The 144,179-nt window shown below is 34.0% G+C and overlaps 12 protein-coding genes and 1 pseudogene across 16 annotated transcripts in view; 5 read left to right on the top strand and 8 right to left on the bottom strand.

Moving 5' to 3' along the window:
- Positions 1-14,688, top strand: part of LOC147390732 (DNA mismatch repair protein MutS, type 2) — a 15,710-nt gene extending 1,022 nt beyond the window's left edge. Inside the window, exons 3-22 of the mRNA XM_086457983.1 lie at positions 824-991; positions 1,086-1,169; positions 1,481-1,531; positions 3,659-3,715; positions 3,797-3,879; positions 6,533-6,656; positions 6,743-6,802; positions 7,578-7,826; positions 8,505-8,588; positions 8,721-8,868; positions 9,484-9,611; positions 9,841-9,888; positions 10,142-10,272; positions 11,102-11,184; positions 11,757-11,860; positions 12,766-12,836; positions 13,400-13,704; positions 13,794-13,954; positions 14,047-14,156; positions 14,243-14,688. Coding sequence (XP_086314109.1) covers positions 824-991; positions 1,086-1,169; positions 1,481-1,531; positions 3,659-3,715; positions 3,797-3,879; positions 6,533-6,656; positions 6,743-6,802; positions 7,578-7,826; positions 8,505-8,588; positions 8,721-8,868; positions 9,484-9,611; positions 9,841-9,888; positions 10,142-10,272; positions 11,102-11,184; positions 11,757-11,860; positions 12,766-12,836; positions 13,400-13,704; positions 13,794-13,951 — 2,136 coding nt within the window. The 3' untranslated portion in view covers positions 13,952-13,954; positions 14,047-14,156; positions 14,243-14,688. The remainder of the gene's footprint in view (positions 1-823; positions 992-1,085; positions 1,170-1,480; positions 1,532-3,658; positions 3,716-3,796; positions 3,880-6,532; positions 6,657-6,742; positions 6,803-7,577; positions 7,827-8,504; positions 8,589-8,720; positions 8,869-9,483; positions 9,612-9,840; positions 9,889-10,141; positions 10,273-11,101; positions 11,185-11,756; positions 11,861-12,765; positions 12,837-13,399; positions 13,705-13,793; positions 13,955-14,046; positions 14,157-14,242) is intronic.
- Positions 14,689-15,372: 684 nt separating this feature from the next.
- Positions 15,373-17,443, bottom strand: LOC147390733 (TRP-like ion channel protein (Protein of unknown function, DUF599)). The gene is made up of 2 exons (XM_086458054.1): positions 17,123-17,443; positions 15,373-16,109 (listed from the first exon to the last, which is right to left on the bottom strand). Exons 1-2 carry the CDS (start codon positions 17,282-17,284, stop codon positions 15,567-15,569), a joined length of 705 nt encoding a protein of 234 aa, XP_086314180.1. The 5' UTR covers positions 17,285-17,443; the 3' UTR covers positions 15,373-15,566.
- A 10,484-nt stretch (positions 17,444-27,927) lies between these two features.
- LOC147390734 (cyclic AMP-responsive element-binding protein) lies at positions 27,928-30,274 on the top strand. The gene is made up of 2 exons (XM_086458867.1): positions 27,928-28,085; positions 28,971-30,274. The coding sequence occupies exon 2, from the start codon at positions 29,029-29,031 to the stop codon at positions 29,473-29,475; it is 447 nt and encodes a 148-aa protein (XP_086314993.1). The 5' UTR covers positions 27,928-28,085; positions 28,971-29,028; the 3' UTR covers positions 29,476-30,274.
- Positions 30,275-37,671: 7,397 nt separating this feature from the next.
- On the bottom strand, positions 37,672-38,322 carry LOC147390735 (protein RESPONSE TO LOW SULFUR 3 pseudogene; annotated as a pseudogene).
- Positions 38,323-51,615: 13,293 nt separating this feature from the next.
- On the bottom strand, positions 51,616-52,198 carry LOC147390736 (protein RESPONSE TO LOW SULFUR 3-like). The gene has a single exon (XM_086459317.1). The coding sequence runs from the start codon at positions 52,054-52,056 to the stop codon at positions 51,694-51,696; it is 363 nt and encodes a 120-aa protein (XP_086315443.1). The 5' UTR covers positions 52,057-52,198; the 3' UTR covers positions 51,616-51,693.
- A 3,065-nt stretch (positions 52,199-55,263) lies between these two features.
- Positions 55,264-55,995, top strand: LOC147390737 (serine protease inhibitor, Kazal-type family protein). The gene has a single exon (XM_086459316.1). The coding sequence runs from the start codon at positions 55,453-55,455 to the stop codon at positions 55,822-55,824; it is 372 nt and encodes a 123-aa protein (XP_086315442.1). The 5' UTR covers positions 55,264-55,452; the 3' UTR covers positions 55,825-55,995.
- Positions 55,996-66,433: 10,438 nt separating this feature from the next.
- LOC147390738 (putative cinnamyl alcohol dehydrogenase 1) lies at positions 66,434-72,540 on the top strand. Its single transcript, XM_086459866.1, has 7 exons — positions 66,434-66,593; positions 68,063-68,162; positions 69,106-69,219; positions 69,296-69,526; positions 71,091-71,376; positions 71,903-72,053; positions 72,149-72,540. Exons 2-7 carry the CDS (start codon positions 68,065-68,067, stop codon positions 72,343-72,345), a joined length of 1,077 nt encoding a protein of 358 aa, XP_086315992.1. The 5' UTR covers positions 66,434-66,593; positions 68,063-68,064; the 3' UTR covers positions 72,346-72,540.
- A 4,640-nt stretch (positions 72,541-77,180) lies between these two features.
- Positions 77,181-80,047, top strand: LOC147390739 (Tetratricopeptide repeat (TPR)-like superfamily protein). The gene has a single exon (XM_086458153.1). The coding sequence runs from the start codon at positions 77,544-77,546 to the stop codon at positions 79,902-79,904; it is 2,361 nt and encodes a 786-aa protein (XP_086314279.1). The 5' UTR covers positions 77,181-77,543; the 3' UTR covers positions 79,905-80,047.
- Positions 80,048-80,422: 375 nt separating this feature from the next.
- LOC147390740 (uncharacterized) lies at positions 80,423-89,703 on the bottom strand. Its single transcript, XM_086458154.1, has 9 exons — positions 89,386-89,703; positions 89,035-89,278; positions 88,793-88,942; positions 84,478-84,535; positions 84,289-84,381; positions 83,931-84,029; positions 82,734-82,825; positions 81,026-81,085; positions 80,423-80,942 (listed from the first exon to the last, which is right to left on the bottom strand). Exons 1-9 carry the CDS (start codon positions 89,586-89,588, stop codon positions 80,670-80,672), a joined length of 1,272 nt encoding a protein of 423 aa, XP_086314280.1. The 5' UTR covers positions 89,589-89,703; the 3' UTR covers positions 80,423-80,669.
- Positions 89,704-90,590: 887 nt separating this feature from the next.
- On the bottom strand, positions 90,591-94,344 carry LOC147390741 (WAT1-related protein At5g64700-like). Of its 2 annotated transcripts, none has more exons than XM_086417283.1 (6): positions 94,063-94,344; positions 93,334-93,513; positions 92,967-93,225; positions 92,697-92,840; positions 92,304-92,455; positions 90,591-91,723 (listed from the first exon to the last, which is right to left on the bottom strand). In XM_086417283.1, exons 1-6 carry the CDS (start codon positions 94,242-94,244, stop codon positions 91,546-91,548), a joined length of 1,095 nt encoding a protein of 364 aa, XP_086273409.1. In that variant the 5' UTR covers positions 94,245-94,344; the 3' UTR covers positions 90,591-91,545. The 2 variants fall into 2 exon arrangements, with proteins under 2 accessions (XP_086273409.1, XP_086273407.1); XM_086417281.1 differs by having other exon boundaries at positions 90,594-91,723; positions 92,697-92,855; positions 94,063-94,343.
- A 1,540-nt stretch (positions 94,345-95,884) lies between these two features.
- LOC147390742 (uncharacterized) lies at positions 95,885-104,484 on the bottom strand. Of its 4 annotated transcripts, none has more exons than XM_086460083.1 (4): positions 103,396-104,484; positions 99,259-101,456; positions 97,085-97,247; positions 95,885-96,438 (listed from the first exon to the last, which is right to left on the bottom strand). In XM_086460083.1, the coding sequence occupies exons 2-4, from the start codon at positions 99,388-99,390 to the stop codon at positions 96,410-96,412; spliced, it is 324 nt and encodes a 107-aa protein (XP_086316209.1). In that variant the 5' UTR covers positions 99,391-101,456; positions 103,396-104,484; the 3' UTR covers positions 95,885-96,409. The 4 variants fall into 4 exon arrangements, 1 of the variants encoding a protein (XP_086316209.1); XR_015183272.1 differs by having other exon boundaries at positions 95,903-96,436; positions 97,179-97,247; positions 103,396-104,483; XR_015183271.1 differs by lacking the exon at positions 95,885-96,438 and having other exon boundaries at positions 96,443-97,247; positions 99,259-99,495; positions 101,316-101,456; positions 103,396-104,456.
- A 3,182-nt stretch (positions 104,485-107,666) lies between these two features.
- LOC147390743 (uncharacterized) lies at positions 107,667-109,952 on the bottom strand. Its single transcript, XM_086457229.1, has 2 exons — positions 108,935-109,952; positions 107,667-108,622 (listed from the first exon to the last, which is right to left on the bottom strand). Exons 1-2 carry the CDS (start codon positions 109,914-109,916, stop codon positions 108,585-108,587), a joined length of 1,020 nt encoding a protein of 339 aa, XP_086313355.1. The 5' UTR covers positions 109,917-109,952; the 3' UTR covers positions 107,667-108,584.
- A 14,604-nt stretch (positions 109,953-124,556) lies between these two features.
- Positions 124,557-128,498, bottom strand: LOC147390744 (WAT1-related protein At5g64700-like). The gene is made up of 6 exons (XM_086459414.1): positions 128,106-128,498; positions 126,378-126,557; positions 126,018-126,276; positions 125,752-125,910; positions 125,336-125,487; positions 124,557-124,947 (listed from the first exon to the last, which is right to left on the bottom strand). Exons 1-6 carry the CDS (start codon positions 128,285-128,287, stop codon positions 124,770-124,772), a joined length of 1,110 nt encoding a protein of 369 aa, XP_086315540.1. The 5' UTR covers positions 128,288-128,498; the 3' UTR covers positions 124,557-124,769.
- Positions 128,499-144,179: the final 15,681 nt, after the last annotated feature.

Here is a 144,179-nt window from a genome sequence, read left to right on the forward strand (position 1 = left end):
CACTAACTAACATATAACCAATATTAATAAGGTATATCGTTACATACTTGGAATGGTAGCCATCTCCATTAATCCAATATAGAAAACCCAAACACAACGATCCCCTTGGTGATATATCTTTTAATCTCTAGACTCACCTTCTCCTCCTTGATCTACCTTCTATGGATTGATTGCTTTCTTGATGGAATTTGGATACTCAATTGTCTCACTTCTCTATGCCAATTTTCGAGAATAAGCTCTTCTAGAGTTCTAGAGAATGCTCTTGATTTTTTTGATTGAAAATTTGTACCTAATAGGGGGCCGATCCATACTTTATATAGATAGGAGTAGAGGGCCTAGATCCTATCTAGATTAGAATTTAACCATCAGAGGATTCTTATCCTTTCCAAAATAGAGGTTTCCCAAATCAATTGAAACTCTCAATAGAACCTTCTAGTTATTGACATTGCTTCTTTAACAAGAAAACCTAATTAGTGAAAATGTTAAAACGTGGGTCATAGGTTTAATGGGCCACCTAACGGACAATAGGCCCAACACTAGTTCTTGAAAAAAATGAATAATTTGTTGCTTCACTTTGATTCCTAGAAAGTTTTGGTGACTCCTGATTCTTATTGCTGAATGCCTTATTGAAGTGCACCCAAGTTACAAATCAAATCTATATCAAGTGTTTTTAAGATCTTATGTCATTGGCCACTGGAATACTTTTTATTTTTTGGAGTGAGGGTTACACCTTTCACCTATAATGAATTTATATAAATGGATAACTCATAATATTACTCGTGCGCATAATTGTGGACAACTCTACATTTTGTCATCGTTGAAGGTGAAATCTGCTATCCAACATGCTACGAGGGGTATGCCAATAGATGGGAACGAAGCTCTGGCTGTTGCCTCCCTTCTACAATTTTCTGAAGCCTTGCAATATAATATGAAAGTTGCATTCAAGGAAGACACAAATTGGTACAACCGCTTCATGCCTCTTACAGAAATGGTAGTTGTTTCATTAGGCTTCTAATAAGCACTAATATTTTGTTATTGCACCCCATCTATATACTTTAATGGCTTTGCTTATTTATAACTTGCAGATAATGAAATTGGTTGTAAATCAATCATTGTTGAAGTCCATACAACAAGTTGTAGATGAGGATGGCTCTGTCAAAGACTCTGTGGTGTGTTCTTCATATCAATGTTGAGAATTAATCTTCTTGGAACTATACCCCCATCTAATACTTTTCGGAAAAAAAAAAAACGTTATTGGAGCTATACTCAGAAAAAATTCAATTTCCTTTTTCACGGGTTCTTTTAAGAAATCTCCATCTTCCCCCAACACAAATTTGTTTTTCTTGTTTCTTACATCTTTAATTTTGCGTTGCGATAGCACTACTTGGTTTGAGTGGTTATGTTTGTAATCCAATTTATTTATTCATTTACTTTGAATTGTAATCTATGAACATCTTTTTTGTCTTTTCCCTTGTCTTAGAGTTCGGACCTAAAGCGGGCTCGTGATCATGTGCGAATGCTTGAGAGGAAGGTAAATTTCGGTTTCCAGTTCGACTTCATAAATGTAGTTGGTTGGATGTTTGCCAATTGTTTTCATGGAAAGGGTCCATGCCCTCATTTTTTCTGTAAAAGATTAAGAGCTACATAACAAGGATACTCTGTTATTTATAAAAATTCTAAGAGTATTCTTTGTGGTCACATGTAAACTCACGCCAACACACTTTCTCAATCAAATCTCAAATAAACTTTGTAAGGGTTGGGATCCATTGACTTATAAAAAAAATGAAATCCTGACCATTAAATATGAAATCCAATGGTCGATAAAAACTCACTGATTGAGGTTAAAGTACTTCCATGTCAGCATTTATGCTAATTGTTGAATTTCATGATTTAATGGTCGGGATTTCTTGTTATTTTATGAGTCGGTTTTGTTGAGCCAACCAATCCCAAACTTTTTTTTATATGATTCATTGTATATCAACTCATCTGAATACATTTTTTCTACTTTGTAAGCTTAAAAAAGTAATTACCCAAACACATGGAATCACCAATATAGATGAGTTGATGCATTGGTTTGTTGGGTTCAGTGTGTTTGATACTTATTGTTAGTGTTGGACACCTACACATGTAATGTCTTTGTTATTTAGGTATGCATATGTAAAATAAACTGAAGTATTTTAAAATAATATATATATATATATATATATCTGAACATTTGGAGCAACTTGTACGCTAGTGTTGGTGCATATGATCAGTGTATCTAACTTATTATTGGTACTGGTCACCGACTCATAAATCTGTGAAGAGCCAAGTCTTTTGTTATTGAAAGTGTGTTCATATCCACTTTCACTACCTCAATCCATGTTTTTTGGGGTGTTCCGCTTGTTCTTTTAGAACCTTCAACTTGCATATTCATTCTAATTGGGGTTTTAATTGGCATTTGTTGAGCATGTCCAAACCATCTCAATCGCCATTTTCTTAGTTTATTGCTTTTTGGAGCCACTCCTACATTTTATCAAATTGCTGAATAGACTTAACCAAAAAAAAAAAAAAAACAAATGATTGATTTACATACTTGCTGTATGGGCTTCAATTAAAAGGAATTGGTTTGTTATACTTATTGTTCATGCTCTTCAGAAGTTGTAGATAATGGAATTGGTTATAAGATGACAGCTCCATAAAGCATAGTCGGTCTTACTGTTGTCTTATAAAATTTCCTTTAAATTCGATACGTTTATGCACAATCCCATAGTACTCTAGAAACATATCTCCACTTTAGCCATCTAGTTGTGATTCTACAGCCAACATTTTCCCCAATCTCTGAATCATTGACCCTAGATAATCAAAATGACCACAGGATATTCCTAAACCACCAATTTTACTGGACATTCATCGTATGGGTGTTAATACTGAAGTTACACTTGACATATTTGGTCCTGGTTCTATGTATTCTATAGCTCTTGCACTTCAACAAATCTCTTTATAATCCTAGTTTTGCGTTGACTCTTTTATAGAATTTTCATATAAGCCATTTCACTTTCATCAAGCAAGCATTGTTATAACCACCCTTCACACAACATAGAATACTGACTCCGCATAAGTGAGCATCCTCCTCATCTACACACACAAGCAAACACACAAGATTTTCATGGGGTCAAACCAGTTGCCATAAGGTGTATTGTTTGCTCATTGAGGCTGGCTAATCAGTCAGACTATCTTCTTTATTAACTTGTTGAAGACTTTGGATTGATGGGATTCATCCGAGTACTTTTAGTATGAATTCAATGCTTTTATGTTGATAGAGAGCAGTTAGAGAGTTAGATGATTAAGTCAGGTAGCCATTTTCATCATTCATTATTGTTTATAAGTTTAGTTGGTTTTAATTTGGCTCCCTATCTTACAAATACAACCACAACCAGTTCTTGACATGATTTCAATTATGCATTTCTTAACAAGCCCTTGCTATTATTGTTTGGTTTCTTACATCCTGGTTGTGTAGAAACTCAATGAACCTGCTTGTCAACTTGATCTTGCAATAGCAAATATGTGACCATGCACTATAATGTTGCTGTCAATGTTAGGAAAATCTTTCTCATGTTATACTTCTTTTCATAACTCTTTATTTACTCATTACTGATTGATATCTTTTCTTCTTCAGTTATATCAGCTTATGGATAGCTTAATTAGGAATGAATTGAACGAAACATCTTCACTGGTAAGTGGCCATTGATCGCAAATATAGTTCTAATGCATATTCATGGTTGGAGTCTCTAGTTGTTTTCTATTGTCGTCACAGAAAGTCAGTAATATCGATGGAAGATTGTGTATTAGATCTGAGTTTGATCAACTTACTACTTTGAAGGGGCTATTGTTGTCCAGGTATGATGAACAATATGTAGTTACATTTTTGTAAAAATCTAAAATACTTATTACCATTAAACTTGAAATTATTCAAATATAAAATATTACTTTCTTGCTTGGGAATTAAAACTTGGATTTTGAGTATGTGGATTTGAAACTTGAAAATGCGTTGGCTATCCTAATTTCTTTATTTTCAATATTAACTTATACATATATGTATATTATATTATTTATTTAAAAGTTCTATAAATATGAGGCTTACACTTTGCAGCACTGGTTAGCCTCACACTTGCTTCATGCCTTAGCTTTTGAAAGCATTGGTTATACCTTCTTAAATTAAGGCTCCATTGGATGTTTGTACGTCTATTACATCGATTATATACTTGTATGAGACTAGTGTGGATCGAACCAACCACAAAAAGGGATCCAAATAACATCCCTAAAAATGAGGAAATATTGTGCTTTTTGTGCAATTCTAATTTAGGTCGACAACCACAAGTAGGTCCCATTCACAAATCTTAAAAGGGAGGTTTTAGTAGATTGCATAGCTCAAAAGTTGGTCCCATTACAGCTTAAAATTAGGAATTCATTGATGATCAATTATAGCTTATTGGCTCCCTTGTTTGGTCAACCGTAATTTAGGGATTAGAAGTTTATTTATCATGAATTTATATTGTATTGTTAGGAAAAAAGTGTCTAAAAGGTAGAATTTTATTATTAGTAGGTGCCTATTCAGCAAGTCTAATATTTTGGAGTTCAATGTTTTGATAAGTTTTTGTTTTCTAATGAGAAACTCTTGAAGTGTAAGGATAGTAAAGGTTCAACAAGTCCTATATGTATGATGCGATTGCTTCACATTCGAATGTTATGGAATGTGAAACCCTTTCCTAACTAACATAGTGAGATTTGAGCCTTACCACGGGTCGTTTTGCTCTAAACGGATTACCACATCAGAAATCCAACACCACAGTTTCATTGTGAAACTCAGATCCAAAAAAAAAAAATCAATTTTTTTTTCTTCTTTTGAACTAGATCCAAGGTTTTGAAAATGGACAGCTACCAAACTTGGACATAATGCCCAAACTTAAAATAAAATTCTATGATGAAAAAATAACTTTTTTTAATTTTCAAAAGTCATAGAATTTCATCCTTTACAACCTTGAAGCATCGCATCATGTTTGATGTCAAGAGGTGAGCCCAAGGACCTTTAGTAAGGGTGAAATCCTTACCAAGTTAGTAAGGCTATGGGGACTCTTATGGAATTGATTGTATGAAGAATTTGTTTTGATCTTTGCAAGCATCCTTTAGAGATGAGACTCCTCTCTCTTTGGTTCTGGGACTCCACATACTCTACTCTCATCCCTCTTTATTTTCTCTACTAAATCCAACTATAAAATAGTAAAATACTAAAACCCAAATTCATACTCTCTTTGTGCCCCTCCAAACATCTCCATAATTTTAATCTTCTCTTACGTAGTTTAAAAGTTACCCCACCACAAACCTTAACCGTATACCCTTTTTTTCATGCCCATAAAACCTAAAATCCAGCACCCTAGACCATTTTAATCGACCCAATTTGGATCCTTAAGAATTTGTCGAACTCTCCATAAATTGTTGAGTCGCCTTAGTTTAGTATCAAAGTTAGTAGTTACCGAAGTTTCTTTTAATTTTGTATGATTGCAAGGGTTGTTACATCTTATTTTGGTTATCAGTGGTTGATATACATCTATGCTACCTAACAAAGAGATAGACAGGTGTTGGTTTTCAACAGTGTAATTGTTATACTTGACCCAAACATACCCAATACACCAACACATCTGTACAATTTATTTTGTGTATGGAGAGACATTATTGTAATAGATTAGTTCATGTTAAGTATACAGTATAAAGGATATATTTAGATGTGATGGTATTTATTAAAATCATATAAAAATATATACAAAAGTTGAAAAAGAAAGAAAGGAAAATGAGCGAAAATTTAAGATATGTTCAGTCAAGTGTTGTATCAACATGTATTTGACATACGGGTGGGACACGGTGTTTGACACGAAAAATTGTTAGGAAATTGAGTTTCCTTGTTAAACCGATTTTATAATAATTGTTTCAGTCAACCTTTTTTTGTCTGGTGAGGGAGGACTGAACGTATGACCTAAAAATGTGTTTCTTGTGCAATCTATGAGAGATTTTGGAGAACCTTTATGAACATAGAAATATCAATATAACATACATGAAAGACTTTTCACATAATACAAGAAAGGAGAAAATAGTACCCAACTAAGAAGCAATCTAGAGAACTACTCGCCATGAAGTCTTTCCTTGAAGTTACCTCACCGAATTGTTTGGTCAGTTGATGGATAATGGTACCTAGATTTGTGTGAATTACTCTTTGGCTGCTTTCTCAGTTAATGTGCTATGGAAGTGGTCATAAACCCAATCCTGCATTCATACTTCAGATTATTTTCTTTAGCTATCTGATTGAACCTGGAAGTTATGACAACTAAATGGAATGATTTTCCAAATATCTTCTACAAATTGGAAATCCATCAGATTCATGACATAAAATTTGGATGGTTCAATGAAATTTTCCAATTATTATTGTGATAAACTCTTCATTTAAGTGTCACCAAACTTCAAAATAATCCTGTTCATGATATGTAGTATTTCATTTTAGTGGTTCAGGTGCAGGAAGTATGGTGGAGCCACTTTCTGCTGTTTCATTAAATGATGATTTGCAACAAGCGAGGGCTTTAGTAGTGAAGGCCGAGGAAGATGTGCTTTTGAGGTTAACAGAGAAGGTTTGCTAGGCTTTATGTAGTTATATGCCTTTTCATCTTCTAATCCTAAATTTCTCCTCTGATTTCATTTTGTACTTCGTTTACAGATGCGAATGGACCTTGATGATATTCATAATTCATTGAATATTATTATTCAACTAGATGTGGTGAGTCTCTTCCACTAAATTCACGTCATTCCGGATGTTATCTTTGTTTTTTCGTGTCGAAAATTTCTATCATATGGAGTAAAATAAGAAATTTTACTAATCCATTGTACTTGTTTTATTTCGATGGTCATCTTGACCATCACTTTCTTAATTAAAATTCTTTTTATTTCTTATCATATTCCCTAGGAGGTTTGGTGAAGTCCAAACTTTGATTTCAACTATTATAATTCATGATTCCAACTTTGCATTTTGATTTACTATTCAACTTAAATCACACATGATCAAAAACATAGATGACTTGCACAACTTAGGGAGAAAAATTGAATGGTACTGCCTTTAATGAATGTTAATGGTTTGAAGTTAGTTTCATGGTCGAAGGGAGGACAGATGGAATTGTAAAAGACATAGTGAGGATGGCTTTGTATCCTTTTTTATGATTAGTATAATAACTCTATATAGTTAATAATTACTTAGGCATGAAAATTTATTAAAAGATTTGGGCCTTCTGTGGAATCATACAATATTATCTCTCGTCATATCTTTAAAATATATATTTTAAGAATATTTGTGGCTTCATTATCACTAGCAATGCCTTACCTGACTGCTGCATCATCATCATCTTGGTATATCTGCTTACTTTCTTAAAATTTTTTTTTTTTTTTTTTAATGTTTCTCAATCTCTTCAATGTTATGATCCAGTTCAATCTTCATTTCATGAGGTCAAAATACTTGCAGGCTTCTGTAAATTTACTGAAGGCATTGCCGCTGATTGTAGGTCGTTGCTCGAGCAAAATATAGTCTTTCATTCGGAGGTACATGCCCTGATTTATTTTTCCCACAAGACAAAGATGGGTACTTCATTTCTGAGTCCCAATCAGAAAACAAGAGTTTTAAGGCTGATTCATCACACCCTACTCAGAGGGAATGGACATTGTATTTGCCAAAAGCTTATCATCCTCTGTTACTTCAGCAGCATCGACACAATTTGCAAAAGGCAAAAAAGGATGTCAAGAATGCTATTGCGGTAAGTTTTGTTTGGCAATCAGGTCCATTAACTGCTAACTTTTTTTTAACCTCTGTTTGTTTTTAATTATTCTTTGGACTATCTGATGTTTAATCATCTGCAAGTTGAGCTTATGACAATATGAAAAACACTTTCCTTACTTGGTAAGATTTTAACTCTTACTAAAGGTCTTTGAGTTTAAATGGATTACCACATTGGCAATCCAACACCACAGCCCTGAAAAGACTCAGATCCAAAAGAAAAAAAAAAATCAAAAAACAATTTTTTGGGGGGGCTTGATCCAAGGTTTTTTTTAAAATGGACGGCTACCGAACTTCCATGGAACTCCTAAATTTAAAATTAAAATTCAACGGTGAAAAATAACATTTTTTTTTTTTAAATTTTATTTTTCAAAGTTCATAGAGTTTAGTCCTCTACAACCCCGTGGCATCAAATCATGTTTTTGAATGCCACAAGGTGAGCTCAACAACCCTTAGTAAGAGTCGAAATCTTACTAAGTAAGGCTAGTCGGACTCTGACAATAGTGGTTGTGTGGCTTTCTTCTGCTAATGTTTGAGGATAAACAATGACATCATTTTTCCTACTACATTATGTTAACATAAGGTTTGTGGCTATGATAATTATTTTCTTGCAATCTCTTATTCTTGTTGCATATTAGCTCAATGGCTTTATATCCAGGAAATCAGAAGGAGAAAATTTCATGGGGAGAACATGGGAATGAAAGAAAATCCAGATGTACATCTTAAGTCCTTGCAAATGCAGGTAGCTGTCAAACGTAATGGATGGCTAATTACCCGCTCCTCTTGGCCCACTTTTGGTGGCTTCTGAGGAGTCCATCTCAGATATATTTTTTAATAAATTGTATTCTCAGTGAAAATTTTGTTCTAATTTCAGGTTTCAAAACTGGAAGAAGATCATCCTATTCCAGTAGATTTTTTTGTTTGTACAAAAACCAGAGTTCTTGTTATAACTGGCCCCAACACTGGTGGTAAAACCATTTGCCTAAAGACAGTTGGTCTAGCTGCAATGATGGCAAAATCAGGTTGACTTAAATACTTTTAGACTCAACTTGTGCTGCTCATATTTATCTGTACAGTTTTGAATGCAGAAGTTGACTTGCAGTCCTACTCATAGCTCTCAGAGCTCAAACCATCATCTATAAAACTTGAACACACCAAAATTTCCTCTGTGAAACTGTTCACAACCTCTCGTGTTTTTTTTGCTAGGATTATCCAGATTTTGTCTCCCAAATATTGAAGTTGAGCAATTTCGAGCAGATATCCTTTCATTTTGTGTTTAGGTAGAGTGGGAGACCAATCATGCGGCAGATGTTTTGGCTAGTTTTTGTCCCAATGTTTACAAAATGCTTTTTTTTTTTTCCTTTTGAATTTCCCTAGTAATATATCCAATATTTACTATGGAAGATGCTAGTCGGTATATACATGCTAGATTGAAAATCATTTTTGGTGATTTAATATAGCTGGCTGGGGTACGCCTAGCCCAAATTTTTTCTAAATTTCTTTTTGCATGGTCCCATGGGTTAAATTAGGAAGATGTTTGAACTGAAAATGCAACTAAGACACGATATTATTCATTTTTTTGTACTATCAAGGACCTAATCCTGTTACATAACATTTCTCATTTTTTCATGTTGCAGGCATTTATGTCTTATCTTCTGAACCTGTTCGAATCCCCTGGTTTGATTCCATTTTTGCTGATATTGGTGACGAACAGTCCTTGTCTCAATCTTTATCTACCTTCTCTGGCCACTTGAGGCGGATTAGTGTAAGTTGCTTGGGTTTCTGTTGTTATTATCAAGTGGAATGGCCATATCTAGATCTATCTCTCACCATGCATTTTTCAGTGTGATATTATTGAAAAGCTAAGAAGCATGTTTCAATAGTGAAAATTCAGTTTCATAAAATTAAGGATTTCTTTTTTTCATCCAAGAATTGTAACTGTAACACTTATTTGGTTGATGAGTGCAACTAATTATTATTGTGATGTTTCACAGGCGATCCAAGCACAATCGACAACTAAGTCATTGGTTCTTCTAGATGAAGTAAGCCATCTATTTGTAACCATCCCTTTGTTTGCACACACTTATGTTTGGAATGATGTCAATTGTCACATGTCATTGTTCAGTTGATTGACGTTCTTCACCACTAACCATGGGATCATGGGTTCAATCCTAGTGTAACAACTGAAAAAAGAAAGAAATGGTTGGATAGATATATTAGGTACTGTACGATATGTATACTTCGTATATATTTGAAAGAGAGTCTAACTGGTAAATTTTCTTGTGTTTTATATAGGTTGGTGCTGGAACAAATCCACTTGAAGGAGCTGCACTGGGGATGTCACTTCTAGAATCTTTTGCTGAAGCTGGTGCTTTGTTCACAATAGCAACAACCCATCATGGAGAACTCAAAACTCTCAAGTATAGGTAAAAGTTAACATTTAGATGCTAAAAATGAGATGACCGTGTTAAAGTGACGTCGTTGGATAACATCATAGTGTCTATTAAAGGGTATCTGTTTGATTGGTGTAAAGCTTTTGATGAATTCAAAGGAATTTTCTTCGAGGACTTTATCGGGATATGGGATTAAATCTGTAGATTGTCATAGTGAAGTCTGGGTCTTCTTGTTTTTCTTGTTCGTGTTTTTGGTCTCTTGTTTTGTCCCTTATAACACTAAATTTTGGAATGTATTATAAATTATTTAGAACATGGATTCTTGAAGTTAGGTGGCTCATTTTGTAAGACTTAGCAGCAGCTAGTAAGAGGAATGCTGGAAGAAAACCTGATAGTGTTCTTAATGCATTTAAAAGTTTTTCCATATATATCCCTTATCCTTCCATCGTAGGTAAATAATTTTACCTTGATCTTGAGCTTATTATGTTTTCACAGGTTATCATGACACTGTCTTCCATGCTCTAGGTGCTTAAAACGTCATGACTATTGCAAAAATTCTATGGGAAAAAAAATATAATTTGCAAAATCTTGAGACTATGTTTCTTGCACAACTGAGCTATTCATGTGCTTTGAGTAATGGATGCATATGCATGTGTATTATTGGTCAATTGTGAAGGGGAGATCAAAGGTTTAATTCTGCCCATTTCTGTGATTCACTGCGCATACTCTTGTGTTTAACTATAATCTACCCATATTCATAGTAGTTGATCTTTGAGTGATTTAAACTTTACAGGTTCTGTAGCATCCTCAGTTTACCTTAACTTCTTAGGTTCCTGCTTCTGATTTTCTTTTCTTTTTATAGTAACAATGCCTTCGAGAATGCGTGCATGGAGTTTGACGAAGTAAATTTGAAGCCAACTTATAAGATACTATGGGGGATACCAGGTTTTTTCCTCTACTTCATGTATGAGTTTTAGGTTATATTTGTTTGTCCAACACTAGAAATTCAATTCTACTAAACACAATGTAAAAGATGGTCTAGCATAAACATCCGTAATGTTGTTTGATTCCTTCTATTTTGGTATTGTCAGATAGATATCATATAATCAGCTTTACAGATTCCTTCTAAACAACTGATTAGAGTTTGTTAATTTTTGTGGATATGATTGTTTTCTTATCTGACAATTATTAGGATATTTCATCTTGGAGTTTCAAAAAATTTCCTGTTAGATGTAAGCACACACTTAGTCTATTACTACCTAAACTAAGAAAAACGTCTGATGGAAAGAAACCACTTAATGGTTCATGAATTAAGGTAAATTTTTTGTTCTGTTTTATCTTTCCTTTTCTTTCAGGTTTCATCCTTAATATGTTTTAGTGTCATTCTTTTGGAAGCAGTTGATAGCTCTTTAGCTCTATTTTCTTCTGATCAGACGTTTCTGGTTAATTTGTTGTACTTCAGTATTTTTTTTATGTTATTCTTATCTATGACAACTATTGTACATTTTTTTCTGTAGGCCGTTCAAATGCAATTAATATTGCTGAAAGATTAGGACTGCCCAACATTGTTCTAACTAATGCCCGTGAACTATATGGAACAGCTAGTTCAGAAATTAACGGGGTAACATTCATAGCTCATATTACAGCATCGCTACTTAGGAACTGTGAAGGAAACACATCTGTTTAGTATCCTCCAGTACTTGAGAGTTAGACCAGTGAAACTTTTGTTAATATTTTGGACTATGTACAAAATAAGTTCTAAATAAACCATCTGTTATTTCCACTCTCCCTTATTTCCTACTAGAGTTTGCCCATGCCTACGGCACATGCATCCTCTTTGGGGTTAAGGGGGTAAAAGAGGAAAGACAATGAGTTATAGGGGTAGTAGAAGGGTAAAGCCAATAAAGTTGGAGGGTGTTATTGTAAAAGGGTAAGAGGAAAGAGAGTAAACTTGGAGGGTTATGATTGGAATGGGGTAGAAGATAAAACGCAGTAAAGTTGAAGGGGTATTCTTTGAAAGAAAGAGAGAAAAGGGAATAAAGTAAATTTGCTCCTCGAAATTCGTGTTGGGATTAAATCCCAACCCCTACTTATGTTGGGGATAAACATTGGGATGAGAACCGTTGTGTTTTATTGTATAGATAGTTCATCTTTCTTATAGATGGATTGCCTTGTTTTCCTTTAGGATGGTAATGTAAGGTTAACAATATTTCTAATTAAGCCTTGACTTGAGCATTGTACCAGTGCTTAAGGCTCCTTTGGGCCCACCTCATTGCCGCAACTCATATAATATATAAATAAGGTAAGGCTTGGAATGCCTTGTTTTCCTTTAGGATGGCAATGTAAGGTTAACAATATTTCTAAATAACAATGGAGACAACTATGTCATACACAGTTCATAATGTGATTTTGACCATTTTGGGTAGTTCTGTAGCTAGTTGATGCCCCTATTCATAATTCATTCATTGATATTGTTCATTAATCTTACTTCCATACTCTATGCATGTATAATTTCACTTGATGCAGGTAATAATGGATATGGAACGGTTCAAGCATGATTTCCAAGAGCATATTCATGAGGCAGAACATTATCTGATGTAAGGATCTCTTATCTCTGGCTTAGCACACTGTAGCTTTGGTGTTCCCAATTATCGTTGAGAGTGTTAGCTGTAGAGGATGATACAATAAAGGGTGCTCCATTTCTTTCAAAACTATCAGTGTCAGACATGGGTGAGGATACTGGTTACAGGTCTAATAATCAAAATCTTAATTTTATTAAGTTCATTTGTATTTGTGGTTTTTGGAAAAAAAAAATGAGCAATGAAATTCGATTTTTAAGACTTGGTTACTTGAAATTCAACAGAATGAGCTCAATAAAAAAATGAAGTTTATTAAGACACATAAGTAACACTAGCTGATAGCCCTTGCCAGGTGTATGGTTGGCCTCATCCAAAAATTACATACATTTAAATTTTTTTTTTTTTTTACTTAGGTGTTCCTAATCTCTAGCCATGCCAAGTTTCCAACAAATTTTAGTAATTGTGGAGATTCTTTTACTTTTTATATACAAAGATAACAAGCCTCTTAAATTTAAAGCAGTGAAAATGGTTTCCTACTTTCAAGTTGCATATATGTTACCTCGTCATATTTGTGATTTCAGCCTGTCAAGAGAGCTTCATAAAAATCTGTTAGCAGCCAAACAAAAGATTGAGGAACATGAGATCACTCAAGGATACAGGAAGATGAAAGAAATCTCTGAGGCTGCAGCAATGGCACGGTCTATCCTTCATAAGAAATTGAGACAGCTTCGTGCATCTGCTACTCAACCTCCCCAGAGTATGACAAAAACTAATAGTCAGTATGCCACAGCTGAAAACAAGCAGCAGAGTAAAGCAGATAACATTGTACATTCACCACCCAATACCAGTGTTAATTCTGTTGATTACTTCACGCGGCCACCATCAGGTATCATTCCATAGAACTAATGGGATTTTCCTATTGTGTAGTTTAGTTGGCTAGAAATTTAGGATTCTTGCCCTTAAATTACTTTGCAGAGAAGCAGATTGTACTTCCCAAAGTTGGTGATATGGTGCATGTTTCTTCCCTCGGTAAGAATGCAACTGTGTTAAAAGTTGAGGCATCTAAAGAAGAGATTATAGTTCAAGTCAACAACATGAAGTTGAGGTTGAAATTAAATGACATTCGAACTTGACAGGTACATGAGCGTCTACTTGTAATGCACACATACATATGTGGACATGTGTAGATAAATCTTATTTCTACATCTACATGTGTTTGAAAATGCAGATATATTTTGTTGGAGCATTGCTTATGTTCTGCAAATGGTAGACATCTTCAGTGGGTGGGGATTGCATTCCCCCCAAAAGAACACCAGAAGATTCAAGGGGCACTAGCTGGTAATGACTGCTGACATTCACCTTTATTTTTTTTCTTTCTTTTTTGGTTGTTGTGTAGCACTAATGACATGTTTGTTCTTTCCAAGGGTGGGATTGTTGGACAATTCATCTTGAAGAACAATGGAGGTGATTCAAATGATGTGTAAAGGTGCTCTCAACCATACCAAAGGCCAGTACGTGTACAAATTTGTTTCATGTTTTCTTCAAACATTGAGAATTCACAGGATCAGTTTCTTTGTAGATCTGCCATTCAACAGATCTATGGTTCCAATAATTTACTTGGATGGTCTAAGCCATTAACAGGTTTATGCTTCACAATTAATCCAGTAAGATTATCCATAGAAACTGGCATAACTTTACTGCAGAATTGATTGAAACAATTTATCTGAAGTTTTGACGAGTGCATATGTTGTTTTTTCTTGATAGATATTGTTGTGAAATATAAACGTTTTGGGCAACTGAATTTCTTATATTTGATAAACAATGTATTTAGAGAAACCATCATATGTACATGGAAGTGGAGTTTGATCAATGTAGGAAACTGATCCATTGGACTCATTAGCCTCTCATCAAAGATGCCCATATAGCAATTTTACAACCGTTGCAAGATTCGACATTTGTTTGGCTAGAGATCCAGAAAACTCAAAACAAGAGAGAGGGAATCACCCAATATGCCCGTTTGTGGTGGTAGGGCATATCTGCGAGGATTAGTCCAACTTCCAAGGGGGTGGGGTCACCCTGTTGCATCGAAAGAGAGGGGTGGGGGACAGGCATTTAAGCCTTCCATTAGAAGGCTTATTAGCAAAATTGAATGGTGGAATAAGATTCATTTAGTCACCCCAATTCTTTGGCTGATGAGAGAGAAGATTGGAGCACCAATTGATGTTACATGAACAACAAAGCCTTTCCAAAGATTTGAAATCTGGCTTAAATGGATTTTGTTCCTCCATTCCACTCTGTCCAAAGCCAAGTATTCTTTTATTGAGAGCAAGTTATATCTACTTTCAATGCTTCCTTCCAACTTCTTTTGGATCCAATGCTTTTTTAAGCATCAATAGAAGTACAAAGTTGGAATTATTCTTCTTGAGTGTGCTTGTGGTCCAGCTGAGTCGACCCACCTATATATGGAGCTCATGTAGAAAAGTAAGATGAGAAAAGCGGTATACATGACATGGGTCTGGACAAAATCCCTAATAAGCTCAGCTGGGGACCAAAGTAGAGTAAGATTGTAGAGCATTTAAAAGAACATCTTTCATGGATCATTGATTTATAGGATCCATCAAAATCCAAAGTACATATAAGGAGCCCACTTAAAGACATTTACATCAGCATCATTCCTTAGTAACACAACTCAATTCAACATGGATTGAATCTGAATTGTTCTCTCTCTCTTTCTCTCAAAGATCAAGTCTAGCTCCTCCCTTGTTCCTCATCCTCCTCACCTCCAATAGCCCAATCAAATCCAAGTGAGACATCCAGGAAATAAAGCATGAAAACAAGTACAATACAACACAAAAACATGGGTATGGGCCCAAAGATCCACAAAAACAGAGGGAAAGAGAAGTAGAAAGCACGCAAGCCCATTGACCAGAAATAACTCCCTCTGTTAACAGCTCTACCCACGTATTCAGCCGTCAGATATGGTGAAGGTGATGATGATGATAAGGTCTTGATTGGTACGTTGATAAGGATACTTGCATGGCTGTAGTACCGGATCGATTGAACATTAAAGAGGAAAGCAGCCAAGAAGCAAACCAAGATGGAGAAGAATTTGATGGAGTAGCCAAGCTGGCTCTTGTCTCCATAGAGGAAAACGGACGGCTGTGATGAAGTGTTGGTCATCAAGACAACAATGAGGGAGCTGAGCATGATTGCTGTGGATGCCAACACTGTTGATGCCATGATGTTGTTTCTTAGTGTCTGGACTGACAGTACACCGCTCTTTGATGGGTCCTACATAGTATCCACCATTCATGCAAATTAAGTCATATGCTTTGGATTTTATTTTTATTTTTATTTTTTAATGAAATATTTGAGATTACCGAATGTTTCAAATGATGACATACATCTTGACCTTAGTCTTCTCTGAGAGACTAAAAGAAAATGACATAAATGTCCTCTTCAACACTAGCCATTGTTTTTCTTCCAAAAACCAATATTTCAACCTCCAACTTTTATCTCATTTAACCTTCAAACATCAAGAGAAAGATAGTAGAAGACTTTCCAATTTTGGTTTTTGACTAGAGGTTGAAAACAGTAGATTAACAATAATTTACCCTAGAAGTAGAGGAGTTTTTTTTTCTTTCCAAAGAAGCTTGATGCTTGAGGTAAAAGCTGAGGGCATTTATGTTATTTTATCTTAGCCTTGGTAAGCTGACATACGTCGAGGGGGTATGTCATCAGTTAAGAAACATGGGGTATTTCAAGATTTAAAACCTCAAGGGGTATGTCTTTTTCTTTTCTTTTTTAATTTCCAAATACAGGTCACAGATAATGCTGGCATATCAAGGGACGTTTGTGACAGAGCATCAAATATATGGTTGAGATGAGAGGATATACCTAGGGATTGTCCAGGAATAGATTCCTTAGGCTAGTAAACGTATTCTTTCACTCATCTCAGCCGTACGTTTGATACTGTGCGTCATACGTAATACGTTCTTGGAGAATTGAAAAGACAGTAAGATCCTATATTATAGGGTGTTAGTTATTAAGCATAAACGTTACCCTACTCCCACATCATCTTTCTGCCACGCGTCATAGTCATTTAGGTCCACAAATCTTGAATGTTGGACCCACACACAAACCCTAGATCATCATCCTGATCACTAAACCCAAGCCATTCAAGTATTTGTTATTTTCGAACACGTTACAAATTGCTTTGACGTGTAGATGGTGAGAGTTTGGGGTTAGATAGCTAATCAAACACCTGACGTACAAGAATATGACAGCTGAAACAGTGTACCTACCTCCATCATAGTTCGAACCCAAAGGCGTCTGTTAATGGTGTTGATACCGATCACCGTCTTTGTTGGGCGCTTTATGATCCTGTGAAACAGCCACATGTGATAACCCACCATCATAACAAGCCCTAGTGGGACCAGACTGTAATCAAGAACTTCCCTCTTCATTTGATTGGTTGATTGATCTTCAGCTTCTCTCTGTCTCTCTGTCTCTCTCTCTCTCTGGTTAGGGGTGGAGGAGAAGAGATAGGGAGAGAGAGAGAGAAAGAGTCCTACTGCTATACGGGTTTAGTGGAGAAAGAGATTAAGTTGGTAAAAGGGGGTTGTATTTGGTTTTCCATTTAAAGGGGGAGATTTTAAATGGAATTCATACGTGGAGTTGTTCGTCTTTGCCAACATCAACTGAGAAATATTTATTATTCCCTTGTTACACGATGTAATATAGTTATCCAGCTTCACTTCTCCTCTGATCACCATGTGGTACATTACAGAATGTTTGGATGCAACGAACCTTAATACTCACTTCCATGATTTTAAAATTTCTAGATTATTGGCTGTAAATCATCCATATCATTTTCTTTTGCTGCATATAGATATAGCAAAGTGTGGTCAAACAACAACGGATGATCTGTGGGTCAAAAGGACACATGTCGCTAAATGCATGCCTGTTCTCGCGGGACATAAAACAACTCCAGGTTTTTACCTTCCCAATCCCACCACATTTATGGACGGATACTTCTGCCAAAATATTGCAATACAAATTACGAGGTATTGGGTTATAATGAATTGGCATTCTTTGGTTTTTTTTTTTTTTTATTTCTTAATATACTAGAAAAGACTTAGAGTTGGGTCGGGTCACTCATAAATGGGTCAGAATTTGCCCAAATTCTTAGTGACTTGAAAATCGAATTTTGCCGGTTTGGATTAGGGGTATCAATGGATAGTCAAAAATTCAAATTCGATTCGATTTCAAATCCTTATCGGATATGAATTCAGATATTAACATTTCGAATCCAATAATATCCGATTCGAAATAATATATAATATATATTATATTATTTTATTAATTTTTTATATAAATAATATAATATAAATTATTTTATTTTATTTATTATATAAATATTATAATATATAACAATTTTTTTTTTTAATATTAAAAATCAGTTGAAGAAGGAAAAATTATGTTTTCTTATATACAAATTATTCGAATTCTAATTAGATATTATTCGATAGGATAATCAGATTCGAATTCGAATAGAGTTTTAGAACATCCGTTGGATTCAAATTCGGATTCGGATATCGGATAAAAAAATTTGGATTTGGATTTTGAATACTGTTGTATCTGAATCCATAAGCATCTGTTGAAAACCTTAATTTGGATCCTTGGAGTAAATCCAAATCGAAAAATGAGTCACATATAGTTTAATGTCTCTTGACCTTACTCGAAGTGGGGTTGGATATGGATCTAGATCCTTAGATACACAAATGATATATTACTTTGAGAACTATATTTTTAAGTTTCTCAAAATATCTTTTTTCCTTGTACTTTATTACAACATGGATTCTAATAATAATAATAAAATAGAATGTTATTTTAAGCTTGAAAAAAAAAAAGTAAATCAAGAAAAAAGAAGGTCAAATGATCTAGAATTACACGACTTGAATCAAGCAGTTTGGATTGGTTATGTTAAATGCAATTTTAATGATGAACACAAAAGGGTTCAGATGTGATCTTACTTAGTTATTAGGTTTTGGGTAAGATTCTAATTTGATTCTATATATTTATTTTTTTAAATATAAAGATTTTAATGTGAATATATTTGTATCCGACCCATCTTACGCCTAATAAAATGAATCATATAAACATGAAATCCAAAGAATTTAGACTAATGATAAAATGACACGTTAAAATATATATGACTAATGTGACAAGTGCACATAACCGTAGATCTTTTTCCTTGAATATCCCAAAGAAAAAAGATCTATGTCATGGTTCTGTGCATTTGCCATGTCAGTGGCGTATAGAGAGGTAGAGCTTTTGCTTTGTATGTATTACCCTTTCGAGTCTTGAGGAGCTTTCTACACTCCCATATAAGCAAGAAGTTAAAATCAAAAGGAACTAAAAATGGTTCCAAAGGAGTTTAACTTAATGCTTGGAGATATTGAATTAGATCGAGTACGTTGTCTCTCTATAAGAACGGTGTCTTTGTGGCATGTTTTTATAAGAGTTTAAAACCTATCTCCGAAATAAACCTGGGTTACCTAATTCGCTAATGAGATACAGAACCGCAAATTGATTCGAACCAAACCAATTTGTGATACGATTCGCTTTGTGTTCATCAAGTGCAGCGAACCAAATTAAAATTACACCATTTTACTTTAATTATTTTGCACCCCTCCACATTTTGATAAATTTGAGATATTCCCATAAAATTTTAAATTGATTGTAACCTCTTTGACCTTGGTCACTGATGAAAAATGACCAAATATCCTCATTTTCAACCTCTAAATAAAAAAAAAAAAAATCTTTATTTTTCTCTTCAAAATTTGCCATCTTCAACTCTTTTTTTTACCCTTGCTCATCACTTAAACTCATGGACCTAAGAGAGAATAATGCCTGTCAGGTGGTCAGCACGTCGAGTTTGGATCGGATTGCCACCAAATTAATACTGATCCAATAAGAATTTCACTAAAACCAAACCCAATCCATACCTAATTGGATCTGTCATTTTAATTCCGCGCTTGATCTGATGTGATATGTGCATTGTTAAGGATTTGATCAGAAAACCAATATTTTCGGACCAGTTCTAATCCGACCGGATTGAATTAATGAAAATAATAAATATAATATGTCTAAATAAAATACCAATAAACAAATATACATGATGCCTAAATTTTAAGCACATTAATTATCTGATTGGAAGTGGTTGATCCAGAACTTCTGATCTGATAAGCAATCAGAACGGATTCTTATCAGGTTTGGGTCCTAATTGGACCTCAACTACTAGATCCAGACATTTAGTTATCGGATCTGATTTGGGTTCTAACCCCATCCATTGACAGCTCTAGTGCCTAACACCAAAAGATATGGTTTGCTCTAATTCTAAGGCCTTTTTTTAAATCTAGTCTGAGACTATTCAAATAAATCAAAGTCTCGTTTGAGACGACTCAGTCTTGTTCATGGATGAGACAAGACGTCAAAACGAGTTTTAAAACCATGCCAAGGAGAGTATGGTGGATTGATTGAGTAATTCTAGACACTTGATTTACTCTCATTTACTAATTTTAAGGATTGAAGGAGACTAATTACTTATATTTTATTTGATTTTTAATATACAACTAATGGAAAGTCTGGAATGATCAAATAAGATGTTTTATCAAATCAAATGAGTTTTTGATCAACATAATTTTAAAATATTTGTTAACAAGTGTAGATGTTTATTTATTTATTTAAAAAATACACCTTTTCGAAGACGGGGTTCAAACCTGAAGGCCTGACTAGTAGGGATAAGGCAACTAGTCACTTAGAACATCATATATCATCAAAATCCCTCAGGTACATACAATACCCCCACAAACCACACATACCAGGTAAGTAGGGATAAATTCTTGTGGGTGGCTAACAAAGGGGCTTAGACTAAAGATCTCTACCCTTTTGAATAGTCCTAAATGACTCTATTTTTATAGTTATAAACTTAGTATAGATATGTGATTTTCGAATCTGAAGATCACTTCTATGAGAATTTGGAGTTGTCACCATTTTTTTTATAAAAGGGTGTGAATGGTCATCCGGAAGGTATTTTTTGAAAAAAAAAAAGTGTCATTTTGGCATCGTAGTGACTCTCGTATGGATTAAGACACCGATCAACCTAAGATCTAGGTAAGGGTTCAATTAGAGAGATGGAAAGGTGCTAGGCATACCTCTCTTTCCATCAAATGACGATAACCTTGAAAGACATAGTCATTTTCGAATAAAGCAAAATAAATAAATAAATAAGTCAAATGATCGACAACTTGTACCCTCAAAAGGGATTCACTATCAGTTCGGATTATAAAAATCATTTCATTGAAAAAGATGATCTTTATAGAAATATAGCTGTAGGAACATAGTTTTGAAAAATATTGGTTAGTGGTTAGGGGTCCATTCTCATGGGGTTGAGAATGATCTAATTACTGATTACCTCAAAATGAGTTGAGTGAGATGTGTGCAAAAGTTGTTTAAGGGTTTAAAATGACTTTCTTTTGAAGGTGATTACAACCCCTACACTTTTGATCGAGTTGAAATTTGATTTATCAAAGATAGGGAAGGATGAACATTATATCTTAAAAGCTTTCTAAAAATAAAATTAAAGAAGTGAAGGGAGATGTAAAAAAGGAAAATGGAGAGGGGAAAGATGGGAGGCTATGATTTCTCTAACCCACCTTGAGGTCTGGACTTCTTTTTTTATTTATTATTTATTCTTTTTCTTTTTAGGTCCTCAATGGAATTTATGTGTTTTTTTTTAGAGGAAAGGATGTAGTAACAGGAATAGAGTTGAGTAGAGAGGAGTTGATAATTCTGAGTCCTATAAGGCTTGAGAACATGAGTCCTTTTTTAAAGGCAAATGTAGGGTATTTATAGATTTTCTAAGTTGCTTTTAGGGTTAAAATTTTCAAAGGGGAAATGTTAGAAGGTAATGGTATGAAGTGTAGGTATGAGAACAATGTTACTTGGAGGTTGGAGATGGGTATTTGTGTATGGTGATGGGAATTGACCACTTTGAACCTAAATGGATTGGATTCTTTAACCTATATATGTTGAGTGTTAGGTGGAGTTAAAAAGTGGGATGTTTGGTTAAGAGAATGACTTGTGTAAGGGATTAAGTGGTTAGGTTTTGGAAGGGTAAAAGAGATGGTGACAAGTGTCCCAAGGGTGTAGAGGTATATGTTAGGTGAGTTGATTAAAGGGAAGGGATGTGAGTTGATTGTTTTTTAATGGAATGATGTGGATAGATTATGACATGGGTGTGGATTGGTTTACTTTTTTAGGGTGATGATGAAGTTGGTTAGAAGAATTTAAGAAGGTGAAGGGTGGTGGTGACAAATGTCCCTTTTGATGATCAAGATTTGCATGGACCTTGATTGGTGTTGATCATGGGTGTGGATATGTGTTGGGTTTTTGTCTTTATGAGGATTGAGGTTTTAAAGTTGGCTTGAGTCTAAGGTTTAAGCTGTAGTTGGGTTGCATTGGCTTAGGGTTAGGTTAGGTTAGGTTAAGATGTTGGCTTGGGTTAGACTTGTTTTAGGATGGGACTAAAATGAGATTTAGGTGATTGAATATTAGTGGCCTTAGTTGGGTTTATGATGTTTTCGAGGAGATAGAGAAGGTGAGGGACTTGTAAGGCCTTATTGTGGAGCTATGAAACCTTTAGGGGTCTTTAGGACATTTGATTTAATCAAAATGTCGAATTTCAGGAATTTGGACTTTTTAGACCCATTGACGGATTTACTAGAAAAACAATCTTTTGAGATCCGTTCAAATTGGGGTGTCTACACTTAGTATAATGAGGGTTATTTAGTAAAAAACCTAGAAAATTGCAATCTACAACTCTAAAGTCATGTTGCTAATTTTTAAAATTATCAAAATATCCATTTTTACCATCTAATCTAAAAAAATAAATTAACCAATATTTTAAATTACAAATAAGCCCTTTCAATACATTGGGTTTCATGCGGCCTTCTAATTCAAAATAGAAGTAAATTCAATAAGATAATTGTAAAATAGGTTACTTCTTTTGCTATAAATAAATAATTACCAAAATGGTTATATATACAATTTTTTATAAATATTTTGAAAATTGGGACTAACAAATAATATTGGAATCATAAGTGTTCGCCTTACTACTTCCCTCAATCATCAAATAAATGCAGTGTTAGGTAGAGTGGAGTTTAAGGGAACTTTATTATTTTAACCCCAAATAATTTATATTATATATCAAAAATATGATTTGAATGAGACGTGCACTTAGGAAATTCCTTTGCCCCACCTAATGTAGTAATGTATGTGTTTGTGCAACCCAAGAAATAAAAAAAATAAAGGTGAGGGTGGGGGGGGTTGTATACACCCCTCAACATTTTGGTTAATATTTGAGATCTTCTTGTGTTTTCAAACTGATGACATGTCCCTTGAGCTCAGTCTCTCTTATAGACTAATGTTAGAGAACTTAAATATGCCTTCATCTTCGATCTCTAGCCACAAAAAAAGTTTTTTATTTTCCCCCCCAAATCCATCATCCTCGAACACTTAAAAAAAAAAAAAAACCATATCTTGCCTTGAGATTTGAATGTTCAAGTAGATAGAATCTTGAGATTGAAGATGATTGATTTTGAAGAGAAAAATCAAGTTTTTTTTGTTGAGGTTTAAAATGCTAGTTTCAATGTACGAGTTGAAGCTCTCCATTAGGGTTGACAATGATTTGAAATATATTTGATGTCCGAATCGATCTGAAAAAAATATAAAACATTCAGATTTTTGAATTAGATTAGGATTGAAATCTTAGATAGGATACAATTTCAGACTGGATTCGGATGTACCCCAATCTGTTATGAAAGAAAATTCAATCCAAACAAAATTTTATATTTTTCTTATTATTCTTAATTTTATATAAATACATACAGATAAAACGGTTGTCTTTTTTATTTCCCTTTATATTTGTAATTGAAAAATGTATTTTATTTAAATTTTATATTTTTAAATATTGATAAATTGAAAATAAGGCATGTGTTCAGATGGGATTGATATCAAATTAAAGATGAAACGGATCATATTCGTTTCATATATTCATTAATCTGATTGGATACAGGTTTAAAAATTTTCGAATCGTTATAGGAGTGGTATTGATCCGGTACAAAACCGATCCGTTGCCTACCCTACTCTCCGTCAACATGACCATTGCGACGTTAGGAATTTCCAAGAAAAAGATATACTTAGGAAAAAATGGTGTTATTAATTCTTAGAAGATAGGATTCGATGTCTAGGAAATCTGAGTTTTTTTTTCCTCAAATCTTAATGGTCATGTTAATGTAAAGCCTCATGGGTTTGACGCTACAAAAATCCAAAAAACAAAATATTGGGCCTCTTAATTTATAAGAAAAAAGTTAGTGAGGCTGGATAAATTATTAAAAAAAGAAAAATCTCCCAAACAAATCCTTAAAATCAGAATAAGCATCCCATTCATGATTTCAAATCTCGTCGTAGACGAGATTTTGAAAATCTCATCAGAGTCAATAAAATTCGACTGAATCAACGGAGTTTTATATATATATAGGGGGGCGTTCAATGGCCAACTTTTTAGCAAACTTTTTGGCAAAACATTTTTCAAAACATGAGTTAGAGGTTTTAGAATGGGCTGATTTTTGGTGAGGATGATCTCTACGGTGAGGAGATCATCATCACCAAAAATCAGCCCATTCCAAAACTTCTAACCCCATCAAAAACAGTTTACAAAAAATGGACGGTCCACGATTTTTCAGCTGGTAAACATAGGTTAGAAGTTTTGGAATGGGCTGATTTTTGGTGAGGATGATCTAGTCACCGTAAAGATCATCCTCACCAAAAATCAGCCCATTCCAAAACCTCTAACCCATGTTTTAAAAATGTTTTGCCAAAAAGTTTGCTAAAAAGTTTGCCCTTGAACGCTACCCATATATATATATGTATGGGAAATGTTCAGCACCCTAAGTTTTACCACACACTTTAACAAACGTTTTTTGTCCTACATGGGTTAGAAGTATTGGAATGAGTTGATTTTTGGTGAGGATGATCTCTATGATTAGAAGATCATCCTCCCCAAAAATCAGCCCATTCCGAAATGTTTAGCCCCATGTTTACACGTTGAAAAATCGTGGACCGTCCATTTTTTGTAAATTAATTTTGATGGGGTTAGAAGTTTTGGAATGAGCTGATTTTTGGTGAGGATGATCTCCTCACCATAGAGATCATCCTCACCAAAAATCAGCTCATTCCGAAACTTCTAACCCATGTAAGACAAAATGCGTTTGTTAAAGTGTGTGGTAAAACTAAGGGTGGCGAACGGGACCCTATATATATATATATATGTTAAGTAAAATAATTAATTTTTAAAAAATTTAGATACATATTATTTAATTAAAATATGATTTTATTACTAAACAAGATAAAATATTAATCTTATAAGATAGTAGTTTATTCATCTCGAGGAACGAGACGAAAAGTCAAACCGGGATTCGAAACCGTGGTCCCCCATAGAATGGCTGGAAATTACACTCGAGGGAAATATCATATACAATTGAGTACAAAGCACGGTTCAAGCTGACTTTTAATTTGCATTTAGACCAAGAGATGGGCCAAAAGCTAATAAAAAACACGTACCATGGATTCTTGTTGTCGTTACGAAGGTTTTTTCCTTAACGTTGAGATCATTAAATTTTCCTCGAGATTTATTCAAATTAACCTATCAACATCACACATGATAGTTTATCTTGGATAACATATTTATAGATGATTTAGACACATCTGTCAACATTTTGATGAATATTTGAAATACCCCAATGTTTTCAAGTTGATTACATGAAATCCCTTGACCTTGATCTTTTCTAAAAGACCGATGAAAGAGACTTAGATGTCTTCATTTTACTAACTCTAAATAAAAAACTCTTAATTTTTCTATTATAATTACGTCATCTTCGAACTATTCCACTTATATGATAAAGATGAAGGTAATTAAATTTACTCAGAAGATTAAGGATAATTAGGTTTCATAGGGGAAAATCTAGGATTTTTTTTTTTTTTTGCTTCAAAGTGAAGATGCGGGTACTTTAGTTATTTTTTATTAGTATATTAGAATAGACTGATGTCAAGGGAAGAATGTAACTAATTTTAAAATATAGGGATATTTCAAATATTCACTAAAACATTGAGGGCATCTCTAAATAAACCAATAATTTCTCCCTTAAAACTGACGTCTTATCCTATCTATCATAGTCAATTATTTTTCAACGTGTCCCTAATTCATAGGCCAATCGTTCCGTTAATCTCTCTCTCCATTCACACGTAATTAATATTATCACGTGAAAAACACGCTTTAGTCTATGAGTTGCGATCCAGAACGGTGTCCCGTTCCGTTGTCTACGTGGCGTGTTTGAATAGGAAGTTAAGACACATTGAACTCCTAGTCAAGCCTTTTTTTTAAGATTGCACGCAAGCCAATGTGATTGTTTTCCAATAAAACTTTGCCACGTAGAAACCGTATTTTGCTATAGGAACAGTACATTGTACTCGCAGTCTTGTGAATCGCTCCTCCAATAACAATTATAAAATAAAACCGACTGATTGGTACTTCCTGCTAACCACCGATTTTAGTAATAATACATCTAATTCTTTGCCTGACTTTTGCGTATGAATCTATTGGACAGAACTCATCAATGTTACACACAATCTCAATTGTGGATACGCGAGAGATCCGACAATTGAAATTAATCTTAGAGATTCAAAATATATTTTCGGGATACATCTTTTATCTTAATTGATTGATCTCACGTATAAATGGTCAAGATTATTTTTTTTCAGGAGTTTGTGGATCCTGACTCTTTATTATTTTAATATAAGATGGTAACGATATAGAACATAAACAATGATCAACGGATGTTTTGAAAACTGGATTAAATTAGTGATTTTTATTAAATTCATAAGAAAGTCACCCCCAATTTTTGTGTTTCTTTTGATGAAAATTGATTTAAAGGTAGTTCAAAAAATAAAATTATGTATAATTTTTAATTTCTTTAATGACAACGAATGGGACCTACCAAATTGAACATGGGTCGACCAATTTGACAAATTTCTTGTCCAATCATGAATCCTCTTTTTAAAACATAACAATCACATTTATATTTGACTAATTTAGAAAAAATATATATATAATTTTAATATTTTTATAAAATATAAGTCGGTCACAAAATGACAAAGTCAAGGTTTGAGAATAATTTACAAGGAAAAAATTAAAAAAAAAATGATTAAATTGGATAAAAACTAAAAATAAAAATAAATTATTACTTTGAATAATATGAAGGTGTATATATAGTTCATATATTAAACATACTATTCAATAAAATTATTCATTTTTATAATATAAAAATATATTTTTTCACTTTTTTTTATATATATAAATTGGACCTCGATTGAAAGAATTATGAAGTAATTGTGACTTTTGCAGAAAAAAAAAATAATAAAAAGAATTTTATCACAATGGTCACACTCACGGCCTGATCCGACCAATAAGACAGATTTTGAGTCCAATCATGGGTCCATTTCAATAACATTACAACCAAATTAATATAGTTTTTAAAAACTTATGATTTTTTGTTTCTTTTATATATTTTAATTTTTAATAATTTTAACAAAATAAGTTGATTCAACCAAATTGAACAAAGGTCCGACACTAATTCAATTTGACAAATTTCAAGTCCAATCATTAGTTCACTTTATAAAACATCTCAACGGAATTAATAAATATCATTTACTGATGTAAATGTTAGTATCAAAAATATATTCTTCCCTTCTTTCCCGTTTCAACGTTTTTCATCACAAGTGACCTACGATGGACACGTCACACAAACGACGAAAGCTATTCCGTTTCACTCGTTCTACTTCTGACTTTACATATCCAATGTGATCCACTTTTGTAGCTCCAAATGCAAATTTAGTCTAATTTGATCGTAATTTCACTTTCATTTCATCTACTTTGTCTTTCAACTGCTTAGGGTAACTTTTTTCTATAAATATCACCCAATCTCGTAGCCTTCGAAGGCGTTTTGTTCTATACGTGGAGTTTGGAAAGGAGGAAGAGGAGTTGATTTGGGTTCGAGAGTGGGGTGATCTTCGGTTTCTTCGTAGTTCGAGTTCTTTGTTTTTTTCTCAGTTTTTTTTAGTTTTCTTCCGCAGATCTTCAGACATGTAAGTTTGTCTCTCTTGATCTTTGTTATTCTAGGGTTTCTGAGTATCAGGTTTCGTCATTTATGGTTATTTCTTCTGTAAGTTTGTGTTTGTTTGTTCGATTATGTTTTTTTGTTAGCAAATGTTGTTGCTTTCTATCCATTAAGGTTCTAATTGAAGTTTGGAGCTTTTTTGATGGTGCAATTTGTTTATATATGCATTTGTAAGGTTCAACTGAATTACTAGGGTTCATTTCTTCTCAGATTTTAGGTTTCCTAGGTAGATCTTTAAACTTGTCAGTTTGTATCTCTTGTTCTTGATATTCTAGGGTTTCTGAGTATAAAGTTACGTCAATTATGGTTGTTTATTCTGTAACTGTGTGTTTGTTTGTCCGATTATGTTTCTTTGTTAGCAAATGTTGGTGATTTATTTACATTAAGGTTCTAATTGAAGTTTGGAGCTTTTTTAATGGTGCAATTTGTAAGGTTCAACCGATATTGGTGTTGTTTAGTTGATTGGTAATTTTGAAAATAGGTGTTCTTAAATTTAAACAAGAACCAGTGTCAAATTATCTGCTTCTGGTTAGTGGTTACAACTATATCTTTGGTAGAAATTTTGGATCTAGGGTTTTGTTTGGATGGAATGATTTATAGAAATTTCGTTTTATGGGTTTGGTAATTTTGAAAACAGGTGTTCTTGAAAGCAAATAAGGATCAGTGTAATATGACCGAACTTATGTTTTAATTAGTTTTGTTCTTGGTATATTTGGTAAAAAATTTGGATCTAGGGTTTTGTTTGGATAGAAATTTAGTTTCGAACAACTGGGTTCATCTTCTATGCAGAGAGCCAAGGACATTTGCGTCGTATTTGACTGTTTCCTTGTCCTTGTGTTGTTGGGCTCTGCAGAACAAAGACGCGAGGCAAGGTCTTTGGCGTGTAGAACTCGAAAGTTTGAAAGCAAGCGATGGAGGTATTTGGAAAATCTATGGTTGCCGGACCCACGAATGTTATTTTTTTGTCGAGTATTCTCGGTCGTGATGGGGCAATCCCAAGTCACAAATGTGATTGGCGATGCCAAAACGAACATGTGTGTGGAAACATGTATCTCTGCAAGCAAACAGGAATCACACATATCTGTGATAAAAATTGTAACCAGAGAATCCTTTACGATAACCATAGCTCTCTTTGCAGAGTGAGCGGGCAGGTTTTCCCTCTTACACCAGTGGAGGAACAAGCGGTGAGAGGAGTCCGGAGGAAACTCGAAGTGGAGAATTCGAATTCCTCCCCTGACAGCTGTGCTTCTAATAAGCGCAGGCGTAGTGCTCAACTTCATCCTTCTCCTTTTGAGAGGTCTTTCTCTTCGGTCGCTCCAATCTGCAGTCCAATTGGAGACGGCATGGATATGAGTTAGATCGTTGAAAGGGTCCTCTTTGCCTTTTTTTTTTCCATCTCCACCCTTCCCCCTTCTTTTCTCCCATGCCCCACCGTTATTTCTTCTTTTTTTTATTACTTTTTTTTTTTCCTCTTTATTTTTCTTGTTTCGGGACAATAGTGGAAGAGCAGAAGTTGATTCTGAACATTAAGAGGGGAACCAATGTGTTTCATCTGTCTGTAGGAACATATTATGGAATGTAGCTCGTCCTGTAACTTTGACTATTACGTAGCACCTTAAACATGCTCTAATTACCTATGAAGAACTTCTATTAGACTTGATTTGCATTCTCTTTTATTTCTAAACTTAAATGCACTATTATTCATTCTTGAGAGACATTGGTAAACTCAAATTCTGATTTTTATATTTAATTTATTATCATGTGTCTTCTTATCTCTTCTATTTCATGTCTGCTATTTTGTAGTACTATTAACTTCCCTTTGTTGGTAAGGGTGGCTCTACTTGAATGAATTGTTTTTGTTATTGAGTGCTCTATATCTGTTGTGTAATCGTGAGATTGGATAGTTTATGACTAGAGATGGATGTTAGGTATGTGTGGTGTTTGTTTGAATGATGTAAGAGTGCAGGTCTTTTGCTGGTTCAAATGAAGGGCCTGTTATAGGTTGTGTTCGGGTAGAAGTTAATCTTAATTTTATTTCCATATTGTTTATATTAGTATCTGCAGGTTGACGAGGGAAGGAGTTTTTCTAGGCTTGTAACCTCTTATTAGATTATATTTTTTCTTTTATTCTTAGTAACAGTTTGGTTGAGTTCCTGAAATTCATGTTCATTTTTGCAGGAGTTGAAGCATAATGCTATCCAGAGAGCTGAAAAATGCTTGTTTCACTAATGATTTACTGTTTTTATTGAATATTGCTTTTTAGAGTAGGAAAAGTTTTTTTTTTTATCTTTTTCACTTATATGCTTTTTCCCCTCTTCGTGTTTACAGGGGGAATCAAGATTTGCATCGATAGAAGTGTATCCAGTTACCGAAGAACATTGAAGAAATGAGGAAAGTTCAGCCCCAGCACTACATGGGGATAGTTACTGAAGAACGATGAAGAAATGTGTAAAGTCCAGCACCACCGAAGTACGTTGAAGAAATGTGGAAAGTCCAGCGCCGGCACTGTATATTGATTTCTTGCTTCACTCTAGCGTAAACAGCTTTGTCGTCAGTGGTGGGTGGCAGGTTTTACAATACTTGTGCCTCTTACTGGAATTATTATTATTTTTTTTTTTTATTCTTCCATTGATTAATGTTGTTGCGAGAAATTAACAATGTATATCTGAATTATTTGATCTACAATTTATGTTAATGGTATTTACCATCTATTGCAATCTGTTCAATCTCTCCACCTATTTATGTTAAATTGTTCCAACATGATCTCAATGCATGTTTTTCTTCTATCTATTTGGTTTGACCAGAGTCTTCTTTTGAAACAAGAGAGATTAGGGCATGCGCATGAGTGACAATTAATACTGTCGAATGTGTTGACTTGACTGCATTTAATATATCCAACAACTGCAAGGATAAATACTTTGGCATTATTTGAGTGGTGCGTGCGTGCGTGGTTATGTGAATTTGACTGGGTAGAGAGAGCAGGTGAAGGGGCAAAAAGCTGTTAAAAAAAAGAAAATTTATTTTTCAACCACTACGTATTATAAAATTATCTCTATGTACATATAGAGATAAATATATTATATTATTATATTATTAGTGTAATATAGATATATCCCTCAAAAGTAGTAGCTTCTGTCTTATTTATTATAATAAATGTCCTCATCTTAAAAAACCTCTAGAGAAAAGATCTGTGATTTATCTCCAGTAGAAAATCCCTTGGATATCCAAAATTTCAAAAATCCTATTTGTGTGTGTTGTTAAAGGAAGGAGGAGGTATAGATAAAATGTTAAGAAGTTGAAAATGAATGTAAAAAAAAAAAGAAAGGAAAATTTGGAAGAAAAATCAAGGGTGCATGCCAAGTAACTCGATTTTTATTATTAGTGTATTGTGTGTTAGAAAAATAGAACTTGAAAAAGTTGCTCTGGGGCACGTAATAATTTACGTTGTCTTATAGACAATAGACGTCCCCACTCCGATTGAACACGAAGATGCAGATGGGTTGTTGGCGAATTTGTCTTTAGGATACAATAGAGTTCAGTTCTAATATAATTGTATATTTCTTCAAAATTTGTATCATTTTGAGAAAATCTGTCACACAGAATCTCGGATACTCGAATGCCTCTTTTTTGTAGAAAATTTTTGAATTATTTTATTTTAACAGAATTGATCTCCATAAATAAATAATAATTATAAAAATTACACCCATTCATAAATGGTTTTTGAATCTCAATAGGTATGAAATCCATTGGAACTACTAGGCACCTACTCGGATCAAGGAATCCATTAAGTAAACTTAGGCCCCTTCGACACCTTCTGGATCGGCCTTGGTGCCTATTCAAAATTGGACGGCCCTATTAAATATTTAATTTCTCTCTCTCTCTCTCTTCTTTTCTTTCTTTCTTATTTTATATATATATGGGAAATGTTCAACACCCTAAGCTTTACCCTACACTTAAACAAACGTATTTTGTCCTACATGGGATAGAAGTTTGGAATGAGCTGATTTTTGGTGAGGATGATCTCTATGATTAGAAGATCATCCTCATAAAAAATAAGCCCATTTCGAAATTTTTAGCCCCATGTTTAAAAGTTGAAAATCGTGGACTGTTCATTTTTTGTAAATCATTTTTTATGGGGTTAGAAGTTTTGGAATAAGCTGATTAAGTTTTGGAATAAACTGATTTTTGGTGAGGATGATCTCCTCACCATAGAGATCATCCTCACCAAAAATCAGCCAATTCCAAAACTTCTAACCCATGTAGGACAAAACACGTTTGTTAAAGTGTAGGATAAAGCTTAAGGTGGGGAACGGGACCCTATATATATATATAAATGAAATAAAAAAGTACTATTAAATTTTCATATAGCTTGAAGCCATTAGGAACTCTCAAGGAGAGAGTCTTTGGAATGAAGAAAGAGTTGAGAATAGATTCTTATTTATAGGTTTAAAAATTCCTCCAAAATATTTAAAAAACAATGTGAGATTTACAAAAAATTTGAAAAAGGAGTCAAAAGAACTTTTACAAATTTCAATCTATGTGAAAAGATATCAACCAATAGAAATATTCTTTTTAAAAATACTTACTTTTCTATAACAAAAAATACATCAAACATAAAGTAACTTCCAAATATCATTTTAAAATAACTTAAATTAATTTTAGGAGGGGGGGTGGTGGTGGTTATGTCAAGAAAATTCACTAAACTGTGGGGAGGATTCACACTATACTTTATTATTCTTCCAAGCTCTATCAAGTCTACTTTTTCAGGTTGCTTCTCGTCTCTCAGTAAAATACGTTTTCATCCAATGCATTGGTGTTTCAAATTTGAACAATCCCACCTCCACTTAAAAATAAAATATAGGTAATATTACACGCGAATAGACGGTGGACTCGTATAGGAAGGATTCCAACCGACAAGCCCCAAATCTGGAGTCCCATCAATCCCTGGGCCTCACTCCTATTCCTTAAGCCCTTGTCGAACCCCAAACTCTTCACCTTAAAATACTTTTGCAAATCCAGGCCCCACGTATTTTTGTTAAAATACTTTTGCAAAATATTAGATGGAAGAAGAGATTGTTTGTTGTCTTTACCTCTTTCTACACTCGTATTTACTCTATTTTTCAAAAATTTAATCGCACCAAAATTATTTGGATCCTAATTTCTTTCCCATCCATCATAAATTAGATTTTAGAATAGGAGAGAGAGAGAGTGAATCAATTGTGGTTAATTTCTATTGGACTTAAACAAAACACATTTAAATGCGGATGGTTAAGATTAAAATGCGTGGTAGGTTCATAAATTTAGAGAACCTAGAGAATGATTTAGATTATATTTTATATAAGGAGATCATTCTCATAAAAAATCAGTTAATTCTAAAACTTCTAACCTCATATTTATGAGTTGAAGAATTGTGGACCGTTCATTTTTTGTAAATCACTTTTGACGAGATTAAAAGTTTCGAATTGAACTGATTTTTTGTGGGGATGATTTCCTCATCATACAGATCATCCTCACCAAAAATCAACTCAAACCAAAAAATTTAGTCCACATAGGACAAAACACATTGTAGATATATGAGTAGATATATGTGAAAATGGATCTTGATGCTTTATATAATTATTATAATAAATGTTATGTCGTATTTTTTTTATTTTTTTGAAAGGTCGACAGGATCTTGATCCTTTTTTTTTTTAAGGGTTAAGGCAGACATAGACCAGTTACAACTCAAGAAAGGAAAACCCATACAATCCTGATCAATGATAAAACCAAGGTTACAAGGGAGAGCTCTACTTATTTCAAAACATACCATGGAGTCTTGGGAGGATGCAAGATAATCCGCCACTTGGTTAACTTCCCTGAAAACATGGTTGAAGGTGTACCTTTGAAAATTAGAAAGGAGGTTTCTAATGGAAAGGACTAAGTGTATAACATTTCATGGAATACTCCATCGATCGTTAAGGATATTGACAGCTGTTAATGAGACTGCTTGAACCCGAATGTTGAGGCAACCTTTAACGATACAAAGCTTGAGCCTTTCAAGGATAGTTTGTATTTCGTGAAAAATGATTGAAACTAGGTTCACACGACCTGCAATAGTAGCAATCTTCAAGGTTTCGAATGATTACTCCAAGTCCAGTTCGAGTGTCTAAGAATGAGCCATCAGTGTTGAGTGCCAATGTCTGACTTTGGCTACGAGCAATAAACTCTTCTAGGATGAGAGAAGGTCGCATTAAATTTTCAAACTTGAAGAAAGTGCCGATTATGATCAGAATCCTCAATGCTAACTTAGACCAAGATCCTTATTTAAGTCGTGTGGAATGCCACATTGGCTCAAATGATACAGCCCTCTAAGGCTCATGATTTATATTAAGTCTACAAAAAAAAAAAAAAAAAAGCTATTTTTACTTTGGTGGAAAATTATGGAAAACCTTTGAACTCTCAAATTAAAGATCAATTTATCAATGATAAAAATATATATATATATTGTGCTCTACATCTACGTGGCATCCGATTACATTTTTGAGTGTCAATTCCACATGCCAACTATATGGACAGATTGTCTATTGGTACATGTACTCCACTAATATATTATCATAATTTTATATTATTAATTGAGAAACATTTTCCTCGTTAACTTGGTAATATTTTAAGCCTTAGTAAAGGTCGTTATACACAAATGGATTTCTACTTTGCAACCTTGACGCATGGGGTCATTATTTTGGATGCCACAAGATGAATTGAAAAGCCCTTAGTAAGGGTGAAATCCTTACTAACTTAGTAAGGCTAGTTCGAACTCTTATTAGTTTTTTATAAATGAATTCTAAAACTGTTAAAATCTTAACATTATCATAATACATAAAAATGGTTAAGAATGCCATATCAACTTTTGCTAACGCCACACCAACTGTGTTCAATTATATAAGAATTGGTGTGGCAATAGTAACTCTCTTCATATATGATAAAGAATTGTTTTTTTTTTTTCTACGAAAAATAGTTAAAATAATAAATTTGGATGGCAAAGCCATACCACAAAGTGAGGATATCGTTATGAGGAGAATGGAATCCTCCCTTATCATCGCTTTCTCATTAGCTTTTTCGACCCCGGGAACAAAACCCGAAAACGCCCCTACCAGCATTTATTTGCAAGATTCCAAAACTTGTTAAAATGAAAAAGAAAAAGGAACAAAAATCTGAGATGGACGAAACGACACGTATCCCAATGCGTGCCAGTTATTGATATTTATGTATAAACGACAACCCAGCACTAATGGAATAGGGGCAATCCTGGACATGAAAAAGGGTTGATTTAAGGGTGAAATTTGATTTTTGTTAAAATTCTATTCAAATATTTAAATTATTAAATTAAAATTTTAAAAAAAAAAGAAAAAAATTACTGTTAAATAATCAAGAAAAAGCAACATTGGCTTCGGATAAAAGGGGTAAATTTAATATCATCAATTTAGAAGTGGGGTGTTTCTAAAATACTTTTATGTAAAAGGGTGATCATATGATTTCCTAGGGATTTTCACAAGACTAATACTAATCCAAGTTGTGTTTTTATTTTCCATTAGTCTCTAGAATATAGAACCCATATCATGAAAGCTAAATTCCTTGGTGTGACTACGCTTGAAGGCTTTAGAACCCTTTAAAAAAAAAAAAATCAATCGTGATGGAGTAATATTGAAATGTACATCTTGGGGACATTTCTAACGTGGATGTGTGTCAGAATTATAAATACTTTCATTGAGATGTTATTTCAATGTTATCCAAAAAAAAAAAAAAAACCTCTGTCAAAAGGCCCAACTACTTATATAACAATAGGATGGGACCCTTAATTTTGGATATCAATTTTTCCTTTATTCCAAGGGTAGTCACTTTTCAAAAAGGGCAACATATGTTGGAAAAATAACTTTGTCAATTTGACTTGGTAAAATAATTTCAAATTAACTTTGAAACTTTGATTTGATAACATTTGTAACGTTAGGTTTTGGTGGTATGTCCAATCACATGTCACCTATTGAGAGAAAGATGACAGGTTGGGGTAACTAGGGTGGGAGCTCAACGGTAAAACGTAGCAATGGGAGTTTGCTTCCCCTTGCTTGTGAGTTTGAAATTGAGTAATTACAAACTCTCGTTGATAAAAATGGAACACATGGTTGTGGGCTCTGTGTGGACTCCCAGGTAGTTGTAGTCTCACCAATGTGAGGATTTTCCCTGGGTCAATAAAAAAAAATGACGAAAAAAAACAAAAACCAATGTGATAATTGAATTTGAGTCTGTATAAATTAATATATATAAACTCTTATAAAATTATCCTCACAAATCCACGTGTGTTGGCTGTAATTGCCAAGGTCTTGAATTCAAACTATCTTGTTAGCCACTAAAATGATTTTATCTTGATTTACTTGATATGTATGTTTTGTGGGGTATTATATGTATCTAATTGATTTAAACGAGATATGGCGTTCTGTTCTAAGAGAACGATTCCATCATTCCTATTAATTGGGCCTATGATCTGAACATTCCATCATAAAAAATAAAATAAAAAACTCTACAACCTAAATTATTTCTAAGTTAGGCACTTATGCATTTTAGCTCCCCTTCATAAGTTTGATGATTAAAGTTAAAATAATCAATTTGGGTGCAAGTGACAAAGAGGGAGAATGGAGTCCTTATTCTCACTTTCTTTTCATGATTGAAGTTAAAATAATTCACAAAGTGAGGAAAAGGAGTCCGTATTCTTACTCTCGTTCAAAGCATTTTATATTCGTCTCGTTCCGCCAGCTTTTTTATTCGCAAAGATTCCAAATTAAATTAAATTAAAAAAAAAATCGTGGTGTACAAGACGACACGTGTCCTAATGAATGATCTACATGTGAAAATGGGTAAAGTTCATATAGGCCCACAATTAATTAAACAAAGAGAGGGTCAACAAAAAAATCGGTTTTTTTTTGCACGCAATCGTTTCCGCGTCCATGTCAAAGTTTTCCAAATCAATTTGAACTTTTAGAGAAATTCTAATCACCAATGACGTTTGACTGACAAATATACTCCTAAGGATTCCCACTAAGGCGATCGTTGCATATTTTCTCCAATCTTAACCATCCATTGAAATTGAGAAAAAAATCTGCATCGTGATTCGTGTAAATCTCTAGCCCAGAGATCCTGATCAATTAATATTGATTCGCAAAACTGTTACCAATCATCTTCAATCGAATTAAAAAAGAATAAATTTTATTGGAACATCAACTTTTACTTATAACACACCAATTCTTTTGAAATTGAATATGCCGAAGCCATAATTAGTTAGAATAAAAGCCGTGCATGTTTTCCTTAAATATCTCTAAAACAACAAACAGTTTGGTGCCTTACAAGTAAAAGTAGGTGGGTTAATATGAACTCTTTTATAATTTTTCCTTAAACAGGTAGAATCCCTAGGAAACCTGTTATTTTCCACCCATCTCAGCCGTACATTTACGCAGAACGTAAATCGTTTTTTTTTTTTTTTTTTTTAAGATTATTATAAAAGTTAGAAGCAGAAGAAGAAGAAGAAATCACCACAAAATCACACCTTTCGTTCTTCCACGCATCGTGTTGCAAAATTACATAAATTACATCTAACTCCTCCACAAAAACAAAAATTAAAACTTACACCTAGACAGAAAGAACCGAAAAATTCAAGAAAATACGAAAAAAAAAAAAAAATCAATTTTTTCTAAAATTTAACGTTGGAGACATTAGAGGCCTTGAGGAGAATCTGTGCTTGTGAGAGCTTCTCAGTCAAGGATTTGATCTGTGCGTAATACAGACGTGCCTGGTCAACAGCCTCAGCCTCGAGATCTCCAAGCTGAGAACAGAGTCTCTCCTCTGCTTCTTCTGCAATTTTAAGTCTCTGTATGGTTCTCTGCATCTCCTCTCTCATCTTCTCTTCTCTCTCCAAGCTCTTCTTTAGCTCTCTTTCAAGATCTTCGTTTCTCCTCCTCAACGTCTCTCCGTCTACTACTCCCTTCTTGATTTGATGTCTGGTCTGGTGGTACGCATCAGGAGAAGGAGAGACGGCAATACTTGGAGCCATTGCTGCAAATAATTTGAGATCTTTAATTGGCTGTGTTTCACGAACAGAGAAAAACCAGATAAATTTCTGTTTTTTTTTTTTTTCTTTTCGTTTTGGGAATGTTTAGGTAGTTTTTTTGGTTAACAAACAAGACCGTTTCTCACGGTTTTATAGACCCAAAATAGGGTGTCTAGGTTCAATGAACCTTGCAAGAGAGAGGGATTGAGCGAAGCGCTTACGCAATACAACCACACATTATTATTTATTATTTTTATCTTTTTTTTTAAATATTATTATTATCTCTTATACATATAAGTATAAATTATATACTTTGCTGCATTATTATGTTGTCACGTGAGAATGAAGTGGACAAGCTTTCCCAAAATATGGACGTTTTACCACCAAAAGATCGAGCTGGTGGGGGCAAGTGCCCCCACAAAACTTTGAAAGACTCCTATATTTTCAACTAATTACATATCCCCGTTTGCTTCCACACCCTCACCTCTCTCTCCAAGTTTTGCCCCCCTACCTCCTTCAATTTTTTCATTGGTGACATTGTCTTTTGACGGGGCCTTCTCATATATTAATTGGAAATGATGTAAATATCATTTTCTTCAACTTCTAATAAAAAACATCTGAATTTCTCTCTTAAATCATTTATCGTCAAGCTCTTCGACTATACAACTAACCATAATTTTACCTCATTATAAGAAAATCCTGGCTCCACCCCTCAAATGGTATATTTGAATCTAATGAGGGTCGAGGGACCTAGCTTTGGATTGTCAATGGGTGGGTTTATTTGGATCCTATTTCGGTTCCAAATCCTTAGCGGTATGATCCATTTTTTTAATAGAATTATTTATTTTTAGTAATTTATATTTTATTTATGTTAATCATGTTTAATATGCTATATAATTTTCGGATATTTTAGACTTTGACGCCTATAATTTGGCATAATTCTATTTTGACCCTCTAACATTTTGATAATTGCTCTTACCTATCTTATAATTATCTAAGAGGTTTATTTACCCCTTTTGTCAAATAGCATTAACTTAACAGTTAAATTCCTTTTATAAAGATCAGTTTGCCCTTTTTAAAAATATAATATTTTTTATAATACAAAATATGCCTTTCAAAAATTGGGTTCAATGAATGCTTAGGTAGGGGCATTTTAATTATTGTTTTAAAATTTATTTTTGTTAATAAAAATTCAACCAATAAGAAAAAGTATGTAGATGGTGTAAAATGAAACATAAAAGCATTTAAGTCATCTTTATTAATCCACAACAAAAGACTAAGGTCAACGGGACTTTCATATAAATAATAATCTAGGACAACAAAGGAGTTTGGGGGGATTTTCCCTTTGATGTAAATAGTTCTTTAAAATAATATCACCTAAGACCTTATCCTTCATTTATGCCCTTTACAAAGTGTAAAATAGTAAAATACCATCTAAATTTTATCCCTGTCAGAGATCAGGGAGGTAAGTGTAATTATAAAAATGAGTTGACGTTATGGTTTTTGATTAAGGGTCATCAAATTTTTGTTAAAGTAGGACTGATAAAGTATGGAGTCTGGACCATTCTTTTCTTTTTAAGATGATTTAGACATGCACCTTCACATTTTGATCAATATTACAAGTAGTCCTTGTGTTTTAAAACTAAGGACATGCCCCCAATAAACTTAGTCCTCATCTTTAACCCTTAGCAAAAGTTTTCCATGTTCTTCTCTAAATGGGTTACCTTCAAGTAATCTCTATTGTAAATTACTTTTAACCTATTCAACTTAGTCTTCAATGTAATGTAGAAAATCCTTCATTTTTCTATCAAATTATTAAGATTTGAAGGTTGGATACAAGGGTAAAAAACATTACTTTAAAAATCCGTTATCTTCAATTTGTTAACCCTCGACACTAAACTATTTTTAATGTATTCAACTTCATCTTTAATATTTTGCAAAAAATTCTTAATTTTCTAATAAAAATATCTATCATTTTAATTCCCTAAAAATTATATCTGGTTCTTGAGGTTTGAGGGGAGACAATTAACTTGAGGGTTAAATAAAAAAATCTTTATTTCAAGGTTGAAAATAACTGAGGCTAGAGATTTTAGATGAGAGCGTTTAGGTCATTTAAGTCTGTCTCTCACAAAATACCTGGGTCAAGGGGTATAACATTAGTTTGAAAACAAAGTAGAGGATATCTCTAATATTAACCAAAAGTTGGAGGGGGCATGTTTTAATCCATTTCTCTTCTATTATTTATTGATTTTAGATGGGCTATAGTGGGGACAGCATAAGATAGGGTGCATAAATGGTATCAAAACATGGCCCACAACTCTTGTTACTTTGTGTTTCCATATATATATATTTTTTTTTAGCTTTATTGACGTCGTTTCCATTTTTCACTATTTTCACTGTTACAACGTCACAGCGAAGGTTATTGCCGTTAATTCGAAGTAGAAGAAAACTACCAACTAATTTAGAGGTTTAAAAGGTTGATTAAGTCAATGAGTGAGAAATTTTTTAATATTATTACTTTGCCAATGTGTGAATCGGTGCAAGAATTTCAAAGAGTCGCGATCGCCCCCATCAAAGAACCATAGATTATTGGCATCGAGATATATAAGAAAAAAATTTATGATTCTATGTATCCCAAGGCAAATGATCTACGGTTACGTGAGAGTGACGTATGTCAAAGGAGACGTTAGAAAATCATTATTCTATTTTAAATTAAACTTGAAACTTTGATTCCACCGCACATGATGTCGTTAGGATTTAGTGGCATGTCATGTCCATTCACATGTCACCCACTTAAGAGAAATGTCCAAGTATGATGGTAATTGCCTAATTGGTGTGGAAAAATGGAATATGATTTGGGTTTGTGACAAGTTTGCATCACGATCAAGATCTTAAAAGTAAATGGTGGTTGACATTTACTCATCCAAGATCCGATAGGACTCATTCAACATTTTAAAAATATCGACCAATACAATAAAACTTGGGCTAAAATGTGATTAAGCATTTTCTAACCCTCCTTATTTAAAAAAATAATATATATATAATTCCTTAAATATAAATAAACACGCCCATACACATATATATGTTTTAATAAATAATTATAGGTCGAGTTAAATGATGTATCTTACTCAGAAGCTGATGATCACTTAGCCAAGTCAATTGAATGTCAATGAGATGAAAAATGGCACAAAATAAGCTCATAAATGATGTCTATGACCCGAACAAACTTAACATTCTTTGGCATCCTATATCAATTGGTAGACCCCATCTAATGGTAGAGTGGTAGAGGTATTAATTGATTTATTTAGTCCTAATGTATGTGTCAACCCATTGGAGGGGTATTGCAGGTATGCAAAAGATTTGGGTGAGATATGATGATCTAAGAGGTTAGTTGTCTCGCCCATGCTAGTTGAATCTAAGGTTGGAACACCCATTTTTACTATTATAGTGTGAGAAAGCAGAGTAAAAATGGTTAGACACCAAAATTTGAGTGGTCATAAATACACCCACTTTTATATTTAAATTAAATATAATTATGATGATTTTTATTAATAAAAAAATAAAAATAAAAAGCTAAGAAATTACTACTGGCCACGATCAATGAACTATTTAAATTTAATATAATTAGGGTCGTCTTTACTTTGTAATCTTCCAAATCCCTTTTATGAATATTTTAAATCACAAATATCTCTTTTTGATAAATGTGTGTTTGCACATGCCACCTTCTAGTCATTTTATTAAAAAAAAAAAAAAACACTCGAAAGTCAAAATTAATTTTAAGTTTGTCACTTACGCATTTTAGCTCGTCTTAATTGGTTTAATGATTAATGTTAAAATAATCAATTTGAGTGAAATGTCACAGAGCAAAGGAAATGAAACTATCATTCTCACTTTCTTTTCAGGCCTTTTATATTCTTCTCGTCTCGCATTCTTTTATTTGCAAGATTCCAAACTAAATTAAAAAAAAAAAATTTGACGTGTTTGAAAGGACACATATCCTATGCATAGTGAAAAAATTAATGATTTTTTGAAAAAATCACGATTAAATCACAATTTTTATAGTTGTTGATCGAATCACAATTTTTAAAAAAATCATGGATTATTTTTATTTTTAACATTTTTTAAGTATTTTTTTATTTAATTTATAAAATACATAGTTATTTTTAAAATAATTAAATTTTATTTTTTAATCTATCTGATGTTTTATTGACAAATTTTTTTTAAGTTTTCTCTTACTGAATTATTCTTGAACCTCGAATTTGTTGTCAACAGTTCCTCTATAACACTTAATCTAAAGTTGAGAGAGTGCTACATTCAAATAAATTTAACACCACAACCTTCTTGTGTTAATGCTTTAGATAGGATTTAAGAAAAAAAAAAAAAATCTTTTTTTCATTTGATCCAAGACTTTGAAAATTCGTGAGATGTCGACAGAGACAGGTTCGGGATAATCTATTCAATCTTATTCTTTTCTCTCTTTTTCATCAACATCCCAGCAAGAGATTACGCAAACTCGGTCCCCCCCTTAGAAAGAACAACGACAGTGATCGAACCTCCATTTTTTTTTAATGGTGTAAACTTATTATCTTGTTGAAATGTCGCTCTCCGATTGGCTACCGACTTTGTCCCTATGAATGTTCTCTTAACGCGGTAAGATACCATTGGGGGGAACTTGGACTCGATTGAGGGTAGGGTTCATCTTTTTGGCCCACAATATGAAACAATTCATCTATGGGGGATTTTTGCACGCAACCGTTTCCGCGTCCATATCAAGTTTTCCTAATCAATTTCAACTTTTGGGAAAATTCTAATGGCCTACGACGTTTGACTGATATATATAATATTTCCTCATATCTGGACCGTACAATAAAGTTTTAAAAAATATGCATCGGGATTCGTGTAAATGTTCTAGTGGTAGTCCTCACTTATTGATATTGTGGGCCCAACAAACGTTACCAATCAATCATCTTCCATCGAATTAAAGAGTCTCACGTATTTATAATTTTTTCTTTAAAAAAATGCATCCCTAGGAAATCATTATTTTTCCTCCCATCTCAGCCTTACACTTACTGACTTATGCTGATCGTCAATCGGGGATTGAGATTATAAAGTAGAGAAATTCTACTAGCACACCAACTTTTACTTACAACGTACCAATCTTTTAAATCCCAGATCAGTACACCAGGGTGGAGAATTCGAAGCCTCCTCCCACACCTCAATATATGCTAAGCCACACTTCAAAGAAATCATGAAAAGTAGATATTTCGAGCTTTAATTTCTAACATAATGGTTTGCGTGGCATGTATTGAGGTGCGGGAGGAGGGTTTCAATCCTCTCCACCTTAGGAGCATAAGAGGTGTCTTCTACTTATAGATTGATGTGTCCAAGTAAAAGTTAGTGTGTCAATAGAAACTCTTTAAATAGTAACGATGGCAAGAAGAACATAACCACAAAATCACACCTTTCGTTCGTTTCAACCTTCACCCATCGTATTGTATAATTTACATAAATTACATTCCACTCCTCCAAAAAAAAAAATTGAATTTTACCCCTAGACAGAAAGAACCGAAAACAATAAAAATAAAAAAACAATTTTTTTTCAATTTTATTTCTAAAACCCAACCTTGGGGTTGGAGACATTGGAGGCCTTGAGGAGAATCTGTGCTTGTGAGAGCTTCTCGGTCAAGGATTTGATCTGTGCGTAATACAGACGTGCTTGGTCAACAGCCTCAGCCTCGAGATCTCCAAGCTGAGAACAGAGCCTCTCCTCTGCTTCTTCTGCAATTCTAAGTCTCTGTATGGTTCTCTGCATCTCCTCTCTCATCTTCTCTTCTCTTTCTAAGCTCTTCTTTAACTCTCTTTCAAGATCTTCGTTTCTCCTCCTCAACGTCTCCTCGTCTACTACTCCCTTCATGATTTGATGTCTGTGATGAGACGAAGCAGGAGAAGGAGAGGCGGCAATACTTGGAACCATTGCTGCAAATAATTAATTTGAGATCTTTCGTTGTATTTAAGGAACAAAGAGCAAAACCAGGGAAATTTCTGGTTTTTTGGTGTGTTTTAGGATAACGAACAAGACCGTTTCTCTGGGTTTTTATAGACCCAAAATGGGATGTCTACGTTCAATGAACCTAGCTAGGGACTAGGGAGAGGGAAGCGCTCACGCAATACAATCAAACATTATTAATTTTTTTTTAATTCGTATTTTTGTATTTATTATTGTTATCGCTTTTGTATAGATATGAGAGCTGCTATTGCCACCTCAACTTTTACTAATTATTCCTCAATTAAAAATAAAGAAAATAAATGAATGGTTGAATATAAGTAAAAGTTGGAGTGCCAATAGAAATTCTCTCACTTAAAAAAAAATTTCCTAGATTTTTGTTTTTTGGGTTTAGAATTTTGTATGACCCTAAATCATAATTGTAAATAGCTAATCAAATTGTTTGAACAAGTGTTACAATGCTTTATGATGTTGAGATTATAATCTGATCGAAACCTTCAAAATGTTTAAATAGTGTGTTCTAATTTTTAATTGGGGTGATAAATAATTTAAGAAATTGAAGCGTAATAAGTAAAAGTTGGGGTGCCAATAGCAGCTCTCTAAGTTGTATACTTGCTCCATTATTAGTCTGTACTCACGTGTGAATGAAATGGATCAGGGCACATGATCCATATGGTATATTCGAATCTGATGAGGGATCCAACTTTAGATTGTCAATGGTTTGGCTTGTTTGGGGTCCAAATCCTAAGAAGTTTAGAAATTTTTTATAGAATTAATTATTTATTTTAGTAATCTATAATTGATTTATGTTAATTGTGTCTAATATGCTATATAATTTAATCTATTCTTGTAAAATCAGTAACCTATAATTCTTAATATTATTTTTTTCATTTCTTTTGTTATTGTTTCTACAGATGAGTTTGTTATAATATAGTATAATGTTTAACATATTATTTAAGTCAAAGTAGATCAGTAGCACTAATTTGATCGAGATTTAATAAACTTGAAAATGATGAGTTCTATACTTTTTAGGGAATTTAAGATCTCAAGCCTTGACCATACCGAACCATATATTATTTCAATCGAGATAATGGGTTCGCACCCTATTGAAAGCCCTAACTGAAAGTCGTTTTTACAAACAAAACTAATGAGTTGACATAAAGGTTTTGTCGCCTTGGATCATCAATTTTTAGTTTAAGTGGGACTTTAAGGTTTATTATGGACCATTCTTTTTTTTTCTTTTTCTTTTTGATTTAGAAATGTCTCTCTACCTTTCGATCAATAGTAGAGGCAGGGCAGAGCTAGTAAGGAGTTAGTGGGGACAATTGACCCCATAAAAATTTGAGACACCCCTATATTTTCAGCCAATTACATACCCCATTTGTCTCCACTCCCTCATCTCTTTCCTCATTTGCCCCCCACACCCTCACCTCCCTCCAATTCCCCCACCCCCTTCAAATTTTTGTTGATGACATTGCCTCTTAACCGGGCCTTCTCATATACTAATTAGAAATGACCTAAATATCCATTTCTTCAACTTTTAACCAAAAACTTTTGAATTTCTCCTTAAAAACATTCATCTTAAAATTTTTTAACTATACAACTAACCATAGTTTACCCCCACTATAAGAAAATCTTGGCTTCGCCCTTGAGTAGAGGTAGTGCCCCCATTACCTTAGTCCCCATCTTTAACGGTTTGGCGAAAACCCTTAATTTTCTTTTCAAAATCAATCATCTTCTAACAATATCTAGTGTAAATTATTTTTGACCTATTTAACTTCGTCTTCAATGTTACGTAGAAAATCAAGTGTCATTTAAGTTTGTCTCTCACAAAATACCTAGGTCAAAAGGGCATATCATCAGTTTGAAAACACGGGAGGATATCTCTAAGATTAATGATTTTCTGACTCGAAAATTTTCACTCGATTTGTACTCGGTCGGCATGGCAAGGATATAGAATCAATGATCATTTCCTTGTGTATCTTAAAGAAAAAGATCTATGGTTTTGTGACTTTGCCATGTCAGATCCATACATATCGTGGGGGAAATTTTCGAGTTAGAAAATCACGACTCCATCTCTAATATTAAACAAAACTTGGAGGGGCCCACTCTCATGACTTCATTTTCCCATCTTTTTTAGAATAGATCTCAGCTCATGAAAGCTGCTTTGGTTCTTAGCTCTATTATTATTATTATTTTTTTTTTTTTTTCATTTTTCTCTGTTTATATGTCACCACGAAAGTTATTGCCGTCAACTCCAAATAGAAGAAAACTACGAAACTTTTATAAGAAGTAAATTAAGAATATCTTTAATATTATAACTTTGTCAATGTGAATCGGTATAAGAATTTTAAATTAAGTTTGAAACTTTGATTTGACAGCACATGGTGTCGTTAGGATCTAGTGCCATGTCCATTCACATTCACATTCACATTCACACGTCACCCACTCTTAGAAATGTCGAGTAGATTAGTAATGCTTTTGTTTCAATACTGTTCATGATTTTAAAAGTATAAATGGTGGGTTCGGATCCAATTTGACTTATTTAACATTTTAAAAATCTTTGGCCAATACTTAAAAAGTTGGGATTATTGGAATATGTATATTAATAAATAATTAAATGATTTATCTTGCTCAAGAGATGATGACTCAGACAAATCAATTAGATATCGATGAGAGACAAGATGAAATAAATAATTATAAGTCAAGTTAAATGATCAAAAAATATATTTTATATGTGTAAACTAGTTTAGTCGGTGAGATCTTTGGATGATGATATTAAAGACATGGATTTAAATCTCATCAACACCACATTGAGTTATTGAACTCGAAGTGCATTGATTTCCTATTTATTAGTCCACAAGACAGTTTATATGGCATTTCGATTGTTTGACTGGAAAAAAATGTTGCAAGTTATTCAATGTTGACTAATTTATCTAGATGTTATTTCAATAGCCCCTAAAACAAGCAATCAAGACCCAATAAACAATGTAAATAATGATGTTTAGGACCGAACTCGTTCTATTTCCAATGTTAAAGAAGAAAATAAAGAAATAAAAGGAAAGTCGAGACTCTTCCTAAAGAAACTTGACCCTCTTGGCATCCTTTGTATTTGTATTTACAAAGGAAAGTCGACTCGAATTTATTGTATTTTAAAGTGAGACTAGCATTATTCTTTTGAATCATTTGAATGATTTAGCAAAATTCGGTTTTTGTGAGAAATTAAATTAGACTTATTTTTCTTATATTTATAATTAATGAATTGTCCGGTTAAAAAAAATACGATTACCTTAAGAGTGAAACCTCTTCAAGTTCTACTTCAAAACATGGTTTCAAAGCTCTTCTGAGATCAAGATGTATAGCCTGAGTCATCTCAATATTAGGCATGGACAAGTCAATTTTTCGGACGAGATTTAAAATCCCACGTTCATTTTTAAAATTTTTGAATGAAACGTCTCAAACGTATTGCAAAACTCGTCTGAGATAACTAGATATCTGACATGGACGAGATGAGATGCTGACTAAGTTTTAAAACCATGGTTCAAGATGAGTCTCCACCACCATCATTTGTACTTCTCTCTATCTTTGCCACCTAGCATCCAGCTCTAGAACAACATAGGTGATTGATCTCTCTCTCTCTCTCACTCACTCCCTCCCTCACATGTAGATAAGACCTCTATTATCTTTTCCCCCTTTTGCATATATAACAAGAGTCCAAACTAGCGTTACTACCTTATTATGATTTCATATCTTGTTAAGGGTTGTTGAACTCACTTTGTGGCATCCAAATACATGATCTGATACCATAGGGTTGTAGACGACAAAATTCTATGAACTTTAGACAAAAAATAGTAATTAAATTTTTACTTTTGAGTTTTAATTTCACACTTGGTAATTTGATAACCACCATTTTCAAAACCTTGGATCATACCTAAAATAAATTGTTTTTTTATATTTAATCCGAGTTTTTCAATTAAATATAGAGGACTGTGGTGTTGGATTGCCAATATGGTAACCCATTTGAATTCAATGACCCTTAATAAGACTTGAAATTTTAGAAAATTAGTAAGAAAAGTGTTTTAAACTAAGATATCGTGGATCCGTTGGCTATTTTTCCCTATCTTTGATTTTCATTGAGAGAGAGCACAAACCCTAAATTTCTATTTTTTTTCCCCTAATGAGATAGGGCCTCAACTGAAGTTTTTAAATTTTAGTCACCCTATTACTTGTTATTGCTAGGGAAGCACTTCACTTAGTTAAGAAAAATATGTCGTTATATTACCAAAATTTTATTTTTCCAAATTTTTTTTGAGTTGAACGTATAATATACATATAAATCACCGATAAAAAAAAATATACATATAAATCATATGTCGCATATTTATGATTTTGTGAATGTTTGATTGAGTATTTTATAAGATTTTTTGCAATTGAAAATCAAATAGAATTCAATTTTTTTTTTTCATATTCCAAATTGCTAACGAGGGAGCCGAGCGATTGTGAAAGTCGAACACTTTTTCGAGTTTCACTGTTACAACGTCACAACGAAGGTTATTGCCGTTAATTCCAAATAGAAGAAAACTACCAACTTAATTTCCTTCCAAAAACTTTTGTAAGAAGCAAAGCCAAATCTAATTTAGAGGTTTAAGAGATTGATTAAGTCAATGAGTGAGAAATTCTTTAATGTTATTACTTTGTTAATGTGTGAATCGGTGCAATAATTTCAAAGGGTCACGATCTCTCCTTACGCCCCCATCAAAGAACCATAGATTATTGGCATCGAGATATATAAGAAAAAGATTTATGATTCTATGTATCCCAAGGCAAATGATCTACGGTTCTGTGATAGTGACGTATGTCAAAGGAGACGTCAGAAAATCATTATTCTATTTTAAATTAATCTTGAAACTTTGATTCGACCGCACATGATGTCATTAGGATTTAGTGGCATGTCTTGTCCATTCACATGTCACCCACTTAAGAGAAATGTCCAAGTATGATGGTAATTGCCTAATTGGTGTGGAAAGATCGAATATGATTTGGGTTTGTGACAAGTTTGCATCACGATCATGATCTCAAAAGTAAATGGTGGTTGACATTTACTCATCCAAGATCCGATAGGACTCATTCAACATTTTAAGAATATCGGCCAATACAATAAAACTTGGGCTAAAATGTGACTAAGCATTTTCTAACCCTTCTTATTTAAAAAAATAATATATATAATTCCTTAAATATAAATCAACACACCCCCCCCCCCCCCCACACACACATATATATATATATATATATATATTAATAAATAATTATAGGTTGAGTTAAATGATGTATCTTAGCTGATGATCACTTAGCCAAGTCAATTGAATGTCAATGAGATAAAAAATGGCACAAAATAAGCACATATAATGATGTCTACGACCCGAACAAACTTAACATTCTTGGCATCCAGTATCAATTAGTAGACCCAATCTAATGGTAGAGCGGTAGAGGTATTAATTGATTTATTTGGTCCTAATTTCTATGTCAACCTATTGGTGGGGTATTGCAGGTATGCAAAGGATTTGGGTGAGATATGATGAACTAAGAGGCCAGTTGTCTCGCTCATGCTAGTTGAGTCTACGGTTGGAAGACTCATTTTTACTATTATAGTGAGAGAAAGAAGAGTAAAAATGGTTAGACACCAAAATTTGAGTGGTCATAAATGCACCCACTTTTATATTTAAATTTAATATTTTTATGATGATTTTTATTAATAAAATAAATAAATAAAAACTAAGAAAATTACTACCGACCACGGTCAGTGAACTATTTAAATTTAATATAATTAGGATCGTCTTTACTTTGTAATCGTCCAAGTCCCTTTTATGAATATTTTAAATTACAAATATCTCTTTTTGATAATGTGTGTTTGCACACGCCACCTAATCATTTTATTAAAAAAAAAAACACTCGAAAGTCAAAATTAATTTTAAGTTTGTCACTTCGAAAGGACACATGTCCTATGCATAGTGACAAAATCAGTGATTTTTTGAAAAAATCACGATTAAATCATAGTTTTGATAGTTGTTGATCGAATCACGATTTTAAAAAAAATCACGGATTATTTTTGTTTTTAACACTTTTTAAGTATTTTTTTTTAATTTATAAAATACATATTTATTTTTAAAATAATTAATTTTTTTTATAATCTATTTGATGTTTACTCAACTTTATTGACAAATTTTTTTAAAGTTTTCTCTGACCAAATTATTCTCGAATCCTGAATTTGTCGACAACAATTCCTCTATAGCACTTAATCTAAAGTTGAGAGAGTGCTACATTCAAATAAATTTAACACCACAGCCTTCTTGTGTTAATGCTTTAGATAGGATTTAAGAAAAAAAAAAATCTTTTTTTCATTTGATCCAAGACTTTGAAAATTCGTGCGATGCCGACAGAAACAGGTTTGGGATAATCTATTCAATCTTATTCTTTTCTCTCTTTTTCATCAACTTCCCAACAAGATATTACGCAAACTCGGTTCCCCCCACCCCAGAAAGAACAACGACGGTGATCGAACCTCCATTTATTTTAAAATGGTGTAAACTTATTATTTTGTTGACATGTCGCTCTCCGATTGGCTACCGGCTTTGTCCCTATGAATGTTCTCTTAACGCGTTAAGATACCATTGGGGGGAACCTGGACTCGATAGATGGTAGGGTTCACCTTTGGCCCACAATATGAAACAATTCATCTATGGGGGGTTTTTTGCACGCAACCGTTTCCGCGTCCATATCAAGTTTTCCTAATAATTTCAAATTTTGGGAAATTTCTAATGGCCAACGACGTTTGACTGAGATATATAATATTTCCTCATATCTGGACCGTACAATAAAGTTTTAAAAATATATGCATCGGGATTCGTGTAAATGTTCTAGTGGTAGTCCTCACTTATTGATATTGTGGGCCCAAAAAACTTTACAATAATCTTCCATCGTGGTTTGAGATTTTAAAATAGAGAAATTCTACTACCACCCCAACTTTTACTTACAACGAACTAATCTTTTGAATCCCAGATCAGTACACAGGGTGGAGAATTCGAAGACTCCTCCCACACCTCTCAATACATGCTAAGCCACACTTCAAAGAAATCATGAAAAGTAGAGATTTCAAGCTTTAATTTCTAACATAATGATTTACGTGGCATGTATTGAGGTGTGGGAGGAGGGTTTCAATCCTCCACCTGGGGAGCATAAGAGGTGTATTCTACATATAGGTTGATGTGTCCAAGTAAAAGTTAGTGTGTCAATATAAACTCTTTAATAAGTAACGATGCCAAGAAGAACATAACCACAAAATCACACCTTTCGTTCGTTTCAACTTTCACCCGTCGAATTGTATAATTTACATAAATTACATTCCACTCCTCCAAAAAAAAAAAATTTAATTTACCCCTAGACAGAAAGAACCGAAAACAATAAAAATAAAAATAAAAAAACAACTTTTTTTCAATTTTATTTCTAAAACTCAACCTTGGAGTTGGAGACATTGGAGGCCTTGAGGAGAATCTGTGCCTGTGAGAGCTTCTCGGTCAAGGATTTGATCTGTGAGTAATACTCACGTGCCTGGTCAACAGCCTCAGCCTCGAGATCTCCAAGCTGAGAACAGAGCCTCTCCTCTGCTTCTTCTGCAATTCTAAGTCTCTGTATGGTTCTCTGCATCTCCTCTCTCATCTTCTCTTCTCTCTCTAAGCTCTTCTTTAACTCTCTTTCAAGATCTTCGTTTCTCCTCCTCAACGTCTCCTCGTCTACTACTCCCTTCATGATTTGATGTCTGTGATGAGACGAAGGAGGAGAAGGAGAGGCGGCAATACTTGGAGCCATTGCTGCAAATAATTAATTTGAGATCTTTCGTTGTATTTAAGGAACAAAGAGCAAAACCAGGGAAATTTCTGGTTTTTTGGTGTGTTTTAGGTTAACAAACAAGACCGTTTCTCTGGGTTTTTATAGACCCAAAATGGGATGTCTAGGTTCAATGAACCTAGCTAGGGACTAGGGAGAGGGAAGCGCTCACGCAATACAACCAAACATTATGAAAAAATATAATTTGTTTTTATTTATTTATTATTGTTATCGCTTTTGTATAGATATGAGAGCTGCTATTGCCACCCTAACTTTTACTAATTATTCCTCAACTAAAAATAAAGAAAATAAATGAATGATTGAAAATAAGTAAAAAATTGGGGTGCCAATAAAAGTTCTCTCTCTTAATTTTTATTAATTTTTTTTTTTTTACTAGATTTTTGTTTTTTGGGTTTAAGATTTTATATGACCTAATCATAATTGTAAATAACCAATGAAATTGTTTGAACAAGTGTTATAATGCTTTATGATGTTGAGATTATAATCTGATCGAAACCTTCATAATGTTTAAATAGTGTGTTCTAATTTTTAATTGATGTGGTAAATAATTTAAGAAATTGAAGCGTAATAAGTAAATGTTGGGGTGCCAATAGCAGCTCTCTAAGTTGTATGCTTGCTCCATTATTAGTCTGTACTCACGTGTGAATGAAGTGGATCAGGGCACAGGATCCATCGGACCCACTCATATGGTATATTCGAATCTGATGAGGGATCCAACTTTAGATTGTCAATGGGTTGGCTTGTTTGGGTCCAGACCCTAAGCAGTTTTGATCCAGAATTTTTTTATAGAATTAATTAATTATTTTAGTAATCTATATTTGATTTATGTTAATTGTATCTAATATGCTATATAATTTAATCTATTCTTGTAAAATCAGTAACCTATAATTCTTCATATTATTTGTATTTAGTTGAATATAATGTTTAAATATATATTTTTTCATTTCTTTTATTATTGTTTATACAGATTAGTTTGTTATAATATTGTATAATGTTTAACATATTATTTAGGTTAAAGTAGATTGGTGCACTAATTCGATCGAGATTTAATAATTAAATGATCAAAACAAATAATATTTTGTACGTGCAAGTTAACTTAGTTGGCAAGGTCTTTGGATGATGATATTAAAGACGTTGACTCAAATCTTATCAACACCACACCAAGTTATTGAACTCGAAGTGCGTCGATTTTCTATTTATTAGTCTACAAGACAATCTATATGGCATTTCGATTGTTTGACTGAAAAAAAATATTGCAAGTTATTCCATGTTGACTAATTTATCTAGATGTTATTTCAATAGCCCCTGAAACAAGCAATCAAGACCCAATAAACAACGTAAATAATGACATGTAGGATTAGACTCGTTCTATTCCCAATGTTTAAAAAGAAAATAAAGAAATAAAAGGAAAGTCCAGAAGAAACTTGACCTCTTGGCATCCCTTGTATTTGTATTTACAAAGGAAAGTCGATGCGAATTCATTGTATTTTTAAGTGACAGTATTAATCTTTCGAATCATTTGAATAATTTAGTAAAATTCGATTTTTGTGAGAAATTAAATTAAACTTATTTTTCTTATATTTATAATTAATGAATTATTTGGTTAAAAAAATAAGATTACCTAGATAGTGAACTTCAAGTTCTAGTTCAAGACATGGTTTCAAAACTTGTCCAAGACTGAGATGTATAGCCTGAGTCATCTTGATATTAGGCATGGATGAGACGGATGGATAAGTCAATTTTCAGACGAGATTTAAAATCCTATGTTCATTTTTCAAATTTTTGACCAAAACGTCTCAAATGTATTGGAAAATTCGTCTGAGACGGCTATGTATCTGACATGAATGAGACAAGATGCGAACTGAGTTTTAAAACTATGGTTCAAGACGAGTCACCATCTCCATCTCCATCATTTGTACTTCTCTCTATCTTTGCCGCTTAACATCCAACTCTAGAGCAACATAGGTGACTTATCTATTTCTCTCTCTCTCACTCACACTCACGTAGATAAGACTTCTATCGTCTTTTTCCCCTTTTGCATATATAACAAGAGTCCAAACTAATGTTACTACCTTATTTAGATTTCACATCAAAATACATGATTTGATACCATAGGATTGTAGACGATAAAATTCTATGAACTTTAGACAAAAAATAAATAAATAATTTTTACTATTGAGTTTTAATTTTACATTTAGGAGTTTGGTAACTACCCATTTTCAAAACCTTGGATCATGTCCAAAATCAATTGTTTTTTTATAATTTGAGTTTTTCAATGAAATATAGAGGACTGTGGTCTTGGATTGCCAATATGGTAACCCATTTGAATTCAATAACCCTTTATAAAACTTGAAATCTTAGGAAGTTAGTAAGGAAAGTGTTTTTAACTAAGATATCATGGATCCATTGGCTTTCTTCCCATCTTTAATTTCCATTGATAGAGAGCACAAACCCTAGATTTCTATTTTTTCCCCTAATGAGCTAGAGCCTTAATTGAAGTTTTTAAATTTTGGTCACCGTACTTGTTATATTACCAAAATTTATATGTCACATATTTATCGTTTTGCGAATGTTTGACAGAATATTTTATCGGATTTTTGCAATTGAAAATCAAATAGAACTCCAATTTTTTTCATATTCCGAATTGCTAACGAGGGACTCGAGGGATTGTATCCTCACAGTCACAACCCAGCACCGGTTTGACATGTGACGTTGATGACGTACATAATAAGAGATAAACTTTCTCTCTCCTACCGCACATCTATTTCCCATAAATCTTAATTTTTAGATTTTAAATCTTAAAAAGTATTGTAAGATTCACATGGATAATCATATTAGTAAATAGAACATGATAATCTTCTAGATTTAATGAAAAAATTTATTGTAATAAAAAAAAAAGATAAAAAAATAATTTTTTTTGATTTTAATCAAAGGTATTGAAAAAGGATGGCTACCGAGGACCTAAATTTAAAAATAAAATTCAACCGTGAAAAATATATAATTTTTCAAAATTGATAGAATTTCATCCTTTTCAAAATTAAAATTCAAAACAGTGTTGGGCTGTGTTTACTGTCAAGGCTCCAGCGTTACTTTCTATTATCTGGTTTAGGTGTGGTTCGGTGACCAAACTTGCGTTCCACTTCCACCGTCCTTCTTCGAGAAGAGTCCGTTAATAAAAGACAAAAAAGTCCCAAAACCACACAACAAGAAAGAAGCCCAAACGTGTCATTTCACACATCATTCCTTCCGCTTTCCCATCTGTATCGATCTCACAAGAAAGAAAGAAAGAAAACCTAGCAATCAAACCAGGGTGAGAAGGCGAGCTCCATTAAAGCTCGCCTTGTTTCCTTCTCAACCATGCGTTCCCTCACCTTTCTCCTCTCTTTTTTTCTCTTCTTCTTCGTCTTCGTCCATTGTTCTTCGTCCGTACGTTCTGAGGACCACTTACAGAAGATTCGTTTACCAACACAAGATGATCTCTGCCCCGGATCGGATCCTTCTTCTTGCCCCGTCAACTGCTTTCGACCCGATCCGGTCTGTGGCGTCGATGGTGTGACGTATTGGTGTGGTTGCGCTGATGCTCGTTGCTCTGGCACACGAGTCGCGAAATTAGGGTTTTGTGAGGTTGGTGATGGCGGAAATGGATCTGTGTCTGGTCAGGCTTTCCTTCTTGTTCACATTGTTTGGCTCATTGTTCTAGGGTTTTCGGTTTTGTTTGGACTTTTTTGATCGTCTTTGACCGTTTCGTTTGTTCTTGTTGAACTCTGAGATGAGATCTATTGATCACCTTCGATTTCAGGTATTTGTGTATTATTTTGTGTAAAAAAAAGAAAGAAATTTTACGGCTCATTGTTGTTCTCATAAATTTGAAATAATTCAATTTGATTCTTTCTTTGCTTATTTATCTTGGATGCAACATTTTATTCTGTTCTGTTCAAATATTGTTTAACAATTCAACAATAACATCTATTATTAGATTAAATTGAGGAAATTTCAATTATAGAACCCTAGAATCGAAGTTGTTTTCTAGGTCATGAAGAGAAGAAAGGACATGTTAACCATGGTTGATAAGCCTTCAAAACCTAATTTGAATAAAAGAAAAACTAAATCAACACTGAAATTCTTGGTTGATCGTGGCTTAACTGCAATGAGTGATGTTTCTCTAATTGAAGTATTTGTGGTTAAAAAAAATGGAGCGTTAGAAATTTAGAGATAAAATTGAAGAATTATTGTCGGGTAGAGACATACATAGTTTCTCTATATGTGATTGAAATGCAAATCTTAAAAAAATTCTTATTTTTGGCTCATGTAACAATTGGAACCCCTTACGAAATTTCAAATTCTTGAATTTGAAATGTTATAGTTTTCTTCAAAGTTTGATTATTTGTCTTTGAATTGATCTCTTTTCCTTATAGGGAAAAGTCATGAAGTTCAACATTTTTATTTTGATAAATAGAATATTTCATTGATACTAGGGAGGAAATACAATGAGACTGACCGGTTCAATAGGAGGACAAGATGATCTAGTAGGTACATGAATCAGAAACAGAAAGAGAAAAAAAGAAAAGGTCCTTCAGCATGAGCACATGAATTATTTCCTTTATGAGTCTAAATCTTTCGGAGGATGCCTTGACGTAATTTGAATGAAACGAAAGATTAAGATTCATACTAGTAGATTGTAAACTTTTACACAAGTTATCAATCTGACATGATTGATGATCCTCCTTTATTTGGGTTGAGACTGGTAATTTGGTGTCCAATGTGGGTCCCTAGACTTCAGCAATTTAATTGAAGAAGATAACGGACCTTGGTGTTGAATTTATCTCGTTTTTCACGTCGTGTCCACAGTTCTCAATATCATTGTTAGAGGTGTTAAATGCCTTTGTTATTATTATTTTACGGTGGTATGTGAAAACGGGTTGTCCATGTGCACCTCTGTTCTTGATGACTAGTGGTGTAAAGAAATGGTTAAAGCCGGAAAGAGTTTTGTGTTCCGGATCTAGCTGTGTATCCAATTAGCTTGTTAGCCTTGGCATGTTAGAAGACAAAACAAGCTTAAGAGTATAAAGCTGACTATGAGAATCTTATTTATATATTGGACGGTGACCCGTCCCCCCTTCTTGAAGGGGCAGGGTGTCCCCAGCCTCCCTTCCAGTGGGACTAATCCCTACGATAGGCTTACGCCCAGCCCCCAAAAACTTGGGTCTCGGGTTAAGTCGTAGACTTGGTTTTATATTGGACAGTTTTTAAGATGTTAAATTTTATTCCATCTATGATGGGAAGGTTCGGTTCAATCCCATTATACCTGGGATGCTTCAGCCATCCCTTTTGTACTACCCACTTATATATGCACTCGGTATGCAGATGGATGATCCTACGAGTAACCATAGTCACAAAATTTGTTGATTTTTCAGTTAAATTTGGATAATTCCGCAGATTTGAGAGTCATCCTATTCAATTGGTGATTAATCGTAAATTAAAATAGGTTAATGCGGCTTCTCTTACCCCTGTATGCACCTGCTATGCGCAAGAAATTAAGGAAAAAGTAGACTGACTTCTATAAAATGCACACGACTTGTTAGAGGTGTCTTAACATCTTAGGGCCCGTGTGGATATATGAGTCAGAAGTACTTAAAACATAAGTACTTCCAGAAGTACTTTCTGAAGTACTGTCTCAAGTAGCGGAATACGTGTTGTACGTTTGGATGCAGGATTTGAGAAGTACCGTCAGAAGTACTTCTCACAGAGTTTTGTGTTAGGAAACTATTCTGTATTCTGTTAAAATGACCAGAATACCCTTATATGTAATAATTACTATCTTTAACATTATAATTCAACAACATATGCTAAAAAAAAAATAATAGTTATTGTTTTTATTAAATAAAAACATTATAACATTATTTTATACTCAAAATATACTTATTCTTATTTTTTTAAAAAATTCGATAGAACCTTCCCTAAATATTGGACATATGAAAAATAAAATCTGTATAAAAACATAACAACTATCATATAATAAAACCTGTATCATCATACATAAAATCATATATGTAAAATGAAAAGAAAACATTCATAAACAAAGTTTATATGTGATCGTCATACCAATAAACAAAGATGTTCATATAGTAGAAATATATTAAATTTATCCAAAAATATAATTTATTCAGTTAATAGTAACTTTTAAATCATAAAATTATATAATTATATCACGTCGATCATAAGCTTCTTTTATAGCTTCAGCTATGACTTCTCTTCTACGTTCCATTTCTCTATGTCTTTCCCGTTGTGAACGTCTCGATGGTCCAGGCTCATCTACACTCCTAGGGACGGTTTCATCTATATAATCTAATTCTTCGTACATAGCAAATTCAACATCTGCCAAAGCTTCATTTCGAATGAAATTGTGCAGTCCCATGCAAGCAATGACGATATCCCTTTGAGTATCAATGGAGTATGTGTGCATGTCCCTAAGAATTGCCCATCTTGCCTTTAATACCCCAAAACACCTCTCTATAACATTACGCAATGAGGAATGAAGATGTTTAAATAACTCCTTCTGCCATGCACCCCGTCGAAAGTCTTGTAAATGGTAACAGACACCCCTATATGGTGTCATGTACCCATCCATCAATGGATAGCCAGAGTCAACCAAGTAATATTTGCCTACAAATGAATAATAATTTCATTATTTTATATATATAACATATAATTGAATATACTTCTAAGTAAAATTTTGAATACCAACCTGACGGAGGATGAGGAAATCTCGAATTAGGATTATTTATGGTTTTTAAGAACACGTTCGCGTCATTTGCTTGTCCCTCCCAACCAGCAACTACATATGTGAAGAACATATCGAAAGAACATATAGCCATTACATTTTGTGTTATACCATTTCGACCTAAATATCGAAGTTGATCTGCTATTGGAACTCGTGCCCCAATATGAGTACCGTCAATCGTTCCCACACAATCCTTCATATAAAAAGAAATTTTATTTTAAAGATTAAACATTATAATTTTTTTGAATTTAACTTTAAAATTACCTTAAAGAAAGGGCAGAATCTTCGATTTGTGCGAATTTGATGAGGGATCTCATCCATAGAACGAGGCACAATGAGAGTTTTGCACAATTCAAGGACAACTTTCAAGATTCTATGAAAGTGTCTACTCACGGTTTCTTCAGAACGTTGAAATCGATCACCAACACTTCGCATGCCCTCATTTTGTCCCAATATCTTTAAGAACATTCCTAAGGATACTTCCAAAGAAACGTTCCTTGTTCTTTCAAGACCCACCTCTTCGTGTAAAGTATTGCATAATTTCTCAAATACATGTTTCTCCATTCGAAATTGTTTATGACATATTGCATTATTCCCAGACAAAACATAATTCATATAATTTTGTCCAGTAAAATTGCAATTAGTCTTGGGTTGTCGAACTAATTTATTTTTACGAACCGTGCGATAATGATTTGCTGCAGCAAGTGCAGCCATACATATAATCTCATCGTCTGAATCTGAATAATCCATCTTGTTTCTGTTTACATTATTAATAAAAAAAATATCATTTAATATTCAATATTAACAATCATATAAATATATTCAATCTATAAACAATCATATAAAATATTAAAACAAACATTTTTAACAATCAAACCATAATCCATGATTCATAATCCATGAGACATAATCAATAATCCATAAACCAGAAATAAATAAAAACTTAATCCATACAGAATAAATCCAAATCATAATTCATTAAACAAATTTTCTTTTATTAACCACATAGTTCATAAAAAAAATTATTCATAAAAGACCGACTCATAAAAAAACCTATGCTACCCTTTAGTGACCACCATGATAACGACGGTATTCAAAATCAAGGTACGATAGACGAGCATCATTTGTCGGCAAGTTATAAAAAGCATTCCTAAAATCTACACTCTCCACGAACTTGGATACCACATAACAATATCGATCGCTACCTATAGGAATCTCATCCACTAATTCATTAAGAAGTGGCAAGCATTCACCGGGAGTAAGCTTTTTTTGCTCGTTTGGAAGTTTATCTTTATGAATTTTTGATTGGAAAAGATCCACCAAACGACTGAATTCAACCTCGAATAAATCAGATTTTCTTCCTTTTTTGCGTTTTGATTTAGAATCCCCACTTACTGACGACCTTCTCTGTGATGATCTTGAACTTGGTGACTCATCAATATCATCATCAGGGTGAGTTGGGAGTATATTTTCTTGTGTCGCTGGAATGTATTCAGGAGTATCATCATCATCATCATCATCAGCAATTGACTCATTCGTCATGTTTGTCGTTGTAGAATATCGAACACGAGATCCGGTAGCTGTGGTACCACCAAATAACTTGTCCAACTCATCTCTGTGCTCCAATGCCTTCTAACGAAACTTATTATCTCCAGAATGTAGCTATAAAAAAATGATGAATATTATTAATAAATATTTATTGACATTTTCATAAATAAGTGAAATTAAATATATTAAAAAATATGTATTACCATTTCTCGTTCAATCCACCATTCATCGCTCATGATGATAGAATAGCCGTTCCAACCGATTCCAGTTACACTCATTAGATTAGACCAAGCCTTCCAATCTAATTTTGTTTTGTTCCAATGATTTTTGAATTATTTTTGTTCGAATTTAAATCCCGTTTTCTTGAAAAATTCATTTCGAACAAACTTCCATCCTAACCTGTCTAGAGTTGGCCCATTCCTATGACCTTGCGCGACTGCTTCAACACATAGTTCAACAAAGGTCTTATGTAAATACGGACTCCAATTTGCTTTACCTTTGTCATTTTGTATTGCAGCTTGTTTGTCTTTGTTCATATTTGTTGTTTCAGAAGACATCTTAAAATGAAAACAAACAAATATGTGAAAAAAATCATGTGTTAGAGAACAACATAAATAAATCAATAAAAAACATTCTCTTATAATAATAACCTAAAAAAAAATTTCACAACAAACTAATTCTCATGGATTAGTACTTGAAATTCAAAGCATACAAATACATGCATTGCATACTTTTTAACAAACAAATATATATATATATATAAAATAAATTTCTATTAAAAAATTATAAAATATAATTATTTTCAATTTAATTTTTTTTTTAAATTTTATAATTCTATCGAAATTTCGGCAGCATAACCTCTTAAAAATGAACATATGAAATTTTCCTGATAAAAAAAATATCTGCATAATACACTAAAGAATACACAATCTAACATCCACGCAACATTAACATTTAAAAAAACACATAATACGTATAGTCTGTACATGTTTTAAACCATTAGGACTCAAAGAGAATTATTCAAGTTTCAACTTCTCTAACAAAGCAATTCTGAAATAATCCTTTTAGATCATATTTCAACAATTAAAGAAATCTTTACTCTTTACAAGTAACACTCAAGAGGTCTTAAGTTCAAATCTTATCTCCCAACAAAACATAAGAATAAAATACACAATAAAACTATGAATTTTTCAACAATTTTTGTCATTGATATGTTTTTAAGGAGGGGTCCCTTCAACCCCAACTTATCAATAAAAAATGAAAAAGGTTATTTGCATGAAATTCAAAATAAATGTATAAAAGTAATTTCAATATAAAATGACCATAAAAAGGTATTCATTTTGATAAAAATAAATATATACCAAAATAAGAATACATCCTTTTTGACAAATATTTAAAAAAAGAGTCGTGATCATTTGAGTCCCTTTTTTGTACACTCCCTTTACAAAATCGTAGATCCTTTGCTTTGAGATAAATAGACTAAGTTAATGAGTAGATTTGGTGAATTGATTCCATCGAATTTTGGGTTGAGTCATCAAAAGATCCAATTAAGTCAAGTTGAGTTGACATGGGTGAGTTTCGAGTCCATTTTACAAGTTTTAAAAGTATGACTAACACAACACAAGGTTTGCACAAATAGAAAAGAATTCACGTGCTGAGATGAGATGGGATGGGATCTTAATGACTTTAAACAAATAAAGTCAAAACATGAGTTAGAAGTTTTGGAATGGGCTGATTTTTGGTGAGGATGATCTCTTGGTGAGGATGATCTCTACGGCAAGGAGATCATCCTCACCAAAAATCAGCCCATTCCAAAACTTCTAACTCATGTTTTGAAAAATGTTTTGCCAAAAAGTTAGCCATTGAACGTGACCCTATATATATATATATATGCAAGTCATATAGTACTCCATGGTTACTGTCTACGAGTTTGCATATGTTGTGAGAAAAGCTACAATTGTATAAAAAGTTAACCACACAGGTGTATGTGTTTCAATACTCATAGATTTTAACCAACTTTGCAAACGAGCACCTTTGTATATGTTTCATTTTATATGCTTTGGTAAAGGTTCGTTTAAAAAGAAATAAGAATAAGCAGTGTAAATCTACAAATTAGTCTTCGAAAAATCGATTTGAATTATAAGGAGAGAGACAAGGCAATTTGTGTCCGATGTGGGACTAAACTGTACAATAAATATGTATTTTTGGCCAGATATTTGGGATAATAGTTTGATGAAGAGGATGAATATCATATGTCATAAACATGGGCTTTAAATGTCGAGAAAAGTCAAAGATTGACATTTCAATTCTTGGAGAATTATGATAGTGTTACTGATCAAAATGGCTCCATTTATTCTCTCCTAGTACACTTGCAGATCAAGCAGCCATTTCACTCTAAAATATCAAGGACATTGCAATTACAATTGATGCAAGCAAGTGAAAGAACTTCAGTAAAGATCTGACTATATATCATTGATACATCAGTTTAGAAAAGAATTCACGTGTTGAGATGAGAAGGAATGGTTTAAGAACAAAAATGACGACCAAATGTATTTTCTCAGAGTGATGAGATGAGATGGGATCTTAATGACTTTAAACAAATAAAGATCAAACAACACCTACTAAAACAATAGTGATGCAACAACCATAATTAATTATGAGAGATGTTATTATCATGCCAACTTTTACTTATAACACACCAATCCATATGTGATAAATTACAAAAGGATTGGAGTGTTGATTTGGATTGGGGGTGGGGCTTTCATATAAAAAACATGCCAAGTTGATGAAGCTCGTGTTCTTTTATGTTATATTTCTACCCTCTTTGAAACTTGGGAAAATCAGTGGCTCTTTAGGGGAAAAAATCACATTTGAGTAGATTGGAAACCAAAGCATAGGATTTCTCAACATGTGTACACACAAAAATCAGTGGGAGTGTTGATTTGGGATGTTTTTATTTTTATTTTTTATTATATGAGCAAGCACATACAAAGTATAAAAAAAAAGATCTGTGAAACCAATGCTCAAATTTTTTTCTTAAACCATTCAATTTTATCCTTAAATCAATCGTGTATTATCCCAACCATCCAACCATATTGATTTGTGAAACCATTCAATTTTATCTTGGTGTTCTAAACATTATTGTGACTGTAAGATCAGGTTCAACTACGTTCGAAAATACGAACTATATTTTTAGTCGATTGATTTTGTATAATCAGTTGATTTTCTAATAAAATTATAAAACAAAGAAATTCCCCTTTGCCTCGAAAGATATGAGAAGAACAGAGACCATCGAATCGAATGAGTGTAAGTCGATCGACTTACCTATGAGGAGAGGACGAACTCGCTGCTGCAATCGTCGGAGACGTCGTCGCCGTAGTCGCCTAAGGGGAGATATGCTTTAGTAGTAGGAAGGAGAGGGTTTCGGTAGAACTTCTGTCGACGATTTAGGGTGAACGATGAGGGTTTATAAATCGAAAAAAACAGAGACTGTTTTGTCGAACTGACTCGGAGAGGTCGTCGTCGTAGTCGCAATCGCCTGAGGGAGGAGAGGATTTCGGCAGAACTTCCGTCAAGGTTTCAAGCTTGAACGACAATGGTTTCAAGCTTGAACGACTGATCTGTTTTGACGAACAGAATCGGGATATGTGGGGTCATTTATATTTTTCATGGGGGTAATTTTGGAAACGCACCCTATTAATTGACGGAGAAATTTGCTCCCCGCAAAAACGAATTTGAGAAGCACTATTCTCGGTACTTCTCGTAGAAGTACCAATTTTACTTTTTTGGAGAATTATTTTTTGAAGTACTTATTTGTCCAAATGATTCAATAAGTGCTTCTGACTCCAACAAGGAGCCAGAAGCACTTTAAGAAGTCAATCCAAACAGGCCCTTAAATTTCTTTCCTAAACACTTCACCCATAATTTTTTTTTTCTCTTAGTGACCTTAAAACTCAAATAATATTAGAGCTCCTTAGCCCATAAATTTTTTCTTGAGAATCAAATTGTTGTGATAGATTATTCAAATCTTCATATTTAAAGTTTTAACATTTTATCAATAGAAATTTATTTCTATTTTTATAATAAATTCTTTATTTGGATTTTATTTGTGATATACGTGAAAAATGGACCTATTTTAAAGATACACATTAAAAAACTTTATTTTTATAGTCTTGGAAATTTTCTCGATTTTTTTCTGATTTTTTTTTTCCAATTTATCTGAATTAACTGAATTGAATAATTGCGTCTCTCTTCTTCAACATCAAGCCAAAATTACTCTTGATTTTTCTTTCAGAATCAATCAGTTTCTACTTCAGCTTTCAAACGTCAAAATCTAAGGTTTTCCACTTCAATCCATCAGTTGAATTTAAAATTTTTTTTTTTTTTTTTGTCGCTTAAGCCCCGCCTAGTTCTTAAGTTGGTCCACCATTTAGGATCCGCCTAGCACTTTTAACAACCTTGGTGGTATGTGCAAACTCATAAGTATCACAAATATTAGAATTTTGTAACATTAAATTTTGTTACAATTAATTTAAAAGATTATATTTTTAAAATTTAAATAGATAATCTAATCTTGTATGATATTTTATTATTTAATTTATCATAGAGAGATTTTTGTAATTTAAATATTAATTAAAGAAATTTGAAGAAAACAAAATAAAAGGATATTTGAAATTTTTAAAAATTAACCACTTGATTATAAGCGGAGCATTCGTAATGTTATAATTATTTTTTTTTAAAAACCCTGATAATAGTAAGTTTAAATGTAATAAGACGTTCTTTGCTGAATGGATGTTTGTTGGCATAAACATTTGGAAGGTCAAATATGCCCCCACGGTCACATTTAAATTTAATATTAATATGGTCATTTTTGTAAAAAATAAAATAATTTTTTTTATAAGAAAAAAATAAAATAAAATTACAGTGGTAGGATCCTATAATCATGTAGGTAATTGATTTGTTAAAATTAAATGTCCTTTTATTATGTTATCTTCAAAATCACCATAAATAATAAAGACTAATGATAGAAATATTTATGAAAAAGTGATCAACTTTTCACAAATTTACGATTCCATCTCATTGTACATTTTAATTGCCAAAACAGTAACGAATTCATAGGTCAGGTTTCATTATTTTTTAGTGAGATAGTCACTTTAAAATCTCTGAATCTGTTTTCGTAACTAAAATGAACAATGAGTCTGAATAGTAATTCTTTAAATTTAGCTCAATAAATATAATTCATCCCTAATGATAAACTGGGTCATTGGTGTGGTATATGCATAGAACTATAGATCTTTTTTGTTGTGTATCTCAAGGAAAAAGATCTATGATTTTGTCCACTAGCACATCAAGAGCGTCCATCTTACAGTGTCTGTTAATCATGACAACTAGGCGTGTATGATGCATGTGCATACGCATGTGTATGCGTGGGTGCCACCTACTGATTATTATCATAAATATAAAGATATTAATTAATCTTTGACTCGATCAATAAATATAGAATAATTCTGAAGTATGTACAGTGTGGGAGACATTTCTTACGTGGATGTGTCTCAGAATCTCAGATGCGTTCATCAAAATCTCACTCATATCTCGATGAAAAGCATTTAGTCTTACTAACTTTATTAGATTTCAAATCCTACTAAGGTAGTTGAACTCACCTCCACCCTTATGGTGTCCAAAAATATGATCTGATTTCATAGAAATTTAGAAGACAAAATTCTAAGAACTTGGACGAAAAAATAAATACCTTGAACTAATGTTAATTTTCACCATTAAATTGACTCTTTTTATAACTTAGGATCAAGCACAAAGCACAAATTTTTTTTTTCTTTTAAATTCTTTTGGAACGGAGTTTTTCCATGAAATCTAGGTCTGTGATGTTGTATTCCTAACGTGGGAATCTATTTGAATCCAAAGACCCTAGGAAAGATTTAAAATCTTACTAAGTTAGTAAGGATAGTGTTTTTCCAAGGATTTAATTACTTGAAAATAGTATGCCACGTGGCATAGAAGTGTGATGCAAGTCCTACACCAGTGGAAATTGGAAATAATACTATAAAACTGACTTGGCAGCTAAGTCACGTTAGCAATTTCTAACTATCAATATAAAAGGAGTCAGTACTCGATCGCTCTGCCTACCTCTTCGGACTCATCCACCTCTCTCACAGTAAGTCCTGCGTGCAATCTTTCTTGCTCACAAAGCCTTTCACACACACACACACACACACACACACAGTATTCTTGTATTTATATGGTTTAGAATTTAGAGTTTGCATCTAATATATTATTTAAAATCTATCAACCAAACCCAAATCACATAATTAGATTTTGTTTAATTTTAATTTTAATTTGTATTAGATCCGATTACTGGCTTATGGATTTACATTTATAACCCATTACTTGGCTACACCAAATGTTTGATATAATGTTTCTTTGAAGAAATAGAGTGGGATAGAAAAACATTATTTACTTAATTAATATGAAATTAATTACTTCTATAAATAATAAGTTCATCATCTTCAACATCATCAAACCCTTGTACCAAAAGTTCGGGTTCGGCTAAACGAATCTTGTTACACAACTTGTATGTAATAAGTTGATTGTGAAGTGTGTGCTTATGTGTTTGATCCATGACTGGTGGTTTTCTTAGAGAGAATGTAAATTTTAGACGTATTTCGGAAATATATTAGGAATTATGAAATAAATATTGTTATGAGAAGCTTTTTGAGAATATAATGTATGGTATTTTTTTTTTCCAATAATGGCAAAGGGAAGCCTCTTGATTCTTGAAGAAGCCTAAGCTTCCTCTGAGTCCGACTTTGAAGCGGGCAGGCCACTTCAAAATTTTGAAGGAACCCTCCTCGTTACAAGACACATGTCTTTTTGAATTTATTTCACTCCCCTACAGTTCTGCCAAAATTTGGAATACCTCCTTGGGAATGCCACATGTAATCCTTCAAAATTTTGAAGCGGCCTACCCGCTTAAAAGTTTTTTCTGTTTCCTCTTTAGTGTTGATTCATTCATAGAAAGTTGCACACTGGTTCGCCTTTCATTTACTTGTAGGATAATTAATGGTTTTGAATTTTGGATCAACCAATCAATCAACTTTTCTCTATTTTATAACATATTGGATTACTGCTATATTCTCTTTTGGTGGTCTTCTAATCTTTTAACTTATTCTTGTTCTGAGTTTTGGTCAATATACACACAATTCAAAAAAATATTGGGATAATTACTAAAAGAGGGTTAAACATTTTAATATTTACAAAAAAAATCTATTTTTTTTTTAAATTACCAAAAACGAATTAAGTCGCTGGATAGTCCAGTCCAGTGTTTTAGTAACTCGCTGGACTGTCCAGCGTTTTAATCATTCGGAGGGCATTTTTGGTAAAGCAATGTATTTTAACACATTAAAACGTTGGACAATCCAACGAGTTACTAAAACGCTGGACTGTCCACTGACTTAATTCGTTTCTGGTAATTTTTGAAAAAATAGATTTTGTTGTTGTTGTAAATATTGAAATATTTAACCCTCTATTAGTAATTTTCCCAAAAATATTTGACAATTTGACCATATAAAGGTTTTGCCGTCTACTCTATAATAACTCATGCATTGACCATTTATTGATTGACAGACATGTCTACGATTAGTACGCCGTGTGCGAATGAGGATTGCCTAGGATGGGCTGCAAGAGATCCATCTGGAGTTCTATCGCCCTACAAATTCAGCCGTAGGTATGCACATGAATCAAATGTTCTTACGCTGCTTCTTTAGTGTGCTCAAGTATGTGTATCTGAGTATATGCTGATGTAGACTTGTAGTGTAGTGGATGACCAATATGTTATTCTTATGATTTGAGCATGATTCACGTTACAAATCTTTTGATCCCATCAAATTGGATATAAACATGGGGCATGTTTTCAAGTGAAAACAATAACCCCTATGTTTGTATTGTTTTTTATTCTTCCTAAGCCTTAAACACATATATGTGGGCATGCACACACCAAAAATAGCTGTTTTTACTAATCAACACACAACAAATGCATGTTCATTCACATGCTGTGAAAGATCAAGATTTGAAACTGCTGTTTAGAGATTGAAACTTATATGATTTGATGCTGAAGTGATAATAAATATTTTATTTTATTTTCATGAAGTGATCTTGCGAGATTACCTTTATGGCAACTAATACTTCCCACCACACTTGCCTTTCTGAAAAAACTGACACTTCTTGCTCCTGCATCCATGTGGAACTAAGGAAAAAATAAATATGTGAACCCTAGATATGTTAATCATATTACTTAAAAAATTTAAAATGCATGACCTATGCTTGGATGCTTTCAGACTTGGAAGAGCGTTGTTAAGTAAAAAATTTGCATCATTTTGTTTTAACTGAACACCCATCAGAAGTATATAACTATGTTCTTTTAGTTATATACTTTTCCTTCCCAATTCAGAGCACATATAGCTTTCAACATCATTCTTTTAGTTGGGCAGTAAGTATATTTGCTATTGTAGCTTATAAATAACGACGGTGGTCCTCTTCATGAATTACCCTACGTTTCTAAAACCTATACAAAGAAATGGTTTGGAGGTAATTGATGAACACTAGTTGTCTTTAGAACCAAAAAGGCTTTTTGTGTTGCTTCATTAACTAGTATGAGAAAATCCATACAGGGTACTCGGCTGTGATGACATTTCACTGAAAATAACACATTGTGGAGTCTGCTATGCTGATGTCATCTGGACAAGGAATGGACATGGGGACTCGAAATATCCATTGGTGCCCGGGTATTTGCCTCACTTGGTGGAAGTTTTTTTTAATAATTTTTTTGAACTAATTTCTTCATGATATTTTGCATACCAGACATGAGATTGTTGGAATTGTCAAAGAGGTTGGTTCCAATGTTCACCGCTTTAAAAGTGGAGACCATGTTGGAGTGGGAACTTATGTGAACTCTTGTAGGGATTGTGAGTATTGTAATGATGGGCTAGAAGTTCATTGCTCAAAGGGTTCAACCTTCACCTTTAATGCCGTTGATGTGGATGGCACAATCACAAAGGGTGGATATTCTGATTACATTGTCGTTCATGAGAGGCAAGTCAATTCTACTGCTAGTCTGCATTTATCTATCTATATAATTGGACCTTTTGAAGTTTGTGGAGTTTTGAACCAAATAGTATGCAACTTTTTTCATACAATGTATAATAAAGATAATGATTCTGGTATGATGCACGCTTTATAATTATGTAGAATGCATTGAATAAGCTATACCATCTATATAATAAAATACAATAGTGGACCCCACTTAGCTACAGTTTTGTGAGGTATAAACATCCCTTCCAACTACAGTTGAGTGGGGTCCATACTACCCCACCTTTCCTCTTCTCCCCCTTCAACTTTATTTTCTTTCCTCTCCCTCCTCCTTTTTCAATAATACCCCCCCCCTAACTTACTATCTTTCCTCTTTTGCTGGTTTATCGCCAAAGAGGATGCTTGTGCCTACGGCACGGGTGAACTCTAGTGTATAATAAAGATCCATGCTGCGTAATGGAACCCTTTTGGAAAAATAATTAGTCATGATCTTGTGGTGGACACAAACTTTCATCTACTCTCTCTGGTGGGTAAGCTTTAGGTTAGGTAGACTATTACCGGGTTCGCTTATATAGTAGTGAACTGCGAACTGGTACAAACCGAACCAGTTTGAGGTTTGGTTCATAGTGGGTTCGTCAAAATCGGCGAACCTAACGAACCCCCTTGTTTTGGTGAATTTTAGAGATGCCCTCATGGTTTGGTTATATTAGAGAGGGAAATCCCAAGATTTAGTCAATATTAAAGATACCCCTTTGTTTTTAAACTTATGATATGCCCGAGATTAACATAAATGACTTTAATATTAGCTTATGAACTACCTCTACGAATCGGGTTCGTTCAAAATTGGCAAACCTCGAACCTGAATTCGAAATGAGCATACCGACGAACCAGGTAACATAGGGTAGAGCCTGATCAGATTTGTTAATGATAATAAATAATAACTAAAAATTACATCCACTTTCATCCTCAATGATATTCTTTACTTCTATGGGAAAGGATGAAGGTACAAAGCTACAAAAATATAGGTGTACAAAAAATAGGCAAGGACTGCTTTATTAGTACCACTACATACATGATCAATGGAAAACTTACAAAAATGGATATCAATCGGATAATGTTGTAGATGATGGTGTTGAGTGTATATTTTCCTCCACTCTTGGGGTGTGTCATACCCTAGTTAATCCCTGTGACCCTCTTATATTCATAGTTCTCCCCTGCTCCAACAGATCGGTCTTTTGGAGTAGTTGGTTGGTTAACATGGTATCAGAACGCTAGGTTCGTATATGTCACGGGCTCGATTTTTTCCAACCTTATGGGTGAGTGAGGGGGAGTGTTGAGGGTATATTTTCCTCCACTCTCGGGTGTGTCATACCCCGGTTAAGTCCCGTGACCCTCTTATATTCATAGTTCTCCCCCTCTCCAACAGATCAATCTTTTGGTGTAGTTGGTTGGTTAACAGGTGGTATGAGCTATCCAGGGGCCTTCCATTTCTTGCTTGCAAATGTCTTATTCTTCTTCATATTTCGTCTGACATAAATATGGTGTGCTTTTGATGCTGGGTACACAGATACTGCTACAGAATACCTGAAAACTACCCTTTAGCTTCAGCAGCACCGTTGCTTTGTGCTGGAATTACAGTTTATACTCCCATGATGCGTCACAAGATGAACCAACCTGGTAAATCTCTTGGAGTAATCGGGCTAGGAGGCCTTGGTCATATGGCTGTGAAGTTTGGGAAGGCTTTTGGATTACATGTAACAGTTTTCAGCACAAGTATATCCAAGAAAGAAGAAGCACTGAATCTCCTTCAAGCAGACAAATTTGTGATCTCATCTGACAAAAAACAAATGGAGGTAACATTACAAAGATCCTGGTCAAGCTAGTTGTGAGATGGTTCACATTAATCTTCTTTTTTCTGATTTCTTCTCGATTTTGATCGGAGCTCACCATTAAAATTTGAGAGCTGCTATTGGCACCCCAACTTTTACTAATTAAACACCAATTTCTTAAATTATTTATCACACACTAATTAAAGATTGAAAACGCACCATTCAAACACTAAAAAAAGCTTAGTTCAAGTTATTACCTCAACATTGCAAAGCATTATAAAACATTCAAACAACTTAAACAGTTGTTTACAATTAGGATTTATCTCATATAAAATCCTAAATCTAACAAATAGGTATCTAAATGAAAAAAAAAAAGAGTATCTATTGGCACCCCAACTTTTACTTATTCTCAGCCATTGACTTATTATTTTTTTTAATTGGGGTGTTTTAAGTAAAAGTTGGGTCCCTGTACATTTATGGTTAGTCATGGGAGTATGCTATATTGGTTTATGTTTATTTTTTATTTTTCTGTGGCATTATTACCTTGCAGGCCTTGACAAAATCACTCGACTTCATAATTGACACTGCATCCGGAGATCACCCATTTGATCCATACATGGCACTCTTGAAGATCACTGGGGTTTTAGTCTTAGTTGGCTTTCCGAGTGAGGTCAAATTCAGTCCCGCGAGCCTTAATATGGGTACCTCCCTCTTGTTATCCTCCAAACTTTTAATAGATTGTATTTATAAATGAATGTTACTCTGTGTTGTTAACTATTAAATCGACTTTTGGTAGGTTCAAGATCCGTTTGTGGGAGTATAACAGGTGGTACAAAAGATACTCAGGAAATGCTAGATTTCTGTGCGACACACAAGATATACCCGGAAATTGAAGTTATTCCGATTCAATACATCAACGAAGCGCTGGAGAGGCTCGTAAACAGGGATGTTAAGTACCGATTCGTGATAGATATTGGTAACTCCTTGAAATGATACTATGCTGGAAAAAGGGAAGCTTTTCTCTGTCTTTCTATTATATAAATTATACTTAAGTATCAGAAAAAGCAAATAGTTGTTCATGACCCCCTTGTCCGAGGAGCTCAAAAATGTGAGATGCTAGTGATTGTAACAGAGTATGTTCCTCTAGTACCTATCTTGCTATAAATAAATAAGATTGACTTTGAATTATCGTGGTGCCTTGGATGCTAAATTTTTTTCTTTTGTTTTCTGTTCTTAAATGGCTCTACCAAGTGTGTACTTTTACTCACTCTTAACTTCAATAGTTAATCAGTTGGACTGATTAAGATTACGACCCAAGTTTAATGCAATCTTGTTCAATGGTTCACTTTGTCTCGAGCCAAGTTTTCTATTATTGAAAGTTGATTCATACATGCGTTCACGTCTCCATGTACATTCTTTTGGGTATTTCTCTCTTTTTAGGACCTTCACCTTGATTATTTCTTTTAACTGGGGGTTTGTACTCCCTCTCTCAACATTCCTAAACCAAAATTGCCAAAAAAAAAAAGAAAATCTGTTGTAAGTTCGTAAACAAGATATTAGTTTCTATCCGAGCTTCTCTTAATTTTGCTCCCATTGAGCACATTTTGCAGGTCAACCAAGCTTCTTATCTTTTTATTACGAGGCTCTCTTGTTTTCAACCTTCATTTTTCGTCACTTCTTGTATCATAAATTAGTTGTTTTGGGTGATGGGGTTCGTAATTTCTTTTTTTTTTTCTTCTCCCAATTCCACGTTCTTTGGCATCATTAGTCTTTAGAAGCCCATGGTTTGAAGAGAGATATCCTATGTACATCTTCACCACCGTTGTGATCTATATATTTCTTTCATTTTCTCTTCATTTGCTTGTTTTTTGCTTGAATTGGACGATATTTGGGTTGGATGTATTCCATTTATGGTGATGACATGGAAAATGAGGTCTGGGCATGGATATTCGGACATGTTGCCCAGGCTTTGTGAGGCAGATAATAATGTAAGAAGACATGTCTCAACTTTTTGATGGAAAATGACTTGATATGACGATAAGTCGATAACATGATAACATTGACTCTTAGTGACCTAATCCTTTTGTTAGGAGTGTTTCCCTCGCTCTCAAACCTTTTACTTTAACACTTTAGGAGCTAATCCTTCTTCATATCATGAAGAATCTTATTCCATATATCATACTAAGTATATTTTATTTTGTAAATAACTATTAGTCATATTTGTCCTCAAAAACTAATATTGCAATTATCAATAAATAATAATACAAATATAGTAATATTTATCCTAAAAAATATTATAACTGATATTATAATAATAAAAGAATTTAAAATATTGTTACAATTGCTGAATTAGTTTGAATCATTGAAAGTTGAAGAAGCTTCAATCATTAAAAGATATATAAATCATTCAATTATTTACTAAATACTAATATCGGTCAAAAATTATTTTGTTAGGTGGAAGTGAGTAGCACAATACCACTAGTGATATAGTCAAGTTATACAAGTAGTACAAAAAAAAAAAAATGTAACCAACCCAAGCCATGGATATTAAGGCAAGTGAAAATAAAACAGCTATTAGATCATATGGAGCCATGACTTTTTTATTTTGTTTGATAGTAAAACAATATCATTAATAAGGTGGTCGAGAGGACCAGCCAAAAATAAGAAAAAGAAAAAGAAAAGACAGCTTTACAAATTGCAAAGGACATCCCATCTAAACATGGAATCCTCAAAACATACCCCTCTAAAATACCCATCCAACTTGGACCAATGAAAAAAGGACCGAAAATCGATAAAATAACATTATATTATGAACTTTCGACCTCGGAGAAGATTCTCCTATTTCTTTCCTTCCATACACCCCAACAAATAACAAAGGGGAGAAAGGCCCTAAGACTCTTCCTCTTGCCCGTGAAAAGTTTACGATTCTAATTCTGAAAAATTGGTAAGGCGGATGAAGGCATAACCCAGGAAAAATTAAACAATCTCAAGAAATGTGATCAAATTTTGAACATAAAAGGACAATGTAAGAGAATATGGACAACTAATTCTCGATTCGAGTAGCATAAAGCATATAAATTCGGAGAAATGAAATCCCTCCTAATTAGCTGATTCAGAGTAAGAATTCTTCCATGAATCGCCAACAAAACAGAGAAAGAGATCTTAGAAGGTACCTTCACACCCCCCACACCCCCCACCATATGGGGGTGACAAGAAAGGTCCCTGAACCTTGAGGAGAAAGGGCATTCCTGATTGAACTGACTAAAAAACATCTCTCTTTTTTGCAAATCCGTTCCCAACGATTGTTTTCAAAAATCTCAAAGTGAAATTAGTCCAGATTTATTGATAGATCCGTAAGATCTATATTTCTCAATCGTTGAAGGCCCTTCTAAAACCCAAATTCCAAGAGGTTTCGATTCCATTATGAGAAACAAAGACATCTACTGGTGTCTCTTTTTTGGAGGATAGATCAAAGAGGCTAGGATGTTGCAGTGATAAAGGAGTCTCGTCTCATTGTGTTTGTCAATGCATAATTTATTAAACAAAATATGTTTATTTTCTTAAAAATTAACAATTCTAAATTATAAAAAATAATTTTTTTGTTGTTGCAAGAGAGAGGAAGTAAGTAAAGAAAATGAAGCATACATCAATAACATAGGTATTTAAATATATTATATATATATATAACTTAATATGTAATGCTTTGGAAACACTTTACATTCACACCCTAAGATATTATTCAACTTAGCACTCCTGCGTTCTCACTCCTTCTCACTCCATGCCTTGCACCCATTCCACACTTTATTCACTAAGTTCTAACGTTATTATAGGATTTTATTTGCAGCTAAAGTCCAATGCAACTTACATATATATTTTTTTTCCAACTAACGAAGGAGCAAAACATGGAGTTGATTGTTTTTAACGTGGTTTTAGTTTTGGATTACTTTATTTTCAGTAAATTCTTCTTCATCCCTAGCACATTTTATCTCATCCAAGTGAAAATGAAAGCAACAATGTCGATTAGTTGTACGATGAAAAATATTCTCCAAAATTTCAAATTCCCTTTAAATTTATAATGCGTAAAAAAACAAGATTATCAGAATGAATCTCAATGCAGATGTTCTTTGTAGGAGTAGTGATGGAAATCGAAAATTGTGATCTCTAAATTGGGTCTAGGGTCTAAGTGGGCATTTTTTATGAACCCTATTAAAATCTTCTCTCTCTCTCTCTCTCTCCATTTGATATATGGAGTTAGTTCATCATGTATGACTAAATCAAGAATGTTTGGGATTAATCTTTGAAATCACCCTCATGGCCATTGTGTGATTGGGCTGTTTTGATGTTGACAAGTGCCCAATCATCCTTATTACGGGTGATAATGGGTTTGGTTCCTAAAGGAGCAAGAATCGGAATTGTTAAAATTTTTTCCTATCAATTCTTATTCTCACAATAATGGGATTAGAATCGTTAAAAAATTTCTAAGTCCATTGATTCATTATCAAATGGGTACTTAAATTCTTAATCTAATTTAAGATAAAAATTAATATTGAAGCTGGAGATATCATAAAATATATCTAATTGGTAATAAATATAAAAGAAACGATTGAAATAAATAAAAAGTAAAATTTAAAAGAGAAATGTGAATGAATATGAATCTAATAAGCTGTAGAAGTGAATTTGTTACTTAGATTCAACTTTTTGACACACCCTTGTAAGTTGGGTGGGTCTATTTGCACACATCTACATTGTAACTTCCACCCATTTTCTTGCGATACCTACCTTAACTTTAAAATAACTATTTACATACACCTATTGAATGTACTTTAACTTAAATTGCTTATTTCATTTACTTAAAGGTATCGAAACATTTTTCTTTTTCTCCATCCTCTTCTCTCTCTCTCTCTCAATTTTTTTTTGTACATTTAGAAAGATTTTAATAAGAATTTTAAGTTTTGATCTTAAATTTTTTTTTATGCTAACACTTTCAATTGAGTCAAAGTCATTTACATGAGAAAGTTTTGTTTGATAGGTACCTATTGAATATGTTAAAATAAATTCGATCTGAACTTACCAAACAAAATTGTCAAAAAATCTTCAATGACTTAGATTCAATTTCATCGTTTAAAGGTTTTAATTGTGATTTTTCATCTATCTTGATGATTAAATGCAAAAAAAGTATACAAAACTTAAAGAAGTAAGATAACTTAAAAAAAAGAGTCGTGCTTGGGGGTGACACAGGATTTACTGTGATTCTCACAATTCTGATGTGTACATGCATACATAACCATAGATGGTTTTTACTCGTATCACAAGGAAACACATCTATGATTATGTGCACATCCCACGCTAGACTTGTGAGAATCACAGTAAATACTTTTTGTCATTTTAGCATTTTCCTAAAAAAAAATCTAAAACTTAATCTCCATTTATTTAACTTCTCACAAAATTCAAAAAGAGATGAATATGAAGAAGAAGAAGGTGTAGGAAGGAAGGAAGGAAGAAGAAGAAAAAGTGACTTTTGAATTTTTTGTTTCGTGGATGATGATGTGTGCGATAAAATAAAAAGAAAGGGTAATATGATAATTTATTTTAAATAAAGAAATAAAAATCACTTTAGTGGGTGCAATGAGTCATTTGTATGCAAATAGACTCACCCTTGTACGTTGTACTAACTGTTGGAACATGGTTTTAAAACTCGTCTGAGACCAAGACGTATCACCCGAGTTAACTTGGTATTGGAGTTGAACAAGACCAACTCACAAAGTCACTTTTTTGATTGAGATTTAGGACTCAGGTTCAGTTTTTCAATTTTTTGAATGAAACATCTCAAATGTATCGAAAAACTCATCCGAGACAAGAGTTTTAAAGCTATGATTCCGAACTTATGGTTTCAGTTCTTTTACAGTTGAAAAAAAAAAAAAAAACACTCAGAATCGGTTTGTTTTGACTTGTGAAGAGTTATTGGGTTTCGAGGATTTCTTTTGAGCTTGAATACATCAGAATTCTTCGCATTTTGATGGATTGTCAATGATTTTGTTTCATGTATCATTGAACTTAAAATTGAAACTTTTCAATTACTTTTCTTTGACTGAAATAGAGTTATGGGTGTCAAGGTCAAATGAATTGGAAGTCTCAAAGGTCAGACCTTTCCGTCTCTTTATCCCTCCCGAGGCTCCTCTCTGTGTCCTCTAATGCGCCATGGAAGAACCCTTTCTTCTGTTATCTCCAGAACTCCATCCCAACTCGGAAACCTCCTCCTTGTCGCCTCAATCTCCAAAACCCTTTCAGAGTCTGGGACTCGGAACCTCGACCCAGATTCCATCCCCCTCTCTGAATTACTAGTCCTCCAAATCCTTCGTAGAAATTCCATCCACGCCTCGAAAAAGATTGATTTCTTCAGATGGGCTTCTCTCAGACCTTATTACAAACACTCGGCAAACACCTACTCTCAGATTTTTGATTCGGTCTGTCGCGCTGGTTGTCTCGACGAGATTCGTCCTCTATTAAGTTCGATGAAGGAAGATGGTGTTGTCGTCGATTCTTCGACTTTCAAGCTCTTGCTTGATGCGTTTATCCGATTGGGTAAGTTTGATTCGGCTCTTGAAATACTAGATGATATGGAAGAACTAGGTACTAGTTTGAGTCCACACATGTACAATTCAGTTCTTGTTGCTTTGGTTAGAAAAAACCAAGTGGGTTTGGCTCTTTCTATGTTTTACAAGCTTTTAGAAGCTTCGAATGGGGATGAAGAAACCGTCATTCCCAATGCTCTCGCATGTAACGAACTATTTGTCGCTTTGAGAAAAGAAAATATGAAGGGAGAATACAAAAGGGTATTTGAGAAGTTGAGAGAAAAGAAGGGATTTGTATTGGATACATGGGGTTATAATATATGCATTCATGCGTTCGGATGTTGGGGTGATTTGCATACTTCTTTGAAACTCTTCAAAGAGATGAAGGAGAAAGGTTCGGGCTCTGCCCCAGATTTGTGCACTTACAATAGTCTAATCCATGTGCTTTGTGCGGTTGGGAAGTTGAAGGATGGATTGATTGTTTGGGAGGAATTGAAAGTATCTGGTCACGAACCCGATGCCTTCTCGTATCGGATTATCATCCAAGGGTGTTGTAAATTATATCGGGTTGATGATGCAATGAGGATTTTCGGTGAGATGCAACGTAATGGGTTTTGTGCAGATACTGTTGTTTATAATTCTCTCCTTGATGGGCTTCTCAAGGCAAGGAAATTGATGGAAGCGTGTCAGCTTTTTGAGAAGATGGTTCAAGATGGGATAAGAGCTTCGTGTTGGTCTTATAATATTTTGATCGATGGTTTGTTTAGAAATGGAAGAGCTGTGGCGGCTTACACTCTATTTTGTGACTTGAAGAAAAAGGGTAAGTTTGTGGATAGTGTTACTTATAGCATTGTTATCTTCCATCTCTGTAGGGAGGATCGGATAGAGGGAGCGTTGGAATTGGTGGAAGAAATGGAAGCGAGAGGCTTTGTTGTTGATTTGCTTACTATAACAACACTCTTGATTGGGCTCCATAAACATGGTAGGTGGGATGGGGCTGAGAAGCTCATGAAGCATATTAGGGATGGAAATCTTGTTCTAAACGTTCTTAGGTGGAGAGCTGACATGGAAGCTTCAATGAGAGGTCCTCAGGACCGAAGGAAGGATTTTACGCCGATCTTCCCTTCTAAAGGTGACTTTAGTGAGATCATGAGTTTGATAAATTCCTCTCCTGTTGTTTCAGAAAATGGTGAGACCCAATTTGATGAGAATTCTTCAACTACCACCAATCACTGGTCATCATCCCCCTACATGGATAAACTAGCAAATCAGGTTGAGTCCACTAACCATTCTCCTCACTTGTTTTCAATATCTAGAAGTCAACGAGTGCAGGAAAAAGGGATGGAATCTTTTGATATTGATATGGTCAACACGTACTTGTCAATATTTTTGGCTAAGGGAAAGTTAAGCTTAGCCTGCAAGTTGTTTGAGATCTTCACTGAGATGGGTGTCGACCCCGTGAGTTACACTTACAATTCCATGATGACTTCGTTCGTTAAAAAGGGATACTTCAATGAGGCTTGGGGGGTTCTTCATGAAATGGGTGAGAAGCTTTGTCCGGCTGACATTGCAACGTACAACGTCATAGTTCAAGGCTTGGGGAAGATGGGCAGAGCAGACTTGGCAAGTTCTGTTCTTGATCAGCTAATGAGGCAAGGTGGGTATCTCGACATTGTTATGTACAACACCCTAATTAATGCGTTAGGGAAGGCTGGAAGAATCGACGAAGCTAATCGGTTATTTGAGCAGATGAGGACAAATGGGATTAATCCAGATATTGTTACATTTAATATACTAATTGAAATTCATAGTAAGGCTAGTCGAGTGAAGGAAGCGTACAAGTTCTTGAAAATGATGTTGGATGCTGGATGCTCGCCTAATCATGTTACAGATACAATCCTAGATTTCTTGGAGAAGGAGATTGAAAAGTTGAGATACCAAAAGGCATCAATCAAACGGAACAAGGATGATGCTACTTGAGATCATTAATTGGGAATCAATCCCAAGAAGACAAGAAGTCCCTCTTCATTGGGTTTTTACTGTAAATTAATTATAACTTCAAGCAGATTTGTATCGTTGTTGGGAAATTCACAAGTGAAATACAAGCAAGAAGAATCTCATAACCAGCATAGCTTTTGCTGAGATCCAAATAAAAACTGATCTTGATGGGAATTTTATCTGTATGAAGGATTCATTCAAGTAAATGTAAGCAACTGACATTTCATTTGCAAATAAATTTTGAGATATTTTATTGCATTAACCAATGCAAATAAATTATTGGGCAGGAACATGGGGAGTTCCAGTCCTTGAGGGGGTATGATAATTCAGCTACAATCCACCAAAGCTGGCAAAACAAATTGGGTTTTGATCCCAATTTTGTGGCAACATCATGCATAAGACTTGACCACCTCACAAAGGTCGGCATGTTCATCATAAATATGATCCATGAACAACACTAAAAGAGTATAAAGAAGCTATGCAACTACCAAACTTCCAAATTCTTTCGAAAAATGTGTTCGTATATTAAAAAAATAGAAGTATGATCAACTTGGTCTAGTACGGTGGCAAAGAACCCGAATCAAAACAATTAAGGAAGTAGCTTTATTGTCAGCTAGTCTAAACAAAACTGTCAAATATCCCTTTTTTCCTTTTAAAGGAATCACAATTTCAAGGTTACAGAGCTGAACCAAATAGCAAAATTGAATGGCATATTAAAGCTTCTCTCAAGATCGAGTTATGTTTTCCTCAGTTTTCTCCCTTATCTTGCCTCCGCAGCGAGAAAACTGGTTCGCTTACAACGGCATCGGAACTGTCTACAGTTGCATCAGTTGAATGGCTCTCATCTCCAGCTTGTCCACTGGGTCCATCAGTTTTGCTGTTGTTTGACATACCAAAGTGGGTCACCTCACGAGGTCCAACACCAGAACCATTGCCAATCAGGTTTTTGTATACGGTTAGAGCTTGAGACATCATGCTGGCAGGATTGGCAGCATTGCTAGGAAGCAACACAGTTGTGCCCTGAAATGAGAAATTAAAGGAGATCAATCCCATTGACACATCAAATGTTTCAAATATTAGTGTTTAGTGTGTCCATTATTCACCTCCTTGGCAATGTTGCTGAATGCTTGGATGTATTGCTCAGCAATTCTTAAACTTGCTGCCTGCCAAAAATATCCAACATAACATTGAGATTCAATGCAAATCGAAAATAGGGAACATGTATGAGCATTATGTCTAGTTATCCATAAAAAAACAGTTTTATAAGTCAAACTAAGCTACCACATAAAAATAAAATAAAATAAATAAAAAAATTTGAAGATTTTCTGGACTGCTCAAAAAGTCCATATAAAATCTAGAAAGTTCCAAGCAAATGGTCCAGGCCCAAATTTGAGCCATCATAAAGCAGTTCAGCTCGTCTATTTGTTTCCCCCTTAACTTGAAAGAGAAAGAAGAACAACTTCTGGAGGAGACTCCAACATATTAAAATTTTTAGTATTAGTAAACTGAGCTATCTCTTATCATTTTCCTACTTACTTTTAACAGTAAACCATGAACTTACTACTTATAGAAAACTCCGGAGCTGGAGTGTTCTATGCTGGGTCACTAGTATTTTGTAGGTCCTACATTTGGTTAGTTAGGATTAGTTGGTTATTCTATAGTTATTCAAGGATTCTATTAAATAGACAACAAGTTTTAGAGTTATTAATATTCAAATTGGCCGATTGATTAGTTAGTAGATTTGGCAATGATTTCAATTTTCTTATGTGCAAATTGAGTTGTTTAATTTCCTTCTCTTTTCGATAGATTGAATGAAATTTGCTTGGTTGCTTGCTAGATCCTTCCAGAGGTGAGACTTCTATTATGACTGTGAGGTGAGAAATACAAGTAGAAACTTAAGTAGTGCAACTCTATTTGAAGTTCAATAACTATCCTTTATTTTTTTTTCCTCAACAAAACACAGACACAGGAATCCCAAAAGCCAAATTTTCATCCAACATTTTTTGTTGTTGTGATAAGTAAAATTTCATGATTAGGCAACTGAGGAGACCGACCAAAATACAGGAAACCAGGCAGGGCGGGGGGAGATCGCAAAGCACCCCTAAAACAAAAACACTAAGAAAAGAGATACTAAAACTCATTTCAACCCACAGAAACTTCATCATACCTCAGTTTTCTCGTCCCTGTGCTAAAGATATCCTATCTTCAAGCCCAACACTAATCCCTAATTTCCAGCCCATTAAACCCTAAAATCCAGCACCTTCCAACCCATATTTGAACCCTATGAAAGCTTACCCTGCTGTCCTACATAAGGTGTGCTTCATGCAATGACAAATCAATATCTTTTTCTCATAATGAAGAATCAAAGCATATATGAGAAGCACTAACCATGCAACAAGGAGTAGGACTGGGCTACAGTTCCAGATAAACCATAGATTTTTAAGTCAGTAATAATTTAAAGGGTCTTAGTTCAATAAACTAAAAATCAGTTCTCAAGAGTCGAGATGCCCATTACAGTAGTTGAGTAGGAGCTACCATATAAATATTATTTAAATTTCGGCTTTGAGAGAGTTTAAAATTTTCAGATTTGAACATATGTGATTCTTCTCCTGGCACCAATGCAAGAAAGTCTAGGCAGAAAAATATAATCAACATTTAAATGATCTCATGGACAATATAGACACGTGAAAACACAAAGAGCTGCTATTTTCTCATATAGCATTACAAACTAAGGAAATGACAAGTGTCCAATTACCGTACATATACGTGCGCTTGTCATGAATATGAAATCAAGGGGAGGGAAGATCTAACCTCAACACCTCCATTTGTTTTAATGGCCACCGATAGCAATGAAAGCCCTTTTGCAGTTGCTTGTGCTCTAGCAAGGATAGCCTCCGCCTCTCCTGATAGATTGACAAATAAGCTCGTTAAAGAAGACCAAGATATGTTAAGTGTGAATAAATATAATTTTGCTAAAAAAGAACAGAAAAAATACGGTTAAGGTAGATAATGACATGAACAAATATGGTTAAGGTGAATAATGATGACGCTATGATATATTTTACCAAAATAGTATTGAATTGATCAGGAAACTATTTTTCTTTTATCTTTCCAAAATTGTGAACCAGCTCAAAAATTGGTAAATCATAGTAATGTCGGGCTCCAAAGAAATGTTGGTTTATAAATGAATTAAGGTTAACTTACTGATAAGGAATTTTTAACAATAAAAACAAACATAAAGATCGGGGGAAAATTCAGGTAAATCTTATATACTTATCAAAAAAAAAAAAGGGATTCAGATTACTGGCATTCAAAAAAGAAAAATGAAAAAAAGAATAGTGGTGATGGAATAAAAAATCAGAACTTGGTCATTATTTCAAGTAATCAGTAAATACTGCAATTCTATCATAGTCATTTAATTCATCAACTGTTGAATATTCAGTCGTCAGAAGGATCTATCATTCAACATAGAATCAGTTGCATGATCATTTTGTAAATGAACCATGAAAGATTGTTGGGTCCTTTCTTTAAACATTTACCAATGATGGTAATAAATTCATATTAGAAGCTTGGGGAAGAGAAGGTTGATTCACAATAGAACTTACCATAATAATAATAATTATCCACCATGTGCTGTGGGGATTGCACCCTATTAAGAAAGAACCCCTACTCGAACATAGTAGCTGGGTTCCATTTAGGTTTTCCCTAATTTGCATAAATTACCTCAAACATGCATATCAAGGTGGGCAAGTGCTGCTGAGCTTCCATAACTTACATTATGTGTTACGAATATACAATAAAAAAAGGGGTGTTCTGCAAATCATTACAAAAAACTACTACAAGATGTTCTATTTTTCCATAGAAATTTGTTCTCTCAAGAAAGGCTTTAAAAGAAGTTGATCATAAATGATAAGATTGTTTAAGGAGAAAAAAAAATATGGATTCGCAATTATATTCATGAGTATTATATAGGAACAAGAATAATACAAAAAGAAACATCAAACTTACCTTTAGCTCTATTCACCTGATCCATCATTGCAGCTTCTGACTCTAAAATTACTGAACTTTTCTTTCCATCCGCAATATTAATGTTTGCCTGTCTCTCTCCTATTAAAGTTCAAACCCAATCATCTTCCATGATTACATAATGAAAAAAATCAAGATGATTATCAATCATAGGAAATCCCATCAAATAGACGAAAAAATTTCTGCCAACAACTATTCCAATAGATCAAAATAATGTGAAATTGCAACTACCTACAATTATCTCAATAGCTTTTGAGCATAATATTTCTCATGCATGGAGACTTGGGGAGTCTCAAAATCAGTAATTGAATTAGACTATTAAATTTCATAAAAATAACACCTTCTGACTCAAGAACTTGAGCTCGTTTTCTACGTTCTGCTTCTGCTTGCATCTCCATAGCTGCCCTCACTCCAGGAGGAGGAGATATATCCCCTACAAAGACAGAACAGAAGCACATAATATAAATTACTTGGAGAAGAAGAAGAAGAATTGTGAACAGATTTTAACAAAAACTAGCATGTCTCTTACGTATCTCATATCTTAGACATTTCAGGCCCCAATCTTGAGCAGCCTCATTGATTGACTTCTGCAACACCAATGTGATTTTAAAAACAAACCAATTTATATGATAAAAGATTGATTAAAGAATGACCACACATGTATGAGGTTCTCAAGGAATGGAAAGACTCATCAGTCAAAGCTTTAATTCCAAAGATTTGGGATCAGATGAGCGAATCCTGTTCATTCAATTCTGTATGGAGCCACAAGAAGTGATAAACTCAAGGAAAGGCAATTGAAGGTCTGGTTGGTACAACAGCTCAATTACAACACTATTATTATGAGATGACAGGTAGAAGGTTCTAAAGAGCAAGAGGAAACCAAAGAAGAATATAGATTGAGCTAGTCAGAGCATAAGACACTTGAATTAACGGAAACATATAGTATATAGACAGAATTGAATAGAAAAATAGCATTCCTTCAGACAAACCCAGATATTTAATGTGCTTTGTTTTTTAAACTTTGGGTGGATGATGCTCATAACTGCAGAAAGCAAGTAATAACTAAAATTTTTCATTTAAAAGGAAAGGGACTTTCTGATGAGATTGCAATGGCAGCATACAATTTAAAAATTTGAAAGCTTATTATTGTAGAGGGTTAAATCAGTAAGATATCTTGACCCTACACGTGTCCAGATATTAGACTAGTAAGAGATCAAAACTAACTAATTTTCTCCTAAGTGGTACCTAGGACGCCCAGCTCGTCCGAAGGGCAAAACTCGAATGTCAGCTCTGCCCAATGTCTAAACCGAGCAGGGTACACTTCTGAGTTGTCTCCGAATCAACTTGGATCCCATGATTTTAGGGAAGATCTTAGGAATCAAGGGAGCGGATAACAGAGTTCAAGAGAATCTTTCCCTTCTTAATATCCTTTCCTAAAGGTAAGGAATCCTTGCTGGAGATCCCTGAAGATCAGGGATCCTGGGGAGATTCCTTATTGGGAGAGATTTTTGAGAAAGAACTATAAATAGAGAAGGAGACTTAGATGGGAAGGGTTCGAGAGATTAGAGAGTCCATTATTGATAAACTTGAGAGCTAACTTTAACATTAGGGGTTTTTTGGCAAGTACCACACTAGTATCACCACCGTGTGGAGGGAGCAAGGAACGTGAGACGAACAAGAGGACTTGAGTTGCAAGAGGTAACATGAAATCATCTCTACATGAGCTGGGGGAGCGTCAAAGATGGTGAAGTCATCCAAGTTGATGTTCATGTTGGCAGGAGGAGGAGAAGAAAGGGCTGAGGGGAGAGACTGGATGACCGGTGAGAGGGATTGGATGGGAGTGGGAGAGTTGGCTGACATGGCTGGATCAAAAAAGGTGTCGGAGGGTAAAGCAGAGCATCCTAAGCCTTGGTCGGTTAGACGGAGCGGAGGAATGGTGATCTTGGAGAGGGTGGCTTTTTCGGTTTTCCTTTTTTTCTTGATCTCCTTGGTCCTCTTCTTTGCTCGTTGGGCCTTCCTGGACTCAGTAACAGCAAGGGCAGACCGCTTTGAAACAGGCAAAAAAAGTTTAGACAATCTTTCCAGGAATGATTTCTCAACGAGTGTGGAGAAGTCATTACATTGGAAAGTCTCAGGGACCCTGTACCCCACCTTCGTCACCCCAGCCCCAAACTCCCACTCCCCAAAAATGATTAGGGGGTCAACGAACCAGCCCTTATCAGAACTGGGGAGTTTTATTATTGCCCCCTAGTTTCGAAGACATGGAGTAGTACCTCACGCGACGGGAGATGGATTTTAGGTTATATTTGGAGAGGAATTTGGTGGGGGAGATGCCCATCCTCTGCACAGCCTCCACGAGTTTGAAGAAGTTACTAGACATCTATCCTGGAGCCCAATTGATGAGGTTTAGGACCTCCCTTAGATGGGGAGACAGTGGAAAATGTAGATAATCACGATCTGACCTACGTAGACCACTATTTCCCCAGAACGACGGTCGTTGAAATCCCCACAAAATCTAATTTTGACCTCTTTGGGGATGGAGTAGGTTTTGCTAAGGGTGGCAACGGTGCCCACAATATTAGACATTTTAGAAAAGAAAAGGCAGAGAAGAGGACTACTACCTTCTGCAGAAATTCAAAGTAGAAGGAAGGAGTGAGTTGTAGACGAAAAAGCTTGTGGGCTTCGAAGCTCAAGAACAACAAAAGGAAGAAGGCAAAAATAAAAAAGTGCTTTCGAATCTCTAAAACCCTTGTATTTATAGCAATAAAAAATGTGAACAACAAGGCATAATTTATTGGGGCATGTGTCAGATCAGGAGCGGGCGAAGCCCAATTGTTTGCACCATTCGAAATTTGAAACGGTAGTGCATAATTATAATGAAACCTGAAGTGAAACGACGCGATGATGAAAAGACAAAGCTTAAGTGACATTTAATGATGTTTGGGCCTTGTTTCTTGAGACGACGACTGAGGATTAGAGTCATCTCGAGAGGAGGTAATTGTAGAGGGTTAAATCAATAAGGTATTTGGACTCTACATGTGTCAAGATATTAAACTAGTAAGAGATCAGAACTAACTGATTTTCTCCTAAGTGGTACCTAGGACGCCCAACTCGTCTGAAGGGCAGAACTTGAATGTCAACTCTGCCCAGTGTAGAAACCGAGTAGGGTAGACTTCTGAGTTGTCTCCGAATCAACTAGGATCCCTTGATTTTAGGGAAGATCCTAGGAATCAAGGGAGCGGATAACGGAGTCTGAGAGAATCTTTCTCTTCTTAGTATCCTCTCCTAAAGGTAAGGAATCTTTGCTGGAAATCCTTGAAGATCAGGGATCTTGAGGAGATTCCTTATTTGGAGAGATTTCTCAGAAAGAACTATAAATAGAGAAGGAGACTTGGATGGGAGGAGTTCGAGAGATCAGAGAGTCCATTATTGATCAACTTGAGAGCTGACTTCATCATCGGAGAGTTTTTGACAGGTACTACACCAGTATCACTACCGATCAGAGGGAACGAGGAACATGAGAGGAATAGGAGGAGCTGAGTTGTAAGAGGTAGCACGAAATCACTTCTACACTTATTTTCTTTAGGGAGAGAGGTTTTTTTGATTTTTTGTGATAAGTGGTGAGTGAGAATTGTATATTATAGGAGAGAGAAGGCAATGCAAATCACAAAGCACAAATGAACCCTAGTACAAATCAGCTAATGTGAGAGTAACCTCACTAACCCAATAAGATAGAAAAAATTGAAACTATACACACGCTAACTTGAGTTAATGCCTTTTGTTCAGCTTCTAAATTATTAAAAAGCTAGCAAGAGCAGACTTTGCAACTTACCTAGCTAGCAACTTCTATGTGTATAATAATTCGGTATACTATTATGCAGTTTAAATTTGAGGAAATACTAAGATTAAATTAAGTTAAAGCTAAAAAATTTAAAATCAATGTACACAAAAAATAATTAAAACAGAATAAATTAACAAGATGTGAACATTACCATTTAGTTATGTAAAACAAAGATTGATGACACCACCAATGGGTAGGACCAAGTAGGTTGAAGACTATACGAGGACCATGGGATTGCCAAAAATGGCATAAATTGAGATATTGAAGGTAGATTTGAAGACACTGCCTTTATGAAAGACATGGCTTCCATCTCAACTAAGATGCAGATATTGGTCCATATGGGCTGATATAAATAAGACCCATCTAACATCCAGTATTGTGTGTTGGGCTAGTTCTCATTTAGCTTAAAATCCATATTATAAACATTCAAACTACCAGGTTTTCATATACTTTTTAGTCCGAAAACAGAAGCCATAGGAGTAAGTAGGAGGTTGCAAATCAAAATTTCTCCACTATAGTTTAGAGAACTAATTTTCACCGTTCATTATGGAAAGAAAGAATTTCATTCATTACACTTGTTGTTGGTTGTTCTAATCAATAAACTTAAGAGAACTACTATTTAGAATTGTTGGGAAATTCAAATGACAGAAACCCTTTCCAAAGTACACAAAAGAAGTGCTTTATGTTGCATAATGAAGCTCAAAAAACAATCCGTACTTGTCATTTTGAATGCAACCAATTTGGACTGCATTTCTCCAAATGTAGCAGGGTTCATGAGGATATATCACGAACTGTGATGCAATATTGAATTTCATTGGGAAGTTAGATTTCCATTAGGGGACTTCAATGGAACTATGGATTTTCTAATAGCACGCCAAACTTATTTGATATAGCAACTGAAGACACATAACCCAAATACAAACCATATTCCTAAACAAAAAGACCATCACTTGAAGTAAGAAATTCAAAAAACCCAATCAGCAACTCATGTTATACAACTCACCACGATGTTCTCGTTCAGCGTATCCCTCTCCTCAAATGTTTTGTCCAATGTAATCTTACCAAGTTCACTACGCATCGTCGTCTGTGCAAGCTGAATAACAGCAAATATAGGATTCTCGACACCGTATGATGCGAGAAATGGGTCCACAATCTGCCACAGAGATTAACATAACCAATATAAACCAAACCCATCAACAAATGCACCAAATTGATTCTCCAAAACAGTTAAAAAATCAAATATACCTTGAGATAAAGCACACCATCAATCAAAATGCTGACATTATCTTTTGTAATGGCAGATTGATCAGGAATTGGAATGGCTTCTTCTTTAAGAGAATGAACATAGGCGATTCGCTCAACAAATGGAATCAAAAGGTGGATTCCTGAATCAAGGGTCTTCACATACTTTCCGAATCGTTCGATTACAAAAGCCTTCTTTTCGGGGACAATTCGGATACCCCAATTGGTAGGGGGTGTCATCTCATATCTAATTTCATGAATAAATTTCAAATTTTGAACAAAACCAATTGAATCAAACTATTAATGGAAACGAATTTGGAAATTAGAGATTAGAAACAAAGGAAGGAGACTGACCTCGCACTGGGATCGTCTCGAGGATAGCGACCGCTTCGGAGATGGCGGACCCATGTGGCGAAAGGGGTGGGGATGAGATGAGAAGAATGGGATGGGTTGGAGAGTAGTGGAGAATTGATGAGAAGACCTCTTGTTGCTGCTCTTTCAAGGTGATTGTTCAAAGATCTCAATGTGTTAAGGGAGCCCATTTTCCAGATTCCCATTCTCTCTCTCTCTCTCTCCTTCTTCTTCAAGTTTCCTGATTTTTATTTTGGGGGAGTTGTACTTGTCTGAAAGAGGTTAAGTGGAGAACAATTTACAAAAGCCCTCGCAAAACCTCCTCTGAATCATGATTTTATAACTCGGTTTGCCACTGTGAATCGGGACCCCTTTGACTGAGTTAAAAACCGATTCAAATCGTTCAACTCAAACGGTTGACACTGAGTTAAAAAAGAAGAAAAAAAAAAACACAAAGATTTTACATGGTTCCCTCACCATCCCAGAACATCTCCACCGACATGCTATTTGAGGGTAGCAATTCCAAATTTTGGTATGACCAGCCAAAAATTATGCTCCAACACATGTTAAAGATGTTCGAACAATGTTTTAAAAATCGGACTGGCCGATCAGACTATTTTGTACCAGACCCGATAGTTTTCAGGGGTCGAGTCAACCGAAAAAAAACCAATATTATAAAAACCAATTGACCCTCTTGGTTCAACTGGTTTAACTAGTGACCCGACCATGTTTTTTAATGGATTGATCCAATTTTTGGGTGATTTTAGACAAACCCCACATAATTTGATGAGTATTTGACATGCCTGACATGCCCTTTGACCTTAGATATTTTGTTATAAATTAATAAAAAAAAGATTGCATTTATGATCATTTTAATTAATGAGCCCACATAGATTGCCATGTTGGAAAATAACACTACAAGATGTTTAGACCATATTTAAAATAAATAAAATGAAATTTTTTGCCTAATCCATCCATTTAAAATGAGACCACTAAACTCTTAAATTTCAAATATTAAACTCTGAAATTTCAAAATCAAACTCAAATCCAACATTGAAAATTTTTCTTTTTAATTTTATTATTTTAAGTTTCTTAAACTCTTATAGTCTATGTACTATGGCATTGGATCATGTTTTCGAAGTTGAAGTTATCTGATTTTGAAAAGAAATAAAAAAAAAAGTACTTACTTAATATTTCATTTTTGGGTTCAATCAATTTGACACACATGTTGGACTGCTTTGGATCAACCTCGGCAATCATATGGGTCAATGTTTGCTCCGATTTTTAAAACATTAGTCTCAAATATGAAACATGGTGATATGTTTTTGAATTAATTGAGCCCATGAGACTAAGAGTTTCAGTCCATCAACAAAAACTAGTCCACTGTATATTTTAATCTGTTAAATTTTTTAAAAGTTAAAATAATTTGATTGGGTACAATCATGTTCTTTATCGATTATCAACGATGCTCCTTCCTAAAATATTGGGCTCAACAACATAAATCATATTTTGCCTTACAACTTTAGGCATAGCCTTCAAGTTTAGCATGGTAGGTGATTTTATATCAGGGTGCATAGCATGAATGGTGAATGTAATGATGATAGCGTCTATAGACACCCCAAAATTACACAACACGAGAATCCAAGAATTAGGGAGACATAACAGTCGGTTCAATCAAGAATCTGGTCACTACAGTTTCTATATGTCCTCTCGGATAGGCCGAAGTCTTGGATCGTTGCTCTTTGCATCACAGGGCAACGACATCCTAACATCACCATTCAACTATTATCTTATAAAGCTATGTCTTTTATCAATATAGGGTCTCTAGATCTTCCCAACTACCTCAATCCACATCACATGGGACAAGACCTAGACGATGGTCATGAAAAATGAGGAGAGTTGATGTATGAAACTCACGTCCAAGAAAATCAAAGCTATTTGGCCAATAAATATCGAAATTTCCAAGGAAAAAAGCCTCAATAAATGGCCATTTAGAATATAATCATCCTCAATGATTACTTCTTTTCATTTGCAATCAGAACAATTACATCATCATTAGCTATGGATTTAATGTTTGATGATCAAGATAACTTTTTTTTCCATTCCGTTCTCTTTGGAAAATATAATTATGAAGAACAGAAAATTTAATCATCATCACCATAGTCACTTTATTTCATTAGTAATCGTCTCAGGTACTTGATCCTTAGCTATGGAGATCTCTAATGTTTGGTGATCAAGAGAACTTCTTTCACTCTCAGACTTTCCTTTGGTACAATTGTCTTTGCTCTTGCCCCATAATACACAATAAAGGCCAATTATTATGAAGAGTGCACCAATCAAGCTGCGAGAAGTAAAGCAAACAGAACCCGATCAAATCAAATGCTGATTGCTACAACAACCAGTTAAATTTATTATCTAAGCCAAATTTGTGAAAATTTTGCTAAACATTTTATGATAAAAATGCTGTTGGAAAAATCTGGGATTTATCCTATATGTTTGAATGGAAGTAAAATGGGTATTGTGAAGTGGACTGTAGATGTTTAGTCCTACGTCACATGTCATATAGAAACAATTAAAGAATGTAACTCTTAGATGGAAGTTCTCACATAGTTTAGTGAGTGTGAGATAGATATGGATAAAACCCACTTGCATATGCGGGCCCATGGGTTTTAAAGGGATTTGGATCTATTGGTCCAAAAAAAAAAAAATAATTTGTGCGCATGCGATGCACTTAGGAGGGGGGGGGGGGGGGTGCTAATCTCGGATTTAAACCTCTAAAAGAGTGGAATGATAAAAAACAAAGGGCTCTGATTTTAGGAATAAATGAATTGAAGAGCACTAAGGCACAATTATGATGATTATATGGGAAGCCTATAAACTACCAATGCAATAAGCATATATATGCCATATTATGTGCTCACCTGCCCAAGTGAAGCCGCTCTGCAAAGGCAATTGCCGAAAACATTGCAACTATTATTAGTAGTAATGGAAAAAACATGGCTGCAAAAACTGGTCCTTTCTCACTAATACACCATGTTTGTAGGCAGTACAGTAAGGTAGAGTTCACAACTCCCTATCAAAACGAGAATTAGAAAATTATTAACTTCTTAACCTCAACGTATTTAATTTTCTCTTCAGATTCTCTAAGTTCGGTCATTAACCTTCAAGGCCTGTTAAGCAGACCATAGTTTTTAAGTTCCCTACAAGCCCATGAATAACGAACCAATTAAGAGGCACATGTTCTACTTCTATCCTTAGTTAAACGAGATAATATATATGACATAGTACACTGGAAAAAAAAAAAAAACACTCACACAGTAGATGATGGTTAAGAGCTGCACATTCCATTCCAATTTCCATGATGCGGTTTTCCTACTAAAAATTAGTGCAAGAATAGAAGATTGCAATGAAGCAATGAGACAAATCAAAGTGTTGAGTGAAAACTGAGCTGGATAAACCTTGCAGATCACGGCCTATGAGTTAATAAGATAGAAAATTATACCGATTAACAGTATATGTTGATAACTAATTATTGAAATTAATTTAGTTTTAGAGGATGGAGGGATAATTTTTATTGTAAAGACCTGAAGAATGAGCCAACCACTCCATGCAACATGGCTTGTAAGAATAAGAAGTGAGCCTTTGATCCAATCATCTTTATGGTGTCTCAACCCAACAACAGAACTTTTGGTATTGTGGATGTCGATCAATGGCCTTGCAACGAAGCTTTTGAATGGGTATCCTCCTTTCCAAAACGTAAATACAAGTGCTCCACTAACGCATATAAACGTACCCAAGACCTTTGCTCGGCCTTTAATACTTCGGATCAACACTTTCTCTATTCTGATGAATGAGAGAATTAAATATGTTCACACCTCTATAGTGTGTGCATGTGTGTGAGTGTATTAGTTGTAATATCGAAGGCACTATGTGAATGGTGAACATTATTACCCTAGTAGAATCGATAGAAGAAATGTTAAACTGGGAATAACACCACTCAAGGCACTTGCAACGGTTGCGGATGTATAATTGAGGCCAGCATAATAGAAATTGAGATGAATAGTAGTCCCAAGTGTCGCGAGCATGAAGATCTTCATAAACGTAGAAAATGAAATGGCAGGACGTTGTTTCCTGCATTGTACTTAAAATCTTAATTAAAACAAGCTTCCAGCCCTTAAGCGAGAATCCGTGACTAGGGCATTGGCATAGTGACACACAATCCATCTTTGTGACATACAGGTGCAAGCTAGTTTTCCCTCCACATGACCATGTTTGGGCATGGTCACATGGAGTTACTTAAAAATCGAACGGAATTTTAAAACTATGGTTCCACTCATAACTATAAAACTCGAAAACTCAACTAGAATCGAATGCCCATCAAGTTGAGTAAAAATAAAATATTTAGACAATACTTTTTTAACATTTTAAAATAAAAACATTTATAGTTTATTCTCCACAAAATTATTATACAGACACTCACCCATTTTCAAGTTGATTTGGCCTAGTAGACAAATAGACTAGACTACATTTGCCAAGTGATTCGGTGGGTTGGTTCCGTCAAGATTGAAATCCAGCTAACCTCAAAATCCAATTGAGTTGAGTTGACTAGACGTGTTTTATAACAATGAATGGAGCTAGCTAGCCAGTGCGCAAATTCATGGAAATGGGGCGCTTGCTTACCTTTCAAGCACATAAGCCATGGGGCCTAACACAAACATGGCAATTAGGTGGCGGTACACTACAAAGACGAATTGATCGAGGCCCTTGTCGAGAGAGATCTTGATGAGAATGTTGGAGCCGCCATAAGCTAGCTGGACAAAAACCATGGCCAAATAACAAGCACAGCTTCTTGTGCTTCCCATCCCTCATGTGCACCTGAATTGAGCTTTGAAGCCCATGCCTCTAATAAATATATATCTAATGGATCAACCACTATTTCTAGGATGCCTTTGGTGCTTTCTTATTTCAGAAATTTCCTTTAATAAATTAATGGTTTGGGACTCTGGGTAGTGGAATTCATAATCATGGATAGGAGATGCCACTTCTCTTCAACTTTGGGTAGTGGCATTGAAACACATATGCCATGGACAGGAGATGCCCACTTCTCTTCAACTTTGTCCTATTCTCCCTAAATCGCACACAAACACTTATAGTCCAACTCATAAGCTTGACTCAATTATGAATGTCCTCTGAGTTAAGTTGAGAACTCGTGAGTTGATTAGGACTAGTCAAATAATGTTTTGGTGACTTGAAACTCTGTCTAATCAACTCGATTAGATTGGATTTTGAGGTGACACAATCTCAAAACTCAATGGAACCAATTCAGTGGTCAACTCATCCAAGTCAAGCTCGAGAATGAACTCGGGTTTTGAATCCACTTCCAAAGTCCATGATTGTTGAAGGAGATGCATCTTTTAAGTTAAGAAAAGGGTACAAAGTTTTACCCTCGAGGAAGATGACTTTGTTTTGAGAGAAAAATCAAAGGATGCTTAGTTATAGGATAAAGATGAGTACATTTTAGATCTTCTTCTGCTAATCTCAGTTTAGACTGAGGTTAAGGGGTATGGGGATCTCAAATACTCACCAAAACATGGACTTGGAGTTGAAGTTGATGGTTTTGTTCAACTAGAGAGCTCGATAACGATAGATTTTTTTATTTATTATAGAATAATCATGGGCTTTGGAAGTGGGGTTTAAAACCTGAGTTCATTCTTGAGCTGGCTCGGATGAGTTTCTGAGTTGACCACTGAATTGATTCCATTGAGTTTTGAGTTTGGGTCGCCTCAAAATCCAATATATTCGAGTTGACTTGCCAAGTTTCGAGTCAACAAGTTTCAAACAATTCTAGAAAATACAGCTGAGGTTTAACGTCACGTGCATTTATTTATTACCCACATGATGATGAATCAGGTTCGTTATATTTTACCTAACCATTTCTATACATTGCTTTCTATCAAACTTTTTTTTTTATTATTATCAGCACCTCTCTCTCTCTCTCAAAACTTCCAAAAAAGAATATGCAGTCTCTCTCTCTCTCGCTCTCTCTTTTTTAAAAGAAAAATATTCAAACATAACTTCTAATCAACAAGTAGGTTTAGGTTATGTTCTATCATTTGATTTGGAGCCCCTTTTGTTTTGGAATCCGTAATCACGTTTATTTTTATTTAATATATTTCACCTGGTCAAACATAACTTCTAGTAGACAAATAGGTTTAGGTTATTATTCTAAGCTATAAAATAGTAAATTTGTGAAATGAATAGTTTTTTTTTTTTTTTGTGAGATATTTACGAAAATGAGACGTCATATTTCCCAAGCAACGATGGCCGAAAGTCGTTGTTTTTGGAGACAAACGACGGACATTGCTGTCGCAAGGGTAGATGTAAAAAATGTGTCATTCTTTTTTGAACAACAATTATCACTTATCAAGAAAACGTCATGAAAAATGATGGTTTTTCTTTATAGCAATTAACGACAAGTGGAAATCATCGTTTTTTGTGTCAAATTTAAATTTAATCAATAACTTATAAACGATGGTCATTATCTGTATTTTTTTGCAACATTTTTAACGACATCCATTGTTTGTTGTTTTTAATATTTTTCATGTGAGAGGAAAATGAAAAATGACCTTGGACAAAAAATTGAAATCTAACAAAATAACTAAACACACCCAAAAAAAAAATTACATTTTTCAGATTAAAACCATTTTCCTTCAATTTTTACATGTGCAATCATAGTCCAACATGCTCCGTTTTCATGATGTCGATTTTAATCCAAGTAGTTTCAATTGAAGTCTAGGTTCATTACTAAAATAATAAAACTCAAAGAATTAATTATCGTTTGTGCCAACAACTCAAAGAATTCAAAGGAAACTGTTTGAAGCACCACATCCCAATGTTGAAAATTATTTCTCAAAAAATATCTTCTTCCAACTTCACTTCACTTGACTTATAGAAATCAAAATTAACATATGTCTTTCTCGATCTTTGGGAAGAATGACGTAGCGATTCTTGCTGACAACATGCATTCCTACTTCTTGCGACATATTGCCAAAATCTCTGGATGAAAAATTAAAAATCATTGTCAGATATATAGTAGAGACACCGACTAGCTATCTAAAGCAATCCAAGAGATTATGAAAGAAAGATGAATTTACTAAATTACAAAATAAATATATAAATGACTTTGCTTGAGCTCAAATTTTCAATAATCTCCTACTTGTTCCCCTCAAAGTCATTTGTGAACAACACACATTACAAGAGGATGTGAGTGATGTGCAATGCTTGGACCAATAGTTCACACATGAACAAAAAATTGTCAAAAGAAGAGATGGATATGTGTTTTTCTCAATCTTCCACCATATTAAAAAGTCAAGATCACTTATGAATTTTTGCTAACAACACCCCAATTCATATGTAAATCACCACATAATTAACATTCATTTTCTGGTGTTGCTAGTAAAAATTAGTGTGGTAATAGAAGTTCTCAAAATAAAAGACTTCTCACGTTTACCATTGTCAGACATTCAATTATTTTATTATAATTTATATGTATAGTGTCTATCTACCATATAAAGCAAGAAAAGTACATCTTTTGTATAGAACTTTATTCAGAATTTGGGCTATTCAATAATATCGACATATGTCAAATTAACAAATGTTCCTTCCCCACTCTATAGAATCACATTCCCATGAAGGACCTCACCTATAAGAATATCGCAACTATCCAAATTTACATTAGATGCACCTATCACTTTTCCTTTGACAACACAATCATGTGGTTGTTGCAAACGATTCACCTTACAAGGACCTGTCTGTATGCTTGGTGGGTCAGAATGTGACTTATGATGTGGAGAATCTGACCTCATCTACAAAACCATGTAGATAATATCATTGTAACAATAAAAGTTCACTCCTTTAATAAATCATGAATATAAATATATCATTATAAAAGGTCTAGACTTTCATTTATAAAGTGAAAAATGATAACTATACAATGGACTTAACTCCAAAATGAATCAAGATATCAAAGTGACTATATAATCTTGAACCACAACTTGGTAGGTGATCGATTGTAAAGCTTGCAATAAAGATGCAGAGATAGAGATTTGAACTAAGACTTGGGCAAGTCGAATTCGTTCCACAGGGACAGTTTGGATTCAAAGATTCAATCGGATAAAAGTCTAAAACAGAATTGAAAAACAGATTTTTCTTAAAAACAAAATTGATTTGTTTTAAAAATAGAAAAGAAATTAACAACTAATTTGTAAATGAAATTGAAACTACAAATAGAGATTGAGGATATAAGAAAGAGAGATTAGAGAAGTTAATCAAACATTTGCAATTAATCCATAATGTAGATAAATTCGGAATATAACTCAATCCATGGAGCAAGTCATTGCTCATGGATCGGACGGTGGAACAATTAAATCCTTAAGAGTAATCAAAAGATATTCATGAAAACACTAGTACAATTGAGATTGTCCAACTTATCTTCTAATTTTTCACATAGCATAGCCATTCTTGAACTTATCTAAGTAATGGCTATCTAAGTTGGATCAGAATTATAAGTTGGATTACCTTAATCAGAAGAGAGTTTTCAGAATTAAAACATGTAAGCAAAACAAGAATTTAAATCTACACTAGAGGGATTAATTTGCTATGACTTTCTTAACTTCTCTAATGAGAATTTAACCAATCATTGCAAGCATTAAAATTGTAAAAATTAATAAAAGATCAAAGAACATGGGTGAAGAAGATGAAGATGATGATCGATTCGAATTGCTTCTTTTATAGCTCTCCCAACAATTACACAAACAATGAATGATTCCTCTTGATGTTCTCACTATACTCAAGATCTCACCCAAAGAAAAATTACAGAGAATTAAAGAGAGGAAAATCAAAAATTAGAGAAGAAGAGCCTAAGAGGGACCCAAGAGGGGACCCCTTCTTTGAAATCAACCCTCAAATTTATAATGTTTGTATTCGGGTAATCGGGGTGATTTGGCGGATAATTCGATTCGAATGGCCCAATCAGTTACAATCACCGAAGCTTCTGTAAAAATCTCGAGGACAAATTCCTCGAAATGACCGCGGCGCGGTGACGTGGTGCCCAAAATCCTCAAGATTTTGCCGGATGCTTCCTTTTTGCTCGCATGTTGTAACAGTAATTGTTATTTCTTTTGTTGGTTTCCAAATGTGCCCTTTTCACCTGAAATTAGTAACAAACTATTGTTAGCCACATTAATTTGGGATTTAATAAAATTTATTATTATTTTAAGGGAACTAGTATTTATACGATGGTAATCTCGGTGAAATTACGGTCCCAAAATGATATTATTGGGACCTTATCAGTAGGTGCAATTTCTTTTGCTGGAAAAAAAATATTCCACTCGATGATCCTGGTATGGTGTACTAAGGAAAAGATATAACCCAATCTCTTTCACCTAAATCCTCACTACAATTAATTGCAAGAAAGTTTACAAAGATCAGTGCCCATCTCCTATGATAAGTAGCTTGAAACAACAACCCCAAATAAGAAGATACATGGGTAATAAAGCAAAAGAACGAGTAAAAGCTAGTGCTATTTGATAAACATTAAACGAATGAGACGTTGACAAAAGGTTCATTGGATGCCATCCCCGACGAATGGGGGCAAACTTGCTATGAAAAAGAATTAAACACATTTTTATTATTATTATCAAGAATTCAAAAGAAATTTAATCAAGTCAATTCGTAATTCCCCATTAACAAATTCTAGACTAGCAAGAGTAGATTTGAAGAAGTCATTTTCTATTATCTAATTTTCATTTAAAAACTATAGTATTTCTGTCAAAACACAAAGATTTATGATCCAATACTAAGATGCCAATGTTCTACCTGTGAAGAATTGCTGAGATTGGTGGAAGACCGCATTGGCGTCTTAGTAGAAAAATTAGATTGTTGTAAAATCTCATTCACCTTTCCCATCTCTTTTGCAAATTTAGCCACTCTATTATGAAGGATTATCATTTCATACGCTAAGGTTTACTTGTAAGGAATTGAAGCACATACGACAATCTTGAAAACACCTAAACCTATTCCCTAGACATGATCCCGACTATCAAGATCACAAACCTATAAAAAAATGTATAATATCAATTCTTGCTAATGAAATTATATCATACTTACTAATATCAATACCTACTACAGGACATCACATTATAATTACAAAATATCTAATCAAAATGATGCACATACCACAGTCACAAGGTCATGGTCTAAATCATTATGTTTACTTGAAGGATCATTAGCAATCATTCTATTGATGGCTTCTTGCAAAATAAATAATAATCAAGAAATATAAAGACGAGAATCAATAAATATTACTAATAATAGATATATGACAATAGACAATGTTTAATTGTTATACAAGTTTTCCCTTTGAACTAGACATCTTTTCATTACATTAAGTACTATTCATTCTAATTAGAACAGAGAGTGAAAAAGAAAAACCTTCCATCATGAATTTGAGCATTAGAAGGTAGAACCACAAAAATAAGAAATTAAAGTATTAGTTAGCCCTCCAATTCTTCGCAAACTCAAGACTATTGCACACTTGTAAATCTGAGTTCAGATATGAAGTATAGGATCTATATTTCCAGAAGACAACCTCACATTTCTTGAAATTACCAAACTACCATGTAACGGCTGTGAGAGAAGAAACTGCAAAGCTCACTACTAGAAAAGAGACCTATACCGATGGTTAGATCCGTCGCTAAATCCTCCTAATTCCGTCGTAAAATATTTAACCGACGGATAGGTTTTTCGTCGGCACTCGTTGGAGATTGTTGTGTCGGTATTTGTTTTAGCGACGACACAATAAAATTACCATCGATATATACCTTATTTTCTGGAAAAAATTTTGTCCGGAAATTTATTTTTCATTAGTGGATTACATCTTTACCAACAGTACTCTTTGCCATCGCTATATCTTATATCGATAGACTTTGTAAGTCCGTCGGTATATGCTATTTTGTTAAAAAAAATTTTTTACAAAAGCTAGCCCAGCGCATACATGCCGCGTTTGTACCAATTATTGTATTTCCTGCAATTAAAATCGGTGCACACCTCCGTTGCTTCCGTATTTCTCTGACTCAATTAGCTTCTTAGTGAGTGCCATTTCAGATTTTGGAAGATTGGCCAATAACCAGGCTGCATCTTGTCGATTGCCTGTATGTCACCTCGTGATCTAAGTAACTATATAGAAATGTCTTGCATCACACTACCAATGAAGCCAAGACTTGTTCAGAGTCTACAGTTTAAGGAGACCTTTCCCTCTCTATAGGGACTTGACCTTCACAACTTGCCCTTTTGGCTGAAGTAACTCAGCCAAATGTTCATGATTGTATTGGACATGGGCTAAGTGTGTCACTGTTTCCATGTGTGGATTAGAAAAATAAAACCCCAATAAAATCTACTACACATATGATGACTACAAGTGAAATATTTCTGAAATTATAAGTATACAATTACGGGCTAAGTGTGCCACTGTTTCCATGTGTGACTTCTTTCCTTCCTCACTTATTCCAGTCACCTAGACGATTACATGGACAGATAAAAAAATTCTAATTTTTTTTATTTTATTTGTCTACCGCCCTAAAAGTTCTGCAATTGAATAACAAACAATACTAGTAGCTTCATACCAGACATGAAAAACAGGACAAAAACTTCAAAAATAGTTTAACCAACAAAGAAATTGGAGAACAAGATCAAACAAGCTGAAAAAACAGATTACCACTTACAAGAACATAATAAACAACATGAATTTGACATAAAAGCTGGTAAATATTTTGCATAGCTATGGGATCGGTAAAGAAAATGTTAGACTCATTAGGCAATAGAGGGTTAAGTGGAAATCTGAGAATGCACTCTGAATAAGCTTAGTTATGTTAAACCTGTCAATGAATTTCTTCAGTTTATCCACAAGTTCACGACCAACCCGTTGTGCCTTCAATTTGTGAACAATGGTCGCCATAGCATCTACTGGTTGTGAATTTAGGAGGATATCAAGCTTCACCATATCAGAGGCTATATAACTGTTAACCACAACCATCAAGGAATACAGTAAGTTATGTTGATATTTTCTTCACTATGGCACTTAAAAACAAGTCAAAAAATGATCAAATATGACAATATAGATTCATTCTTGAACAGTTCCAAGCCATTGCCTTTCTGCTCTCTATGGAACAAATAATTTCTGATAACTTCAACAGTAAATGGTTCGGAATGACATAATAGAAAATTTTCTATTATATGCAATCTCCAATTGTTATGAACTGAAAGAAAGCCAATATATGAAATCATCATAAAAACTACAAGCTGTAGTAAAGTAGAGAAAGGTGAAGCTTGAAATAGATGCAAACATGGAAGCACTAATGTGGTATTCTTTCATGTTAGCTATGATTTAGCATACATTCTTCTGAGGTAAAAGGTCAAGTAGTACATGTCCTATTTGTAATTTGGATTAATATTGCAACACTTACAGAGCCCAAGCCACACAATAAAGCATACCATGTCAGAAAGGTTGTTTGGAAGAGTTGTTACCCTTCTGAACAACATGCCCGACATTAGAAATACAACTGTTTTTATCGAACTCTAATTGAATGTTGTACACCACAAGTGGGGGCTGATGACCTGCCTGAAAGAACAATTATACCATGTCCCTCATTGATACATTATTATATATACAATTGCACACATTAAAAACTCAAACCTCTTTCACTCAACACAACTCTCTAGAAACAGATAACCAACTAATAAATTCAGTAGAAAGTAAAAAAAATTCTCAGTGCTTTTTTTTTTTTTCATTGCTAGTCATTTACACATATGTGTGCTAACAAGCAAAAAAAAAAAAGTTAAATTGTCTTAACATGCAAAATAACAGATTGAACTTATGAAGGTAATAACCTAGCTGCTGTCCTATTCACTCCCTTACCATTATTGAAATCAATAGAAGGTAATAATTAGTCTAATGACTTTGATCACTATTCAAATCCGAATAGCAAATATAGACAACCTAAATATGGCTTATCATGGAACTTAAATAAGCATTAAAACATCTTAGAAGAACAAATTATTATGAAGTTGATACTTTCCAAATAACATACTATTTTTTTTAGAAGGAAACTTTTTTACAATGATTTTGAAATATTTTCTCATTTGACTCTTCGGAGCGGTGATATTTTGAAATTTCCAATTCTACTTGAGGTTAAAGTTTCAATATATATTAGTCATAAAAATGGCATAACGATAACAAAACACATTTTGGTATTAAAACTCAAACTAGGAATGCTGTTTTGGAAAATTTGAAAAAGAAATGTGGAAGAGGATCCTAATAAAAGTTCCACTTTAAGTCTTGAATGTGAGAATTTCTAATGCATATGTGCTTGAGTGCGTGCCACAAAATGAATTGAGCAAATACTTGGCTGAGACGCAGATAAGGGAACCCTATCAAAACTTAAATTGTAATGAGAATAGTCTATTAATTATCATAATTAACCTCTCACTACCAAACCAAATTCAACAATCACAATAAATTCTGTAGATTCAAGAGCATTACTTGCCCCTTTCTTCGATAGAAAAATAAATTGCTCTAGAGAGGTACAGAATGAGACGGCATTCAACTTTGACCACAAGCAGGCCTAATCCAAATGAATAATATAAACAACCTAAATATGGTTCCCTCCACTTTCATCATTGATCACCTCTTTGAGCACTAAGATTTCAAAACTTTTCTCGTCGAAACAGTCAATTAATTTACCAATTATGCTTAATCTCATAGGCAATTGATCAGCAACGCAATACTAAATTTCAAATTTTCTCCAACAAAATTGAATGAGGATTCATATAAAACTAGAATCATTTAAAAAAAAAAAGGCTAAAATAGATTTAGATAAAACTCACATTAACAAAAATCTCAAACCAACAAATAAGACAAATAAAAAAAGTGAATAATTAGAGGTAATCGATCTATACCTGAAGATCGAAATAAAAAACCCTCGTTTCGATCTCCTTTTGATTTACCCCCAAATAACCTCCTGATTCAGCTCGATTTCTAACGATTTTGTTGAATGAATCGACTACCACGAACTAATCGATTACAAATATATTCTCCTTTCGATCTACCCCAAAACAAACCTTTTGATTCAGCTTGATCTCTTCGGTCTTTAACGATTTTGCTGAACGAATCGACTACAACGAACTACTCGACTACAACTCTATTCGATCTCCTTTCGATCTACCCCAAAACAACCTAGAATCGAAGAAGATCGACTGCAACAAACTCCTCGACTATAACTCTATTCTTCTGTCTCTTGTTGGTCGAAGGAAATAAAAATTGAGTGTCTCTTGTTTGATTGAGGAAAATAGAAGATGAGGAAAAAAAAGGAAAACTAACTCTACACCGACGAAACCCCTTTTTGTCCGTCGCTATAGTGCTCTAGTACCTACGGATGGAATTTTTCCGTCTCTAAATATCAATTTTCCTGTAGTCGCTGTCAGTTGGGAGAGCTGGTGAGGCCACCAACCCTACTTAGTCAATATTCAGTTCATCTGAATAGCATTGCAATCTCTTTTGGTTTGAAACCTCCAAACTCTCTCCACCAAATCCAAAACACAAGAAATCCTCAAAAACTCAAAAAAGAAACCAAGCCAAGCTGAACTTCATGCATGCATAATTTGAGCTAACTTGCATTGAAATAGCTTATTTGGTGTGTTTGCTCATCTCATCTTTCCTCCCCTTCTTCACATCTCTCCTGATCTCTATTTTTCTTTGTTTCTCTCTATCAGTCTCTTCCTTCCTCCATGGAATTACACATTGAAGTGTAAATTGAAGGAAATTCACGAGACCATAAATGGATTGTGTACTGGTCATCCATACAAACCCATTAGGAATCCCAAAGTGAGAAACCCAAATAAGATTTTAAAAAAATGTGAAGGGTAACAATAATGGAGGTTTTAAAGTGACAATCTCACAAGTTTCGCTATTTTTAGCGAGATCGTTACTAAACAAACCTGCAAGGTGTCACTTTAAACCCATGATCTCATCACTTGAACAACTTACGATTTCGCATGTTCACGCACTACATGAAAACTGGAAAATTCGACATAAAAATTTGACGAGCCAAAGCCCCATGAATTTTAGATACTGAATTTTGATGGTCTAGGACTGTCGAAATTCTTGTTGTTCCCAGATTTGACGGTTTAGAGCTGTTGAATCTCTCTCATCCTTCATTAATTTGACAGTTTCGGCCCGACAAAAAAAATTTGACAATGAAAAATTCGACACCAATTCGATCTCTTGGTCTATCGAATTTTATGAAATTTGACGGACTAAAGCCGTCAAATTTAGGCTTTTTTCACATTGTGACGTTTTGGTTATTAAAATGAATTGTTGGCTAGAATCCTAAATTCGGCTCACGAAATGGTAATCTACCCAAAAAAAATTTTATTCTATAAAATAGTAAATACTTTCCCTATTTTAATTTCAGTAAACACTGTGAAAAAAAGGCTATATTTGACAGTGGAATTTTGTAAAATTTGATGTAGAATACACTTTTGGACGGTTTAGAGCCATCAAATTAAGCGTTGAATTCACTACTGAAAGCAGACATAATTTCACAAAAAAAACAGCAACTAATCGAATTTGAATCATTGTGGAAAAAAAAACAGAGCTACTATTTGCCTCCCAACTTTTATTTATTACATCCAACTTCTTAAATTACTTATCACACCTTAATTAAAGATTAAAACACACCTGCAACAAAATTAGACCTGCTTCTTGAAACCCAACTTTTACTTATTAAATCCCATTTCTTAAATTATTTACCACAACCTAATTAATGATTAAAACACACCTCAACATTACAAATCTTTATCTCACATTATATTCAAACAACTTCAACAGTGGTCTACAATAAAGTCATTCTTCAAAGAAAGGATTAATGGTATTTTTCATTGATCTCTTCTGTTACTGTATAACCAGTATATAAAGAAGAAGATTCCTACAATTAAGTCAATCACCCATAATCAGTCTCATTTACAGCTATACAATCACACCCAATCATTCCTAATTAAGCATGATCTCACAGCTAATCTTAATTAGACTTAGAAAGGAAAGAATCACAAATGATTCTATACTACTGATCTCCTAAAATCTCAACACTCCCCCTCAAGTTGGTGCATAGATATCACACATGCCCAACTTGCCTAAAAATTTTGAGAATACTCGATAGGAGACTGCTTTGGTGAGGATGTCGGCCAATTGATCTTCTGATTTTATCTTAGGCAACTCCACAATCTTTCATCTAACTTTCTCCTTGATGAAAAATCTATCCACCTCGACATGCTTTGTACGATCATGTTGTACTGGATTATGAGCAATGTCACATGCTGCTTTATTGTCACAAAACAATCGGATTTGTTGCCTAGATAGGTGACCCAAATCCTGTAAGAAGAGTCTTAGCCATAATGCATCACAAAGTCCTAGTGCCATACTTCTAAATTCAGCTTCTGCACTTGAACGAGCAACAACATTCTGTTTCTTACTTCTCCAGGTCACAAGATTACCACCCACAAAGGTAAAGTGACCAGAGGTAGATCGTCTATCATCTACTGCACCGGCCCAATCAGCATCAGTATATACTTCTATACTCTGGAAATCAGCATTTTTTTTTAACAAAATTCCCTTTCCAGGAGCACTCTTTAGATACCTCAGAATGCACATGATCGCATTCATATGTTGTTCTCCAGGATTATGCATATATTGACTTACCACACTTAATGCATAAGCAAGATCTGGCCTTGTATGAGCTAAGTACATCAATCTCCCCACAAGTCTCTGGTATTTTCCTTTATCAACAGGTATTTGATTGGGTTCAACATATAATTTCAGACCTTCTTCTATTGGTGTATTCACAGGTTGACATCCTGACATTCCAGTCTCCTGTAAAAGATCCAAGGCATACTTTCTTTGAGATAGAAAAATTCCTGTACTTGATCGAGAAACTTCAATCCCAAGAAAGTATTTTAGAGGACCTAGATCTTTCATTTCGAATTCTCTAGACAAATAATTTTGTAGAGCCTTTCTTTCTTCAGGATTATTTCCTGTAACCACCATGTCGTCCACATATACAATGAGTGCTGTAATCTTATCATGTTGTTTCTTCAGGAACAAAGTGTGATCTGAATTGCTTTGATGATAACCAAAATCTCTCATTGACTTTGTAAATCTTCCAAACCATGCTCTCGGGGATTGCTTCAACCCGTATAATGATTTCTTCAATCTGCACACCTTTTGACTCTGTTTTTTTTTATGCCATGCATCCTGGTGGAAGATCCATGTATACTTCTTCAGACAACTCGCCATGCAGAAAGGCATTCTTCACATCGAACTGTTGTAACGGCCAATCCAGGTTTGCGGCTAAAGATAGTAATACTCGAACTGTGTTGATTTTAGCCACAGGTGCAAATGTTTCTGTGTAGTCGATCCCATAAGTTTGAGTGTACCCTTTTGCTACCAGTCTTGCTTTAAAGCGTTCAATACTCCCATCTGCCTTGTACTTCACAGTATAAATCCAACGACACCCGACTGGTTTCTTTCCTGGTGGACACTCCACGAGTTCCCACGTTTCATTCTTCAGTAATGATTTCATCTCCTCATTCATGGCTGCTTTCCACCTTGGATCAGCTAAGGCTTCCTGCACACTGTTAGGAATAGCTACAGTAGATAATTGATTTACAAATGACTTATTTGATTCCGACAGACGATGGTTAGACCATAGTTACTCATGGGATATTTGACTTTACTAGACAATTCAGGTTCGTATGTGGGTTTAGGAATACCTCTAGTGAGGCGATGTGGTAACTGTTTTCTGGATGGCTCAGACTCTAAATTAAGAACATCCTCAGCACACGACGATTGGTTTGGTATATCAGCATAGGCGTCCTCGGATCCAAATTGTTCATATGATGGTGGAGATTGAGTTATATTTTCTTCTGTCATTTCTTCAGCTTCAGGGTGCTCATCACCACTTGGTTCCAGAGTTATATCACCTGATTCCAATTCTCCCACTTCCTGATTTACTGGTTCAGATTGTTCGGATTCACCTTCCTCAGAGATGCGATAATCATAATCGAGAGTCTGAATTTCCTGATGGTACTCCCCCTGAAGTTCAGACTCAGAGGAAAAATACATCGTGTTTTCATGAAACACCACATCCATTGTAATAATCATTCATCGAGTTGGAGGGTGATAACATCGATATCCTTTTTGGTGTAAGGCATATCCAACAAACACACATCGCAAGGCACGTGGCATTAACTTGTTGCGCTGGTGCTTATGGAGGTGTACAAATGCCACACAACCAAAAACATGAGGAGGCAGATTTGGGGCAGTTGGAGCGACTATAACATCAGTTAGGGCTTGGAGAGGTGTCCGGAAGTCAATTGAGCTGGAAGGTACCCGATTGATTAAGAATGCGGCAGAGGTAAGTGCTTCTCCCCAATAAGATATTGGCATATGTGCTGTTATCAAGGAAGCTCGAACAATCTCCAACAAGTGTCGATTTTTTCGTTCAGCTACTCCATTTTGCTGGGGTGTGTTGGAACAAGTAGTCTGATGAATGGTTCCATGTGCTTCTAGATACTGCTGAAGATCAGAACTTTGATATTCTCCACCATTGTCGCTGCGAAGGACTTGAACCTTGGCGTTGTATTGAGTTCCAATCATTGTATGAACTTTTTGAAATAACAAGTTCACTTCACCTTTGGACTTCATCAGGCATAACCACGTCATTCTGGTACAATCATCAATAAAAGTAACAAACCAACGTGATCCACCCAAAGTGGGGACTTTAGATGGACCCCAAACATCAGAGTGTATAACCATAAAAGGAAGTGGACTTTTATTCAAAATTAACGGAAATGAAGCACGATGGCTTTTTGCTAGTTCACAAACATCACACTGGAAACTAGACACATCACACTTTGCAAATAAACTAGGAAACAATTTTTTCAAATAACCAAATGAAGCATGGCCTAGGCGCCGATGCCATAACCAAATTTCAGATTTCTTCTTCTCCCCCGCAGACCCATCTACTATCAAGGCTTGTCGCAATTTGTTAGAATCCTTCGACTGCAAGTCTAAGTAATACAACTTCCCACGCTTAATACCACAACCAATCGTCTGTCTTGTTTGGATGTCCTTAAATACACAAAATTCAGGCCAAAAAATGACAATACAAGATAAGGCTGCAGTGATTTGGGAAATTGACAAAAAGATTGTAATCCAAAGATGGAACAACTAAAACGGAGTCCAAATTCAAAGTATTAGTAAGAGTTAAGGATCCTTCCCCAATAACTGGGGTCGTATTACCATTAGCTGTGGAAACAATTTTTTGTGAGGAAGGTTTAAGGGTTGATACCTGTCTAGAATCAAAAGTCATATGATCTGTAGCACCAGAATCAATTATCCATGCACTATTAATAACAGGTGCAGAAATATTTAAAACCTTACCTCCATTATCCGTAGCGGCTACCAATGCAGAGGCCTTATCAGCAACATTCTCATCTGTTCTCATTTCAGCAACAGCTGCAGTGGAGGTCTTCTTGGAGTCATTCTTCCGTTGATTGCGATTATGATCCCACCATTCTGGATATCCCACCAGTTCAAAACAACGACTCTTGACATGACCAGTTTTATTGCAATGAATGCATTTGAAGGTTGACTTATCAGCAATAGGGTTCATCTTAGGATGATTGGTCTTGGATCGGTCTTGCCAATTTTGGGTTGATCGCTGTCGAGCTACCATTGCGGAGGTGTCAGGATTATCAGATTCTCTTTTCAAAGTAGCATGACGTATTGCCTCTCGTCGAACTAACGCATAGCATTCTTCCAAATCAGGAATTGGATCTTTACGTAGAATCTCTTCTCGAACATGTTCGAAATCACCATCTAGTCCATCAAGAAAGATGTGTACTCGTAGTCGTTCAATGGATTTTTTGTATGCGGCAATGTCATCAAGGTCTTTCATGACGACCTTATCTCGATGGTCCAATTCGCGGAAAATCTCAGTCAACGCTCCATAGTATTCAGAGAGAGATTTCCCACTTTGTCTGGAAGTAAATGCCTTTTGATTCAACATAAACACTTGCAATTCATCACTTCCATCATAGAAAGCCTTTGATAACGCACTCCAGATTTCTTGAGCGGTGGGTAAGCGTAAGTAACGCTTCATAATTTCTGGACCCATGGACATTAATAGCCATCTCTTCACCTTTTGATTTTCCGCATACCATTTTTCATAACCATCGTCTGATTCTAGCGGTGGCTTTGTCTTACCCCGAATGTAGGAAAGTTTTTCCCGTTCAGCAATATGCATCTCCATTAATTGTGACCAAACATCATAATTGGATTCGGTGAGGATGATTCCTGCATTAAAATTACTTTCTGACTGCACAATAACTGGAACTGATTTTGTTCCAAATGATTCCTGCATTTTTTTTTTCTTTTTTTGGGTAAGATGCAGTTAAATAGAGGAAACACTAGGTTTTGTACAGCAATACAGTAACTTTAGAGCTCTATTCTGCTATCCAGATTAGATGTTTCCGCCATTATCTTTTAAGGTATGAAAAAAAACTCCAGTTAGAAAGAGGATGAGAGAGGATGTTTTTGGTGGTATTAAAAAGGAGGGTTGAGGTTTAGTGGTGCTGGCTGTTGGCAGAAGAGGTTGAAAGAGGTTTGAGGATGAAGGAACCAGGGGGGTCACGGCTGTGGGCTGTTATGAGGATGAGAAATAAAAAAAATGATTTCTCAATCTATAGAACAAGGAGTTTCTTTGCGCTCTTCGACGGTGGTGACAATGGCACAGCGATGGCTATGGTGACTGCGGCAATACCACGACGACTATGGTAGTGGTTTCGGCAGATTCAGCAAAGACTTCGATGAGAACTCTGAATTTTTAATTTCTGGTTTGCAATTTCTGCAAATTGATTTTTTTCCTTTTCCCTTTTTTAATGGTTTGTTGAAGATTTCACTGAAGAAGAGCAGATCTCAACACTACCACCAATTCAGCGATGGCTTCAAACAGTAACAATGGTGGGATACCACATGTTGACGTGCATAACTTATTTGACGAAATGCCTGTTAAACACCATGAGAGAATGAACACCTAACACTGAGGATTGCAACAGAGAAGAGCATTGGGAGAGGTTACAATGGATCTGAGTTAGAAGGTCCAAGCCTGGTCAACCTGATTGCAAGATCAAAAAAAAACTGACCAATGCTCTGATACCATCTTCAAAGAAAGGATTAATGGTATTTTTCATTGATCTCTTCTGTTACTGTATAACCAGTATATAAAGAAGAAGATTCCTACAATTAAGTCAATCACTCATAATCAGTCTCATTTACAGCTATACAATCACACCCAATCATTCCTAATTAAGCATGATCTCACAGCTAATCTTAATTAGACTTAGAAAGGAAAGAATCACAAATGATTCTATACTACTGATCTCCTAAAATCTCAACAGTCATTACTCAACATTACCAAGCATTTGAGCTGTTATAAATATAAGGTTTTTTTTTTTTCTATAAAAAATAGTATTTATTTTCTAATTATTGCTATATATTATCCGAGGATGCATTTTTCTTTGGAATCTTAGAAGCATTATCCCATCTCAAACTCTCTTAAGTATTGCTATAGATTATCTGAGGATGCACCATACTCAACCAAGTCATGACATGGCCCACTAAGCTTCCTAATTAACCTTTGTATCATACAAGAACTCCGATAAGAAGAAACACCGAACTACAAAATGTCTCTTAGAGAAAACCACAGATAAAGGGATATTGTCAATCAGTTAGAAAAAAAAAATTGTTTCTCACTTATAAAAGTTTAGAGAATGCAGAAAAAACAACACAAACAACTCACCATATCATCCTAGATGTTGTCAATCAAATGAACTTAATATTCTAATTTAAGAATTAAACATGGATAGAAAAAAAAAAAAATCAGTTGATTGTGCAACTAGTTCAACCAGAATGATTTCATCCATGGCCCAATTCAAGAGATTACTACATTGATGGGTTGAAGTGCGATGCGCTGCAGTAGAAGATGATGGAAAAAGAAGAAAAAGAACTTAACAATTAGAAAGTATTCCAAAATGTAGTGCAAGGGATCGGACGCACAAGGAGCTGTGCTTGCTATTTGGCCATGGTTGTGGTTCAGCTAGCTTTCGGTGGCTCAAATATTCTCATCAAGATCTCTCGACAAGGGACTCAACGTATTTGTCTTTGTAGTCTATCGCCATCTAATTGGCATGTGTGTGTTAGGCCGGTAATAAGCCATATATTGCTATGAATTTTTCATGCTAGTCACTCCCATTCATAGTTTTAAAAATCATTGAGTTGAGTCAACTAAAAACTCGGCTAATTTGACTCGATTCAATTGGATTACTTGGTAACTCGGCCCCCAAACTTTATGTAACCACCTCTCAAAGTCATTAGACAAATCTTCAAGTCAATTCTTCAAGATCAACTCGAAAATGACTCGAGTTGCACTAGAAATTTGGCCGAGTTATAAGGTTATATAATTTTTTTTTCTATTGAACAAAAATTAATAGGGTAAATTACCATGTTGTGAGCTGAATTTACGATTCCTGCTAATTGTTCATTTTAATTGCTAAAACGTGAATGTGTGAAACAGCAGGTTTTTCAAGTGAAGAGATCGTAGGTTTAAAGTGACAATCTCGTTAAAAGTAGCAAAACCTTTGAGATAATCACTTAATACCTTGAGATTGTCACGTTAAACCTGCGAAATTGTCACTTTAAAACCTCTGATATCGTTACCGTCCATATTATGGTTATTAAAATGAACAGTGAGCCAGATTCGTAAATTCGTCAAAAGTTGGTCACGTTTTCGTAAATATCTAAAATTAATAATTTATATTTTAAATTACCATTTTGTGCGTTGAATGCACTACGTGAAAACTAGAAAATTCAACAGAAAAAAATGACGGGCCAAGGTCCACGAATTTTAGAAATTGAATTTTGACGGTCTAGGACCGTCGAAATTATTGATGTTCCCAGATTTGACGGCTTAGAGTAGTCAAATATCTGCCATCCTTCACTAATTTGACAGTTTCGGCTTGTCGAAAAAAAAAATCTGACAATGAAAAATTCGACGCCAATTTGATCTCTTGGTCCGTTGAATTTTATGAAATTTGACAGCCCAAGGCCAACAAATTTGGGCCTTTTTTCACATTGTGATATATTTTAGGGTCAATTACCATTCTGATTCTCTTTTTATTTGAACCGATTAGAGCCGGGTCTAAAAATGGAACCGAACTGATAGGAACATGAACCATTAGGTTCTATCCAATGGTTACCTAGAACTGATTTATTTTATCATTTCTTTTCATATTATAGATGATTTAAGTTTTTTTTTAATTTAAAAATAAATGCATGTTACATAAAATTCTTCAACTTTTAATAAGGATCTGATATGATTTTGGAGCTTTGTGTCTGATTATAACTTAGAAAAGCTTAGTGTCATAAGCTTTGGTTTTATTTATTTACCAAGTCAAGATAATGCGTATATTTTGAATTTGTAGTTTTAACTCTTTTTGAAGCTTAAAAAACAGGTATTACATAAGTGGTAAGATAGAGGGGGCCACCACAACAAAGATTCCCTTCTCTCTCTCTCTCTCTCTCTCTCTCTCTCTCTCTTTCTCTCTTCTGCTTTTCTATTTCAACTTCTGTTTCAAGCCAACTTCCTCTTATATAATTCGTTGTTAGCTTTCCCCAACAATCAGGTTTCCTCTGCCTAGTCCATCATTTCTTTGTTTCGGGACATCATAGTTTAGATTGTGGCAGGGTTGTACAATGGACTTAAAGATTTTCACCCATTGGACATTATGTCATTATTTTTTCGATTAGTTACCATCATTTCAAACTAAGATGAACTTGGTATGATTTTCATTTTTCTAACTCTTCATTTATTCAGAGAATGAGTGTATTATGCAATCAGTGACTAAAACCAGTTGCCCACCCTCAGTTTTCTTGGATTGCCTCGTCACCTTAAAATGAGTAGAATGCTCTTTGGTGCGAACAAGAGTTGTTGTTTTTCATCAAATTATTTAAGTGATGCAGATGATATCTTCTCAAAAAATCTCAAGCTTTTAGGTTCACCTTTTGTCAGTTCATCCTCATAAAGAAATAGATGACGTAATAAATGATTTAATTCTGAATCAGCAACTGATTGTTTTAGTTGTAATTGCAAATCATGGTTGTTCCAGTTCCTTTTGGAGGCGTCTGGAGCTGTTTTTATGTTTTCTCTCAATTGAAGACACCCTATCTAAGGCAAAGGGTAATGAATTCATTTTCTTTTTAACTAATTTATTCATATCATTGATATGAAATAATTATCCCCTTTTCTTGTTAATTTTATTAATTGTGAAAAATGATTATTTTATTTTCCTTATTGATGAATCTGATGCATAATATTCATGCTACATGTCATATTGATCAAAACTGAAGGTATGGGCAGTGAATTTATTGTTATTCAGGCTTATCTCTTCTTAGCCTTCCATTACATGCATAATAATTTTAATATGCTTTTATCACTGCTTCATTTGCTTACACCTTCCAATATAACCTTATATATACTTTTATCATAATTTTTTTTTAATAAGTTGTGTGTGTGTGTGTGTGTGTGTGTGTGTGTGTGCAGAATGGCAAGTCAACAAGCCATGAACAATGCTAGGCCTCCAACAGTGAAGATCTGAGGACATCCTGTTGCTCAGAAGAGCGGTTGTTGTTCTTCTTAAAGTTGGTAGTAGAGGCTGGGACTTGTGTTGCTTCCTCCATGAAAAAAAAGTAAGGCTAGGTATTTAAGTGTGTTTTGCTTGTGTAAATATTGGAATGTATAAGTCGATATCATTTGTTGTTGGGCTTTGTGGAGCCTAGTTATGTTTGATCCGGTTGGCGACCCGAATACTGTTTGCGTGGTATTTTGATGGGAAATTTTCTGAGGCTTAATCCATGGAGTGGAGGCTTGGGCCGATAGGCCCAAGTTGGAGCGCTCATGGACAATCCTCCTGGGGGCAATACCCCCAGGAAAATTTTTTGGGTCCATTTTGTAACCCATTGTGAATCCTGTGCGTAATATATAGAAGTCGTTTTTGACGATTAGGGTTTTTCAAGGTTTTGGTTGTCGTTTTTGAGACTTGAGCCGTATTTTGTAATTCTTCTCGATAATAGTGAAATCCCTGCAACTCCGTGGACGTAGGTAAATTGCCAAACCACGTAAATACTGTCTTGTGCATATGATTACTTTATTTCTTTTTTCGACGTGTGTTTTTCTCTATTTTTTGTTTCTCATAGGTTGGGAATTTCGGGTTGAATTCCTTACATTTGCGCCATTCCATCAAAGATTACAGACCTCTATCCTATGCTAACCATAGTTTCAAATATTGGAATGTATCGACCAATACCATTTGCTCCACACCATCAAAGATTACAGACCTCTTCACTCACTCAGTTGGGCTAGTTAGAAAATTGATCCAATCAGTTCAATTGAACGTATGGGTAGCCTGATTTTCTCATAAATTGGGATTTTATAGTAAGCTTGACCCACCAAAACTTGTGTGTCTAATTCGAATCGGTCCAATCGATCTATCTGGATTTTAAAATAATGTTTTTGGCTTCAAGAGCTATATTTAGGACACTCGGAATTGAATTCTAACTTCCACTAATTCAAGTTGGTTATATTTTCAGAGATATGTACTTTTTATGTGGATCAGTTTTGCTATCCACTTAACCATCCACAAGATTCCATATGATAAAATGTTTGGGCTCATTCACTTAATTACATGTTCCAACCATCTATACAATTAAGATTATCATTATTTGCGATTCTGTCCAATTATGGGAACCATAAATTTTTTTCAATCTAAGAGCCAAAAGTAACAATGCAAAAGGCTTTAATGGATTTCTTTTTGAATCTTTGAAGGAAAAAAGAACTATTCAGATTTCTTTATTAACGATGGTTCTGTCGATATTTTTAAATTCTTTAAATGTGAGGTTCTTAAAATGAAAGAGGAAGAATTATGATTTTTCTTTTCAATTTTAAAAGAATTTGATGATTAATTAGAGATTTTTGATTAAATTGGTTCGGATGAATTTCTCTCATATCCGATCATTCTGCAATTAATTATTGAATCTTGTAGATACAATTTTTGGTTAAATTTCTTGGATTATTGTTATGTTTCATTGCCATTTGTAGGAAATGGAACTGATTTGGAATTGAGAAGGTACCCTTTTTATGTTGATCAAAGTTTATCCAAAAAATCCAAGGTTGACCGAACAATTATTGATCCTTCTTTCAATTTTATCTAAATTCACATTTTCTGTTAATTCAACTTTATGTAATCTGCTTTCAATATCTCAAACCTCATTCTTCTTGATCCTTCTATTGCTTTTTTTCTATATTTATGGATGTTGTTGGAATCTATCTATATATTATGCCATTTCTGTTTTGGGTTGCATAGTTCTTTGATTTCTCTTGTAATGTGTATATGTTGTATAATATAAATAATAGGGTACTTTGATGAAATCTACTTGAAGTTGAAAGTCATTCAATTGTTTGTAGTTATTCTAGTTTATTCTGATTTCTTCAAGTCCTAATAACAGGGTTGAGTGCAATCTTAACAGATAGAATTGGAAGAAGACCACTTTTATTTGTAAGCTCTAGCATTTATAAGGAGTACCTAGATAATGAGTATTTGTTGTTTTGATTTGCATTATATTCTTTTTCATGAAGGCTCTATTATTGGATTTGTGTTTATTTTTATTGGTATTTTTGATATTTTGTGGGGTTTGATTATGTTTCAATGGGTGTGGATTATAGGTAGAGAGGACGATAGATTTGGTTTATGGAGTGGGGAGTGTTGATTTGATGGGGTTTGATCTCTCAGAAAGTCGTTCTTGGGTGGGAGGATTTGGATTTTTCTAATTTTCGCATAATTCTGTTTATGGAAGCAATATATGAACTATTGTGGTCTCATTGATGTTTTTGTTTCTGGTATTTAATGTGTAGGATCATTCCAACAGCCCTTGCGCCTATTGGGGTACGTGGGTCCTCAACTTGTCCTTCCTTTGTTTCTCACTTCTTCATTATATCTTGGACTACTTTTTATTGAATTATAATGATCTCGAATTGTCCCGAATCAAGTCCAAAATCAAGAGAACCAAGATAAAATGGTGTTTTCATTGTTCTTCTATTTATGAATTGAAGAATTGTGAACCGTCCATTTTTTGTAAACCACTTTTGACGAGGCTAAAAGTTTCGGATTGAACTGATATTTGGTGAGAATTATCTCCTCATCATAGAGATCATCCTCACCAAAAATCAGCTCAATCAGAAACTTTTAGTCCACAGAGGACAAAACTTGTTGTAGACATATGAGTAGATATATGTGTACACAAATCCTGATCCATACATATATGGGAAATGTTTAGCACCAAACATTTTGGCAAAACATTTTTCAAAACATGGGTTAGAAGTTTTGGAATAGGCTGATTTTTGGTGAGGATGATCTCTATGCTGAGGAGATCATCCTCACCATAAATCAGCCCATTCCAAAACTTCTAACCCCATCAAAAATGGTTTAACAAAAATGGACGGTCCACGATTTTTCAACTTGTAAACATAGGGTTAGAAGTTTTGGAATAGGCTGATTTTTGGTGAGAATGATCTCCTCACCGTAGAGATCATCCTCACTAAAAATCAGCCAATTCCAAAATTTTTAACCCATGTAGGACAAAAATGGTTGACTAAAATGCTTGGTCCCGTTCAATACCCTACACTTTACCAAACGTGTTTTGTCCTACATGGGTTAAGGGTTTTGGAATAGGCTGATTTTTGGTGAGGATGATCTCTATGGTGAGGAGATCATCCTCACCAAAAATCAGCCCATTCCAAAAACTTCTAACCCCATAAAAAATGGTTTACAAAAAATTGACGATCCATGATTTTTTAACTTGTAAACATGGGGCTAGAAATTTTGGAATGGGCTAATTTTTGGTGAGGAGGATCTTTTAATCGTAGAGATCATCCTCACTAAAAATCAGCCCACCCATGTAGGACAAAACACATTTGGTAAAATGTAGGGTAAAGTGTAGGGTGTTGAACATTTCCCATATATATATTCAAAATTTTGAAAGTTCTAAAAATTGTTGGATCTGAATCATACTCGAATTATTTCCGTATCGTATTTTTTACCATTTTGCGTTTTTTCACTGAATTTTTAAATGAACCAACGAATCATTATTTCGAATCATACCCAATTTATTTTCGTACAAATTTTTTCCCATCCGTTATTACTAACTATGGGTTTACCAAGTTGGGTCCATACGCACTCCAATTTCGATTTTAATCCCATATGTTTAGTTTATTTTAGTTTTAAGTTATTTGAAAGTTTAATCCTATTTAGTTATTTTAGTTTAATCCTATTTAGTTAATTAGTTTCCATTTCAACTTTAGAAAGTTTCTATTTTGATTAGTTTTTAACTTGTTTTTGCAAGTTTTTATTTTTGTCTAATTTTTATTATATATTTACCATATAATTAGAAGTGCTTATAAGTGTTAAAATTGAGTTATAATAGTGTAGACACCTCATTTTTGCATTCACCTGATTAATCAACTCATAAATTCGATTGCAACGGTTCCCAATGATGGATGTTTATTCCAATGCTTTATTTTGTTACCAGATATGTTTTAGAAATTCGGATGAGGTATCTTAAACTGACAAAACTATAGAAACCATGCTAGGCTAGGAAAATATAACCCCAAAAACATAAACATCATCATTTTTTCAGATAAAAAAAAGTTTCACGATAAAAATCATTAAAAAATAATCAAATTATCAAAATACCCTTAACCTTAAAACATCCCTAAATCCTACGTTACACTTAGGAAAATCCTTTCAAACACATAAAACAAGAAATCGAAATTAAATAAATCATTTCGCAAATTTTTACAAAATTACGAAAATGCCCTTCATAAAGTTTACGACCATTTCGCACAAAAAATTTCATGACATAAACCAATATTCCTATTGAATTTATTACGAAATATCGATCCTAAAACATCTTAGAACATCAAAAATCGACTTAAAAAGCAAAAAATCCTCTCCGAAGATAAAATGATAATTTTACAATTTTAATAATTAAAAAAATTCTGAAATTAATAATTAAAATATTAATTAATATAAAGTGAAATTCTAATTAAAATTAATCAAGTAAGACTAAAGTCAAGTCAATCAAATAAGACTAAAGTCAATCAAGTAAGACTAAAATCAAGTCAATCAAGTAAGACTAAAGTAAAGATCTTAAAGTTAATCAAGTAAGACCAAATTCAAGATATTAAAGTCAATTAAGTAAGACTAAAGTCAAAATCTTAAAGTCAATCAAGTAAGGCAGTGTTTGTTTGTACTATTTTTCAGCGCTTATTAAATTCAACACTTTTTGTTAAAATAACGCATTTGTCTACTTTATATTTTCAGCACTTATTGCTGAAAATAAATGAAAAAAATTCAGTACTTTTTTTATGCTGAAAAAAAATGTTGAAGCGGTAAGCACTTCTCTTTTTTCGACACGAACAAGTATGCCCTTCGTTTTTTTGAGCATAAACAAGTATGCTCTTATTCTTAAAAGGATATTACCTCTTATATCCTATAGATAAGTATATAAGCACCCCACAAATTAATAAACTCACACCATGACTAAATTATTTTATCTTATATGGGTTAAATTTTTTGGAATGAGATGATTTTTGGTGAGGATGATCCCCTCATTAGTATATAAGCACCCCACAAATTAATAAACCCACACAATGACTAAATTATTTTGTCTTATATGGGTTAAAAGTTTTGGAATAAGTTGATTTTTGATAAGAATAATCTCTACAATGAGGAGATCATTCTCACCAAAAATCAACACATCCTGAAACTTCTAACCCTATCAAAACAAGTTCAAAAATCGTAAATCGTCCTTCTTATTTTTTTTGAAAATTATTTTTGACAAGTTAAAAATTTCAAAATGGACTGATTTTTAGTGAGGATGATCTCTAGATCATAGAGACCATCCTCACTAAAAATTTACTCATTCCAAAAACTTTAACCCATATAAAACAAAAAAAATTGGCTATGGTGTGGGTTGCCTTTAATAGAGTGCTTTTATAATTACACATCATTTATTTCCATCGAAAATTATTCATCCAAAATTAAGTTCTTCTAATGTTGATTTCAAAATTTTGTGATTTGTATGACATTATTATTTTAATTTGAAATTTGCGGGCTTTTTTAAATAGAAATTATTATTTATAAATTGAAGATTTGAGTATTATTTATTATTTAAAAATGAATTGTATTTTAATTTTATATGAAATAATATATTTTATTGTGTTTGATAAGAAATGAGTATTTGAAACATGCAAACAATATATAATATGATTGTAATGGTAACAAAGACAATTTGCCAGCTTTAGCAATCTGTAATAAACATGATTCAGCATCTAAACAAAACAACTTTTTTAGCACTTAAATTGAGTGCTTATAAGTTTCAGCGCTTAATGCTATTCATCACTTATTTTTTTCAGTTTAACAAACAGCACCTAAGACTAAAGTAAAAAATTTAAGATAATTCTAATTAAATAATAACTCTATTTAAAACAATCATAATTAAATAATAACTTTACCTAAAATAATTATAATTAAAATATAACTCTACATAAAATAATTATAATTAAACACTAATTCTATCTAAACAAACACTTAAAAAAATCTATAAATAGGAGTCTTTACAACCTATTTTCGTATAAAAAAATAAACAATTGAAAAAATAGGTCAAAAACCTTCCATAACCTCCCATAAACCTTGATTTTGAAGTCCCAACTCCTTACCTAACATTCATACCCCAATTTTAACTCAAAAAACACCTACAAACCCTTCCAAAACACCCCAGAAATCCATAAAAAAAAAATAAAATAATTCAGAAGGTGATACTTTATTTTAAATATCCGAAACGAATCCGGTGACAGAACGAAACGAGGAGTGCTGTACGAAGAACTATTCTACCAGATCTGAGGGAACAAGACCGTTGTCTTCGTAAAGGTAAAGATTTAAATTTTTTTATTAATTAGGTTTTTTAGCAATATAGTCTTATTTGAAAATTAGTAGAGACCGGTGTTTGCCAAGAGGGGTTGGTGCCTAACACCTTCCAACCCCGTAATGTGATCCTCGAACTCAGTTATTTTTTTAAGTAGATTAGTTGTTTTTATCCGTTTGGAGTCAATGTTCGATTCCTAGACCACAATAAGTAGGTGGCGACTCCCAAACCTCAAAGGTCAAAAGCGGATCTGCGCATCCCGCGAATCGAGGGTGCTTTTAGTGGCGACTCCACTGGTGACTTTTGAGGATCAGACTTGAAAAATCCCAAGTTTGAGAATATTGCCTTTTAGACCTAGTTTTTTATTATTTTATTTTTGTTTTTTAGTTTACCTGATTCAATTATTTGTTAGGACTATTGCACACTCTCGGAGTTGTTTGGATTAATTGCTATAACTTGTTTAAGGGACACTTAGGATAACCCCAAATAAGACATAATATCGGGAGGTTAAGGACATAAGAATGGTTGATAGCCCATTTTTACTTATGGGGATATCTTATTCTTTTTATATTATCCTCCATTGGTTCAATTTTGAATATTTTTATTGGGCACGTAATCTTCCTATGATTCAATCGAGGGTTATGTAGAATGACCCTAAATAGATAGAGAGATTAAGAGATTTAATTGAGGATGGAATAATGACTAATGAATCTTGAAGTTTTTTTATTTTTATTATTTTAGGGTTCTGTCTTTAAGCATTTTTTTTTTAAATAAAAAAAATCGTTTGAGAGGGTGTGATGTATCCTTCGACAATATTTGTTTTTAAAATTTTTTTTTTTTTTAGTTTGCTGTCCATTGACAGCAAGAAGAAAATTAGCAAAATAGTAAACAAAAAAAAAAAACTCAAAACGTGCTGTCCATTGGCAGCAAGAGGAAAACCCAACAAAGTTTGGTTTATTAAGGTTCTGTCAAGCATTAGGGTGCCCATAGTAAAAAGTCATTTTCAATATTGTGTTTAGAATAATTGGTGGGGTGCTGGTAGCATTTTTTTTATTTTTGCCTTTTTCTATTTCCTTCTCAAAAGAGAGAGAAAACCAGCAAGAGAGAGGAACGCCTCTCTCTCTCTCTCTCTCTCTCTCTCTCTCTCTCTCTCTGTGTGTTATTTTCTTTCTCTCCCCCAGACCCTAACCCTAGATTATTCACCTCTCTGTTATACACACAAGCAGCAAGTTAGCTTCTTGTCTGAATCTTGATCGATCTTAAACGATTCAGACATCAAAATCTCATAAAAACTTGCAAGATCGAGACTCCAGTATCACTCGCCTGAATCTGATTTACTGATTTTTCAGGCCCTTCTACTATTGGTACATTTCTTCAATTTTTCCCAAAAAATTATCAGATGTTCTCCATCGATTTTTTTTATTATTATTTTTAAATATTATTAGTTTAGAAGATCTAATTCTCTGCAAATCGATATGTTAGATCTCTCAAGTAATTTTTTTTATGGCTCTGTGTGCATAGTAGCGCATATTAGCATACTAACTAAGCAAACGCACTCTGTCCCATAACCGAAATATAAAACTATTTCGAATGTTTTGAGGCAATTTCTTCGTTTGCGAAAGAAAAAATTAAAATTTTTTTTTTTTTCAAACCCAACTTACTCGTCCATAAGATTGAGCTCTCTTCGTTCTTGTGGTAGATCACACCGCTGGATAACATTTCCTAATATTTATTTAATTTATTTTTTAAACATATATATATATATATATATAATATATATATATATATATATATATATATATATATATGGAAAAAATTAAGATCTCAACTTAACAAGGCTTAAAGGCCGATTGGGAAAGATCAAATGGAGAGATCAATCCGAGATTTGTTTGATCAGAATTTTCCAAGTCGTCGACTTAATACAGATTTTTTTTTTCTTCCAATTCAAAGCAGAAATTAAGATCGAAGGCTGTTTCAATTATTGGATTTAAAAAAAAATGTTTTTTTAGGAAGAAACCTTGAAAATTTTAATTCATTCCGCAAAAACCCATTGGGTGAACCTCAATCTAGACATTCTGATATATGAGGTTTGGCTTGAAATAAAGATGGCGATGATGTTTCATTGTAAAAATTCTAATTGTCATTTTTGTTTTTTTCTTTCCATTGATCGAATCCTCAAAAGAATTGTCATGGTTCTGAACCGTAACATAATAGGTGTTAACTTGATTTGGGGATATTACTTGAATGAGGAGAGTATGGAATTTGAGATCATTGGTTGAGTTATTAGAATTTTTGGGATAAAAACCAGTGAATTGGATAAGGAATGATAGTGGAATGGCTTTTAATGTGGTATTTTCTAACCGATAAACATCTTTGTTCGATTGATTTCTTTTTGAATTTCTATTGTCACACCAATTTTTACCCATCGCACATCACTTTAAAGGTATCCGCTAATGCTACTTTCAATCGCCAATGTGTAAATTGACGAGACAATAGAATTTCTCTTTTATTGAGCAATGTTTCAGTTTTTTTTTAATTAACAGCAACAGTTTTTTTAATAAAAATTCTTTTCTAAAAGGAAAAAAATAAATCAATATGAAAAGATACCCATATGTTCATAACTACCATATTGTCATTAATTCAACATTCATGGAGATTTCGATTCGTTTTTGGGTCACTCAAAATAACCCTTTGATTGGAAATATATTCGGATTAAATTGTATGTTTGATTCAACGATTGAGCCTGATTACCAATTTTCATGTTGATTGCCTATCTAACGTGCTGTGATCTCGATGGAGTATATGTTTTTATTTTTGGTCTTGATATGATGGGTATGTGTACTATCTTGATTATTATTTCTATGATATCAATGTTGTATGGTTTAATTGGACTCATATGATCGAAAAAGGCAGGGTACACCCCACCCTATTTTGCACGCACTACTAGCACGTTTATATTATTGCATTGCATGTTGTATGTCCCTTATAGCCAACGTCGCACTAATACGTGGCCGGATTTTCTCGGAGATGCGACGTCATTCATGAAAACCACAACTCCAATCATGTACCTTAAGGTATATTAAAACATATGATACTACCACTAAACATATGTTTACAATAAAAACAATTTTGTTAAGGGTTGTACATGATTTTCAAGCGTACGGTCATTTATTGACTAGTAGGAAAGTAGGCAAATTTTGATGTCCCATTTGTAACGAAGGAACAAATTCAATGTGGTTAAAACATGATGGAAAATTTTCTTATATTAGGCATACTTTTTTTGTTTTAACTGATCTCAACCATTCTTTCATATTATAGATGATTTAAGTATTTTTTTTTTATTTCAAAATAAATGCTTGTTATATAAAATTCTTTAACTTTTCATATAAATTATCAGTTAGAGCTTAAAATGAGTTACTCTTCTAAAAATTTATTACTTTTAACTAAGATAAATTTAAAAAAAAAAAAAACCATTAATTTGTATATTTAGGATAACAAATTATAACTAAGTTAATAATTTTGTTGATAATATGCTAAGTTTTTTAAAGGAATTTGTTTTATTTATAATGATTTGAAATACATTTTTTTCTTTTGATTCTTGAGAACCATAATCGATGGGTATCCATTTTTTTTGTTGTGCGATTTGTGTTTTCTTTCAATTCCTCCTGTTTTCTTAACATATATGTCCTCCTTTTGGATAGGCCAAAGTTCTAGGATCTTTGTTTTTAGCACTGTAGGGCAACGACATCCCTGCATCACATTCAACTCTTATCTCATAAGGCTATATCTTCTATCAATAGAGGGTGTAAAGCTATATCTTCTATCAATAGGGTCTCTAGATCTTCCCAAGTACCTCAATCCGCATCACATGGGAAAAGACTTAGACGATGGTCATGAAAATTGAGGAAGTCGATGCCGAACACTCACATAGAAGAAAATCAAAACTATTTGGCCTATAAATATGGAAAATTCCAAGGAAAAAAGCTTCAATAAATAGCCATTTAGAATATAATCATCCTCAACGATCACATCATTTCATTTGCAATTGGAACAATTACAACATCATTAATAGCTATGGATTTTAATGTTTGATCATCAAGATAGCTTTTTTTCCATTCCCTTACTTCACTTTGGAATATATAATTGTGACAAATAGGAAATTTAATCATCATCAACATAGTCATTTTATTTCCCTAGAAATCATGTCAGGTACATGATCCTTGGCTATGGAGATGTCTAATGTTTGGTGATCAAGAAAACTTTTTCCACTCTCTGACTTTCCTTTGGTACAATTGTCCTCGCTCTTGCCCCATGATACACAATAAAGGCCAATGATTATGAAGAGTGCACCAATCAAGCTGTGAGAAGCAAAGCAAACAGAACATGATTGAATTAAATGTGAATTACTACAACCACCAATTAAATTTATTATCTAATCCAAGTTTATGAAAATTTGCTAAACATTTTATGATTAAAATGCATGGCTAGTGTAAAAAATTAAAGGGTTCGTCAAGCATATTGTTGACTCTCAAATGACGATCAGCAAATCATGTTCATCTAGAATATTAAAAAAAAGTGAAAGTATGAAAAACAAAACAAAAAAGGCTCAAATTTTAGGTATAAATGAATCGAAAAACACAAAAACCCAAACATAAGGGATAAGGCGTAATTATGATGATAATGATGATATGGGAAGCATATAAACTACCAAGGCAACAACCATATATGCCATACTATGTTGCTCACCTGCCTAAGTGAAGCTGCTCTGCAAAGGCAATCGACGAAAATAGTGCAACTATGATTAATAGTACTGGATAAAACATGGCTGCAAAAACTGGTCCTTTCTCATTAATACACCATGTTTGTATGCAGTACACTAGGGCAGAGGACACAACTCCCTATAAAAAAGAGAATTAGATGATTATTCACTTCTAAACATTTAACTTCTTACCCTCCACGTATTTAATTTTCTCTTCAGATTCACTAAGTTTGGTCATTAACCTTCAAGGCCTGTTAAACAAACCATAGTTTTTTAATTTGGTAAAAGCCCATGAAGAACAAACCAATTAAGGGGCACTTGTTCTACTTCTATAATCAGTTAAACGAGATAGTATACCTGTAAGTGACATAGTATCACTGAAATAAGGAAAAATTAAACTCACAGAGTAGATGATGGTTAAGAGTTGCACATTCCATTCCAATTTCCATGACGCGAGTTGCCTATTAAAAATTAGTGCAAGAACAAAAGATTGCAATGATGCAATGAAACAAATCCAAGTGTTGAGCGACAATCGAGCTGGATAAACTTTGCAGAGCATGGACTATGAGTTAATAAGACATAAAATTATAGCAGTTAACATTATATGTCGATAATTAATTATTCAAATTAATTGAGTTCTAGATGAGGGATAATTTTTATTGTTGCAACCTGAAGAATGAGCCATCCACTCCATGCGACATGGCTTGTTATAATAAGAAGTGAGCCTTTGATCCAATTATCTTTGTGGTGTCTCAACCCAACAACAGAACTAGTGGTATCATTGATGTCAATCAATGGCCTTGCAGCGAAGCTTTTGAATTGGTATCCTCCTTTCCAAAACGTAAATATAAGTGCTCCACTAACGCATATCAACGTCCCCAAGACCTTTGCTCGGCCTCTAACACTTTTGATCACGATTTTCTCTATCCTGATGAATGAGAGAAATAACTTTGTTAACGCCTCTATAGTGTGTGTGCGAGTGTATTAGTTGTAATATCGAAAGCGCTTGTGAATGACAAACATTGTTACCCTAGTAGAACCGATAGAAGGAATGTCAAAGTGGGAATAACACAAGTCAAGGCACTCGCAACAGTGGCGGATGTATAAATGACGCCAGCATAATTGAGATTGAGATGTATAGTAGTCCCAAGTGACGAAAGCACGAAGATCTTCATAAATGTTGAAATTGAAATGGGAGGGCGTTGTTTCCTGCATCACATTTAAACTCTTAATTAAAACAAGCTTCCAGCCCTTAAGTGAAAGTCCTTGACTAGGACCTTGGCACAGTGACATATAATCTATCTTTGTGACATACAAGCACAAGCCAGTTTTCGCTCTACATGACATGCCCAAGAAGCCTTGCTAAGGCCGGGAGTGTCAGGCAAGCTACCCCTACTCAAAAAGCTAAATAGAGTGTGGTTCGCTTGACTAACATAGTCAGGCTCTCAGCCTTACCAAGGCTTTTGGGCCTATCACAGGAAGAGAAACGGGTAGGGTCCCTCCACGTGACACACCTAAGGCTTCTAGCCTGATTAATTTCAACTAAAAATAAAAGAGCAACGATTTTCTAATGCCTCCCTCTGACACATGCCCCCCTACGTCCCCATCACAGAACCGTAGATCATTTGCCTCAGGATACATATAACCATAGATATTTTTTTTGTGTATCCCAAGACAAATGTTCTACGGTTCTGTGATGGGGGTGTATGTCAGAGGAGGGCGTCGTATAATCACAGCTCAAACTAATCTTTTATGTGCTGGTATCTAATATATATATTTCCTTTTTGTAATAAGGGTTCCTCTTCCATTTCTTCTTCTCCAAAGGAGCTTTTCCATTCGAATTTCTATTTAAATGAGAAAATCTCTTCAACCAATTGAAGGTCAGCTGACGTTACATTACAAATGCAACTACTTCCTTCGTCTATTAAATCTTAATTTTTTTTGAGAGGCAATGTCCTTATTTGATTGGTTAGAGATGAAATCACTAATTGGCTTATTACATTAAATAAGATAAAATAAAAATAAAAATTGGTATGACTGCATAGGCTCTCTAGTATTATTAGAGAACCCATAGTTTTAAAACTCAAACTATCATTGATTGGAATGCCCACCAAATTGATTCAACTTGATGACTTACAAGTACTTATTAAATAATTTTTAGTAGTTTAAAATAAAGAATAGTAATTTTGTCCAACAAAATATTATATATATAAGTGGATTACTCGGTTGAGTTTCTAACCAATTCAGTATATTTCTAGAGTTCACTCATCCAAGTTACCAATTTGACCTTATGTGTTAGTTTAAACATGTTTGGGCATGGTTACATAGAGCTACTTAAAAATTGAACGGATTTTTAAAAAATATGATTCCACTTAAAACTATAAAACTCCAAAACTCGACTAGAATGAATGCCCATCCCGTCGAGTCAAAATAAAAATATCAATTTTATTAATTTTTAGAAAATACTTTTCAAAATTTTCAAATAAAAACATTTATATTTCATTCTCCACAAAATTATTATATATAACCAAATATCTTGCTCAAGTTTCTGACCTGGCTCGATGCATTTTCAAGTTGACTTGACCTAGTTGACAAATAGACTAGACTATTTGCCAAGTAATTCGGTCGGTTGGTTCCATCAAGATTGAAACCCAACTATCCTCAAAATCCAATTGAGTTGACTCGACTTGTCATGTTTTATAACAATGAATGGAACTAGCTAGCATGCAAATTCATGGAAATGGCGCACTTGCTTACCTCTCGAGCACATAAGCCATGGGGCCTAACAAAAACATGGCAATTAGGTGACGGTACGCTATAAAGACGAATTGATTGAGGCCCTTGTCAAGAGAGATCTTTGTGAGAATGCTGGAACCACCATAAGCTATCTGGACCAAAACCATGGCCAAATAGCAAGAACAGCTTCTTATGCTTCCCATCCCTTATGTGCAACTGAATTAAGCTTTGAAGCCCAGGTCTCTAATAAATAGATATCTAATGGATCAACCACTACTTCTAGGATGCGTTGGTGCTTTCTTGCTTCTGCATTTCCTTTAATAAATTAATGGTTTGGGACTTTGAGTGGTAGAATTCATAATCATATTTAATATTTAACCAATTGCAAATATGCAATTAGTAGGAGATGCCCACTTTTCTTCAACTTTGTCCTATTCTTCCTAAATCCTAACATTAACATTTGCACACTAAGCCTTATAGTCCAACTCATAAGCTTGACTCAACTAAGGATGTCCTCTGATGAGTCAAGTTGAAAACTCATGAGTTGACTAGAACGAGTCAAATAATGAAATATTATAATAAATAGATATCTACTGGATCAACCACTACTTCTACGATGCTTTGGTGCTTTCTTATTACTTCAGCATTTCCTTTAACAAATTAATGGTTTGGGTAGTGGAATTCATAATCATATTCAAAAAAATATGCCATGGATAGGAAGAGATGCCCACTTCTCTTCAACTTTGTCCTATTCTTCCTAAATCCTAACATTTGCACGCAAACACTTAGGAGCTGTTTGATAATGTTTTTCAACCGCGCTTTTGCGCCATTTTCGCCTTTCAACCGCAATTAGGTGATTCGTTTTGCGTTTGATAAAAAAATCCAACAAAAAATTTGGCTTATGAACCACGGTTTCGTTTTATGGTAAATAGGAGCTTTTCCAATTTGCGTGTGCGGGAGAAGAGAATTGAGAATTTTAAGTTAAAGTAAAATGACCTTTATACCCTAATACTAATTACCAAAAGACAACAAACATCCCACAATCAAAATAAAGTCATCTTCCCTCATGGTTTTATAACTCGGTTTCGCGTCTCATCTCATCCATACCAGATACTGAGTTGTCTCGGACAAGTTTTCCGATACGTTTGAGACGTCTTGTCCAAAAATTTCAACAATGAACGTGAGGTATTAAATCTCATTCAAAAAACTGACTTGTGCGTCCGTCTCATTCATGCCACTATTGTAGCTGTGACAAAATGTTGCCATTGTTACCATTCGAATGCCGATCGATGAAGAACACAAGGACGATCACGAATCATTCAAAGGTGAGCCAAAATATGCCCTTTTCCGATTTTGAATGAAACAACAAAACCCTAACTATCTACCTTGTTCAACTTGTGATTTCTTTCAATTTGGGATTATCATTTGCTTTGATTTTGTGTCTAATAAAGTTATGATTTGATTGTAATGGTTTCATGATTTGGATTGTTCGACTATAATGGCTTCACGATTTGGGTTTAAAGGTTTGGGGGTTTAATGGTTTGGCTGCAATGGCTTCACGATTTGAGTGTTAATGGCTTTCACTATAATAGATTCATAGCACCAATTGTAATGGATTCACTCTAAATGGGTTTAGATTCCTGATTATGGCTTTCACTATAATAGATTCAAGATTTAGGAAAGTCGATTTATGTTATACTTGATCATTTTTTTTATGAACTTTATAGCAAACAAACAATGTACTACATATATTTGATTAATTTTTCTTTGATAAAATCAAAATTAGCCTTAATTTCATGTTCAATTCATATTTAACTTGTTTAGTATATCAAATTTAAACTATGTGGATGCCATGTAAAACATGTTTTTGTTGTTCATGTACATGTTTGTTCATTAAATGCGTTTTCATGGCGATCATTGTTAGATGGATGATAATAATGGAAGGGTCAGAAAGCCAATTGGACAACCAAACAACATAAAGTTTAGGTTGAAGTATGTCTCGACTTAGTTAAGAAAGGAAGAAGACCTCATAAAATCCTCGACAAGATCAATTATGGAATCCTAGTAAGGGAGTTAAAAAAATAGGTGTTGAATATGATAGAGCCCAAATGAAAAATTAGTGGAACAGATAAAAAGTAATTTGGGCACATTGGAATAAAATTATATTGCATACTGAGGTTGCTTATGATCATGACATTGGCATGTTAGATGCGTCTGAGGAGTGGTGGGATGGATGGTTAAAAGTATATAATTGTTAGATTATTTTTTTAAGGATTTTTTGTGTTATTCCATATAATAATAATAATTTGGGATTTAATATTATTTTTATATCATAATCCAAAAGACTTAATATTTCGAGGGGTGCCTTTGAAGTATGCTAAGGAATTGGATTTCATCTTCACAGAGATATATGCTCAGGGTGGTCCAATGTGGTCACTTGCAATTGGTACCATGCCACCTAAGAGTACATCAGAAGTTTGAGATGAGGACCTTGACGAAGAGGAACTAGAACATGTAATCGAGATCCAACCCCAAGATGAGGACATGACACTTGATGATGTCTATGAGGTTGAGGCTTATGTTACCCTTACTGCACCCACACCCACACCCAATGGAACTGTTTGCCATAGAAGTAGAGTTATTATAGAGTCACAGGCTCTTAGAAAGAAGATGGCTACTGCTCACCGATTTGGTCATACACTGAACATGCTAGTTGATGTGGTTTATACACAAACCACTGCGACAAGTAAACTAGTTAAAACATCTAGTATTCAAGATTGCATTGACCTCATAGATGAACTCACAGATGTACCCCTGACGATGATCTCTATCATTTTGCTTTGAAGATGTTTATTAAAAGTAAAAAAATTTAAAGAGATTTTATGTGGGTTGTGAATCATAATTATTCGTCGTGAGTGATTGGAGGGTGAGATGGTGGATACTCTGGGTGGGCAGTAGTTTTATCTTTTCTATAGACATGCCTATAAAACTATTGGGTTTGTTTGGCACCTATAAGGTGCAATATACTATGATTTAATTATGTTTTGGATACTATGGTTTTTATGTTGGATGGATATTGTTATCTATGTTTTTTGTATGTTGGATTAATATCCATATGTTTTCTATTGTGTGGAGGATGATGATATATGTTGTGTATTGTTGATTTAATATTGATTAAAATACACATTATATGGATTCAGATGGTGATACCCCTAATACTATTGATTTAGTTGAGGAAACAAATTCATTAGATACAAGTGTGTTAAATTTAATCACTATGGGAGCAATAATGGGTTCCATATTTTATTATGATAACTTCTTATCCATGGAGCCGCATAGTAATGGTCTGTACACGGGGGCTGATTTTGTGCGATATGTACTCAATGGCAATTATGTGACTTATCACCAACTATTTAGAATGGAAAGACATATCTTTAACAATCTGTGTATCATTTTGGATGAGTAAAGTCTACTAAAGATGGAACGATATATTACCATTGAAGAACAAGTAATGGTGTTCTTATTGGTAATATGACACAATCAAAGGCAAATAATAATTGCAAATTGATTTGATCATTTACTTCAAATAATTAATAAGTATTTCAACTTAGTTCTATTGACATTGGTCAACTTGTAAATATCCTTAATTGTACATTCTAATCTCAATGAAATCCCATCATATATCTATAATAATCCTTATTTTTAGCCTTATTTTAAGGTAGTTTCTCATACATGTATTTTAAATATATTTTTTATTTATTTATAAATATATGTAATATTGTATTGAAATGATAGATAGAACACACATTAGTATTTTTGTCCCGATAGAAGAACAAGTGCGACATCGAAGGCTTAAGGGCTTTACACAAAACGTTATGGTAACATATTTATTTGACATGTTGTTCACTCATGTGGTTGTTTCTTGGGAAGGGTCAACTAATGATTCACGTGTTTTTCTGGATATATTAAAAAGTCCAGTTAAAAATTTTCATATCCTCCACTAGGTTTGTATATGAAAATTTCTAAATTGTATATGTTTATTTATAATATTAGAATTAAAAAATTAATATTATTGTTTGAAAAATAGATAATTATTATCTAGTAGATGCCAGGTACCCACTCATAGATGGTTATCTCGCATCTTATCGATGTGTTCGATTACAATCGATAAGAATATAGGAGATCATGGGCAAGTGATCAAAAAGAATTATTCAACTACCTACATTCTTTCCTTTAAAACGTAAAGGCGAAGGAGCCAATATAGAAGTTGATGTGTTTATATGATTTAGACAAACAACGAAATATTATTATTGCTTGTATAACATTACACAATTTTATTTAAAAATATGTCATTGTCAATAAAGAATTTGCCTGATTCAAGGAAGAACAACCCATGGGAGAAGAAGGTAGTAATCGTCAAAAGAATTTGATTCCCTCATCAATAAGTCGTTGGAGTCAGCAAAGAAGGAAAATACTGAGATATTCAATAATCGATGTCATTTAACTGATAATCATTGACACATTTTCACACTATTTTGTCTATTATAGTTTTTATTGCTTTGTATTAATGTATGTGTTGAAACAATTCTAATTTTGTTTAAATGTAACCAAGATTTCATGTATATTTATAATTTTTTTTGTATATGATGAATAACATTAATGACAAATTATACATATCCATCACGTTGTTCTTGTGGTCAAGTGATGACATTAGTAACAATTCAACTGAAGGAAAATTATAGGAGATTATTTTATAGGTGTCTATCTTGATAGGTAATATCATTGATATTAATGTTGGGTGTCTATGATAAACAATTAGATTGATATTATTAATTCATTTGTTCTTTTACTTTATAGAGACACGCAAGATTTTTTGAGTAGGCAAATGAAGTTGACATTATGAATTATAATGTCATTCAAGGTAAAATAGTAGAGTCAAAGTAAAAGAAGAATGACAAATACATCTTATACGCATTTGTGGAATACATATTTTTCATGTTTTTATTATTTCAATTCTAATTATGATAATAGATATGGTTATTATGTTTAAATGATGGTAGAATACAATTATATTGTATGAGATGTTATGTGGATATGTTATGTGTATTATGCAGGTATTTTATCTATCAAGTAAATTTTTGTAAATCCATTTTTAATAGTAATGCTACCGAAATTTTGGTAGAATTATAATATTCATAAATGTATCTAAATTAACATAATTATTTTTATAATGTTTTAATATCTTTATATATATATATATATATATATATAATTATATATTTATTATGGTCATTTTGTTTAATCTAGTGCATTTTGGGTGCATTAAAGGCATTCTGGTCATTTTACCAGAATACGATAAAATCCAGTAGTTGTATCAAACAACAATTATTAGATTCTAGTAATAGTATAGTACTTTTACAGGACTTTATCAAACAAACTTTTCAGTGTTCCAACTTTTAATAGTTATTTCCAGTCGTAGAATCTGACTACAAAAGCTGACAACGTTATCAAAGAGACCCTTTTAGTCCAACTCATAAGCTTGACTCAACTATGAATGTCCACTGAATCAAGTTGAAAACTTGTGATTTTATTAGGATGATTCAAATAATGTTTTGGTGACTTGAAACTGGTCCAGTCAACTTGAATAAATTGGATTTTGAGGTGACCTAACCTCAAAACTCAATGGAACCAATTCAATGGTCAACTCATCCGAGCCAGCTCGAGAATGAACTCGAGTTTGAATCCCCACTTCCAAAGCCCATGATCATTCTTAAAACAAAGATTCATGCATTGTCATTGAGCACTCTGATCTATCCTTCCTCATCTTCATCCCATCAATTTCAACCTCTTGAAAAAAACCCTTGATCTTTCAACCAAAAAAATCCTACCTCTTTGAAAGAGATGCATCTTTAAGTTGAAGAAGAGAGTACAAAGTTTTATCCTAGAGGAAGATGACTTTGTTTTGATAGAAAAAGGTATTTAATACTAGAGAACGAAGATGAAGGCATTTTAGGTCATCCTCTGTTAATCTCAATTTAGACTGAGGTCAAGGGGTATGGGGATCTCAAATACTAGTAAAAACATGGACCTGGAGTGGTATGTCAAAATCAACATTATAAATTTAGTGAGCTTCTATTGCCACACCAACTTTTGCTAATGCCACACTAATTCATATGCAAATCACTAAAGAATTAGTACTCAACTATATATATATATTTTTTATGACGGGGTTCCAGACCTGAGGCCCAACTAGTAGGGACAAGGCAACTAACCTCTTAAAGCATCATATCTCGCTCAAATCCCTTGGGTATATGCAATACCCCACAAATCACACAGACCAGATTAGCAAGGATAAATCCTTGTGGGTGGCCAACAAGAGGGCTTGAACTCAAGACCGCTCTATTTTTTTAAGGGATCATGCCTTCGGGGTGGCATTAAAAAAAGTTGGTGTGGCAATAGAAGTTCTCTAAATTTATATGGTTGATTTTGACATACCATTCCAAGTCCATGTTTCCGTGAGTATTTGAGATCCCCCATAACCCTTGACTTCAGTCTAAATTGAGATTAATAGAATGTGACTTAAAATGCCCTCATCTTCATCCTCTAGCTAAATAACCTTGATTTTTTTCCCAAAACAAAGTCATCTTCCTTGGGGTAAAACTTTGTACCCTCTTCTTCAACCTAAAGATCCATCTCCTTCAACAAGATAGGATGTTTTGGGAAAGAAAAAAAGATGATGGATTTTAATTTAGTTGAAAAATCAAGGGTTTTCTTACTGTGGTTGAAGTTGTTGGATTGAAGATGAGGTAGGATAGATTAGAGAGCTTGATGATGATGGATTTTTTTTATAGAATAATCATGGGCTTTGGAAATGGGGTTTCAAACTCGAATTCATTCTCAGGCTGACTCGGATGAGTTTCTGAGTTGACAACTTAATATTGAGGTTGGCAATTCAAAATCAAATTTATTCGAGTTGACTTGACCGAGTTTCAAGTCTACAAGTTTCAAAATATTCTAGAAAATACAGCCGAGATTTAAGCTCACTGCATTTATAACCCACATGATGAGGAGTCAGGTTCATTATATTGTACCTAACCATTTCTATTCAATTCTTTCCATCTCTCTAAAATGTACTCTCTCAAACTTTTTTTTTATTGGCATATATATCCCTCAACCTTCCAAAAATGAAAATGCACTGACTTTCTCTCTCTCTCTTTTTATTTTTATTTTTAAATTTCTCAAGCATAACTTCTAATCGATAAGTAGGTTTAGGATAAAAACAATGTTACACTTTATGATCAATTTTAATGTTCAACTCTTTTATGTTTTTGATATTCATGTGAGAATTTATTGTTTCAATTGATAAATTCATGTGGGTATGTTCTGGTATCTGATTTGGAGTCCCTTTTGTTTTTTAATCCATTTGGTTCTATAGGGTTTTCCCCTGAAGATATGTAATCACGTTTATTTTTATTTAATATACTTCACTTGTTTAGAAGGAAAAAAAAAAAAAAAAACAAAGAAGAAGAAGAAAGAAAGAAAGAATTCATGTGGGATTGTTGGGTCCAACTTTTAATAGGGTATCAACTATTAGTAAGAATCACATAAAAACAAGTAAAGCAACACCACCTCCTCCATAGACTTACCCTTCCTCGTTTTGTGAGGTACACCATATCTTTTTCTTTAATTCATGGTGATCTAAACAAAAAAAAATTCTTTTTTGCTAGGTAAACAAGGGGTCAGTAGTTAATGGCGGTGAAGGTGAGTTAAACGGGATTTGAACTTAGGTCCCGGGATAAACTCTTCTCAAGTCTTACCTCTTAGTTAAGTGACACATGTGATCATGATTATTATTGTTCTTTGAGGAATATTGTTATTGGTTATGTATAGATGTGATATTCCTATTATACCATTTTCACATGCTCTTATGATTGAGTCCTTCTAAGTACGACCAACACCATCCTGTCTTCCCGTTTCTTAGAGACAAAATATGATTCCGCTTAAGTGAGGTTGGATGCATGGCCTAGGACTGAAGACCTTCATGTTTCATAGGTTGGGTTAGTGAGTTATTCCTGTTGAAGATCCTCTAGGCGTTTAATTTAATATTGGTGCTGTGTTCTTACTTTACTCACATAATTATACCCCCTTACAAGGTACACTACAAAATTATTAGTTTTTAGCGACACTATCATTGTGGCGGCAAAAAAATTTCCGTCGCTATAGAACTCGTCTTATACTTACCACCGCTGCTCCCCATCTACCAAATCACTTCTCCATACAACTATTCACAAAATTTTTCGCGCGAATTTACCAAATCGAAACATCTCTCTCTCTCTCTGCTCTCTCTGTATCTTCTCTTCTCCTTTGCTAATGGCGGAAATTTGATAGAAGAGGTATCATCTCTCTCTCTCTCTCTGTCTCTGTATCTTCTCATTCGACTTAATCAAATGGTTTAAACAAAATGGCCGAAATTATCTCACTTTCTCTGCTCTCTGTATCTTCTCCTCTCCTTTTCAGCTACGATTCTAGGGTTTTCGGAATTAATGACGGAAATCTGCTCTTTCTAACAGGTATCTTCTTCTTCGTCTCTTTCTTTATGCATCTTCTCTTTCGATTTAATCAAATGGTTAAGACTTCAGATTGATTTGAGATCAAATGGCGATTTCCACTTTAGTTTGATTGAAGATCAAATCGATCTCAATTATTCCATTTTATAGATTGATTTAAAGATCAAAATGCTTAACTCAGTTTTAGATTTGAGATCAAGTTATACCTTACACTTATCCCACCTTGGTAGATCTAAATTGTTCTTATTTTGGGTTGGTCGTAGCCCATGGTTTGAAGTTTCATTCCATTTTAGAATGTTTTGGTTGAGACATTTTGGTATCAATTTACAAATGATTCTCTGTTCCCAAATAGAGCCTCACATAGTGAAAAAAAAATTTCAAGTCAGAGTTGTTCACTTTCTTGTAGTTATTCCACTTTGGTGAGTTTATGAAACATTTCTTTCACTGCTGAATCCTTTTAAGTTCAGTTTCACATTATTTATGAAACATTTCTTCATATAGAATGGTTGTTGGTTGTTGTAGTTTATCTTCAACCCCAAAAGCCAGATCGTCGTGTCAAGGTCTAGACCATTAGATGGTTCTCACGTGTCATGTGTTGTCTATCTCAAGAATCGTCTAACATTCTAGATCTTGAGTGACATGGTCAGCCACAACAGCAACATAATTCTCCAACTATAGTTATATACTTAGTCAATCTTCATATCTTTTCTTATGATCTGTTCTATTATATGTTGATGGATGTATTTTCACACCATTCAACTACAACTTGGATCACTAATGTCTCAAGGACAGCGCAACAACGGAATAAATTAAATCCCCCATTGTAGTCATCCGAAAAAGGATTCTTTAACTACAGAAAAAAGAAACCGAAAAACTTTTCGTATTGATCTAATTAACTTCTAGACCATAGGAATTATGTGGAGATACATTGACAAATGTCCTTTTTCAGTGTCTCTTCCTCTTTGTAGTATACTCTATATGAAATATTCTTGTATTATGTCCTACTTTAACACTCCAACGTTAATCTCTAATCTAGATTGTCAATTTAAGATAGAACACTGCTATTGAATGTAAGTTCTGTTCTTAGCATGTTTTGTGTCACTTGATTTGAATTGAAGACTTGTTCTTTATGTGAGAATGCAAGAAAGAAATTTGATTTACAATTATATTATTGTTTTGGACATTATTATAAAAAATGGCCGACCCCAAATATTTGTGATAACTCTTCGATGGTGATCATGACATCATTGACAAAATGCACGTAGCTTTAGATATGAGACAACATACAACTTGGAAGTTGTGATGTTATGAAATAACAAAAATAAGTACAATCTTTCTCTATAGTTCATGTAGAAATTAAACACAAGTTTTAAGTAGACAAGAGTGGTGCATCATTGGATGATAAAGGCTCAGCCTATGGCATATTTCTGGGTCCAGCTGCGAGCTGTCCGTTCGTACTTGGCTTTATCGGTCTTGTACATATGTGCAATCTCAGGTACCAAGGGATCATCTGGGTTTGGGTCAGTCAGCAGACAACATATGGACAGCAAAATCTGCATTATATAACCAATGTGATATTTAAAATGAGATTGAAATGTGCATGGTAAGAGTGTAAGACTGTAAGTAGGTGTGTTTGGCTGCAATCATGTAAGATATCTGTCGAAGACCTTTAAAAATCTAATTAGCTCCATTAATGAGGAGGACTCTAGAGTGTGCCATAGGACACAATTTGGAGAGGCCGTATCAGTTGGGTCTTAAGTCTATTCTATTCCAAATTTCCACACAAAATTCTTGTGACTTACCAATTTACTTCCTTCTTCTATTGAATTTGTTGAAGTTATTTTCACCAATTTCAATCATTAATCAATTAGTGAAAAATTTTCTACATTCAATCTGACCTGAGAGAGATGATTGTTGCCTTTTTCTTGACATCACATGACTATGGAACTCTCTATTGATAGAGCTTTGAAAGCGAGCGAGCTTGTGTCAAATTTGTACTTCAGACAAGTAACTCCACTTGCTCTTATTTACAGATTTGTTGATTGATTTACATTTTTTATGCTTCTATTTATAATAAGGAAAATCCTTGGGGGACTTTGTTTTTCACTGCGTTGATGTGATAGCCATAGATGTGTTTCCTTGATATACAAGTAAAAATCATCTATGACCATGTACGCATCTCCACGTCAGAAATGTGAGAATCACAGTAAATCTTAATGTCACCCCAGCATAACTTTTACTATAACAGTACACTATAACCACAAGGTATAACAGGAGAAATTCACTGGTGGTGCCAGTGTTCTTTTGGATCATAAAAAGTCATCACTTCTTATTTGTTTGTTTGTTTGTTTCCCCTTCTGTTTTTTTCTTTGTGTGGCTGCTCACTGGAAAGGTAGCTAACCCATCCTCAATAATTAAACAAATACTTAATTAAAAAGTATTTGGTGAGCTATTCCTCATGTGCTTTTTGTCTAATACTAATCGTGTTTTTTAGAGTGCCTAAGTTAGTCTTTTTTTCATTATTTTTTTACCTTTTTTTCCAATCAAGACCCATACATTGCTTAGAACAAAACAATGGTCAAAAAGTCCATCATCTTTAATTAGAGATTCTGGTATTGTGGTTTGTGCTTTAACAACCATTTTTAAAACCTTCATCTAATCAACCCTTTAGGAACACCTTTTTATTTTTCATGAATACTTTTGAGTCGATCACTTTGTTTCTCCATTTTAGTATACATTTATGAATAAAACAGGATTCAGATTATGAAATGGCAGCAGGTGACTGCTGTTATGACATATGCATGCTATGGTATAGGTGGGAAATGGGGAAGCAATTGAAGTTGGGCTTGGGTCAATCTTGTTTCATAGATCTCACCTTCTCTTTTTCCTAAATACTATCATATGGTTTCTTCCCTTTCTAACAAGGTATTATTGCAACAGGGCTTGGGTCAATCTTGTTTCAGAATCAGAACGATGGGACAATGCTATAGCCTGCATTGGTGAGACAACTGCTTTGGCTGCAAAAAGATATGGCTTGAAGAATATGTACTACCCCTCTAACCCTGGTCTTGAAGGGTATATCTCTCAATCATTGAAAGTTTATTAACTGAAAATTCTACCATCTATGAATATTATTCTAGCATTTACTACACTAATTGTATGCAAAATGTACAAATGCTAATGCATCTGGACATCTAGATGTGTCACACGTACTTTCTTATGGATTTATATTTGCTGCTAATGGGAGCATTTTCAAATACTAGATGGTACTGGTCAGGAAAGCTTACCTGTGTCCTTACCATTAATATGAAAATGAAAGTGTCCCTGTTTGCAACCGCCCTTTAATCTGGGCTTGGGACTGGCAATGTAGTGCAAAGGGGACAATACACAGGCGGAATTAATATAAATGCTAAGGGTAGAGATAAATTGACGTGTCATGTTTGTGGGTCTCTCCATGAATGATAAGGCAGGAAGTGGTGTATATTTATGCAAGGATCTAAATTCAATTCAGAGCTTTTCTATGAAGCTGATTCATAGAATGCAACTCTGACTGTTATATCTTTTTCTTATGAATAGAAACTTGTCTATTGATGATCCTTCAACAGAGCCATGGCTTCTGTTGGTTGAAGTACGCTCGTATTTTTCTTATTACATCAATCTACATTCTTCTTGTTACAACATCTTATCTGCTATACTGAATCTATTAGTATTTAGGTTCTTAAAGTATAAATGGTCTTGCTGCCATCTTAAAAAATTTATCATTTTTAACTTGCTTTAGGCGAGTTGGTCACTTAGCACTCCTTAAACACAGCTCCATAAATTTCTCAATGGTCTGTAATTAAACAACCATCAGAATATACATTCCTTCTCACCTGCATTCATTTGTTTAGAATTTGTTGCTATATTCTTGGTATGTTTGTATCTTTTACACACCTTCTTAATGGAAATTTGTTTAAAGGCTCATTTGGATAAAATTTGTTTGGCTGATCTTTTTTTTGGAAATAAATTTTTTCAAAGGACCTGTTTAGGCTAAAAAAGTTTTCTTATAAAAATACTACACTGTTATCCATTTGATTCTCAGATTCTCGGATTCTCGCATTGCATTTTTATAGTGCTATGTAGCATAATTATGCTTGCTCTGGCAGCACACATCCTTCCTGTTATTCTTTCTATTTCATTCAATAGATAATATCTTAAACACTACTATACTGGTTTTGTTCATTTTGGACATGCATTACCTTCATAGCAGATGCTTCTCAACTTGTTCATCATGCTTCATTTTGGACATGCATTACCTTCATAGCTCTTGAAATTCACATATTTTGTAATGAAAGACTATCATGATGATTCAACCTACACTTAGGTGAAAGTAACGGGGCAATCTCCTTCAAATTTGAACTATTGCTTTATTTACAAATGCCAGATTGCTTTCACATGTCTAGTATATCCCTGCTTGGTTCTTGCTTTTATGGGTGAAGCTGCATTTCTTTCTAGACACCATGAAGATATTCAGAGAAGCTTCTATAAAGTCATACCAGGCAAGAATTACTAAATGACCCATACAGTTTAGCCTACTATGTGCCCCAACTCTTCGTATTAATTTCATTATCTTGTTGTGTAGAACCTGTGTTTTGGCCAGTGTTCATTGTAGCCACTTTTGCAGCCATAGTGGGAAGTCAGGCTATTATATCCACTACACTCTATGGTAAGCCAATGCTGTGCACTGAATTGCTTCCCCCGCGTGAAGATTGTTCATACTTCAAGTAAAATATACGGGCAGATATACATCCTAGAGATCAATTGGATTCTAATGTGTCTGTGTTTGGCTGTCACGGTCGGATTGAGGGACACAAACATGATGGGCCATGCTTATGGTACAAATCAGAGTTGGTTATAAGTTGTGTGTCATTTTTTTTTTCCAGAACCATATTTTAGTTTATTGGCTGATACTTTTGCTCTGTTGGCAGGGCTTCCCGAAGGCGGGTGGATCCCACTCACATTGTCTTTAATCTTCATGGGCATCATGTATGTGTGGAACTACGGCACATTGAAGAAGCACCAATTTGATTTGGAGAACAAGGTTTCAATGAAGAGAATATTGGCATTAGGTCCTGCTAGACATGGTCGTGTTCGTGGTGTCGGCCTGTGACCAACACCTACCAAATTATTTGCATCATATTCTGAAAATTCCTCTAGCGATTCTGCTGAGGTACATAGGTTGAAGAAGAAATTAGAGTCTTTAGAGCAACAACAAATTGTGAGAGATGCTGAGGTGGAGAAACTCAAGGATCTGATCATTACTCTAATGAGAAAGGTAAATTCTCACCGATAATAGAATATGTTATGTTTTAAAATATTTTATTAATAAATAAATATTTATTTATATGACTAATTTGATTAATGTATATGAATTGTAGGTTGATGAGCAGCACAATCGACCTGATAATGATCAGTGTCCACAACAACAACCATGATAGATAGCTTTTGTTTTTTGAGTGACAAACATGGATTTATAAGCATTGGTTCTTAATTCAATCGACTTATTATTTTGTTGTATTTGTCTCTTAACTAATTTGATTTACTAAGTAATTGAGTTTAATTGATAGGTTGTATAAAAATAGGTATTTAATTACAAATAATTTTAAAAGAAAATAAATTAAATAAATAAATAAATAAATCTTATTAGCGATGGCCATTACCGTCACTATAAGCATTCAAAATTGTATTTATAGCTATGGTAAAAAACTAATTAGTGACGGTTTTTAATCATCACCATAGATCTCACTCATACCTATAGCGACAGTAATACATTACTAGCGGCGGGTTCTGACCGTCACTATTGGACTCATTATATCTATAGCGACGGTAATACAATATATTAGCGGCGGTTTTTGACCGTCACTATAAGATCCACTCATAACTATAGCAACGGTAATACAATCTATTAGCGGCGGTTTTTTGATATTAGCGGCGGTTTTTGACCCCCGCTAAAAACCTAAAATTTTGTAGTGAGATGTTCTTGTTGCCCATCACTTGGGCGAGTCATCTCGGTCTCGTACGAGATTTGAAATCATGTGATGTAGAACAGACTGCTCTTAAATTTTTTTTAGAGAAAATGAATCAGAAAAAGTCAATGAGAATAAAATTTTCATAGCCAAATTAACCCACCCAATCTGGTCAAGTTGACTCAAAAATGGACTAATTAAGTCAGCCTAACTTGACCAGCCTGTTTTAGGTTTATCCATAGTTAGTAAATTCATGATTAAGGCCCTGCTTGGTAAGAAGCAAATCATTTATCACTTTAAACCTACAATCTCGTCACTTGAAAAACCTACGATTTTGCACATTTATGTTTTGGTAATTAATATGAGCAGTTAGCCGGAATCGTAAATTCAACAAATTTGGCTCACGACATGGTAATTTACCCTATTAATTTTTGTTCAATAGAAAAAAAATTATATAACCATATAACTCGGCCAAGTTTCTAGTGCAACTTGAGTCATTTTCGAGTTGATCATGACGAATTGACTTCAAGATTTCTCTAATGACTAGGAGAGGTCGGTTACATAAGGTTTGGGGGCCGAGTTACCTCGTAATCCAATCGTAATCCAACTGAGCCGAGTCAACTTGGCCATGTTTTTAGTCGACTCAACTCAATGAGTTTTAAAACTATGAATAAGACTAGCATGAAAAATCCATCGTAATGGCTTATTACCTCTCGAGCACATAAGCCAAGGGACCTAACACACCCAAGCCAATTAGATGACGGTAGACTACAAAGACAAATACGTTGAGTCCCTTGTCGAGAGAGATCTTGATGAGAATGTTTGAGCCACCGAAAGCTAGCTGAACCACAACCATGGCCAAATAGCAAGCACAGCTCCTTGTGCTTCCCATCCCTTGTGAGCTCCTGAATTAGCTTAATTTGAAACTCAAGCCTTGACAGATGTGATAAATCAACATGAACCACCACTCTAAGAATGCTCCTGTTCAGTACTTTCAAACTTTCCTAATGATTTGGGGGGTAGTGGACTTACACACAGTGAAGCAATATATGTCATTGAAAGGAGATGTCCACTTCTCTTCAACTTTGTCTTATATATTCCCATACATTTGTAACATTGGCCCAGCACTAGCCCTCCAATTCTTTTTGGTTGTGTACCGAAAACCATAGCTTTAAAATTCGATTTTATGAATAAAGGAATGTCGTATTTGTAGAATAAAGGAAAAAAAGGTATTGAAAATAGAACAATTATATAAGATAAATAATAGGACATTTAGCAAAAAAATTATATAGGTTTATGACAATGGCAAAAGAGGGCCACTTTTTTTTAATACTCAAAAGCATTCCATTTGGTACGGTAACTCGTATTTTTGGATATAAAGGTCCTTTATCTTCTTTGTTAAACCTTTCATAAATTACACCTTCCTTCCTCCTAACCATTTTCAGATTTTACAAAGGAGAGAACTCTCCATTTTCATTCCAAAACCCATCAAATAGTTATTGGAATCACAAAAAAAAAAAAAA

Source organism: Akebia trifoliata, chromosome 11 (assembly GCF_017979445.1).
Source record: "Akebia trifoliata isolate Shusen 1 chromosome 11, ASM1797944v1, whole genome shotgun sequence".
Classification (NCBI taxonomy): Eukaryota; Viridiplantae; Streptophyta; class Magnoliopsida; order Ranunculales; family Lardizabalaceae; genus Akebia; species Akebia trifoliata.

What these genes read in the sequence shown, in the direction of transcription:
- LOC147390733 (XM_086458054.1), bottom strand. Translation starts at nt 17,284, where the DNA reads ATGAAGAGGGAAGTTCTTGATTACAGTCTGGTCCCACTAGGGCTTGTT. An exon ending in GGGTTCGAACTATGATGGAG is followed by an intron (nt 16,110 to 17,122) that starts GTAGGTACACTG and finishes GATACTATGTAG; the next exon opens with GACCCATCAAAGAGCGGTGT.
- LOC147390734 (XM_086458867.1), top strand. Translation starts at nt 29,029, where the DNA reads ATGGAGGTATTTGGAAAATCTATGGTTGCCGGACCCACGAATGTTATT.
- LOC147390736 (XM_086459317.1), bottom strand. Translation starts at nt 52,056, where the DNA reads ATGGCTCCAAGTATTGCCGCCTCTCCTTCTCCTCCTTCGTCTCATCAC.
- LOC147390737 (XM_086459316.1), top strand. Translation starts at nt 55,453, where the DNA reads ATGCGTTCCCTCACCTTTCTCCTCTCTTTTTTTCTCTTCTTCTTCGTC.
- LOC147390738 (XM_086459866.1), top strand. Translation starts at nt 68,065, where the DNA reads ATGTCTACGATTAGTACGCCGTGTGCGAATGAGGATTGCCTAGGATGG. An exon ending in TACATTGTCGTTCATGAGAG is followed by an intron (nt 69,527 to 71,090) that starts GCAAGTCAATTC and finishes CTGGGTACACAG; the next exon opens with ATACTGCTACAGAATACCTG. An exon ending in CTGACAAAAAACAAATGGAG is followed by an intron (nt 71,377 to 71,902) that starts GTAACATTACAA and finishes ATTACCTTGCAG; the next exon opens with GCCTTGACAAAATCACTCGA.
- LOC147390739 (XM_086458153.1), top strand. Translation starts at nt 77,544, where the DNA reads ATGCGCCATGGAAGAACCCTTTCTTCTGTTATCTCCAGAACTCCATCC.
- LOC147390740 (XM_086458154.1), bottom strand. Translation starts at nt 89,588, where the DNA reads ATGGGAATCTGGAAAATGGGCTCCCTTAACACATTGAGATCTTTGAAC. An exon ending in CGCTGAACGAGAACATCGTG is followed by an intron (nt 84,536 to 88,792) that starts GTGAGTTGTATA and finishes TTGGTGTTGCAG; the next exon opens with AAGTCAATCAATGAGGCTGC. An exon ending in AAACAAATGGAGGTGTTGAG is followed by an intron (nt 81,086 to 82,733) that starts GTTAGATCTTCC and finishes TATTTTTGGCAG; the next exon opens with GCAGCAAGTTTAAGAATTGC.
- LOC147390741 (XM_086417281.1), bottom strand. Translation starts at nt 94,244, where the DNA reads ATGGGAAGCACAAGAAGCTGTGCTTGTTATTTGGCCATGGTTTTTGTC. An exon ending in ATGGCTTATGTGCTTGAAAG is followed by an intron (nt 93,514 to 94,062) that starts GTAAGCAAGCGC and finishes AGTACAATGCAG; the next exon opens with GAAACAACGTCCTGCCATTT. An exon ending in GTGGTTGGCTCATTCTTCAG is followed by an intron (nt 92,856 to 92,966) that starts GTCTTTACAATA and finishes ATTAACTCATAG; the next exon opens with GCCGTGATCTGCAAGGTTTA.
- LOC147390742 (XM_086460083.1), bottom strand. Translation starts at nt 99,390, where the DNA reads ATGATAATCCTTCATAATAGAGTGGCTAAATTTGCAAAAGAGATGGGA. An exon ending in ATCTCAGCAATTCTTCACAG is followed by an intron (nt 97,248 to 99,258) that starts GTAGAACATTGG and finishes ATGGTTTTGTAG; the next exon opens with ATGAGGTCAGATTCTCCACA. An exon ending in TAGTTGCGATATTCTTATAG is followed by an intron (nt 96,439 to 97,084) that starts GTGAGGTCCTTC and finishes TTTTTCATCCAG; the next exon opens with AGATTTTGGCAATATGTCGC.
- LOC147390743 (XM_086457229.1), bottom strand. Translation starts at nt 109,916, where the DNA reads ATGCAGGAATCATTTGGAACAAAATCAGTTCCAGTTATTGTGCAGTCA. An exon ending in AGCCGCTACGGATAATGGAG is followed by an intron (nt 108,623 to 108,934) that starts GTAAGGTTTTAA and finishes TGTGTATTTAAG; the next exon opens with GACATCCAAACAAGACAGAC.
- LOC147390744 (XM_086459414.1), bottom strand. Translation starts at nt 128,287, where the DNA reads ATGGGAAGCATAAGAAGCTGTTCTTGCTATTTGGCCATGGTTTTGGTC. An exon ending in GTGGATGGCTCATTCTTCAG is followed by an intron (nt 125,911 to 126,017) that starts GTTGCAACAATA and finishes ATTAACTCATAG; the next exon opens with TCCATGCTCTGCAAAGTTTA. An exon ending in TCTTAACCATCATCTACTCT is followed by an intron (nt 125,488 to 125,751) that starts GTGAGTTTAATT and finishes TCTTTTTTATAG; the next exon opens with GGAGTTGTGTCCTCTGCCCT.